Source organism: Herpailurus yagouaroundi, unplaced genomic scaffold (genome assembly GCF_014898765.1).
Source record: "Herpailurus yagouaroundi ecotype Mexico unplaced genomic scaffold, PumYag 28, whole genome shotgun sequence".
Classification (NCBI taxonomy): Eukaryota; Metazoa; Chordata; class Mammalia; order Carnivora; family Felidae; genus Herpailurus; species Herpailurus yagouaroundi.
In genome coordinates, this window is record NW_024412376.1 from 54,568,877 (window position 1) to 54,713,055 (window position 144,179).

The 144,179-nt window shown below is 36.4% G+C and overlaps 1 protein-coding gene and 1 long non-coding RNA gene across 4 annotated transcripts; one reads left to right on the plus strand and one right to left on the minus strand.

Annotated features, from left to right (window-relative positions):
• Positions 1 to 18,987: 18,987 nt before the first annotated feature.
• Positions 18,988 to 81,159, minus strand: PCDH10 (protocadherin 10). Of its 3 annotated transcripts, none has more exons than XM_040473950.1 (5): positions 77,595 to 81,159; positions 75,962 to 76,020; positions 75,302 to 75,408; positions 67,109 to 67,414; positions 18,988 to 19,489 (listed from the first exon to the last, which is right to left on the minus strand). In XM_040473950.1, exons 1-5 carry the CDS (start codon positions 80,223 to 80,225, stop codon positions 19,422 to 19,424), a joined length of 3,171 nt encoding a protein of 1,056 aa, XP_040329884.1. In that variant the 5' UTR covers positions 80,226 to 81,159; the 3' UTR covers positions 18,988 to 19,421. The 3 variants fall into 3 exon arrangements, with proteins under 3 accessions (XP_040329884.1, XP_040329901.1, XP_040329891.1); XM_040473967.1 differs by lacking the exon at positions 18,988 to 19,489 and adding an exon at positions 36,942 to 41,437; XM_040473957.1 differs by lacking the exon at positions 18,988 to 19,489 and adding an exon at positions 61,219 to 61,495.
• Positions 81,160 to 82,351: 1,192 nt separating this feature from the next.
• Positions 82,352 to 87,654, plus strand: LOC121027562 (uncharacterized). Its single transcript, XR_005788806.1, has 3 exons — positions 82,352 to 82,732; positions 83,161 to 83,238; positions 87,446 to 87,654. It is a non-coding gene; the product is annotated as an uncharacterized LOC121027562 (long non-coding RNA).
• The last annotated feature ends 56,525 nt before the right edge of the window (positions 87,655 to 144,179 follow it).

Below are 144,179 nucleotides of genomic sequence, written 5' to 3' on the forward strand. Positions count from 1 at the left end.
TCCTTCAGCTGATGGCAAATGGAAGTAAAATGGTCTGATTATTTCACTTTGAATTTTAAAAGGCACACAGTCAAGTTTAAACTTAGCCAGCTAAAAATAAAATAATGGAAAAAGGTGTTGTCAGCTAGCTGAATAAAAATAGAAATGTTTTCATTACTTCAAAAATAATGAAAATATATTTTAGTAAAGAAGAAATCAACACTCCATTTCCCAGCATTATTTTGGAAACAGATCATAGGATGATAATGTAAGAAGACCAGATGGGAAACACAAGAAACAAGAATTAGACTTTCAAAATACTTCAGTATAAGGTACATGGGAACCTGGAAAATAACTCCATGCTTTATAAGTAATTTATTATTAATTACACAAAAATTTACCAAGGACACTTTATATTGAGACTCACGTGGAAAAAATTAAATAAAGCATATATATATATGAATATATGTATATATGTATTTGTGTATATATGTGTATGTTTATACAGTGTGTATATATGTGTGCGTATACATGTGTGTGTATTATATATATAATACATGTGTATAATTACATGTATATATGTATATATATAATACATGTGTATATATCTATAATACATGTGTGTAATTACATGTATATATGTATATACATATATGATACATGTGTGTATTACACATAATATATATATGTGTGTAATATATATATAATACACACACATATATATAAAATACACACACACACTTTAAGCATATTTTGGTCTTAATTAAATGAAACATAAAATGAAAACCATTCAATGGTTTTGCGGAATTTATTAAAATATCAAAAAAAAAAAAAAACCTTTGCGAATGTTGTAACACATAGTATGGGACTGAATGTAATCAACTGTAGCATATTATAAACTTTTCCACAACTAGTTCTCTACTTTGACTCTAAGAAAAATTACTGCTACTATTTTCCTCATTGGAATTTGTGCTTTATATTTGAAAAGAATTCAAAAGAACAGTTACAAAGAAAAAAATATACTACTTGATGTAAGGTGTAACACTAGTTGCAATTTAGCATATTGCTTTTGAAAATAATAGGGTCAATCACTCCTTTTCAGTTTGTATGATAAAAATTGCACACCACCCAAATTAGGGCTAATGCATCACATATTCAGTGTAGCATTTGTTTCAATAGGCCATTTACTCAAATTTCAGTGGCCACTTTTAAAAATCAGAGTCTGTAATTTCTTAATCAAATACTATTGAATAAAGTTATTTGTGAATTTTTCACAGCTGTGAAATATCAAATATGACCAGAACTCCACAGTTAAAAATAAACAAAATTTATGAAATTATTTTGATACTTAAGAACTCACATTCTGTATATATATTTTTATATGACTTATTTTTCCAAAGCAAAGCAAGCTGAGACAACATACATAAAGAGGAATTATGGAATTGAAGCGATTGACAATTAAAATTAGGTTTCTATGGTTTCAAATGGCATGATTAATTCTAGAGAAATCTATGCTGAAAATAAAGAAGACCAGTCACGAGATGACTTTGACCTATTAACATAAGTTCCTGTGAATACAGGTTAAGTTATTTATAAATAAGAAAATCACAGAGCTCTTTCATATATTTATATAAAGCGTTACCCTTAATTCACTCATAGGAAAGAAAAAAAGAAACTTACTATTACCTTAGAACTGTGAAAGGTACTTAGAATAAAGAATTGTATAAAAACTGGTTTCCTCATCTTAAAGTAACTGAGGATCCTGTGCAGCAGGCAGGTATTACAAGGTAGCCTTTGTACCTCTGAATCTGTCACTACCACACCCTGTCCTTCTCACTTCTATCCAGCCACTGATAGCCTGCCTTTATTTTTCAGATGCACAAAAGACTTTCCATCTCAGGTGCTTGTGCTGAAGTTTCTATCTGCCTGGGGTGCCAGATGTGACCAGCTATTTCCCAAACTAAGGTCTTAGGAATTCACTAATAGTTGCCAACTCTGTATGCTTATCTCCTGTCTTTTTGCCTAAAATTTTACATGGAGGAAAAGATGATGCTTATTCCAAGCCAAGTATAATAAAAACTGTATGCTTTCTTAATGTCCTGTCTATTAGGGCATATATATTCCCCAGTTGTAATACAATGTAGGCAAAAATCTGTTGGACACTACACTGGGAAATCTGTTGTTTCTCTAAAAACATACAACAAATGTAACTACTCCTTCTTTCTTTCTGCTTTGATAAGAGGTGGGATAGATGGAAATGAAGAAGCTATTGGGTAACCATGAGGCAGCAAGCAGGAGGGAGAAAGCAACAAGCTAACAATAAGTATGTCACTGGTTGCATAACTGAACACTTAAACCACTGTAGCAAAGGACTACTTCTAGATTTCTCAATGGGAAAAAAAAAAACTACCTATTTTTTTAATAATTTTTTTTTATTTTTTAAAGTGTATTTATTTATTTTGAGAGAGAGAAAGAGAGAGAGAGAGAGAGAGAGAGAGAGAGAGAGAGAGAGAATCCTAAGCAGGCTCCACACTATGTTTAACTGACTGAGCCACCCAGGTGCCCTTATAATTTTTTTTTAATTTTTTTTTTTTTTTGAGAGAGAGAGCAGGGGAGGCACAGAGAGAGAGGAGGAGAGAGAATCCCAAGCAGGCTCTACACTGACAGCACTGAGCCTGATGTGGGGCTCTACCTCACAAACCATGAGATCATGACCTGAGCCAAAATCAAGAGTGGGACACTTAATTGCCTCAGCCACCCAGGCACCGCAAAACTATCTATTTATTTTTATGCTACTATAGTTAAATGCCATTACTGACTGGTACAAAGCCCCAGTTCAAGTTCTCTGTTCAAACCATAGAGGATGTTCTCTAAAATTCCTTCCCCAACTAGTTATGTTTAAGTACCTGAACTTTTTTATTTACTTCCAAGCATGTATAATAACATGTGATTTTCTCATTTATTTTATGTGTTCACTTGTTTGTTGTCTCTCTCCAACTCTGGATGGAATGGAATCTCCACGAAGGCAGGGACTTTGTCTTCTTGTGTACCTTTGTATTGTCAGCACTTGAACCTATTGGAGAGACAACACGGGGCAGGTGAAAACTGCCCGAATCTAGGAGACAGAGGAGAAATTGTGCATGTGCATGGAAAGGAGAAATATTCTAGGCAAGACAAACTAATTTGGGAAAAGACAAGGAAACTTGAAGTGGCAAGCAGTTCTTCCTGGGTGGAAGAGTGTGATTGAAAACAGTACAAGATGAGGTTGTAAAAGATGTCACGTGGGCAGGAGATTATCCCTCACCTGCTCTAACATGGGGACTCTCTGATGGAATTGAGTCAACAAGGAATGCGATAGTTATGCCTTTCCAACAGGTGAGTTTGATGCCTTGTGTCTTAGGGAAGAAATGAGGTTGCTACCAGTAAAAAAAAAAAAGAAAAAAATTCTGCCACAGTGAGTTATGCAAAGAAGCTTCAATCAGGTTGAATATACTGGGTTGGAAGAGGACAGGCGTATTAAGGAGACTTGGAGCTAGAACCTATGTTTTGGTGATGAATTATAAGAAAAAGTTAGTTTCGTATCGGTATTTCAGAAGAAGGAACACATTAGGTATAACAATAAAATTGGTTTTATTCATCTTGATTTTGAAGTGCCTGTAGAACAGTAAGGTGCCAGGATGTAATGATAATCAATAGGCGGTAATTAACCTGGATTGGAACTAAGATAAACCATCACGTCTGAAGATGCATACAGGTATGAGTTTAAAAATGTGGACGTGGAGAGATACCTTTCAGGCAGAGCATGTAGAAAGAGACGATGGAAAGGCCAGAGGAGAACTTTGGAGAAAACCAATATTGGATGGAAAGGAGGAAGAAAAATGAGAGAAGTTATAGTTAAAAAAAAAAAAACAAAACCTAAGAAAATCAGAAAAGAGTAATTATTCAGAATGCAATTAAAAGGACAGGTCTTCATCTGGTGAAAAAATATTTGAATCTCTCCTCTTGGAGCACTAGAAAACTCTCTGTTACATTTAAAGTTTTTCTGCCGATATGAATATACGTGCACAACTCTCTGCTCTTGTCAAAAGAGGAACAGAAAAAGAGGAAGGATCTCCATTAGTTGGACATCTCCTGACTGTGGTAAATGTGATAGGAGAACCAAATTCAATTTAATTTAGGAAATCGTAAAATGTGCTGCTTCTGGCACACACATGTTCTGCAGCGTAGTATGCCTACGGGGTACAAATCAACAACACGACTAAAGATGACTACCTCGTGCACAATAAATAGAATACATCTTGTCAGTGGATATAATTCCATCAGGAGCAAACCATCCATCCTTAACTTACCAGTTCCAGTTATTTTTAAAATCCAAAATGACAACTGGTAATAAATGTTACTGAGTCGGGAACAGTAGCACTTACTATTCTCTCAATGAGAGAAAAGACTCCTCTATTTAATGAGGGATATTTCTGACTTACACTTACATGGTAACAGCTGAATGTGTGCCTCCATGTTACACGGCAACTCATGCACAAACGCTGATTTAGTTTTGTCATCTTTTTTTTTTTTTGTCCTTAAATTCTCTTAGCTACTAACTGTTTCTGCATTTATTCCCACAACAGAATTCTCCAACATTTCTGAAAAGGGGTTTCTTGTTTTTGTATGTCTCTGGAATAACTGTGTTCTTTGGTATGTTTGAATTTTTGCTGAAATTAAACTGCATTGAGAAAACTGCACGTCATGGGGTCGCTCACAAACAAAGTGCCCCTGAATGATCAGCACCTAAAGCAAGACCTGGAATTGTACCAGATCCTAATCCTTCCTTATGCCTGTTCAGATATTACTGAACAAACTATAACCATTACCCTGAATTCTAACATCATATATTATTTGGTCTTTTCTTGCACCCTATCTACACAGAATTTTACAACATGTACTCTTTTGTGTCATATTTTATTAGCATAACATTATGTTTGTGACATTTATCACATTATTATATGTAATTATAGATTATTCATTCTCATTGCTATATAATATTTCCTTGTATACCTATAACTATAACTAAAATTTATTTAGCCATCTATTTTTGTTAGCCATTTGAATAGTTTTAGTTTGCTTTCTGTTTTCTTTTATGAGAGTTACCTGTTTGTTTCTTTTTTTTTCCCCAGGTTTTGTTTTTTGCGTTAATTGTGTATTTGTATGTCTGAGTATATGTTTACTACAGATAGAGCAGGATCTTAAAATATGTTATGTTCTTTAGCAAATATTGCCCATATTTCCATACTGTAAGAGAGTCCCCATTGCCCTGACTCTTGCCCCCAAATTTGTATTATCTGTTTTTCATTTTACCCATTGCAGTGAATGTGTAATGTATCCCATTGTGGTCTTGATTTGCATTTGTCTGATGACCAACACAGTTAGCACCATTTGTATGTTCACTGCATTTTGGTTATTTGGATTTTTTCTTTTGTTAAATATCTGTTGAAATCTTTTACCCATATTTCCACTGGATTTATGTGTTTTCAGTATAACTTTGTAAGAGTTCTTAACTTATTTAAAAGTCTTTTGTTTGAATACATGTACTGTAAAATCTTCTCCGTTGTATGGGTTGTTTTTTCACTCTGTGTCGAGTGTCAATTGAAGGTAGACGTTCTTATTTTTAATGCAGTCCAAATTATTTTCACTTCTCATTAGGTCTGTTTAAAAAATCCTATCTACTTCAAAGTCACAAAGATACTGCATGATATTTTCTTCTACAATATGACATCAATCTACAATTGATTTTTATGTATGATGCAAAGGAAGGGTATGTAGGCATGTGTGTGGTATATATGTGTATGTATATATATATATGTGTGTGTGTGTGTGTGTGTGTGTGTTGTGCAACATAAATGGGTGAAATTCTAAAGCTGTGGATTATACAATTCTTTACTCTTAAATGTTAACCTTAACCCTCTGAAACTTTCTTACAATTTTAACAAGAAAAAAAAATGTTGCAGTGAAAGCAGACCTTGCTATCCTAAAAGAGAGTTAATTACAATAGGACACAGAGAATCACAAACTAAATCTGTATCTTCATCAGAAAGATCCAGGAAAGGTATACTCACAGAGAAGAGTGGGCCCTGGAGGAAAGGAGACAGAAAGACTGGAAGGCAGAGTAGAGAGCTATATAATAGAGATATATTTACATATATTTCACAGGAAATCCAGCATACTATATAATGTAAACATTTTAATATGTTTCCCCTACAAAAATCTTTGGTAATTTTCTAATAATATTCACTAAATGAAGAATATTAATTTTATCAATCTGCATTTGGCAGCTCTATTTCTTTCTTAAATCTTCGTACATATTCAGGTTGGCCTTGTATTATATATTCCATCATGTTTCATATTTGTTAGCCAAGAACATGTAGCCTAATGCAATGTCTGATAATAAAAAAAAAAAAAGAGAGATGAAATGACAAATATAATACCAGATTTGCATAAAAGATCTCAGTAGTCTTCCTTATTAAACACATAATTTGGTCTACAATTCATTAGATGGCCCAGGATATTTTAATAGCAAGTAATGAAATATCAAAGTTGTATTGTTGAAATTCTGTGAGTCAAATGACATTGATGGCCTAAGTTATCTGTAATATACAAATACATAAAAGTCAAATAGATTCTCAAAAAAAAAAAATCTGCCTCTGAACAACCTGAGTTAACTATTAAAGGAATCAATGAATTTATCATTATCCGAGGTTTCTTTTGGCATTTTAAGTCCATAGATCAATTACCATTGATATTTAACTCGCTTTGATGGGAAAATAAAGTCAGCATTTGTAGCCCATATAATTTAATAAAAATTTCATTGGGGTACTCGTGTTTTGCTTCATTTCAGATTTGATTTCAGACTTGAAGAATGGTTTGTCTGCTATGGAGCTCACAGCAAACCTCAAACCAGAGAATATGCTCAAAAAACATATTCCATAGTTATTAGGAAATAATGCTACTGAGCACACTATCCTTGACTATACAGAAGATAGATTCTTCCTAGTGGCTGTATGCTTACATGTATATTGTAAACAAAATGATATGTTCATTCGTTTATATAGTTTAGAGAACTTTTTGCTCATTAAAGCATCCTACTCCAAAGCAGTGGTGGTTGGTTTCTTGATAACGGCATTTTCCTGACTATGGCAGTGACAGAATTGATACACCTGCTGATCACGGACAAGACGGTGTTTCTCTTACAAACTTGCTCTTGCAATGTCACATTAAAAGGGGTTCCTAAATTCTCACCCAAAGATCTCTTTTCCTTAACTCTACTAGGATTATGTGAGACACTTAACAATCTGTAATAAATTCCCTCCTGCTTAAAATAGCTAGAGAGGATTTCTTTCTTTCTAATGTACTTTGACCAATAGTATGTGGTACAAAAATTAAGTGTGATGTAAATTGGTTAACACAGTGACTGGGATATAGTTAATGTACAACAAATGTCAGTATCATGATTATTGAGGAGTCCTTAAATATGTATGAGTTATAAGGTATAGCTAACTAGTTGTAGATTAAACAAGCTTTTGAGCAAAGTTTAAAGGCAAAGAAAATTCCTGGGAATTTTAAGATACCTTTGGCTATCTTTTACAATCTTTCTTATTGTCAATTGCAATTTACTTTACAATAACCTGGGGATGTTTACCTTATTCTTATCTTCATAGATGAAAATTTTGATGCCATTCTGCCTCAGTTACAGTTCAGAGACTCTGTAAACCTCATTTGTGATTGCCTTTAAACAGAGTCTGGAACATAAGATATACTTGAAGACCAAATGAAGGAATACAACTCCTCTTTGGATGTCCTCTAAGCTTATCTAAGTATTTATTTCTAGGAAAAAAAGGATATTATTCTGCTCCATCTGAAATGAAGAGAAGGTGAAACCTTCAGACCAGATGAAGACAATTTGGACAAGCTTAGCCAGTTTGCATCACAGTATTTTTCATGATCATGGAATACTCGTGCAAGCAAAGGAACATTTGGATATGATGTTCTGAACTGCCAAAACTGCCTCACCCATCAATGAATCCCATGATCTTAGCCCAGGGCTGGTAGGGCGGCTCACTTGAAAATTATCCTTGTCACCATTAACACCATAGCAACCAAAAAAAATCTACCAATTCCTGCCACTTTATAGTTTGTCCATGTAACAGCGTTTGGGAAAAGATATTACAAACTCAAATTTACCCAAGTAGGCTCTGAGAATCATTGGAATTACCCACTATTACACCAATAGAAAGTGGCAGAACCAAACATTGAACAGAGATTTTTCTAAAAGATCTCAGTGAGTGAATGAAAGAAACATCCTTCAGTATGAAATATCGTTCTCCCTCCCCCCGTGGCAATTCAGAGACGTTGCTACTACTTGCCTTCCCCAACTATCATTTTTATCAACTGAACACAATGCGGATTTACTGACCCCTCTACTCCTACAATTAAAGATATTGTGTCTTTTCAAGCTTCTCCTCTGCCTTAAAGAAAAAAAAAAAAAAAAAAAAAAAAAAAACAGACCTACAGGAATTCCTTCTTGAAGCCATTTTTTTCTCTATGATTAAATGAAATAATTGTATTTATTAAAAAAATGACATTGTATTAAATAAATAAATGTCAAAAAATAAGATAAAACTGGGGCACTTGGGTGGCTCAGTCAGTTGGACGGCTGACTACAGCTCAGGTCATGATCTCGTGGTCTGTGAGTTCGAGCCCCGCATTGGGCTCTGGGCTGATGGCTCAGAGCCTGGAGCCTGCTTCCGATTCTGTGTCTCCCTCTCTCTCTGCCCCTTCCCTGCTTGCTCTCTCTATGTCTCTCTAAAATAATAATAATAATAGTAAACAATAAACAATTAAAAAAAGATAAAACTAAAATGATAAAACAGATTCCATAAGAAAAAATGGCAAATATTTCATATATTTTGTTTTTGTAAACACTAAAATAAAACAAAAAAATAAAAATAGATAATGGACATTCTTTGAAAACTATTATATGTACAGTTGACAATTGATTTTTAAATAACGTGGGGGTAGAGGGACCGAACTCCTACACAACTGAAAATCCACATGCAACTTTTGACTCCCTAAAAACTTAACTACTAATAGCCTACTGTTGGCCAGAAACCTTACTGATAACACAAAAAGTTGATTAACACGTATTTTGTATGTTTTATGTTTTATATACTGCATTCGTATAATGAAGTAAGCTGGAGACCAAGAAATCTTAAGAAAATCATAAAGAATAAAAAACACATTTACAGTACTATACTGTGTTTATTTTTAAAAATCCACGTATAAGTGGACCTGCTGTTCAAACCCAAGTTGTTCAGGGTCAACTGTAAATATAATTGTGTCTGTAAAATTAAAGGAAACAGTTATTCAGAGAACTCATATCATTTCGCTATAGGCAATTAAGTCACACCATGGAGATACAGTTTCAAAGAGTTGGAAACCTATCCAGATATTCCTTCTGTTGCCAAAATAAACTTTCTCTGCTTTTATAACATTCTATGAAAAAAGTCACGTTACTTCTCAGATTAATGCAGATCATCACCTGAATTGAACTGCTTCATTCATAAAGGCTTTTAACTCAGAATAAATATTTAAAGTATACTAAATATTGGACAAAGTGCTAAACTCCTAGGATGATAAAAATTAATTCTTTATAGTTCCTGATATTGATATCATTACTGCTAAGCCAAACGCTGGAAATAGAAAAATCTTTCCCAAATAGTTTTGATGGACATGGTTAAGAAAACTCAAAATGCCTTTTATTTCAATGTTCTAAAAAGTCTAGGCTGTACTTCAATGACAATGTACAGATAAGATGGTAACTTATATATACAGCAATAATAATAATAACTATTCATAAACAATTTAAAATCTATGGCTGTTATATTAAACTGGTCACTTTTTCAACATATTGCTTTAATGTATAAACATTACATTAACAAAATTGGAGCACTTGGGTGGCTCAGTCGGGTGAGCACCTGATCTGATTTCGGCTTAGATCATGATCCAAGGATCGTAGGATTGAGCCCCACGTTGGGCTCCACGCTCAGCATGAAGCCTGCTTAAGATTCTCCCTCTCTCTCTCTCTCTCTCTCTCTCTCTCTCTCTCTCTCTCTCCTTCTGCCCCTTTCCCCCAGTTGTGCTCTCTCTCTCAAATAATTTAATCAATCAATTAATTAATTAATTAAAGTGGTCTTTACCATAATACAAGATTTATAAAGAGCATACATACAGCTTATTACTAATAAGTGATAAAAGAGATAAACTAGTCACACATAGTATACTTTCCTTTGTTTTCTGTAATCTCTAAAACTAATCTCTAAAAATAAATCAGGGGCGCCTGGGTGGCGCAGTCGGTTAAGCATCCGACTTCAGCCAGGTCACGATCTCGCGGTCCGTGAGTTCGAGCCCCGCATCGGGCTCTGGGCCGATGGCTCGGAGCCTGGAGCCTGTTTCCGATTCTGTGTCTCCCTCTCTCTCTCTGCGCCTCCCCCGTTCATGCTCTGTCTCTCTCTGTCCCAAAAATAAATAAACGTTGAAAAAAAAATTAAAAAAAAAAATAAATAAAAATAAAAATAAATCATCCCCAATAAACTCTACATAGACTTACTCCATAATTTCTCACTTCATAACATATCTTTTTTTTTTTTAATGTTTATTTATTTGGAGAGAGAGACAGAGAGCGGGCAGGGGAGGGACAGAGAAAGAGGGAGACACAGAATCTGAAGCAGGCTCCAGGCTATGAGCTGTCAGCACAGAGCCCAACATGGGGCCCAAACCCACGAACTGTGAGATCATGACCTGAGCCAAAATTGGATGCTTAACCAACTGAGCCACCCAGGCGCCCCACTGCATAACATATCTTACTTAGACAATGCTTGTAAATTGTCTTCCTCATTCTTAAGCATTTTGCATGTGACTCTCAGATACATCTAGATTATAAACAACATAATGGCAAAAGTCATTCTTTGATTTATTTTCAAGTTACTTCTAGGAGAAGTGGAACAGAATCAAGTAAAAGAAGGGTAGACATTTATCTAGAGCAAAGATGTCCCAGAATAATCAGCATTTGAATGATTAAGAAGTGAAGAATGAATTGCGGTTCCTTAGAAAAAGTGACTGAGACTGTTCCACACAAAATGAATATCAAATGCCCAGGGCAAAGAGATTGAGGGAGGTTTGTTCAACTAAGAAATACAACTCAGGGTTCCTAGACTGAAAAATGTGACGCAAACTTAGGGAAAAGAAAGGTTGACTCACTGGTCAGAATATGCACTGAAGTTGTTTATGTTTTATCCAGTAAGTCAATGGTGTTAAAATATTTTAGAGGTAAAAATATTTTGAAATATTCTTTGGTATCTTAAACATAAAATAGACAAAAGGGAACTGCCAATAGTTTCTGGATAACTTGCTGTAGCTTTTTTTTTTTTAATGTTTATTTATTTTTGAGAGAGACAGAGACAGAATGTTTGTGGGTTAGGGGCAGAGAGAGAAGGAGACACAGAAGCAGAAGCAGGCTCCAGGTATACCTCAGAGATACTGTGGGTTCAGTTCCAGACCATAGCAATAAAACCAATACTGAAATAAATCAGATCGAGTGAATTTTTTTGTTTTCCCAGTTTATATAAAAAGTTATGTTTGCACTGTATTATAATCTATTAAGTGTATGATAGCATTATGTCTAAACAGGTACCTACTTTAATTTAAGAATACTTTATCACTAAAAAATTACTCTCATCTGGGCTTTCAGCAAGCCCCAATCTTTCTGTTGGTGGAGGGTCTTGCTTCAATGTTGATGGCTGCTGACTGAACAGGATGGTGCTTGCTGAAAGGTTGGCAATTCTGAAAATGTGGCAATTTCTGAAAATAAGACAACAGTGAGGTTTGCTGCATCTACTGATTTTTCCTTTCATGAATGATTTCTATTTGATAGCATTTTACCTGCAGAAACTTCTTCAAAATTGCAGTCAGTCCTCTCAAAGCTTGCTGTTGCTTTATCAGTGAAGTTTATACAGTATTCTAAATCCTTTGCTGTCGTTTCAACAACCTTCCCATCATCTTCACCACTAGTGGTTTCCGTCAAGGAACCACTTTCTGATTCTAGTGCTTCTGCTATTTCCACGACACCTGCTCTTACTTTTCCCACCGAAGTCTCGAACTCCTCAACGTCATCCATGAGGGCTGGAATCCACTTCTTTCAAACTGTTGATATTGATATTTTGACCTCTTCCCATGAATCATTAGTGTTCCTTGTGGCATCTAGAATCCCTGTTCGAAGACTTTTTCGATTTACTTCATCCAGATCCATCAAAGGAATTGCTATCTCTGGCAGTTATGTCCTAATGAAATATATTTCTTAAATCATAAGACTTGAGAGTAGAAATTACTCCTTCGTCCATGAGCTATAGAATAGACGTTGTGTTGCATGAATCTTGTTATATACCTCTCCATCAGAGCTCTTGGATAATCAGACCCATTGTCAATGAGCAGTCATATTTTGAAAGGAATCTTTTTTTTCTTTTTTTTCTGAGCAGTAGATTTCAACAGGGACTGAAAATATTCCGTAAACCATCTTATAAAAAGATGTGCTGTCATCCAGGCTTTGTTATTCTGTTGACAGAGCACAGGCAGAGTAGGTTTAGCATAATTCTGAAGGGCACTAGGATTTCCAGAATGATAAATGAGCATTGGCTTCCATTTAAGACACCATCTGCATTAGCCCCTCGCAAGAGACTCACCCTATCCTTTAATGCTTTGAAACCAGGTATTGACTTCTCCCTTCTAGCTATGAAGGCCAAGGTGGTATCTTCTTCCAATAGAAGGATGTTTCATCTACACAGAAAATCTGTTGTTTAACTAGTCATCCTTCTTATTTATCTTATCTAGATCTTCTAGACAACTTGCTGTAGCTTCTCTATCAGCTGTTTACCTCGCACTTTTATGCTGTGGAGATAGCTTCTTTTCTTACACCTCATAAACCAATCTCTACTAGCTTCTACTGATCTTCTGCAGCTTCCTCACCCCTCTCAGCCTTCATAAAGTTAAAAGAGTTAGGGCCTTGCTCTGGATTAGGCTTTGGTTAGAGGAAATGTTGTGGCTGGTTTGATCTTCTATTCAGACGGCTGAAACTTTCTCCATAATCAGCAATAAGGCTGTTTTGCTTTCTTATCCTTCACGCGTTCATTGGAGAAGCACTTTTAATTTCCTCCAGGAACCTTTTCTTTGTATTCACATTCTGGGTAACCGTTTGGCACAGGAGGCTTAGCTTTTGGCCCATCTCCGCTTTCAATAGGCCTTCTCACTAAACTTAATCATTTTAGCTATGGTTTAACGTGAAAACCATGTGACTCTTCCTTTCACTTGAACACTCAGCGACTATTATAGGGTTAATAATTGGCCTAATTTCAGTATTTCAGGGAATAGGGAGAGGGAGAGGGGTGGGGGAATTACCAGTGGGTAGGTCAGTGAGAACACATGTTTATTGACTCAATTTTCTGTTTTATCTGGGTACTGTCAATAGTGCCTCAAAATCGTAGCCTCAAAAATTACTGATCACACACACAGAAAAATCACTGATTACATATCACCGTGACAAATATAATAATAACAAAAATGTTTGGAGGGCACCTGGGTGGCTCAGTCAGTTAAGCGTCTGGCTCTTGATTTTTGTTCAGGTCATGATCTCGCAGTTCAAGAGATGGCGCCCTGCATTGGGCGCTGTGCTGACAGTAACAGAGCCTGCTTGAGGTTGTCTTTCTTCCTCTCTCTCTCTCTCTCTCTCTCTCTCTCTCTCTGCCCCATCCTCATGCACTCTCCCAAAATAAATAGAAACTATAAAAAATTTGGAAATATTGGGAGAATTACTAAAATGTGACACAAAGACATGAAGTGAATAAAGGCCATAAGAAAAATGGGACCCCAAGACTTGATGGAGTCCTTTGCCACAAATCTTCAATTTATAAAAAATTTACTCATCTGTGAAGGGCAATAAAGCAACTTACGCCTGTAATTCCTTTAGTAAGAGGAGGCCTAGGCTCATTTAAGTTGGAAGTGAATCCAGAAAATCTGTTAAGTGTGAACAGAAGAGCTGAAAAGCAAGGATTCTCAGAGACTAAATAGTGTTTGGCTCTAGCTTTGGAGAGTACCTTGATCACTTTTGTGGCAGAGGTAAATCAGCAGTACCAGGACAAATTCTGTAGGGTCCACAGTGAGGCTTTAATTTTCTGGTGTGTGGAGTCTGAGAAATCGGCGTGAGAAACATGAGGGTTTGAGGTGCAGGGACATTTGAGTGGTTGAGCTAGGATATACAGAGAGAAAGTGAAAAACCACACATATATCAATCCAGATGTTGTGTAAGTGTGTATTTTTAAGTTAGGGTAGCTTGGACGTGTTTACATACCGAGGGACAAACCTGAAATGTTACTGGAGAGGAGGAAAGAAAGGAAGAGATAATTGATGGAGCAAGATGTCCAAAGAGCAAGCAAGAAGAAATGGGATTAAAATCGCAAGGGAATGGATCAACCTTAAATTTAAGACTTAGTCTTGTTTCTCACTTGGATCCTTGAATACACCCATGCATAGACCTTTCAGTTACCTGAACCAAAGTACTCCTTTCCTCTTAAGCCAGTGTAGGTTGACATTCTGTTGCTTACAAGTCTTGACAAAGACAAACAGTGACAAAAATTTTCCTTTTAAGACGTAAAGATGGATGCAGATGATGTTGAGACTATGAGACGTTTAGAAGAAGTTACAGGATCCTTTCTGAAGGCCAAACTATTTCTCTAAATTAGGAGGCAAGCTCACCCCTGAAATGTATGGGTGAGACAGGCTTAGGGTTCAGGCTTGAGTAGAGTAGTGATGGGTTAACATTGAGCAGGGAAGGAATAGAAAATAGTATGAAATGAGATGGCATTGCAAAGCTTCGACTGTGTGATGCCTGATTCGAGGAAATTTAACTAACTATAGAAGGTATTGTCAGATTATCCAATTTGCTAAGAACCATTTTTCAGAAAAAAACCCACATTTTTATCAAATGTTATGTTAATTCTGATATCCCTTGGTTTTTGAATTGGAAATCTAGGTATCCTTACCCTATATCAACTATTCAAACTTGAAAATGTAGTTACATGATCTGGTATTCCTGATAATTGCACACATCAAACATTAACTAGACAAATCATATTAGAAAGGCTTCCCATTAGAAAGGCTAAAAAAACTACCATTTCCTCCAATGCTTATATTAATTCCCCTGTCTCCATTAAAGTGTGTTTTCGATTCCTTTTAATTAAGAATAAGTAATGAATACAATTTATCAGTGTCTTAAAAAGTTCCTTATGAGCCTTGATTTCATGCAAATCAATTACAAATAATTTGTTTTTAAACAAAAAACAATGTTTTTCACAGCATTTCTGAAGGATGATATACTTTTAGATCATCAGGTAAAATGTTTATTGCATTTTATATATTGTATAACATGCAGGTCTGTATTTATATGTGTGTGCATACATATGCACATACTTGGCTAAAACGCATTAAACATGATTTTTTTAAGTTGTAAGACTCTTGTGAGACTTTTAACATGGCAAGGTGAATTATAAATCTTTCAGCATGCAATGTCTACTTGAAAATTCCTGGGGCTCCTGGGTGGCTCAGTGGGTTAAGCATCTGACTTTTGATTTTGGCTCAGGTCATGACCTTACAGGTTTGTAAGTTCAAGCCCCACATCCGGTTCCATGCTGACAGTACAGGGCTTGTTTGGAATCTCTCTGCCATCATAAAAAATGAAAACCAAGATTCCTATACTTTTCCCTTTTCCCCCACTTTCAATGAAGCAAAACTGAAGTTCATGTAACACGTTTTGGGAAATTTTAGACAAGGAGATCTCTAAATCCCATTTTACTGCAGCATATTCTATGGAACTTTATTCTATACTATTTTGTTCATGTCCAGTATTGTGACCATGAAGTTCCTACCTCATTTTACACACACACACACACACACACACACACACACACATATGCATACAGAGTCTGTATGAATTGTAATTTAAAGATGTAGCAAAAGCATACAACCTACAATTTAAATCTGCTCATCTTTTTCCTCATTTCTAATACGTGTAATACACGCTTTGTTTAAACCACAAGGGTATGTGGTTTAAATGTGAGAGAAATATATATATCTTGGTTTATATTTAAAATTTGGCACGTATCTATTTGGGGCATTTCTAATGAAACATAATATGCTTAATTGCCTCATTTTATTTTTTCTTCTTTCCATATTATTTTTTAAAATTTTTTTAAATGTTTATTATTTTTGAGAGAGAAAGAGCAAGCAGGGGAGAGGCAGAAAGGGAGGGAGATACAGAATCTAAAGCAGGCTCTAGGCTCTGAGTTGCTAGCACAGAGCCGGATGCGGGGCTTGAACTCACAGACCATGAGATCATGACCTGATCTGAAGTCAGACACTTAACCGACTCAGCCACCCAGGTGCCCCATTCTTTCCATATCATTTAAGGTAGCTGATAGCAGGGGTCCATATGTCAGAAGTTACTTTTAAGTTTCAACACTCACTAGCCTTATAATTAAGAAATAATCAAGTTTACATGCTTCTCATAGTTTCATCATCTGTAAATTGATTAAAAATATCATTTTTTCATATAAATATTGTGATGAATAGCACAGTACTTGTCACAGATGGAATATTTAAGAAATACTAGTTTTCATTATAACTTTAAAGGCATCATAGTTTTGACTTTAATGTGAGCCCTATAGGTTGACCTTGGTTTGTGCAACAACTTGGAATTGTAAAAAAATTCATGGTAGCGATAGTTTATCAAGAAAAGATTATTTGTAACACCCACCAATATAACTTAGAATATAACTATTCTCCATCACTAATAACTAGAACCATTTTAGTAGGTCCTTCACGGGATTGACAGAGTTTTTTAGTTTGTTTTTTTATGCTAACCCAGAACTTCCACTGAGCAAGGAGTTTCACATGAATTTATGGAATGAGTATGCCCCCCACCCTGATCATAAAAGATTCTCTCTAGAAAATGAAGATTGTTTTCTTCTTTAAAAAAAATAGTGTTTATTTTTATTTTTATTTTTGAGAGAGACAGAGAGAGAGGGAAGGAGAGAGAGATTGAGGGAGCGGAAGAGGAGCAGAGAGAGAGGGAGACACAGAATCCGAAGCAGGCTCCAGGCTCTGAGCTGTCACCACAGAGCCTGATGTGGGGCTTGAACTCACAAACCGCGAGATCATAACCTGAGCCGAAGTAAGACGCCTAACGGACTGAGCCACCCAGGCACCCCGGGATTGTTTTTTTCTTAAATTATTCCCAACTCAACTTTGATTCATGACCTTAATTTAGATATGAGAACTGATTTGAGTCTCCAGATTAACTTCAGAAATTTACCTAGGTCACATGATTTTCAGCAGTAGACCTAGCAGAATCCAGTTGGAAATAATTTCAGAGGTATCCTGCTGCTCCTTACACACTGTGTATTTTCTACAGTATCAAAGTTAAGAGTGGTACTAATCTAATATATACATTAAGTATATACATTAAGTTACATGTTATATATATATATATACACATATATATATATATTTTTAAATTATAGCGCCAAAGCTAATTAATGATTATGTTTTTCTCAACTACTGCTTGAGTTATCATTTCCTTTCATATATATTTTGCAGATTAATAAGTGGTAAGCTTTGCAAAATGCCAAACACAGTACAATTCCCTAGCTGTATTGAATGCATAAATACTCTATTCATCATCTACTCAATTCTGCTTGAATCAGTATTAGTATCAAAGCATCTATTTTGTCCAAAGTTTTGCCCCCCTCTTGTTCTGATCTCAATTATACTTACTTAGTATCTCTGCACAAGCTAGAAACACCAGAGTTTAGGCGATTTTCATCTTCAATTTTAAGACATATTTCCCTTTACTGACAAAACCAGATGAGATGAATATTTCATTCTTCTGTTTGGATTATAATTTCAAGAGAGAATGTGCCCTTTAAACAGAAAAAAAAATCTTTATTCATGACTGATCCAAAGAACACTTCTAAGATGTATTTTACTTAACACAAAGCGGTTGGGATATTAAAAATGAGCAGTGCGTACTCTTTCAACATAAAGTTAGGGTTTTTAGATTCTCCTCGTAAATAAACATAGTGTTGATTTTCAGGTTTGGAACATAGAAAATGCACTGGTTTCCCTTTATGCTTTTATCTTCCTGCTAGCTGTAAGGAAGAGTGTGGGCGCTTTAAATCCTTTTGATGTGTCTGTCACTGGCACAATAAACTCCCTTCCTGTGCAGAAGAGACCCTTGTCTGTCACTGGATCTCTACGGAGGTGAAGATTGCCAAGTGGGTTTTCTGTCGACTTCCGAAAATGTAACCTCCTCATCTAGGCTGCCATCTCTAGTGTGACAGATTGGGTGGATGATTCCATCATCGCATCACACTATGTTTTACCATGTGGGGCCAGATGTCATCTTTGGGGAAGAGAGTTAAAGCTTTTGTCAGAGAGTATTTCTCTTGTTTCACTTAACATCTACTCACCTTTTGGTATTGAGAGAATAAAAAATACAAACTGATAAGACTATCCCCAGGCAGAGTTTTCATGCTACCCAAAGCAGTCTTGGCAGTTATAAAGATCCTTCAATAATCTGTCAAAAACTGACATCACTGTGTAAAGAGCTGTTCATTTCTATATCTCATTTTGGATTGATGTACGTGCACTTTTATATCCTTCAGTTCGATATAACATTTGGCCTTTCATGTTCTCAGTTTAAGCTACAGGGAATTCAAAGCTATTTCAAAGCATAATTATATCAATCTGCATATAAAAGGCTCTGTGTCCTACAGAGGGTTCGATGGAAAAGCAAACTCTTTCAAAGAAGAAAATTAGAAGTAATTCCCACAACTAAAATTCACAAAAGTTAATATATTTTTCATCTGATGAGAACAGTTTTATTTTTTTTTTAAGCCAATAGAAGTTTAATCAAGAAAGTGATGGGGACTTTTGTGTGAGGTAGGGAGGAGAAGAGGAAGAAAGGAGAGCAGAAAATTGGAGAGGAAGGCAAAGAAACGATGCATGTACATTACACATATTGTTCGATTATACACATCACATCAGAAAACATCAAGAATTCATATTGCTGTGGCAGACAACAGGATTCTCACTTCCATATTGTATTAGTTATCTATTGCCGCATAACAATATATTCCAAATTCAAATTCGTATGATTCAAAACTCTTAGTGCACTTTAACTGGGTGTCTCTGACTAAGGTCTCTTCTGGGACTGCACTCCAGATGTTGGCAGAAGCTCTGGTCTCCTTCGAAGATGCCGCCTGGGCAAGGGAGTCTGCTTCAGGGCTCACTCATGTGTTTGTTGAGAGGCCTTGATCTCGCGCCGCGTGGGTCTCACCACAGAGCTGCCTCCAGATCTCTGCAAGCAATCCAAGAGAGAATGAGAACGTGTATAAGAAGCTTCCCAAGATGGAAAACATAACCTTTTCATAACGTAACATCAGGACCACATTCTGTTTCATAGAAGTGGGCTCCGTATCTCAGCAAGCTTCAAGGGAAGGGGGGTACTCAAGCGTTCAATACCAGGATATGGAAATCACGATGGGCCATTCCAGGGGCTGCCTACCCTGTGCATATACATCCATGTGAAGTAACTTTGGGCACTTTTTTATATTACGAAAGACTTTTCAAAATAGAAGTCCTGTGAGTATGGTTTTAACCTGAAAGTAAATGTGACTACACGAATTTATTTTTTCCAAATATTTGCTCTCCAAATATGATCTTAGTAGTTTTCAAATGTTTCATAACTTGAAAATCACAAGTACAGTTGCTTCAATCTTTAAAGTGACCCTTTTTTTTTTTTTTTATCATAGCATAAGGAAAATTTTTTTAAAAAACCTCCCAAACAAAATTCTGTGAATTCTGGAGCTAGCGAAATACTTAGCACCGAAGTTGTGGAGCATATGGTTATCCTAGTCCCAAACAGTAAAATGCTCCTGTCTGTGCCAGCTCTTCATTACCGGCTCATTAACACTCAGGTGTCAATTGCTGGTGGCAAAGGCAATACCCAAATGGCCTAGTTTCTGTCATGCACAGTGTAATTACATTGACCTCAAGTACTAAAGCTCGCAAGTTGCCTGATACGATTTGGACACTAATTTCAGGCACTATTCAAAGTAGAATAATATGGTGAATAAACCAACGTAATAAGAGAAAAGCACTATGAGGTTTCCAGTTATTTTTTTCATATGTAACTGTAACCTTAAAGACAGTCGACTGTTCTGTTACATACAACGACACATAGGACACGTTTAACTTTAACATTATTGATCTAAAATTTTGTTAGATCTCGAGATAATGATAAAGTTGTTACAAGCCAAAAGTGAAAACTAAGTTATTGTAATAGTCACGTTTGGGAAAATAGAAATTCCATATCATAGTTTATAATCTCATTTATTGACATGTAATGGGAGCGTTATTTATATCTTACATTTAAATTATGAATTAACCCAATCGGTCAAGCGTCTGACTTCGACTCAGATAATGTTCTCATGGTTCATGAGTTCGAACCTCACGTTGAGCTCTGTGCTGACAGCTCAGAGCTGGAGCCTGCTTTGGAGTCTGTGTCTCCCTCTCTCTCTGCCCCTCCCCACTCTCACTCTCTCTCTCCCTCAAAAATAAATAAACATTAAAAAACTTTTAAATATTAATTTAAATGTGACCAAATGTAAAGCAAATCTATATAATCCTAGCAACCAATAAATATGTACTTCCAGCAAGAATTACACCATCTCTTAATAATCTAAGAGCAGATTTCTTCATCACTTTCTGTTTAAGACTTTGCTATTATGTGCAAAGCTTATTTTTAAGGTTCCAGTTGAAAAGAGAGAGGGGATGAATTCATGCACGAAACTTAACGTTTTATATATAAAACTTCACAGAAACGAAAAGAATATTTTATATGGAAAAATCTACAAGAACAATTAAAAGACAAAAAACAAAACACCCACCACCAACAACAACAGTGAGAAAACAACCGTAACAATATTTTGGAAGTTTGGAAGTGGACCACCAAAACGTTATCGACTTGCTAGTTTTGAAAATGTTTAATTTTGAGCTGAAAGTTAAAAGTTTAAAGAAAAAAAATCTGATTTATCCCACAGAATATTCCAAAGTCTCAGGAATTAATAGAACAAATTAGTTCTGAAGTGGGAGTGAATATAAAAATAAAAAGAAGGATCAAAAATGTCATTGAGAGGCAATTAGACTCCCAGGTTTCCCTCATCCACTGTGCATAAGTAGGTGATCAATTATCCCCTCTGGTTAGAAGACAGGAGATTTATTCTCGAAGGAGGTTAAAACAGAGGTGCCTACATCAGAAGACAGCAGGTACAGTTTAATGTGAGATCATCATACCCAGAAAACTTAGGATTTTGAGTATTCCGGACATCTTTCCCCAGTTAACTTTCAGAATGCATGTGCCCAGGCAGAAGACCCAAAAATACTTCCCTGAATATCTCTAGCCTAAGAAGAAAAATATACTGAACATATTTACACTGGGGTTTCCTTAACTAAATGATCCAGCAAGATCACCCTATAGACAAACATATTCAACAAGCTTTCCACACAAAACAGTTTTACCTTCAGCAATTTTGAATACTGTTTTATTTTAATAATTTATTGTCAAGTTAGCTAACATACAGCATAGTCTTGGCTTCAGGAGTAGATTCCCGTGAATCATCACTTATGTACAACACCCAGTGCTCATCCCAACAAGTGCCCTCCTCAATGCCCGTCAACCACTTTCCTTTCTCCCCCAACACCCATCACCCTCAGTTTGTTCTCTGTATTTAAGAGTCTCTTATGTTTTGCCTCCCTCTCTGTTTGTAACTTATCTTCCCGCTCTTTTTTTTTTTTAAGTTTATTTATTTTTGAGAAAGAGAGTGAGTGAGAGCAGGGGAGGGGCAGAGAGAGAGGGAGACAAAGGATCTGAAGCGGGCTCTGTGCTGACGGCAGAAAGCCCCATGGGGGGCTCAAACCCAAGGACTGTGAAATTATCACCAGAAGCTCAACAGACTGAGCCACCCAGGAGCCCCTAGAGTACTGTTCTTAATTATGGGTACACAGCTAAGTGTAAATGTAAATGTCACCAGACATCTGCAAAAAACCCCTACCATAATTCCTGGAAAGAGATATTATTCAGGAAAAATGAAATGCAATATAAACTATCATCACTATTTTCAGATGAATAAGAGAAAATATTGAATACATGAAAAGAGTTCAAAATACCTTAGAAAAGAATTTTGGGAAAACATGAAGAACTTTTATACTTAAAATAATAATAAAATAATGAAGTTAAAAGCTCAATAGAAGGTTGGAAGATAAACATAAGAAAATTACTGACAAAGTAGATTAAAAAACTGTACAAAGTAGGAAAGAAAACATGAAGAATATTGGTAGGTCAGTAAAGGAGGTTCTATATTCAAATAATAAAGGATAAAAAAGATGAAAAAAATGGAAGAAATGATGAAAGCAATAATTAAAAAAAAAAAATCCAAAACTTGAAAGGCTTGGGTTTAAATATTGAAGAAACTTAATAAGTGTCTGCAATTCAGATGGAAACAGATCCACATCAAATTACATGATATTATGAAATTTCAGAACTTGATGACAAAGAGACCCTCCCATAAGAATCCCATAGGAGGTGGGGGACCTATGTTCATAAAAAGTTTAGTTTAGTTTTACTTTGGAAAATGTTCTACTTTAAAAAACAATATAGAAAACCTTTCGAAGAATCAAAGCTTAATATCTGACAAATTTGGTTTGAATCTAGTGACCGAGACCTACATCCTTCAAGGGGTCTCAGGGATTTTGGTCCTCTGAAACAGCCTACTGTTCATTCTTGCAGTATGACCAAAATTAAGCCCAATATATGTGTTGTCTTGACATCTGGCATAACCAGGAAGACTTGAAATAACCTAACTCCAAGTTTCTCTCTCCATTCTGCTCCCAAAGATAATATTCCCTAGCAGGACAACCCTACCAGCCAAAGGGCTCAGGTGAAGGTGGGTGTCAGTTCCCTACTAACTTGCAAAACAAGCCAATTCAAAAAGCCTATCCTATCTCATCAGAATCAGGGAGCACCTCAGCCTCTTGATGCTACAAAGACCTGCCTCCATGACCCCTGGTTGTTCACTCTGTTCCTGAGTGCAGCCCTGTGAGGCCTTGTGCAGGATCCTTCCTGCCACCTTCCACCCCAGGGTTGTGATTATATGAGATTAACAAATTGCTGTTGCTCTATTCTGTCCTATGTCAGGTGCTACATAGTCTCCAACTCCATTAATCTGGAGCAGAAATTTTCCCCTCACCAATGGAGTGATTAGGAGGCAAGTTAAACAACCCTAAACAAGATGATCCAACAATGATCAAGGAGACCCAGCCAGCTTGAATTAACTGCTCTTGGATAACTAAATGGTTTCATGATACAGGGAAGGCTGCCTGGGACTAAACTGCTTGTTACTGGTGGACTTGCACTTCGGCCTACTGGACCCTGTGTTGTCTTTAGCAGGTATTTCCCTCCCTTTCCACCCCAAAATGCTCTTGTTCTAAAGAAGAGAATTGTGGTTAATTCCCTATACCTCAGCATGATGTTTTGTCAGTTTTAGTCTACATTTGGCAGGTGTCTCTAGGACCTCTGCCTGTAAAAGCAGTGGTAACACAGCACCATACCTGGTCTTCTAGTTCTTCAGCTCTACTTACCAAGGAATAAGCTAGAGCTCTCTGGTCACTGGATCTAACTTGGGAATCATTACTAGCTGCTTGGACAGCCATCTGGACATTACTGTGATTGCACACCATCAGAGGGATTCCAGGGATGGCTCATTATGTGGTTCGTGGAAAAGAAGGACATCACTACCCTACAGAAGATTAATCATGGGACCTAAGTCACTTAATAAGTCACTTAATAAGAGTCGTTCAGGCAATGGCAGCTACCTTGCCCATTTCCTGTGCTACTGTTTCCCGTGCTACTATCCCAAGTATTTTCCTGATCTCCAAGTGTAGGTATACATGTCTGGCAACCCATGGACCAGGCACTGATGGAAAAAAAAAAAAGAAGAAGAAGAAGAAGAAGAAGAAGAAGAAGAAGAAGAAGGGGAAGGGGAAAGAGCATTGGGTACCAGTTCCTCCCCAAACAATGCCGTCTCAATGAAAAGGCCCTAGCAGGGATGCCTGGGTGGCTCAGTTAGTTAAGCATATGACTTTGGCTCAGGTCATGATCTCACAGTTTGTGGCATTGGGGTCTGTGCTGATAGCTCAGAGCCTGGAGCCTGCTTTGGATTCTGTGTCTCCCTCACTTTCTGCCCCTCCCCTGTTTGTGCTCTGTCTCTTTCAAAAATAAATAAACATTAAAAATTAAAAAAAAATATATAAAAGTCCATAGACAATGTGCCTGGGCTTGTCTTAGTGCTGCTGGCTACTAGCATGCCAAAGGGCTAACTTTCTAATCATAGGGCTTGACTGCATGACTAGCACCATAGACAGGAGGATTTTACTAGAGGTGAACCCTGACCTTGGGAACATCGCTTAACCCTGGAAAAGGAAATAGCTGTCTATAGGAGTTGCTGGGCTGCCAGGTTTTTCTCCTCCCCTATGCAGAAGGTCTGCACCAGGTTGTAAGTTTCCTGTGGACTTCTGATAAAGGAAACTGCTCTCCTTGGCCTTGCACTATATACCATTAGAGTGGTAGTTCTTGGCCACACACTGAGCTCTTCTGAAAACAGTCTCTCACAGCCCCTGCACATCTATTCCTCCACACCAAGCTAACCATTATGCCTTGGGTCGTGGAGCTAACATGCTCCATGCTTTTCACGGCTCACAAGCTTTGCACAGTTATCAAGCCTTCCGTTCTACAAGCTGGAGTCAAATCTGACCCTCTGACATATCCCATCTGCAGGGTGGTGTAGCCCCACCTCTCCTCAGTTCCTTGACACATGACATGGTGGTAGAGGAGATCAACCCTCTCCTAGACCCTTTAGCCACATGGAGAGCCCCTTTGGAGCAATTGAGTGAAAAATTAAAGGGAGTTTATATACTTTATGGGCCATATTGCCACTCTTCTCATATATGATGGAACTTGGTGGAATGTTGCTGGGTTTCATTCTTTATTCAGGATGTCCTTGTAAAACAACAGGATCTAAGGGTCAGCCATACATCAGGTAGTCATCTTAGCACCACATACCCTGGCCAGAAAATGGCCCCATACGTGCATATTCATAAACTCTTGGTGTATTACATAAGAATTGCTTCTTTTGAGATAAAGCACTCTGGTAACCGCTTGTCTCACAGAGACCCAAAATATAAATCAAGGTAACAGATGTCACTACCTGTACTAAAGCCACAATTCAAGGCTTTGCCGGTATACTCTTCATCCCCTTTGGAATTTCAGAGATTATTGATAGTGGCCAAGGCATTCATTTCACTTCTCAAAACAGACAATGTTGGACTCTTGAAGAAGACATTCAATACAACTTCCATGCCCTCTATAGACCTAATGGCCCCTTCAAAGAATTCCAAACAGAGCAAATAACCCCCCGTCATTGCCACAGATATGGTTTAGTCTCAATCCACGTGCCATGGAGACATGCAGTCCCTGTACTAATGCCACCAGCTTCCTTAATTTCCTTTACTGGTCATAAAGGGAAGACCTCTAAAGTTCATGTTTTCAAAGGTCACCTCACTATGTGGCCCTCTGTGTTGGGGGGGGGGGGGCGTAGCTGATGTATTAAATTAAAAAAATGCAGTTTATGATCTGCTGAATGAGGAGGCATAAGTCACCCATACAAGTTTGGCAGATAGCTCCCTTAGCATCTGAACTCCCACTTTGGGGAAGTAAAACCCAGGATTATTTTGATCAATAACACAGTTTCAATACACTCACACAAAGGAAATAAAATCACAAGGTTTAGTAGTTACAAATCTCAGGGTGGGGGGCAAAGAGCCAGGGAAAGGGCAGTCCCCTGTCCCAGGCCATGAGTAAGAAGACAGAGAGCAGGGTAGTAAGCACCTATAAGGTGGTTGGGGTGGAGATCACTAACTTTTCACTGGCTTGATTCTAAGTGGTTATTCTAAAAGGTGTCCTGGGAAAAGCAAAGCAGGAACTTTTGATGGGAATCCTAAGCTCAGGTCCTTATCTAAATGTCCAGACTCTGGGTCTATGCAGGGTTATCATACTGTGGAATGCTTAGGCAGCAACTCAAAATAGTTCTTTTTCTCATCACACTGCCTCTTCCTCCAGGTCAAGTGCCTACTTCATGTGTTGGAGAGGTACTTCTCTTACCTAGAAATCTCAGTTCATCACCAGGATAAAAATTGATGTCAAGACATCGGGGAGTCAATTTGATATGAGGACTAAAATTAAAGCTCAATATTATGTGGTGCCTTGACATCTGGCCTATCTTAGAGTGCCTTGAATGGTCTAATCTTACCTCCCTCATTCCCCTCTGGAAAGGGAGATCCAAAGAGCCGAAGCTCTGCTGGACAGGGGGACCAGGCCCAGTTCATTCTTAAGTAGTGAGGTTTCATTTCCCTGCTAGCTCCACTGAATTCTCCCTGGTCACATCCTCCAGCAGGAACCAGAGAGAATCCCTCCCTCTTGATACCAAAAGAAAGCCTCCTCTCACGGCCCCTGGTAGTGTCGCCCTGTGTTTCGTGTGATATCCTTCTTCCCCAGCCTGTGAAAATACATGACTCATAAATTGTCAATTTCATCTGTCTGTCCAGTGTCAGATGTTGTATGTTCTCCATCCCCATAACCCTAGGATGGAAATCTCTCCCTCTCCAACAGGGTGAATAGTGGATGACTAAAACCACCCTTTACCTAACTTCTTTTTCTTTCAGTATTTCACTAAATTAGTTGAAGTTAGTTGACGATGATTTTATAAAGTCCAGTTATACAGACCTATTCTTGGTGAAGCGGCAGTTGCTATATGGGATTTCTCTGGGAGATGTACTCATATTTGTTTGACTTTAGTTTTGCTTATTCACTGCCAACATAGCATGTTGTTAAGAGGAATAAAAATGCATATGTTAAAACAACATTTTATTCTAAATATAAACCATAAAAGGACAGTCAAAACTGTCTAGTTTCTTAGGCCACATTTCATAGTGCCTTATACATGTGAACCATCCTTAGAAATGAGCATGTGGCATAGGGGGAGCATTGAAATTTAAAAATATGAAGTGGAGTTCTAGATGTTATAACTTATTTTTATATTTTTTAAATATAGTTACTTCTAGGATTTCAAGTTAAAAGAAGACACAGGGACTAGAAATGCAGCCTGGCACAGGTGAAGAATTCAGTCAAGAGATAGGGTTCAGGCGTTAAGTTCATGGTTATGCTCTGCCATCATCTGGTCTATATTGGTCTCATTTTCTTCATAAGTAGGTTAAGGACCAGAATATTTTCAAAGACTTGCTCTGCACTAAAAGCCTATTATTCTGTGGGACCCACTTAAAAAGAAATAAAACATAGAAAATAACATTCATTGCTGATAGTAGTTGATGAAGAAAGGTCAAGCACCATGAAGGTGTTTTGATTTAAAAAAAAAAAATCTGCTGAAAATGTTAGTTGAACTTAGATGGAAAGGAAATATAAATAAATAGATTTTGCGATTCTTATAACTTTATTTTTATTTATGTATCTTCCTCTTCATTATGTAGTATCATGCATGTGTCGCAAAAAGAGTGAGAGGGTTTTTGACTTAATCTGCAGCCTTTTTAAATTAGTCAAGACCCCTTTTGGCATATACACTAGCCAAAGTTGCACAAGGGAAAAAAAGAAAACCTTTAAAAATATTTCTAATTTACATATTACATATGTATTACATATTACATATGTAATTATTTCTACATAAACATAATGAAAAAATTCAGGTCAAGAGACATAATTTAAATGATTCTAGTTATATTACTACATAGAGAATAAACTAGAATACAGTAGAGAGACTACTTTTGATATAAGGATAAAAATCTAAAATTTTATGGTATGTTTAAATATAACTCAGTTCAATTTCCACTTGGATAGCAAGCATAGCAAAAAATTGAATGATAAAAGGAAATTAGCAAACCCTGCTACAAATAAGATTACCTTCCTCACAAAGCTTTTTCTTTCTTTTATGTTGCCTTATTTAAGTACAGCATGATCCACTCAGGTGCACACAAAACCCCCGTCATAGTTACTTCTCCCTCTCCTTCATCAGTCAAGGAGCAAGTATAATCTGTTTTCTGAAATGTCTCCCAGTTGTGTCCTTCTTCTTCCATTTTTACTAGTCCAGACTGAAAGTTAATTGTGCTCACTTGCTTCTTAGCTAAAGATTTACAATAAGTCTCTGTTATCCCAATTTCTTTTTTTTTTCTGTTTTTTTTTTTTTTTTTAATTTATTTTGAGAGAGAGAGAGAGAGAGCTGCATGAACAAGGAAGGGGCACAGGGAGAGAGAATCTAAGGCAGGGTCCCTGCTCAGCACAGAGCCGGAGGTGGAGCTTAATCTTATGACGCTGGGATCATGACCTGAACCAAAATCAGGAGTCAGTCGCTTAACCCACTGGCCCCCCTTGCCCCCCCCTTTTTTCTTGTTTTTAATGTTATGAATCATCTCATAACATTAAATTGGTAATGCTTTTACATTATGTGCAGCATTTATTTTCATCTTTTCATTATTATTATATCTAATACTGGAATAGACTCTTCTAGAGTGCCAAAGGAAGTATTACATTTAAACTAAAACTATGCTTCATATGTAAACTTTAAAAATACTAACAGGGGTGCCTGGGTGGCTCAGTCAGTTAAGCCTCCGACTTCGACTCAGGTCACGATCTCGCGGTCCCTGAGTTTGAGCCCCGCATCGGGCTCTGGGCTTATGGCTCGGAGCCTGGAGCCTGTTTCCGATTCTGTGTCTCCCTCTCTCTCTGCCCCTCCCCCGTTCATGCTCTGTCTCTCTCTCTCAAAATAAACGTTATTTTTTTTTAAATAAAAATACTAATATACTTTGTTCACTTCACCCAACTGATGTGCGATTGAAAACACTCTTCCCACCTCAGCAGCAATACTCTTGACTAATAATCACAGTGTTGTAAACTTGCCATGTAGCTTTATGAAATGTTATGCCAGTGTCACCTGATTCTGCATGATCTGTTCACAGTATTCCAGTTTCTCCCCTGTACTGGTCCGTACAATTGCAAATGCATTTTCTTAAGATGATTGAGACACCTTTGAACCCAGTAATATTTGCACACATTGTCATGTAAATCCATACATCCTTGTCAGAGAAACAAGGCACACAAAGCAAGCATCTACAGAGGCATCCCAATGAGATAGCTTGGTATTGTTAGATTTTAAAATAAAATTTATATATCCTTTCTGTGTTTTACTCCTTTCTAGGGTATACCAGGTCACTTTACCTCATTCTTTATTGTATTTTAACTAGAAATACTCAACCATCTTTTATTTTCATTACTTTTCTCCTTGGTTTAACTTATATATGTATATGACCACATGAACTTTGAAAATCGTAACTGCTTCTCAGTCTTTTAAAACTTACTGGAGAATGAAGGAAGACAATGGTTATATTCTCTTTCCTTCTTTTTGGCCTCACATTTCTTACTTTCTCTCTCTAATTCAACTTTACTTGGTACATTTTATTATAAACATTGCGTTGTCTCTTTGTGGTCTTTGTCGCCCAGTATAAAATAAGGGTTCTTATCAGAGAGTGTCAAAAGAAATTGACTATTGATTGCCCACCAGTGGAAAAGCCCATGGTAGGGGCGCCTGGGTGGCTCAGTCGGTTGAGTGTCCGACTTTGGCTCAAGTCGTGATCTCGAGGTTCGTGAGTTTGAGCCCCACATTGGTCTCTGTGCTGACAGTTCAGAGCCTGGAGTCTGCTTTGGATTCTGTGTCTCCCTCTCTCTTGCCCCATCCTTGCTCATAGTCTCTCTCTCTCCCTCTCTCTCTCTCTCTGTCTCTCGAAAAATAAATAAAAATTAGAAAAAAATTAAAACAAAAAAAAAATAAAACCAGAAAAGTCCATGGTAGCTTGTTGAAGATCAACCAGGTTTTCTGATAGTCTAAATATTAATTAATAAAGGGGCACAGAATGTGTGTGTTTGCATATAGGATGATTCCCTTCATGTATTCCTCCATGAGTCTCCTTTGTGTTGCTTAATACCTCTCTCCATCACACACACACACACACACACACACACACACACACACACATCAATTTTGAGAAAAATGTATTGCCAGAAAACCTTGAAGTTGGCCATTCTCTCCATTGTTAATTAGGAAACACAACTAAGAATATAAACACTCTCACACTATGAGGATACAATTCAGTTTCAGGCTTATGCAATTCACCACACCAACGCTTGTTTTCTTCGCTTTTTTCATGATTAAAAGAAGAGTCACTCACAATGATAAAGGGAAAAAGAGGATGGTGACTGTGTTCCAAATTAGATAATTGCAACATTCATTAAATGTTTCTTACGCCCAGGCAGACTGGTTGAGCAATGACCCAATGATTAGCAACTGCTCTCAAAGAAAAGTAAATATGTAAGATGAAACAAAACAAAAACTGTCTTCAATTACACAATATTCTCAATAGAAGTTTTTACATGGATTGATACATTTCTTTTAAAATAGAAATGCTCCCTCTGAGACATTTAGTCACAGATTAATATGAACTGCTTTATTTGATAAGTTTAAAACCCTAGCTTTCAAAATAAGGAAATAAAAATTGCGATTGATTAACAGAGAAAAGCGGAAAATAAAATAATTTTGAACAACCCGAGGACAGCTCTAGAGAACCGGGTCTGCCGAGCTAAGAAATTACAAGTTCAACAAGTCTACAGTTAGAACCACCAGTGAAAAAATCCATTTGATAGAGCAGATACTAAGTACTGCAGATTTACAGGGCACCCCTTTAACTAATCCTGATGTAATCTTGATGTTTACAGGTCATGTTGTAGAAATGAAGAAAGACATTTCCAAGCTCGCCAGCTGCTTGCTTTCCAATAAGGACTATTTGAAAGGGGGAATTTCCCAACAAGTGAAGTCAGACCAACAAGCAGATCCCAGGCCCTCACCAGACCATGTCAGTTATCAGAAGGACAAACTGTTAATATTTATACTAACAGCCAGTATGTTTTGAGGGACGTTATGGAAACAAAGGGGTTTTCTTATGCTCTCTGAGACCCCAGTCAAAAACAGAGAAGTAAATGAACTATTCTTTTACTTTCTGAAATTGCTCTCATCAATATTGAGGCCCACACTGAAAAGACTGAACCTGAATCTCAAGGAAATGCCCTAGCTGACTTTCCTGCACAGACAGCAGCAACAGAATCTTAAAAGTTGTGGCTCAGGTGGTGGACTTTATTCTGCTTCGGCAAAAAATTAACCCTCATTGTCAGACTTTTTTGTCATCCTGATGTTCTTGGCACATGGTAATTGTCTGTTCCTGATTCAGAAAAAAAAAAAATAATAAATAATAATAAGATAGGCAAACAGTGGTTTAAATCAAACAGTTTGGGGCTATGGGAGACCCAAGATGATAGTTTATCCTGGCTCCCTGGTAAACCCCAACTTTGGGTTTTTGCACTCCTTTATCTGCCATGGTGCGTTTAAGAGGACTCAAATTATGAATAGACATTGGTATAGCAACTTCTATACAATTGAGAAAACAGCTTACTACCAACATCTAACCTGTCAGATCTGTAACACTGGAAAAACTATTTTTGTCCCAAGAGGCCTCAGACTTAATCCTTCTGGTCCTTTTCAGCACTGGCAGCTGAACTTTATTCAACTGCTACTTATTATGGGTTATTGATATGTATTTCTCATTTTATTTATGTTTCCACATGGTTTGGAGCCCCCCCCCCCCCCGCCACAATGCTGATGCTCTCGCCATGGCAAAGAGATTATTAGAGACTGTGTTTCCCACTTGGGGCATACCTTCCACAATCTCCAGTGATCGAGGCACCCACCTCACTGGATAAATCATACGAGCCTTAATGAAGGCTTCTTGGAATGATTGCTGTCCCTATCATCCTCAGTCATCAGGCAAGGTCGAGAAAACTAATGGGATCCTCAAACTCAAAATCTCTAAACTTGTTGGAACTACTGGACTCCATTGACCTAAGGTATTGCCTCTGGCCTTGCTGACTGCTCTCAGATCCCTTTCGGGAAACAAACTAACTCTACATGAGATAGTCACCAGTAGACCAATGTCTATGGGTATACAACTTTCTGCTGATCCCTTGTTGTCACGATAGTATGACTCGTTACCAAAAGTATTTAATGTCTTATATTAATATATATTAATAAAAATGTCAATAATGTCTTATTTAGTGTCTTATATACGATCATTATTTAACGTTTCTAAGTATCAACAGATTAAAGAAGACTTCCAAGTCTTGGGATCCAAGATCTCAATTCAAAAGATTCTGTTTGTTGGTCATTGTCTGAAGCCTAGTGACTGGGTATTCTGGAAACATCAACCTGAGCCCCACGGGAAAGAACATTACTGAGTCTTCTTGACCACTGACACTGCTGCAAATCTAGAAGACACTGAGTCTAAGGTACACATCTCACAGCTAAAGAAGGCTTTACCTGACATCTTGGCCTGTACAGACGCTGAAGACCCCCAAATCAAACTGACGAAGAATAGAAGCAGCTGACATGAGTGTAGGCTCCTTCCACCCAGGACACCAGATCCACATTTCATACTTTAACTGAACATGAAAGCTTTTTTTTTTTTTTCCTTCTCTTTCTTTCCTTTACTCTGACATTGGTCTGGAAAGATACACAACACCCCCATCCATATTTCCTACACCAATGCTAATGGGGGTGAACTCGTCAATCTTGGAAGTCTCTTACCAAGTTCCACTTTTATGATCAGAATATCCAGTGCTTTGTTTTTTTTTTTTTTTCCTTTTCTCCAATTATAGCTGTATTTAAGCAGTTAGACCCATATACCTATGTAAATCTTTGTACAATCCCACTCCCACATTGCCATGAACACCTGGATCAGATCTGCCCACTAAGAGATCTCTTCAGCAGCACCCATCTTTGCAAGGCCTTTTTATTTCAGACAATGAGATTTACTTTCTGAATGTGGTGAGAACCTCGTTGACCCCTGGGTTGAATGGGGTAAATGCATTAATCTCTGTAAACGAATCCATTAACAGAACCTCCTTAATGGGAATGGTTTGTGCCCTAATTGGCTTTGGCTTTGTCTATGATACTTTTCATTCTTCTTGGACCTGAATACCTAGTTATGGCTGGTACCTAACTGGGCCATGCCTCTTGGGTTATCCAACTGTGCCTCTAATTTTCCACAAACTAAGATACTTCGTGAATTGACTCCCCTGAATTCACACCATCCAATTAGAAAGAACCTCTCAGGAGCCACTAGTGACTCAGGATTTGCTTCCTTTGGCAGGGCCATACTTCCTTGGCCAGGAGTAAACGTAAATGAGAATATGATGGGAAACCTCTCCCTAATTCTTGAAGATATTGTAGAATCTGATGCTAAAACAATAGCTACCCAAGAAAAATTTTTAGACGTTTCTGACCAAGGTAGTTCTTAAGGACAAGATAGCTCTTGATTATCTTTTTTTTTTAATTAAAAAAATTTTTTTATTTATTTTTGAGATAGAGAGACACAGAGCATGAGCAGGGGAGAGGCAGAGAGAGAGGGAGGGAGACAGACAGAATCTGAAGCAGGTTCCGGGCTCTGAGCTATCAGCACAGAGCCCGACACGGGGCTTGAACTCACAGACTGTGAGATCATGACCTGAACCGAAGTGGGACACCCAACCGACTGAGCCACCCAGGCGCCCCAGCCCTTGATTATCTTTAAGCTCAGCAAGAAGGTATCAGTGCTATGGCCAACACCAATGTGCTGCACCTGGATTAATACTTCTGTGGAAGTTGAAACCCGGTTATATAAGATCATTGAGCAAGCCACTTGGCTTAAAAAGGTGACTCTTTTAGGGGGTCTTTCTTTGACTTTTTTGATTTTGATTGGTTTGGGTTTGGGGGACCATGGCTCCAAAGTGCACGCCGCACATTAAAAACTATCCTGCCTATTATAATCATAATAATCTCCCTAGTGCATTGTATTCTCTCAAAAGCTTCAAATGTATGTTCACAGCTGCTAGCCGCCAAGAAAATGATGTCCCCAAGACTGGGATTTCAAAAAAAGAAGCAAAGAGAATGATGAATCTAAGGACTATGAACCTGGAACAGTGACCTATGGAAACCACACAAAGAAACAACAAAAGCTGCGAGTGGTAGCCGAGAGGGGTGCTAATGCCTTCAATTTTGATGACATATCTCAGTCAAGCTGACAGTCTGATCTAAAGGAAGGAATTGTTGAAAAGGAAACCACACATCCAAAATGGAGTTGCTTCTGCTAGGCCCGCATTGCCAAACAGGGGCTTTATTCCTAACCTAATTGTAGTTTCAACCTTCCCCAGAAATGCAATCTTTCTGGAATTCTCTGCTCAGCACCAGTGAAGTAATCCACATAATAAGTCCCTGTTAGCCCCCAAAGGGAGGCGATCTTGCCTATCTTGCCTGAAATAGTCCTTTATTTGGTTTATGATTCCCTTGTTCTGGATTTATGAAACCTTTCCCTTTCTGTAGCCCTTTGGAGCTCTTTTCTACTTGCTAGATGAGATGTCAGATATCTGAATTGTTCGCTAAAGCCAGTTAGAACTTTAAAATTTACTCAATTGAATTGTTGTTATTTAACACTGTCCAGATTCATTTTATGATATCATATGCAAAAAAATATGATTCTGTCAATTATTCAGTAACTCCAACAAACATTTATTTGCATGGAAATAGAAAGTTATTCAAAAAGCACATTGGGGGTCAAGGGGAAAATATCAGGTAAATATATCCTAGTGCAATCATACATATATATTTTTCAATAGTAGGGATAGAGGGCTATTTGAGAGTTGCAAAGGGGGGCGAGGGAAACGACTGGAGCTCAGCAGCTGTGAGTTTTACTTCCTGGACTCCATACCACCAATAAATAGAGAGGCAAAGGTGAACTGAGCTGATGAGTAGATACCAAAGGCAAGTTAACTTTCATCTTGCAATTTTGCAATCAGCGCTGGTTAAATACAACTCAGAAGCAGACTAGAGTTTTAAGAAAAGAATGATTTCCATTTGTTGCCTGTATTCCATACTTTTGAGAATCAAGAATAGCGACAAAGTGATGAAAAGCAATATTAATAATTAAATACACCACTTAATGTGCGTTAGCATTGTGCTATGCATTTCACACATGTCAGTTCACCTAATTCTCATAAGAATTTCACAGCTAAGTGTACTTCATATTTTACAAAAGTAAAGATCAAAATTCAGATGTGAGATAACTTTTTGAAAAGATCTCCCCTGACTTTCTATAGCATTAAAGAAATTTAAATTTGAAATAGTGATCATACGATGCGGTGCTTTTCAAACATTTGGGTAATGATTCACAGCGAGAAATATATTTCACATTGTGACCTATTTTACACATGTATCGGAAAAAAAATGTTTCACAAAGAACTATTTGTTTTTACCATGAGTGACGTGTTTTCATACTCTTCTACTCTACTTTTTTTCCTATTCTATTTACTTCTAGTTTTATTTTTACGTTATCGTCTTAATACACTGAATTATTCTTGTGACCCACTATTGGGTATAGTGTTTTGACCACAAATTTGATTACTTAATTATTTGACTGTTGAATTATTTCACATTTTCCTATAGTTTCTTTGGTTCTCAAAGCAAACTAGAATTTTCATGAAGGCAGATATTACTATGCATTCCTACCTCTCCTCATTGTTGGACCTTAATAGAAGTGTGTAATTTAATAAAATTTAATTTTTACGTCTGAAAATTCATAATCTTGGGTACATAGAAGAGTCCATGATATGATTCCCAGAAAGGGTAAAAGTAAGGGACAGGAGGGACAGGTCTAGGGGAGCAAAGCAACTTGTAACTATCGCTGTTAACATTCTCTTGAGAATCATTCCTGTATATTTTTATTAGTTTTTTTCCCACCATAGGGCTGGCTTTATTAGACATAAAGAGCAAGAGAAATACCTAGTCCAATCCCTATCCCTTGTTGCTTCATAAAATGAGTTTCTATCCAGGTATGTGTAGTTTGAACTCAAGAAAATTGGTTACGTAAACCACACATTAGGTTACAAAGCACACTTTTCTTTTACCTTTTAGTTATTTCAGAATATAAATTTCTGTAAGATTTGTCCAGATTATTATCATTATTAAAAAACACTATACCTTAATTTATGTTTTCTTCTTGGAATATGATACCCATATGAATTTTATTTTTTTCTTATGTGTCCATTGATTTTAAATATGAAATAATTTGTGTCTAAAATTTTAGATAAAATATTTTCCTTTTATTGCTCGAAGGCACTCATATCCTGTGTCAAACATCTACATTATTCCTTGTGGGCCCTTGGTATTACTACAAATCAAAAAAACTTAAGAAGAAAATATAACAATAGGTGGAAAAATATATACATTTAAAATATTCATTGTGGGTATCATGAGAATCATATAGAATTAAATGCCTACTTTCAAAAGTGTTAATATCGCAAAATCCTTTAAACCTAGCATATGTTTCTTCGAATGAGACTCAGTTTTGAACAGATGTCCCCTTAGACCTGTTATATTAAGACTGAATTTACTAAATCAGCATTAGTTGTTTTTAAACTTAGGGCCATATTTTGCCACTGATTTTTATTCAAAGCTCCCACGGGCGTCAGTGGAAGATCCATGCATGGAAAAATGGCATAATATGTATCCTAGTTTTATTTATTTCATGTGTATACAGCAGTATAAAATAATATATTACATTTACACTCATTTTACTTATGTATTATTATAGCATTCACAGTAACAAACACTATAGTTAAGATTTAAACTCATCTTTTGTTATAATACCCTGTTTTCACTCACAGATAACTGTCTTGAAAATGTGTTTAGAGCTGAAATTCCCTGCTTACTTTCAGCTCTATGATGTATGTATGTATTGGAAGTCTGAGTTCTATCGTTCAGAAGTTTTTGAGTCTCATGCGAGATTTTAATATTTGCATCATTAATGCAAAAATTGCACGCAACTCAAAAACGTCTGAAGTGTAAAACTTCAAACTAAGCATGTGACAAGTTTTCAAGAAATAAAAGTCATTTTTCTAATTTTACAAATACTTAAAAAATAACAGTGGTTAGAAATACATGCATGCACACTAAAGGTATTAGAATTTTAGTCATATTATTGCCTGCAATACTCTGGCGGCGCCCATCTCCCAGCATTCTCATAGAATGCTATAATCTAAAACCTATGCCAAGTTTTAGAAGAAACAAAAATATTCTATTGAACAGTAGCTTCACAAATTACTGTATAAGGATTTTGTTCGACCTAGCAGAGGGATAGTCCTTGAAGTGCTAACAATATATATAAAATAATTTTACTACTCCATGGCATAAAAAATATGGAATTTTGTCATTTTCTGTTTTTCCTTGTTAAAAAGGAACATAAAAAGGATGTTAAGTGCAAAGCCTTTACCACTACAAAATTAGAGCTTTGAAAAAGATAAAGAACCCAAGAAATTGCAATATGAAAAATATAAGATTTTCAGAAAAATTATCAAGTATACCAAGATTGTAAATGTTTTTGAGTTCCTCGGGTATTAAAAGCACACATAGAAATATGAGGGGGAGAAAGAAAACCACATGTAATGACAAATAACAGTGCTATGATCAGTCAGCACCGTAAGTAATTTTCTTTATGCTGCCTAACATTTGCAACATTCTGAGACAGTAGTCGTATTAAATATTAATTTTACTCCAGTAAACTATTTTTGTAAAGTTAAAACGGCATAATTAATAGACAGTTATTAAAGTTTATGTTGAGAATTGTGAGGATGTTTTTTCTTCCTCTTATTGAAGAACTAAGAAGGTTTCTACAGTACAGGAGATCCGGCGGCAAATTATAACGCTATTAAGAAATGAAACAGGAGGAAATTAAAAGGAAACGGGAGTAATTAAAATATTTAAATCCTCTACTATAGTACTTAATTTGCAATGTTTGATAAAGGCATTGCATTTAATATCTTCAAAAAACAAAATATACATATTTCTCAATAGTTCCCAAGAAAGATGATACACTTAGAGTGATACCATTATATCTGTAAAGTAATTATGATGTGATACTTAAATATTGATTTAAAATGATTTCACAAAATTATGTTTACAAGATAAGAATTAGAATTTTACACGTGGAGGAAATATTTCTAAAAATTGTCGTTTGACATACCTTTGAAACATTAAGACACTGTTTCCACAGGAAAATATTTTGACATTTTTACTACTTTAGAACGAACCGTGTTTATCAAGGAGTAAATGTCATGATCATTCGTTTCTGAAGTAATTTATTGATGAAATGTCATCTAATAATTTAGATAGTATTTTTTGATATGTATGAAATTATGTAAGACTGGATATTAAGATGACTGGATTAAACAGAAAAACTATTCTAAAATTCCTCTTCATGGTAATCTAATACATGTTTTTTTGTAAACCTTTATTATTGATTGGTTGCATTTTTCTATTTTATAGTCCCCCTCTCATTGGTAGAAAACATCCTAGCCAATTAGCTAAAATTATATCATTACTCTCTGGTAACTTCTGATTTATTCTGGATACAATACATGATTAATAACTGTTTAGCATTTTAGCAAATTCTATCTTTCCCACAAATTGGGTAAAATTTTCTTGTTTTTGTTGTTTGTTTTTGTTGATTAATGATATAATTTAATAATTAGAATGTAAATTAGAATAACTGTTACTATGATATATAAAAAACGAATGCGTAAATATATGGCATAAGAAGTTTGTTCAAGGGAGATGATATACGATGACATAAAAGTCTAAATAATTAAAGAAACCTTCTTAACATTGAATGAATGAATACAAACATAATACATGAAATGAATATAACCTTACTTTTAATGCATGTGATAAGGCAGATGGATGTGTGTTTTCCGCCATAATTGGAAAATGATGAATGAAAGGTTTTAATTAAAGCAGTGATTCAACAAGAAAATCATTTTCTTGTTTAAAAAGCAATTACAACAAACAGATATTTTTCCAGCTAAATTATATAGAAACATATCCTTATTAAAATAGTCTATCATTCAAAATCTTAATGAAGTAGCGCCAAAAGTTTGAGAAAATGTTACTGCTGCACTTTTGTGAACGTATGTGCTTTTGTGTCATATGCGATGGATTGGTTTTACGTATTTTTAAAGGGTCCCCAAAAGACTGGAATATTACACATACTTCAACAGATAAAATGATTGGGATTACGACATATTAATCTCTGTCATTTGATAAGTCAAATGAATGATGCCAAGATATCACTCAAATCTACATATCAAGGTCCTCTGAAAATATGTATGCATTTTATTGTTAAATCGAAGGAAAATGTTCCCATTTACATGACCATAAAACTAGGTGGGAAACATTTGTTATGTGTTAAGCTTTAGTCTGCTTTTTAATAACATAGCACAGCTCAAACTATCACTGAATCCAGAAGATCAGTTAGCAGTTAAGGTAAATGTGTCAAAATTGATCTGTAATTTGGATTGGGCAAACATTTAGAAATGTTGAAGGCTTTCTTAGGAGGGAGCTTTGAGAATTCTGTTTTTTGCTAAGATTGTCTCACATCCTCTGATTTTTCTCTCTTAATTTCTCTCTTAATTAAGCAATAAACAACAGCTGGTAAAAAGAAAACTATGTAAAAGAAAGGAAAATACATCTAAAGGAATTTAATAATTAACTTCGTGGACATGAAAATAAAAGGCAAGCTTAACTTTTCAAGGCTGACTCAAAGAATTTTTTCATTAATAAAACACTGACTATATTTAAGCTATAAAATCTTCACATGTAAGATAATACTGAAACAATAATGTACCATATTTCTATCTCCAAATTTATTTAACTTATTTTAAATTTAGAGATCACTTATATCTTATAGTTACTCTTTACCAGTTCAGATACTTATATATCTCTATATGTTCATATAGAGTTATAAATAGATTTTATATTCATGTGTTAGTAAGAGTCACAAAACTATGTAAAACTATGTAAAATAAAATTCTGTGTGAGTTATACGGTTGAGGACTTCTTAAAATAGTAATCTCAATTACGTATTTTACACCACAAAATGTACAGACACCCAGTGTTTGTTTTTGTTTTTTTTTCTAACAACAAATACAGGTGGATTTATAGATTCTTTATAAAAGCTTTAAATGATTCTAAATTCAAAGCCATAGAAATAGAATCGAAAGAATGTAGATTGTTAGATATTCTGATATTACATATTCAGTGCTCTTCTGATAACATCGACAGCTATATCTTTGGCATTGAAAATTCAGTACAAGTTCTTGACAAAATTGTGTAGCTTAGAGCTTCATTTTCTTTTAAACAAGGAAAAACAGGGTTGTATAAGATGAAAATTGGGAGGAAACTATTAATGATTATTCTTTTCTTAGTAAGTTTATCTTTGGGACCCTGAATTACCTTCACTTTACTATATGATGTGGACTGTATGAATCCATTTAAAAACCAACTGAGTTGTACCACATTTTAGGAAAATTATATAATATAATATATATATTTTATATTTATTTAGAAGCTTTGAAATAGTACAGTAAACACTTTGCAACACGGTGTATAAACTACAGAATGTCTTTGATATTTTGTGGGTCTTCAGAATACATTTTTTATAACCCACAGGTGAAAAGAACATAATCACAATCTGTCTTGTAAAGTTGGAATAGTTTGGGGAACACTTGATCACACAAAAAGAATATAAAACAGTCAAGTTTAAAACAGTGATATTGCATTTATAATGCACAAATTTCCTTTATCTTTATGACTGGCTTCTCGTGGTGAATATAAACATGTAAAGGGCTCAGTGACATTTGGAGAGAGAAAGATATATAGTGCTGTAAACAGGCACACACTGATCGGAGAGGCAAAAGCAGTTGCCTCTAAAGTTTCTACAGTTCTGCACATTTCAACTCATTTCTCAGGCCTGCTGAGAGCAATTAGGTCCTATAATTGGCCACGATGACTCCGCCGGCAATCTAGTACTCGGTTACACACAACTAACTGATGGCCAAGATAATGAAGTTGAAAAGTTGATGCTTTTGTTGGTCGACTTTGTGCAAATCATGCTGCTTCAGGTAAATCCTGTAGAATTGACTAGCATATCCTTTTCCGTGCTGTGAAAAAGAAAGAAAAATACTCTAAGAAAAGGAGCCTGCGTTTGGGAGTTTAGAATTGCACGTTACTGGAAAAGAAACAAATACAACTGGAAATAAGTCGTCTCCCTATACCAGACCCACGTCGTGTCAAAGTATTTCAGTGTTAGCCTTGGTTTCTAATTCTCAAGTCAATCCGTTGCGTGGGTTTCTAAAAATGTCAATTTTGGTATTTTAGAAAATGAGTTTTGTGTGGGAAAGGTATGTTTTATATATCAAGCACCAATTATGTGGAGATTAAACTTTTGAAGTTACATACAGAACAATCCCCACTTCATTACTTATGCACGATCAGAGTATAGAAAAAAAATGTGTGGCCTGTAAACATTCTAGAATGAGTCATTAGAATATCTACAAATAACTGGTTATATGTTTAATTGAAAAAATTCCAAATTATATATATTAAATCAACATATCATACAGAAACCTGTACTAGAAAATGTTGATGTAATTAAAAAGTTAAAAAATGCTTCACATTTTCTGGTTTTACTTTACTTCATCCTTTATATTATGTAAAAACCAAACCTTTTAATGTGTACAAAAATAATAATAGTAATAAATTTATTCCCTAAAAGGAATCCGTGTTCTTATAAAAGGGTGACAGGAAAAAAGATACTGAATTTGGTCCAGTCTTATAAAATGTACTGAATTATGAGGTAGAATTTCCAAATCCAGTCATTTAGATTTTATGATTTTAAGTATTTTATTTATTTATAATGATAACGGATATTTCTTCCTACCTTTCAATAATCTTTATATTAGGCAATGAGCACAATGAGAGCAGAAACCGCATTGTCTAGGTCAGCATCTGGCACGTAATAGATATATAACGAAAATGTGTGGAAAATAGTGTTCAATTGTGATAAAAAGCAATTCTGTTGTGTAAAATCGATTATAATAATATATATACATATATAAATTAAAATATAATTAAAAATTAAGAATTACACTAAATGGCATAACTGGATTGTCTCAATCTGGTAAATAGTTGGCTTTTTTGTTTCTTTTGTTTGTTTTCTTTTAACACAAACCTAAGAACGTACTGATCAGAATAATTTTTCTTCTGTGGTATTTCCATTTATCTCAAGTAGATTATCTAGTTAATATATTTTTCTTAATTTATTTCTCCAATTCTCACATTTATTTTTCCTCACAAATTCAGTTTCTGAACAAATCACCAAACATTTCTTCCCTAGGTCACCATTTAGCAGACACATCAACTAAAATTGGAAAAGTCAGGCACCATAATTGACAGAAATAAAGTGAAAATGAATATTTATATGTCCCTGGTGGTAACTCATATTGAGCAATCAAAATATATATATTTTTGTAATATAATATCATGAATTATAAAACAAGTTAGCTACAACCCAGGATTATATGGTAGTTATTATAACTTACCTGGTCATAATGCTATAGAGAATATTCTATTAAAGAAAATAGAAATTTTCCTCTTTTTAAGCAATCAAATCTTATTTTCCTGTGTTCTTGAATTCGAATTCCCTGTTTCATGCTAAATGTGAATATATATAGTTTAAATATATTTTGTTTATACCAATCAGAATTTAAAATGCCTCAGTAAATTACAATAACTAAGCACTATGGAAATTCAGGTTTGTAAAATGAATTTGAACAAATAATTGCAGGGGTCAAATAATTTACTGTCTAATCCAAATAATTGTGTGAGTAAAAGGAAGCACAGGACATAATCTTGTGCTTTTATGGATAACTCAGGACACACGAACATTCTGCAAATAATACCACTTTTCTCAAAATAAGGAGGGGATACTACTTACAGGATGAAACTTTTTTTTTCTTAAACTACTGATTTATAAGAAACAACTTTCTAGTAGTTCGAGGACAGAACAAACTCGAGTGACTTATCCACAACCTATAGAGTAATTTATTATGTGTAAAAATTAATATACCGAAAAGCACATCGCAGTATAATGCAGAAATTAGTCAACCTAACACATATTTAAATCAGTAAAATGTTTCTCATTAGGTTATAAAATACTTGTGGAGAAACCCTTTAGTATGGATATTACATGTTTATTTCATGTAGTCAAAATACAAAAACAAATTGTTTTTACTGAAACAGTCCAGAATTTTAAGAACACAGAAGTTTAGCACACATTATACTTGATACCTTAAATCTCAACATAAATTTAAAATGCATATTTTAGTTACTGCTTAGGGTTACTTGTGTGCCGCTTTTATTTAAAGTGCGCCTATTTCAAGTAGTTGTATGAATAATATAACCGCCTTTTATTAAATTACCGCCTCCCACCTATCTGTTAAGTCAGGAATGCAAATCTGAATAGGACAAGCGTAAAGGCTGAGGTTGAAGGTCAGAACCAAGTAGGATGGGAAGGAAAGATCTCCTCTATTTCAGCATCAAATTTCCCAAATATGAAGTAGTGCCAGATAAACTAGAGAAAATGAAATATTATTACTAAAGTTATAGTCACATACATTTTGTTTCAAGCCTTTTAAGAGCTGATTTTGAATACTGAATATTCATTGTCCTTGGGGGCTGTCTGGGTTAATGTTGGACATCCAGCACACAAATATATATACATATATAAAAACAATGTTATTACATTTTAGAGTCAGTGCCAAAGACAGTTATTCCGCAGTGTTAACTATTATGGGTATGCACTTGCTGAAACATTTCAGGCTAGAGAGAATGGGTCAAATACGCTGAATCTCTATGCTTTATGATATATTCTACATATGTTTTAGAATTATGAAAGTGTACTTGAATTTTTTTTTTGCTTTTTCTCTTCACTTCACAAATGCATTTTTCCCCTAGTTATTCATCAGCATACATAAGGAGTTGGTCACTTGATACAGATGAAAGATTTTCTTTTCAGTCAAATCTAAAGTAAAGGCAAAGGACTGTTGGTATTCTTTTTATATCAATTTATTCATTCACTTCATTTATTCTTCAAAGTGAGTCATAAAAATATTACATTTAAGACCTTTATATTATTTTCTGAACTATGGATGAAAAAATTACTCTTAATGGAAAAGAGATATTCAAATATCTCCTTTTTTATAATTTTGCATACATGTATGTATGCATATATTTAACATTATAGGTATGTATATATTTAACATATAGGTTTTAATGACACTTTTATGATACGTATTTTTCTTTGTAATTTTTTTAAGTTTATTTATTTTTGACAGAAACAGAGTACGAGCATGACCTGGGAAGGGGCAGAGAGAGAGAGGGAGACACAGAATCCGAAGCAGGCTCCAGGCTCTGAGCTGTCAGCACAGAGCCTGATGCGGGGCTCTAACTCACAAACCCTGAGATCATGACCTGGGCCGAAGTCGGATGCTCAACCGGAGGAGCCACCCAGGCGCCCCGATGCATATTTTTCTTTATATTGTGTCATCCTGTTATTGCCTTTGATCATCTGTAAAGTATATTAAACTTTGGGACATTTACAAATTCTGATTAATGATGTAAGAAGAATAACTATCAGCCTGTATGCTGCAGAAATAATTGTAAAAATAAAAGTGCTGATAACCTATTTATACCATGAATAATATTATAATTTGCCTGCCGAAAAATAATTTTGTATAATATATTAAAATGAAAATAAAATAACTAGAATATTCACATTTCTATATTTGCATAACAGGAAGCAAGTTATCCTTTATACTTTATGACAGTATGAACCACAGAAGCTAAAGAAATATATAAACGTGTGAAGTGATCTAACCTACTTCTGTGACTGAAAGAAAGAACAGCCTTCAAATATCCCAAATGATTGAGACTCCACTGCAGTGAAAAACTTCCAGATACTGAGATCAGTAACCTACTCCAGAGCGCATTCAAAAGTTTAATGAGCCTCAAGGTCAGGACACTTCTTTATAAGTAAAGTGAAACTAGTAGAGACAGTTAAAGCCCATTACCCCTTCTAGAAGTCAGAAACACCTGCCCTCTGTGTCCTGAGTAAAAGCATATCATAAACTGAAAGATCGTTTAAAAGGAAGTCTCCATTAGAGATCTGTCCAGCTGAATAATCAATTCATTTAACTTTCCTCTATCTTATTCCTGAGACATTTTTGAGGATTCTCTTTAAGAATGTATTTTTTTTTCTGTTTAACAGTAAAGTCCAGAAATAAGCATAGTAGAGGTTACTATTAAAAGTGGGTCACTGCTTGATTTGTCTTTTATCTTCCCACTTGAACAGTATTATATTTGTTTTTATATTTTAAGATATAATCGTACATTGTCCATATTGTAAATGTTTTTCTTTTCACAAAAAAATGACAAAAAGGTTTAAAATTTTAAGATCCAAATAAGGCATAATTATTATGAATTACAAAAAGCTTGAAAGCCTTCTGTTATTATAATATATATTGTCTTTTGTCTAATAGTACTAGCTTAGTGCAGCATAATCTTGAGGTCTTACATTTATTTCGTAATACTCACACCATCCTCATGTTAAATTTCCTTTTTTCCTTTCATCAAACAGTATGCTCTTTATTTTAGGTTGACAGAGCTAAGAGATTATAGAATACATTTAGAAAACGAGAGTTCATCTGGAGAAAGTGGTTCCCATATGTAAACTTGATTAGTTTTTTAGAAAGAAAAATTTATAAAATGAGTGACTCAAACAAGCCTTCAGAACAATGCGAGAAATATGTATTAAATCCAAGTGTTTAGTTTAGTCTTTAGATTTATGTAATGCTTACAATGTAGTTTACAATTAATAAATGTTTATTAAAAGTCAAATTCATGGGTGTTCGCAGAGAGAGGCAATTGGCAAGCGTAGTTTTGTGGTATAGAATTTTACACCAAGAATGAGCAAAATGGATCATTTCTGAGAGAAAACAAGCATGTTGAGCATATTCTTTTCAGAAATATTAAAAAGAAAACCATTGCCTGCCGTTTTCATCTTTCAAAATGGCATCACTTGGACCAAATTCCTATACAGGAGCCTCATACCTAATCTATTTGCAGTTTCAACCTCTCCCTCCCAGAAATCCAGTGTTAATCGTCAGTCAGAAGAAACTTTTCTTTTTGATTAGCAATTAGGGACACAAGGGCCCTCTCTCTTCCCCAAAGGAAGATGAGGTAATTTGCATGATAAATCCCTTTCTTACCCCCGCTATGGGAAAGCAGCCTTGCCTGGAACAATCCTTTCCTTCCTTCCCTTCGTTTTGCTAATAACTTTCTTGCCCCACCTTTCTTCTATAAAAACCTTCTATTTTGTGAAATTCCTCAGGGGCCCCCTGTATTTGCCAGATCGGATGCTGTCCAATTGGTGAATCATTTAATAAAGCCAATTAGATCTTTAAAATTTACTCGGTTGGATTTCTGTTACTTAACAACAGTCACCATCTCCCCTAAAAATCCAAAGTAACCAATACTGCTATATTTCAGTTGTGGTAAAGACTATATACCAATTTGAGGCTATGGATTAAAAATGAATTAGGACTCATATTCTCACTAAGAATGGTTATGTACAAAGATACTTTATTTTATAAGCTGGAATGTGCTCCCAATATCAAGTAGAGGTTGATGTACTGTACAAAGCCCTGAATTTACTACCAGGGAAAATTTCAGAATTCATTGCTCAAAATTTATTTTCAAGCCAAACTTTATCATTATTTAAAAGATTTAACAACCTTCAAAACAGGAGCTTCTATCTGTCCACAAGTACAGTCCACAACTATGACATATATCATGACCCTCACACAACTCTGTATGAGGACATGAGTCTCCTGAAACATCATGGGTTCTTTCTAGATAGAGGATCCATGGGCTTTTAGAAATTTCTATATACCTGCGTGTGTTTATGTGCATATGGGTATGTGTTATTTAAAATGACCTTCTCACAAAGGTACATTTACAACTGGTTCACTAGAAAATATCTACCCTGTGGGTTACTGCGACCATGTCAACTATCACTACTATTTTTAACAGGAAAGCTGTACAATTATAATAACTCAATTTTGTTTTTAAAATCTTTAATTCTAATTAGCTAAATTAATTAAGAGTGCTTTGAACTCTACAGCAAAAACCAGTGATCAAGTATCAGCTCCTTTAATTAGACAATACACTTTGATTATTATCATTATCTAAATTGATTCAAGCTAGATATCTAAAAACACAGTAATCATGCATAATTTTTCCATCTAAACACAAGAGTGGTCAGTATTCTAAATATCTGTTCTTGAAATATTAAAACCATTAAGCTTTTAAATTATTTATGAAAAAATAAAAACCCATATGACAAGGTATTGCATAAAAGTTACAGATTGAAGGAATCATCTAGAAATGTGGAAAATTATGCCTTAGAGGTGTAAGAAATTTTCCCTGAGAGGGGAAAAATAGTAGAAGGCGACAATACCTAGCACACATTGGCCACTCTGTCAGGCTCTCTTGATGAATAAAACCACCTTGCATCATTGGTATCTTAAAATCAAAGCTGGGGATTGAGTTAGTTTTTTAATACTTCCATCCCACATCAGCATATAGTTAGGCAATAGAACTCTAATATATATTGCCCTCTATGTTTATAATATCATCGAACATTTTTCTGGAATCCTTTATCATAATCCACTAAAATGTGAACACTATGATTTGTTCCAGAGTTATTTGAAAACCACATTTTTTTTTATGTTGGTAATAAAGAAGTACCCTTGAAATATCTCTTGAAGACAAGCCACTCAGTTATCTTGCTTTAATAATGACAAAGGATGCTTTCATTTAAGTTACACAAATACCATTAGTTTGTGTATCTAAAATTCTAAGAGGATATCCTTATACTCCTTTACAGAATAAATGGTTCTTCTTTTTTCTTTGACAATTATGAGCAACAACATTTACTGACATTTAGACGCTTGTATTTCAACTAGTTTTCTTCAAAACAACATTATAAGGAGATCAAATTAGTTATTTCCCTGTAAGGTCGCAATTAGCATTAATTTTCAAAGCAGAAGACATGAAAAATGCCTGAATGGGATCTGTCATTCCTACAGGTATAAGGGTCTTATGTACATAGACCTATCTGCAACAAACATCATTGTACCACAATATTAGATCAATTACTAGTGATGTGTGCACCTTTGTCTTTTATATGAAAACTAATCATAAATTCCAGCAATGAAAGATAGGAAAAACTTTAAAAATAAATACATAAAACCTTCATTTAAAAATATATAGCTATGTATCTAATTTATTAACCACTAATAACCTACTTAAGCCAAATACAATTTCAAAATAACGTAAGTAAAACCTTAGATAATTAAGCCATGAAAATAAATGCAAAATCTTCAGGATTGGGAAATAAAATACTGATGACACAATTCACACAAATTTATTTTCAAAAAAGACACACACGATACACACAGCTTAGAAATTATGTATAAAAATATGGCTGTATATTTAATATACTTAATGATCCGATTTCCCCTAACATAACTCAGTTGCTTCTATGTGTAAACAAAGAGCAGATTAAAAAGAGGAATTTGCAGGCTCAGATAGGGGTTGAAATGCTGACATACTGAGAAGTGAAAGCTGACCACTGTTTTTTCTGTATTCAGAAAACAACCCTCACACTCAACCATGTCAGAAACGCCAAGACTACGTATGGGCTTCCATAACGCCTTGAGCAGGATTGCCAGATAAAATACAGATGCCCTTACATTTGAATTTCAAGTAAATAATGAATAATTTGTTAGTATACATAAGCTCCATGCAACATTTAGGTGTCATGTCATTTATTTGTTAAACCTGGCAGCCCTATCCTAAAGCATCTGTTTCATGACACCACAGGTGACACTAGTTACTGCTGAGGTAAATGGTACAGTGTTTTCTAGAAAAACATGTTGCGTTACATTTTCTAATTATTTTATAACACTATAATTCCTAAATTTCATATGTATTTCAGTCTACAATGATTTACAATTAAGATAACAATTTTTTTTAATTTAAGATTGAAAATTCAAAGAAGAAAATAAATAAATAAAAATAATAAAATTCAAAAGATAGAGAAATGAAATGCAGTTATCTACAATATAAATTCATATGCAATGAATTTAATATCATACATGAAGGCAATCTTTATTGTCATTTAAATTATTTCTTTGTATCATGATTAAATTGTAACCTTGGTTTTGAATGAAATCTTTGTTTTTATGAGATGTGGATATAGCATATTAGATCACATCTTCTTTCTCTTTTTGCATAGTAACATAATTTTTAATCATTTATTCTAAAATCTAAGCCTATGTATACATTTTAATTTTAGTTATTTCCTAGAAACTCATTAAACCACCTCCCTCTTGCCCTTTCAATTTAACCTATCATCAGATAATTAAAGATTTAAAAACTGATACGCAGTGAACTATACTCACCTTTAAGATAATCGCAAACATGCGGATTGTTGAAACAAGATCACATTATGCTTGTTAAAGGTTAAAATAATTTTAGTTATGTACTAATTAAATGACAAGATTTGGATCCTTAAATAGTTGTTACATCTCATAACTTTACACTTTTGTTTAAATAGGATTAACCTTAATTACTGTAAATATTTAACCACATAATAAATAAAAGTAAAAGTCATGTTAGACACTTAGTAGTTATGAAAAATACCACAATAAATCTAGAAAATAATTCAAATTTTAAATAATCGATCTTTGCTGGGTCAGCAACAGATTCTGGTTAAATAGTATTGGCAGTGTATGTTTATATATAAGATATCTATATCATTATTAAAACATGACAAATGTACAAACCTACCTACATATCTTACGATAAAGTTCTCACACAAAAAAATCAAAATTCTACCTTATGGAAAAAGAAGTATGAGATAGTCAGTTGCCACAAGGCCATAGAAAAAGAGTTGTCTAAGAAAACAATTTGAAAATAACTTTTGCAATAATGATGATGAGTAAAGATAACAAAGACTTAAAAACTGTTAGTTACACGGAAACCCCCCCAAACCTAAAGGAAAGTCAGTTAAATTGCCTGTAGCCATAGTTATCCTGTATTATTAACAAGTTCCTGCCCTTGCCCGTAATCATGTATTTAAAGTGGATCTCCTTTTATGTTCATATTTAATTATCTTATATTGACTTAATTTTTACAAATATGTTTGTAAATTATATACAACAAACCATTGAAACAATATATTAGTTAAACGAGCAGTTGGTGATGGTGAAACATGAGGCTTAGGGAGTTTTTAAAGAAAAAGTAATCAATCAGAAAAAAAGAATAAAAAGACTAATACAGTTAAGGCCAGAATAAAAAAGACAAAGAAATTATGGAAGGTTAAAAATTGATGAAACCCAGGGGAGAGTATGTTAGGAGTAGAAATGGTTAGGTTTGGAGGATTGTTTGTTTGTTTTGGCATTAAGAGATTATTACAATTCTATTAATTTGCATAAGTCGGGAAGATGCCTAGATAACCAAACAGGAAAAAAAAAAGTTCTCTCTTAGTTTCAAGGTGTTTCATTTATTGATTCGTTGATGTAGTCTATAAGCATTTATGGGTGTTTACTTTGCTGTAGACATCATTCTGGGATTTGAGACTCTAAAATGAATACACATGGATTCTGTTCCAAAAGAGTTAACGATTCAGTGGTAAAAACAATATTTTACAAGATATTTTAAAAATAACAATCATGTATAAAAAGCTAGAAGAAGTTACAAGAAGAATGCATATCTCTTTTTGGACAGGCTTCATTATTAAAAGTAAAGTTAGGGACGCCTGGGTAGCTCAGTGGGTTAAGCATCCAGCTTTGGCTCAGGTCATGATCTCACGGTTTGTGGGTTCGAGCCCTGCACTGGGCTCTGTGCTGACAGCACAGAGCCTGGAGCCTGCTTCGAATTCTGTGTCTCCCCCTCCCTCTTCCCTTCCTCTGCTCATGCTCTGTCTCTATCTCTCAAGAATAAATAAACTTAAAAAAAATTAAAAAATAAAAAGTAAAATGAGTTGAATCTTAATTGACGAGTATGAGATGGCTAAACAGATGTGGTGAGGAGTGGTTTTGTAGGTGAGAGAGCATTCCAAAAAGAGAATAGAATGTGTCAAATCACAAGAAGCTGACAATCACTGAATGACATACAGCAAAACTACAGGCAGGGTTTAAACATCAAAAGCTTATAAAGCTACTGAACATTATTGTGGTCACAACAGGGAGCTTCTCAAAAATTTTAGAGGACTATCGAAGTCAAATGTCTATAAATATAAATTAATACTCTACTTAACAGTAGAAGCCAGATGGAAAAACAGAGGGATCTTCATTAATTTTGGTGAACTAAGCACATAGGACCGGGCTTGGAGAATGCAAAAGAAAGTATACCTGCGTCTCCTCACAGAGCCCAGCAGAGAGGTTTATACTTTACATATCTGGAAATAATTTGCATTCCACCCTAAATCTCCCAAATGTAATAAATTGTTTTGCAATCAAATGACTGCCTGGGTGTTTTGGAGCTGATAATTCAATATTAAAGATAATTATGAAAGACAAAAATTGGTGAAAGGACCTGCTCGAAGAAGTGATTTGGTCCCAAATCTCAAGCCTCGGGTAGTGTCAGCAGCAATAAAACTAGGCGCCTAGAGAAAAGCGTGGGATGTTTTTCACACACATTTTAACAAAGAAAAATTAAGGCAGATGATGCTCATAGCCTAACATTAAATTTACTTTATAACCATGAAACCGAAATTTTGTCAATAAAATATGGCTCCTGAGTTTATTCTTTCAAAGAGACACTCACAGGTAAAGCTCACCCTAAGAACATCTGGGTCCGCAATTCACAAAAATAGTGAAGACACAGGAACAATTTTAATTGTTGCATTTAAAATAATATATTTTAAGTGATTTAAGGTCACGTGCATTTGATCAAATCTTTCCTATCCAAAATTAACCCCTGTCATATCTCTGCCTACTAGAATTTTCAGTTATCACCTTACCTTGTATCTACTTTTCACTTCCAAGAATCTTGATACAAAAAGTACAGATTTTTTACAGTCTCACAATTACCTGTGACACTGTGTAAAAAATTTCATACTTTTGATATATATTTTGCTTTTGATACATAATTTTTCATCTTTTTCCATTTGATTGAACTGTCCTGTCAAGGGTGTTCCTAGCTGGTTATTAGTTTTTCAATCAAAATGTATTTCCTTTCCTTCAGTAGTTGTATATAAGAGGGATGCAACCTTTTCCCAAACATTCAGTCAGAAGATTTTACAACCATCCTTGATAACTATTTTCTTTATCTTTTATTGCTACATTTAGAATTCTAATACTTCCCTTTTTTTTTTTTTTTTTTTTTTTAATTTCTCTTAAGGTAAACTTCAGTTGTCATTCTCCTCCGGGGTCTTATTGCTACGAAGCTTGACGACTGGAATACACTCTGCTGATAAAACAAAATGCAAAACAATACCGTACAATACATCCTTCCTGACTTCTCTCTGAATAGTGTCCAATTTCTTAAGCCTGGGATTCAAGTAGTGAATTGGTTACAAGTAAGTGCTTACTCTAGAATCAGGTGTTCTCAAATAAAAAGCCTAGCTCTCAGACCATGGACAAGTTACTGGACATCCCTTTTTCTTAATTTTATCATCTGTAAATGGAGACAGAAAACTTATTTCATTTGCTTATTGAGTAAGGCTTCAATCACTAGTTCATCACTAGTGCTGGGCTGACAAGTTCTTAACAACTCTTAGCTACTATCATTATTAGCATTATTATTCAAAACACGTCTTCATCCATCCTAAACATAACTTTCAAACTTTAACTTCCACTATTCCCTCTGGATTTATCTTATAGATTTGGCAACTCAGAATACTCACTTCTTCATATTTATTTGCTGTCTAGTTCCACATTTTTGTTCATTCAACTTTGTCCTCCTAGAATGCCATTTTTTCTTTATCAGTTAAAATCATTCAGATAGTGCTCCAATAATGGCCCAAAGTGGAGCTCTATAAATCCTTCCTTGGTTATACTCTAAGAGATCTTCTCCAAAGATAGCCAAAGACATTATAATAAAGTATAATAAAGTATTTATCTGTTAATGAGATAAGAAACTTAAAGTACAATCACCGAAAAACTGCATTTTGAGAAGAGAGAAATGCTTAATTGCCGTTGACATTGCAATTTCATTCACAGATATGTAAATGAAACAAAGAATTAAATCTGCTTTAAAATTTCATTTTTGCCAGAGTTGGGCAAAAGTACTATTAAATGGAGGAAATTTCATCATTTTATTAAAAAAATGAGATATTTTTGTTTGCATATGAGGCATGAACATAAAAAGACATAAGAAAATATAATGCTGGATTGTAATCGGGCACTAAAACTTAGTTGTTAGGTCTCTTGTTATTCAGGCAAAATAGCAATGTACATATAAGGCAGTATATATGGGATATGTACAGGAAGGCGGAGGACAGAAAACAGAGAAACATAAAATCACAAGAGTTACGTAAGACAGCCCGACGAATAAACCATAAACAGAAAGTAAAGTTTGGATAGTCTTTTAAGAATTTCTCCAAACAAGGCTAGGTAAGATCATTTGCTAGTCTTATGTTATTTTTAAAAGACAAAGTTACAAAAATATAAATATAATGCTGGGTGAGAGAATTCGGTTTATCAGATAATAGGATTTTAGGGCAGAAAAAGAGGCAGGGAAATATTGGAGTTCCTGCATGTCAAATACTGACTTATGGCAGGCAGAGTCTTTGGGATATCTTCTAGAAAGACTCTATTTTCACATAGTAGCAGACTGTTCTCATTTACTTTGTGTGATGATTTGGGGGCATCTGTGTCATCTACACAGAGATATCAGAACTTTTTGGAGTAACAATGTCCTAAGGCCAGAATTTACTCTAATGGGCTAGTATAATTGTCGAAATGCAGATTATGTCAAATTAGATACGGGCATCTATTTGTACCACTTAAAATTTGGAGGGGGGGGGGCGGGGAGCCCCAAGAAACGTAAGGTTTCTTTTTTCAAATATAATATGCTGCTTCTTACACCGAAATAAGAATCTGTTGTCTCAAAAGTGTATTCTTTGTCAAATTATTTTAACTGCTTGTTGTACATGATCAAGTATATTTACTCACTGTAAATACACAAGTTAAGTAAAATAATGAGAATATATATTTTTTTTTAATTATAATCATGCTCTGTAACTAACATCACCACAAAATGAATACAACCCAGTCTTTAGTGGGCATCATACCTTTGGTTCTATTCAATCTGTCTCATTGGTTTTACAGATGAAAAAGAAAAATACGGATGCTGTCCTTTGAAAACATATGTATTATGTGGAAGAATATATACTGCAGATGTAACATAGTGATATATCGTGAAAAGAACATTTGGAGTCTGATTTTTCTCTGGGAGTAAAAGAAAGCATAATTAGTTCTATTTAAGCCAGAATTTTAATTTTCTCCATACTCAGGCTGATGTCATTGTTCCAATTTTAACCGAATATATGGTTGCCTTGAACACTTAATGAGTGCCTCCTTTGGGCCAGGCACTCCCTGCTTTAGATATGATAAATAATTTAATCTCTACAATGAGCTTTCGAGGATCTATGTCACAGATGAGGAAAATGAGTTACAGGAAGGTTAAATGAATTCTAGAGGTCACACAGCTAGTAACTGGTTGGATGAGTATTAGAACCCCGGGTAGATTGGCCCTGTAACCAGAGCTCTTAATTATACCACATCACATCTCTGATATGAGGACAGACAGAAAGACCTACTCTTGTAATTATGTAGTAGACTATGAGTCCAAAGCAAGTATGCACATACCTTAAGAACAAAATCAGAAAGTGATATTTGCTGGAGTTAAAAATTCCATGTTCCCATATAGACAAAATGGGAAAAAAAATTAGTGATGCTTAGGAAAACCTACCTGAAAATAATAAGACTAGAGTATTTTCCAAGTATTTGCTAAGACCACAATCCAACTAGGTAAGTAGGCTGTGTTTCATGTACATTTTAAAGGAAATTGAGAACTTTTCACTAGTGTTGGAAAATGCCAAGTTTTGGTTATTCATTTTTGTTTTTTTCAAAATTATCTCAAAAGAGGGCTGGTAGTTAGCATGAAGTATAGCGTGGGAGGATATCAATAATTAAAAATGCTTTTGCATATTTCTGGAATGGTGCAGAGCAGGTGACACTGAGATGACCTGATCTGAGTATGTTGATCTATGCTCTAGGGCAAACAAAACTGAAAATCACTGTGCCTAGAACATAGCTGGTGCTCAACGGTAAGTTTTCTTGAATGTGTGTCATACTGTTTTTGCCAGTAGCTTGGGTAGATCTGCCTAAAACAGCTGGTTAAAAACTTTTTTACAGTTCTAAACTGCCATGGCACTACTTTATAATAAATAATAGTATTACAAATAGTAGGACCTATTGACATCCTCTGACATTAGAAAGTAATTGAAATATGAAAAACTTTGAAAGATTAATGAAGGGTATAGAATTAAAATTAACTTCAAAGAAATATAATATGCCCTTCATAAACTACATTAAATGTTTTTATTTAAGAGGAAGATAACATTTCCCCATATTAGATATATCAGCACACTTTCTCTATTAGCATTATGAAAATATAATTTCTATGAAGAATTCCTACAAAGCAAGCAATTGAAGTTCTCAAGGATTATGTCCCTAGATCCCAGGCTCAATTTTAAATGTGAGAGATGAAAATTAAATTATTTAATGTCAAGTATTTCCTAAAAATAATTCTAAGTAAGCCTGAATTAAAAAAAAATAAGTTTCTTAGTAATTTTAATGAGTCAATATTTTATTTTTATAATTTGAGAAATAATTGTCTTCATTCCTTATATAATTTAAAAAATATCATTTTCCCAAATCCTTAGCTTAATTTAAGTTCAAAGGAGTTAGAATTCACTCCAATCCATCAACAAAAGCCATTTCTACATTGTCTAATACCAAACAATCCCTTTGTCTCTATAAAATTAAGTATATTTATATAATCATAAAATATGAATGTATCTAATTCAAAAATTATTTCATGACCCTTGATTGATAAAAAGAGCTATCCCCTTACAGCACTGGTTGTATATTTACGAAATCAGTGCCTTTATTGTGTCTTATTTCATCTTTTCGTGCCTACAAAATGGGCACTCAGTAGTAGCTAGTACTGTTATTAAATTTAGACTTAATGTTTAGCTAATACAATTTACCGTTACACTGTTCTTTTCATTTTCTATTCTTTTTTTAAATTATTTTTAATGTTTATTTATTTTTGAGAGAGAAAGAGAGAGACACAGTGTGAGCAGGGGAGGAGCAAAGAGAGAGAGAGACACAGAATCTGAAGCAGGCTCCAGGCTCCCCATTGTCAGTGGGGCTTGAACTCAAAAACCATAAGATCATGACCTGAGCAGGAAGGAGTCAGACGCCTAACCAACTGAGCCACCCAGGTGCCCCTCATTTTATTTTCTTAAGTGCAGAATTAACTCCTGCTTTCATGTTACCAAGCTAACGCTCCATTTACTTTCCAAAATAAAACCCAAAATGTAATGATCACATATAGTCGGCTTGCTATATCTTCCAATATAATTAAGAAAGCTTGTATGACTACTAGGTTTAAGGAGTAGGCAACTTGACTGTGAATCATTATTAATGGCTGTTTCATTTTTTGTTTAATTGTGAGCCATTTAACAGTAACTGACACCAGGGATTTCCTTAAAATTCAGCAGAAGATAATATGATACCAAAATGGGAAAATTCTTATTATAAGAGAAATAAGTCAGCTTGATAAAGATTCAATATTTGACAAAGTAAGCTATTTAAAATCTATAGTCATGTGTCTTCCTTTTATAAATTATTATCATATATAATGTGAAGCTTCACATTTTTTAAGTTGCAATGCATACTTTTAATATACACAATCTATGTTATGTATTTCATATAAACAATAATTAAATAATTATTCAATAATTTAATAAACATTTTACACTTAGCTTTTGCCCTCTACACATTTCCCCAAACTTCCTTCTAAAACTATGATTTCTCAATTTCTGTTCTTGGATAGTCAATCATCAATTGCAATTCATTGTGTGAGAGGGAATCAAAGGCTTTAAGAAACCAATTTTTTTCCCTTTCAGAATCTCTAAGAAAGAATAAGAAGTCATCTATATAGAAACAGGAAGGGAAGGAAATAGATAAAAACCTAGGCTTCCTCAATTGCTTTTCCTTTGTCCTCCAGTAAAATTGAGCCTCATCCCTTTCACTCCTTCACCAGCCCCAATGCCGGGAAAAGTGTTTTGCAGGAAGTACATCACAGGGCTAGAAAGTGCCATTCTACCAAATCACAGTTGACATATGCCTACGTTTGTAGTTTGTAAAGCTTTCTAGGTAAAGTGTTTCCATATCTCTCAGGAGAAAATACCAATGTCGGGGTCAGGATATTTCCCATAATGTGCAATTTACATCTCTCAGGATGCAATATAGATCCATTTTCTCTTTTCTGCTCTCAATAAAGACAGATTAACCGATCACTATCTTATCTGTGTAGTATTTGTTTAAGCACTTAACATTTGTTAAGTCACCTCTCCCCTTTCTTCTCAATTCACAGTCCCTCAATCCTTTTAAACTCTAATCAGATATGCTATTTTCCAAAATGTTAATCTCTTTATTTTATTAACTCTCCCTTCAGCATCATGGGTGCCAGTTTGCCACAGTCCTCTAACCTAGACTCAAAGAAATGTGAAATATAGACATTACGATTTTTCTACTCTCTTGTTTTAATCTGGTATTCAAATCAATATATTTAAATATTTGTTTCTATAAAACACCTCGAAGTTAACAGATTATGTTTCAATCAAAAATAAAGATGTAAAGACAGGTACCAAGCATTTCTGAAAGACTAGATATGACAAGAATTCCAAAAAATAGCAAGATAAATCGTGTTCAAGGAGAATACATGTTAACTGGTCTTTTTAGCTTACACATTTTAGGCTCTGCTGATTGCTTTCCCTGTATTAACAGAGAGAATAACTGGCTATTACATTTTAGTGAAACAATTACATTATACTATTCCACTTATTCAAATTATATAAAACTGAAAACCCAGAAAAACTAAATTTGGTTAGGGGCTAGGATAGTGGCACCCCCTGGGGTGGTCATAGCTGGAAGAAGACAGAATACAGGACTTTTTTAGGTACTTGTAATGTTTTGGCTACTCGACCCAGTTAATGTGGCCACTGATTACACACGTGAGCTCATTTTGTAAAAACTGGAGTTATACATCTGTGATTTTTGTATTTTTCTATATACATATTATACTTTAATAAAAAGTTTAAAAATAAAAATGAGTTGCCATGTATGGAACTTATTTCAAGCATGAATCAAATTAATTGTAAGTGTAAATAATATTTATGAGAAAATTATGGAGATGGGAACAGTAACTAGACAATCAATGATAGTAAAAACTTTCTTGTTGAAGAGGAATAGGTTCTTGTGGTGATGTTAAAAATAAACTTCATCTTTAATAAACATACGCTGAAATAGTAATGGATTAAGCAGTCAGAACCCTGGATTTGCTCTAAAAATGTGAGGAAAAAGACAGTATGTTAGCATTTGGATGAAATAAATTTGGCCGAAACCTGATAATTGTTTAGGCTGGAGAACATGGAGAGTTTAGTACTATTCTGTCTATTTTATATGCTTGAAATTACCCATCATTTTTTAAAATGTTTAAAAGTAAAATTTAGTGGAACTCTATGAGCTCCGAGCAGTATTGTTTTCTGTTACCATAGTTCTCATAAAAAACGTTTGAGGTAAATCAAGAATCAAGATACATCTACCAAAACAAAACTAGGCTTCATGCTCTCCAGTGTAATCATCTGAGGAGTATTTCTCTGGCAAACAAAACTTAAACCCACACCATTAGTAACTGGCAAGGGGACGAGTTCTTGTATAAGGTTTATCAACAGTGGGGAAAACAAGTACCATCGTTTTATACTAATTTTACAGGTTAGCCTCCAGATTTTCTATACATTTTCTAAGAATAAAATGATAGCAACTGTCAAACTAGAACATCAACCTCCCTTTCTATGGACCTATTCCTAAAACTATTTTGATTAAACCTACAAGTGAGATATTTCATCTTATGTACACCATCAGGTATATACCATCAAGACAACATGTATGCTTATTCTACTGTTGCCGTTGTTGACTCGAACTTTCTACCATGTGTTGTACTTTGAGACAAAACCCAATGATATGTTCAGTGAGCTAGGAGACAGACCCTTCCCCATAGCTACTTCTTTATCCTGGGTGATTCAAAATTTAACTCAAGAAATATACATTTCTGGCTTTATTTATGTATTTCTCCTAGGCCTGGGTCTTTTCATCTTCTTTAAGGCACTTATTTGAAGATTTTAACAAAAGCACATTTACAACTATGCTTTTTATGGAATAATGCAGTCATTGGCCAACTTTCAGCTGAAATATAGTGACTGGCATAAATATAAACCTTAGGACACTTGATAACAAACGAAGTCACTTTTCTGGGAAGTATAAATTATATGATTAAATATCCAGCACAGGTAACTTGGAATCTGGTACAGGATTCTGGCTGATAGCAACATTAAAAGAGGAAGAAAAGTCCTATTCATTACAATATTTTTGCAAACACTAAAAATAATGTTTTCCTTGTAATACAGACACCTATTTCCTCTACAGGTCAATTTTGCTTTAATGTGCAATGTGAACTGGTCCTCAAAAAGTACAACAAGCACCTTAAAAAATAAAGAAACGGACCAAAACCAATTGCCACTTATCTGTTTCTCAAAAAGTGCCAAATTCTCATGTTTAACTGTTTCTGATACTGAAGTAGCCATTAGTTAAATAATCATGCTCTGTTCTTTCTCTGGTAACCGATAGATATAATTAAAAATTAAATTAAATTAAAGACATAATGCTTCTATATGGGATGTCTATATGCATAAACGCATCCATATAACAGAATCATGACTACAGAACACAGAAAAAGGATTTACAATCACTTGTTAAGCTCATTGTTGAGCTCAATGACTTAAAAGCTGTCAGTGGTAGTTTTTGTTTTGTTTTGTTTTGTTTTGTTTTGGTTTGGTTTGGTTTGGTTTGTTTTGGTTTGGTTTTGGGTTTTTTGTCATTGATTATTTAATAACACTCTACTGGCCAGATTATAAAAATTTTGTTGAAATGAAGTTCACATATACTCTTTTCAATCCTCACAGTTAAAAGAAATGTATCTCCAGTAGAAAGAATACAGTATGTGCCTAGGTATAAGGTACAAATATAATTTCATGCAATGTATCAGTTAACAAATCAGAAATAAAGCCCTGAATTTTATCTGTGAAAATTTCTAGCTTATAATTTGTTTTCATCCGTGTCCTTTTGTATGTAATTACTTTTTCGGGATTCAGTGTTTCCAAATTTTCTATACTGTCCCCACCTAAACTGATGTAGGTGAGTAGGGGCCACTAATGCAGTAATTAGGAAGTCTTATGAACCTTGATACAAAACTTCCAGGATTTTATTACACTTTGGGAAACATTAAATTGACTCACATTATGTTAAGTTCAGTCTTGATTTGAGAGTATTATTTAATCTTAAACACTAAACCTCAGAGTACAAAACAGTTTCCAAGCTCTATTATCTAAATGACACTATCTGATTCCTATTAAAAGGACTTCAGAAGACGCAGACTCACCCAAAAAAAGTCTGGCACATTGAGTATTGAATAATGTTTAATGATATTTATAAGCAATTGAATTTATATAATCCAGACTTCTTTACAATATCTTTATAACTCAATGCATTTAAATTTTGACCCACACATCTTCAGTATGATGAGGCAGGAAAAAATCCCAGGTAGATAATCCTTTTCATTGAATAATTCTATTTATATTTTAATTGATAATCTTCCTTTGTTAGGCTCACATGGCAGACAAATGCTTATATGGATTTATTTCCAATGTACAAAATAAGAAAGAGGATGGAAATGATCTGTAATATAAAATCAGGTATATAAATAATATTAATATGCTAAATGTTTGTTCAATAAAATGCAAAGTATGCACCAAATAAACTGCTTTAAATAACTGATGGACACTCACACATGGAGTGTAAAATACTGAATAAAGATATAAATTACTTTTAGCAATTTTTTTCTATATACCCTTAAATATATATTTTATTGAAGTATATATCTGTGAATTAAAAAACAGAATTAATAACATGCAAATAAGTAATTCCTACATGGGAATTATATAAGAAAAACAAGTGATGATACCAGAGGAAAATTTGGATCTATTAACTTTACAAAGAAATGAAAGATGGGACCGAAACCATGAGAGCTGTTAGTAAATAAAATATGTCCAAAAAAGCTTATCTCAATGACCTGGTAAGAAAGGGGAGTACTTAGAATTGTAAGAGAACTAACAGGTAAGAAACAAATTTAACACTTTTTTAGGATATAAGTTCTTAGAATGAATCAAAGGGAAGCCTCAAAGCATAGAAAAACTCCACCTATATACATAACAAAGCACCTTGGTTGGGTGCATTTCAATATTTTGAATGAGTTCACGATCTACTTCCCCTTATAAAAACTTGGAGGTAATAGCACCAGAGAAATACAACTAATTTAAAACATGTTAAAAATTAGAAGAGAAGAAAGTTTGCCTGGAGATTAAAAACAACTGCAGACGTGTGTGTAAATGAAGAGCATTATGAGAGCATTAAAGATTATTTGGATACTTTAAAAACACTCATTCAGCCAGTCATTCATTTTTCATCACATAATTATTTAGCATTTATAATATGCATAGCCGGGTAATGAGTCTCAATACGCCAAGAGAGTATTGGATACTAACTAGTTCCAATGCACCCAAAGGCACACATTTTAAATGACATGTGATAAGTCACAGAGAAGCACTGATGTCTGAATAAGTAAAAACAAATTGCCTACAGAAATTGCCATATGTATAGATGTACAAATGAACGGTTCACCTCAGAAGATTTTTACAGCTTCCGATGTAAATCATATTAATTGAGGTAGACCATTACTTAACGAAGGAAGAAATAAGATAATAGTATAATATCTCATTTATCTGGAGGTACAGGAAAGTTCCAGGCAGCTGCTGCATCAGCTAACTGGAGTAATGATACCAGTTGTGAACAGATGATCATTTTTCAAAGAAGTAAAATATCATAAAATTCAGTGAACATTCAATCTAACAATAGATATGCAGAGAATATGAACTGGGATTGAGTTATCATTTGTGTCCTGTTCACGGAGTTGAGGTGTGTAAATTATGTCGATTATGAAAGATCAATTCTTAATCACTAAACAAGGGAATTTAATGAAAAATAGAAGGACTGGTGTGATTCAAAGACTAGAGATGTGTCACAAAGAGATAAACTAAAAAAGTGAGAAAGTTAGGCTCACAAATCTAGAGCTATTCTTATAGAGAAGAGTGAGAGGAGTAAAAGCCTCAGAAATAGGATATTATAGAAAAGTAACACAACCTGGAGACAAAGGGAACAGAAATTAACATAAGTACTGGGAAAAAATAATCCTGAAAAAGATGTGCATCTATTTAGTGATGTATGGAGCTAGGAGACAGGAATGTTAAAAAGGCCACATACAAGAATGCTTATTTGTGGACTTTAATATTTGAAAAAGTGATGCTATGTTTATGACATTATAGGAATATACAAATCCCAGAGAAAACACTATATGAAGATATGTAAATATGAGGGTGCTGTGTGCCAATAAGAGAAGTTGTTTATTTTGAATCCTATGTACACTCTTACCACACTATTGAGTTCAACAGATTAAGAAAACTCACAGAAGGCAGATTGAGATAATGAAGGGATTGAAAGAAATGTGACTAAACAAAACATGCTCTACAATTTTAATCAACTGAAAACTTGAAGTGCACCATAGAAATAACATCGATGCCCAAAAGAATTTTCTCAAAATGATGTTTACTGAAAAGAAGACTACGTAAAGTGTCAGCAATTTTTCAAATGGAATGTTTCAAAAGTTCTGACACCTTTTCTTGTGTTAAGAGCAAATTGAATTGAAGTTTGAAGGGGATTCAAAAAGTAGGCAAAATTAAAATTAGGTCAGGAGACAGCTCGTAATTTTTTGGCATGCATGGACTGGTCTAAATGACGTGTAATACGAAGGCAACATGAACCATGACACTTCAGTAAATCGTTCTTTACAGTTCTAGAAACCTAGAATATTTCATGAATACAGTATTTAAAAATTAATTATGTCATTGTATTTCTTCATTTCATTCAACATAATTTATTATCTCATGACCCTTCAAATTAATGAAAAAAAGATTTTCACAAATATATTTTAGATGAAATTTCATTGGTTATTGTCTTTTGACTGTTGCCAATTCTTAGGCACTGATTATATTTATCAACAAGAAATCAAATTTCCAAATAATGAATCCTGATATCCTGAAATCCTTTGTTTCATTTAGGCTTATTTGAACCGAAAGATATGTCTCATCCACTGACAAAATCAATCGTTAAGTGATGATGTTCAAAATGTGTAGCCAAAATCATAAGCAAGAATGATTGCAAAAATAACATAATTGTTTTAACTACTGGGTTTTTCTAAATTACCTTGATAATACAGCTTTTATCAACTATTCTGGAACTTAAACTATTTTTATGCTCCTTATTTGCTGATATTATTCAGAATGTGTCATTTGAAAGACTGATTTTATATAAGGTGTCTATAATACTAAAGAATTTCATGAATTCTTCACTATAAAATGTGATGTTATTTTTAAAGTCCAGGTAATATTTTTTGTGTTTCATTTTAATAAGTGTTCAAAACAATGATTAACTTTTATTAAAAGTTAAAGGGATACTTTAGAATTTCTTATTATTCTAAAAAAGATAAAGCCAAGCTAAAATTCATCGGCATTTTAAGATAAATCTAAACACTGAGTTTTGAATATGACCATATTCTACATATTTACATTTATTTCTTCAGTCCTTCAGTGTATCCCTTTGGTTTTTACCAGAGTTTTAACAAACTACAATATCGTAACAAAAATAAGAGCAAACAAGCTCATAAGGTGTTCATGACTAACGAGTATTAATAGAAACTTTCAAAATCGCTCCTGATTTAAAAACGAACTTTCATTTCATTAAATGCATCACGTATATTCTTCACAGATTTTTTCTTACACATTGGAAAAAAAAAAGAAAAAATATACTTGTATGTGAGCATTTCTTTAAAAAAAGAAACACAGAAACTACTTTCTTTAACATGTGCATACACGTACTTTTATGTAAAAGTTGGTTTCTTGCAAGTTTAAATTTTAAATTTTGCAATCACAAGTATAGAAACAGGAAATCCTTGGGCACAGACAATGATCTCATTTGTATTATTAAGCATATTAGCATTTCCTCATCATTTTATAAATGGCAGTGGTAGCTTCATTAGGCTTTATTTTTAGAGCTCTACAAAAATAACCAAATATACAGTTGTTTTTCTCAACATCAAAATGTACGTTATGTTTACTAAAGAACTAAATGCATGTTGAGCAAAATAACACTCTATCTCAATAATTATTTAAACATTCTGATTCAAAATAAGTTATAGATGTCAAAATTTTAATTTAGTTACGTAAGGGACATGCTTTCAATTTAGAAGATGAGAATACTTCCATCCCTGATGATAAATAATACAAATATGAATGACTACCACCATGTGAATTTGGAGGGCAAAATGATCAGGCATGGTTTTGATTTATAGTTTACATTATTAAATTAACCATAAAATTGACTATGTCTATTAATATCGGGCTCATGATGTAATTTTAAGTTAATATTAAACACTAAAAGTTGAAGTCATACAAATAGCTAAGGAGAGTATAAGTAAAAACAACAAAATACTTATATTTTTGCTTCTTTTTCACCTAGGGCACGCTTCATCCCAAACCCTAAATTTTGAGTGGTGTGAGCTGGCTAAAACAGAAAAAAAATAGTTTTTTAGAACTAATTTATTCTACCATATCTGAGTAATATGGAAAAAAATCTTAATTTTCTTAATTAAATGATATATGAATTCTTTGATTTCTAGCAACACACATAATAACTATTTTAGGTTATTTTAAATCACTAATGTGTGTAGATGTGTGAGCTAAACTTTAGGACTTTAGCATCCAAATTTCATCAGTTATGATGTTGGACATTTCAATACTTTCTAAGTATATGTGGTCTCCTTGCATTTTATAACGCCAAAAAATAAAGCAAAATAAATATCAATAGTTTATAGACAGGAGTAGTTATTTGGTTCTGAAATGATATGGGGTAATGGTATTTCCAAGAAATCTGAAAAGTTGAATTGAATCCTTCATAAAACAGTTTAATCGGTGTTGCCATCACAATGTATGTTTCCAATGGCAGATCCATGCCTTTATCAATGTCTAGAGTAGTAGTCTTGTCCTCGGTGTATTCAATTCATGCCTTTCATATTTACATTCATGAGTTAAAATATATGTTCTTCTAGTTTGTCTTTCCTTTAGGTATTTTTTTTCTATTTCCCTCCCATTCCTGAAGTCATGAAAGTAATGATACATCTGCAAACTGTTTTATTTTTGTTTCTAGCTTATGATCCCATGATTTTCTTTTCTTTCTTTTTTTTTTTTTTTTTTGTACTAGGGGATGAAAGTAAGAAAACACCATGTACGTTAGATTTGCAATACAAAATAAAAGTCATCTTTTGATTGAGTCTTTGTGAGTTTCATCCTTATCAAGTATTAGTTTATGTGGTTTGACCAAACTATTGAATTGTCAGTGGTATTTACCGATTAACTAAAAGAAAAAAAGATTCCTATGTAGCAGAGAATAATAGGATAATTTCATTACCAAGACCCTCAAAGAAATATACTACAGAATCTCTAAGCATTTTTATTTTCACTGTGGTTGTATAAAAAAATCCACTTAGAGAATATGGTCCCAATATTGAAAGAGAGGAGTACAATTTTGAACATCTCCATTGTTAGAAGAATGTATTATTTTAAGTAAATGAAGAATATTGCTTTATTCGTATGTTTCCATCACATAGTTCCTCTGATTCTGACCATATGAACATATTACTAAATCACGTTGAATGGTCAAAGTGATAGCTGCGCTGATTTCTTAATTTAGCCTAAAATGTTTAATGTCACTGTGGGAAAAGGATGATTATGTGAAAATGCTGGCATCAATAAAAAAATGAGATCTCCCAGTGACTCAAGTGTCAAGAGATGTTTTTCCATCTTAATTAAGCCCTTCAAAACACATGGAAATCAAGTAAGCAAGCGAGCAATATTCAAAGGAAATATGAAATGCATTTGAAAATTGTTTTCAACATCAAAAGTTATGTTTGATTGTTGCCAACAACCATGTCCTAACACAGAAACCTGTCTTCCTGTTAAGATATTCATTTTTCCATAGTAAAGGACTGCCTGCATCCAAGAGTCACTTTTATCTTTGTTTCTGAAAAACAACCTGAGCTCTATTTTCACTAAGAAGAATGGCATGTTGAACTTTATTCCCTCAAAGGGAATACTTTGATAAAGGCTTTTATGTAATACTTACTCAAATATGGTGGTTTGTAAGGCGCTCGTGTATTAGACAGCAGTCCATCCAGCTCCTTCCTCTCCAGGGTGCTGTGAAGGGCCTTCTCTTTGCCAAAGGTGGAGAAAGACCTCTCCGCCCCAGGCTGGGCTTCTGGAGTTTCAAACACCTCAGTGTCTGGAACAGAGTCCATGCCAGGAACATGCAGATTGCTGCGATAATCCGCAGCCTGGCGTCCATCCGCGGGGACAAAAGAAGGCATCCAGCACCGATCTGAATGGCCCAGCGCTTTACATTCCTCAGTACAGTTGGAGAAGAGATCCATGCCTGTAAACAAAAGGGAAACTATGGATCCAGGTTTCACTAATGTGAAAGATTACAGGTAGCGTAAAGAGTGCTGGGTGAATGAGTTTTAACAAATTTTTCTTGCCTTAACCTCATAGACATCAAAAATGTCTTTGTACTATTGTGCAAAGGGTTAGACTCTTCTAGCAAAGAGGACCTTAAGGTAGATAGATCTTTCTAAAATTCTCAGAGTTGGGAAAAAGCTGTGGGGAAAAAAAAAAAAACAAACTAGGGAATGGTGAGTAGAAAAAGAATGAATATTTTTAAAAATCTCTGGTGAAATTCATAATAGAGAAAAATATAAGTATAAAGCTTTTATAATCCATAATCTCTAATGATGATAAGGCATCCAACATGTTTATTTTTCCCTTAGAGACAAAAACATCAGAAATACGTAAAGCACAAATGATGATATTTAGATTAAGAAATCTAGACATTAAACAGAAAGTGAAATCCAAGAGAAATACGGCACACATATTGATAAACCAATAAATAACAAGAATGAAACAACATTTTGTGAGTGGCCAAGAGCATGCTTTCTTAGCATCTCAGAAAATGACCCTAAAAGGTATAGCTCAATGACATTCTGGTAGCCCATATTACTACTTATTATCGCCACTGCAGACAAACCCAGAACAAATGACTATAATTAGTGAAACCAAGGTAATCAAGTGTAATGTGAGTCAGCTGCAGATACTATTGACAAATACCTTATTACTTGTTTCACACTGGAAACACTTGTCCTAGTGAACACAGAACTGTTTCCTTACTAATCCTAGGATACTAAGATTTCAAATGACACCTTCAAGTTTCATCGTCTCCCACAGATTGACAAGACTATTAAATATTATCTGGTTGTGACTCAAGAAAGCTCAGTTTCTTAGGCAAAGCATAATAATTTTGAGCATTATAGAATACTATTTGACATTCATTTTGGTAACTACCCCTATTCAGAGAAACAAGTACATAAACCATAATCACATTTTAATATTTTTCTAAACATACTAACACATTTATTGTGCATGTTTTTAAACAGGATCAATTTAAAATAACTCAAGTATGATTATTCTGCATAAAAGAAGCTCTCAAATGCATGAGCAGTCTGGAAAAACGATGAATTTCTTTTTTAATCAACAGAGTCATATTTATTTAATGAACCCATCTGATTGTTTCTTCTTACAAATATCAGGAGTGATTTTGAACTCTTGAGTTTTGGTTTTTAAATTCCTAATGGCCTTTTGTCACAAACTGCTTTACGTGTTTGTGTGTGTATATATTAACATCTGTATATATAAAGTATAGAAAATAATTTTTTTCAGAGTATTAATCTTCTAGATTGTCCACAAGTATTTTGGAGATAAGAACAATTAATTATGTAAATTATGTTTAAAGAAATAAAATGAATCTTCTTATCATATATTAATCTCACTTTATGACTTTTTTATTTTAAATTAAACTATGTATAATGCCGAGTCTGGCTTCGATTATAGTGTTCCATTGATAATTGTCATGCATAAGCCTTGAAATAAATTACTGATCAGTGAACTGTTGAGGAACTTAAACGTGAGCTGAAACCTGGATAAGGAACCAGGTTAAGAAAGCATGTAAAATATGTCAGTGTTTTTTTGACACCAGGGTAGCTGAGGTTTGTTTTTTTTTTTTTTTCCCTATTTCTTCACAGAGATATTTAGAAAGAAAAAGAAAAAGGAAAGAAATTGATACACATTGACATCCTAGGTTGGTAGAAGCTATAGAACCAAAGAGATTTATATTTTGAATACTGTACTAGAAACACTCCCTATTTGAAATATGATAGAGCAAAAAAAAATTTTTTTTGATAGATGGAATTACTGTTCAAAGTAAAATGATTGTGAGCAATTATTTATTTTAAAATTAAATCCAAATCATAATTAAGTTTGAAGTTGGTGGCATTAATACAAATATTAGGATAATACTACATTATTAAACCATAATAAAAATGGGTATTAATGCAAAATTTGGAATACAGTTTTTTCTCACATGACCGATGAATATCATTTTAAATATACATGATACCATTAACAATCTTTCCCATCTTTTTGAGCAGCTATACTCTCAAGTACTCTCCTAATTTTAAATGTGATCATCTGTCTTATAGAAAAAAATTAATAAAATAGTCTCTCAACATTATTAAGATGTTGTATGTGTTAGGAGGTACTTTTAGTAGAACTTGTTTAATTAAATAGTTTATACTCAGTTGCGCCCATTTTCTTTTCTTGAAGTGTCTGGTTTTCTGGTCTTCAGATTCTTTAATTATTAGAAACTAGTTAAAATTCTCTCAGACGATGTAATCAAGTTCTCACGAGTCAAGAACCCGTACAAAAATGATATCATGTGCATAACAAGAAAAATGAGAAATAGGATGAAGTTTTATGCTGGAAGAACAATTTTACTTGACAGAGAAAACACTTGTAAATGATGTTCTTACTGAATTCATGAACTAGTCTTTTAAAAGTGTGATTTCCACAGTAATACCACACAGCTATATGTAACCAGAATGAAAGATAAGGTGCTACAAATTGTGCATGAACATACTCCACCAGTTTTACTGACAAAAGAAGTGTACCAGTTTCTCAGGAGGAAAATGTCAGACTCAGAAGCAAAATTAAAAAAATAATAACATAAAAACTACATCAATACATGTCAAATCATTTGTCTTTTAGATACATGATTTGAGAACCAAGTAAATATACCTGTTACTTCCTTACTTGAGGGAGTCACTGAAAGACTAACTATTCTTTTCTTTCTTTTTTCTTTTTTTACCTTCTTTCATTTATCGCCAGTCCCATTAAATATACTGTTTAATGGCCAAATAAGCAGAAGTATGTTTAAGTTCTGTTGTGATAAATGATTACATGATATACAGGAATGCCAGGTCTTCCGGGACAGGTGATGTATTAAAATGTATGCTTTTCACATTGCCCTTGGAATTTTTTAATAGCTCAAAGTGAAGGCCCCAGAGAAAATAAATTTAAGGTGATTTTTATATTTTCTCATTCGAATGCCCCTAAGTATAGAACCTGTGAGATTTGTTTAGCAGAAAAATACAGGCCAAACCTCAGTTTTGAAGTTTTGGTAATTTCTAAGAATCATCTCAACATATATATATATACATACACACACACACATATACACACACATATGTATACATACACATATACATATATACACATATACATACATACATATATATATATACACATATACACACATACATATACATTACTTGAAATTTCTTCTCCTAGTTATTTATTTTTCCCACTTCTCAGAAATAATCTGTTCTACAAGGCATGACAGCTGACGTGATAGACTGCTTGTTATGCAAAGATATATTTAGACAAATTTTAAAATACATATTTTTGAACTGGCAAGTAACTTGTTCTTTATAGTCAGAGGCAGTGCTATTACCATTGAGAACAAATCATGATTTCAAAAATATTACAATTGTATTCAGTTTGTGGTGTTTTCTGATGAATGTAACAATATAAAGTTATGTGTGCATTTCTTTCTCATGCACCAAGACTTCATAAAAATGCTTAATTTTTCGTAACACGATAAATTAATTTTAAAGAAAATCAATACTTAATTTTTTGAGGAAATTTCCAGTCTTCCTTTAACCACTTACCAACAACAAAAAAATGGAGAGATATTAATTATAACCGCAAAAATTGGCATAAGTTTTAGGAAAAGATAGCTTGGACGCAGATATTTATTAAGATGATTCACTCATGAAAAAATCAAAACATGTGCATCAAAATTTCTCCTCATTTATCAATCTTCCAGTGTGTTGATATTTTTCTCCATTTTCTCTAATATTTTGTCATATGCGTTTTTCCAATTATAAATCTCTCTGTAGCATCAAGTGGCAGTTCAGATTTTCACCAGTAACACGAATAAGCTTTTGCAAACAATCATATAAATTCACTTCATTTACAAATCCAGATGCTAATCTGCCAGTATCTACATTCTGAGTGGAGCTGGGAAAGGGAAATTTGTATTGATGATAAATCAAAAATTGTCTTGTTGGTCTTGTAAGAATGGTGCAATCACTGAATATGTTTCATGGTATACTTTACAAGTTTGGAAATACTGGCAACTCCAGTCACTTTGTTTTTTTAACATGTAGCCAAATTTTGACCGCATATCCTGCATCGATCTCAATAATTAAAATTAACACACCTAGTCTAAGTTTCCTTGTAACTGAAGGTCAAACGTACAAGGAAGAGAGGTTTGACAATTTTCAGGTAAACTATAACACGTAACATTAACAGAATCATTTATTAGGTTGTCCTTTTCAATATATTTTTTAAGAGGACACAGATATTAGAAATAAATTGATAAGTCTAATAGTGTGCATATCACAAATATTTAATAAGCGAGGCAAAAAATTCTTATAACTAAATATATCTCCTTAGATGTGCCTGTAATAATGTTAAAATGTTTAAGAATATGCAACTAAAATTTTTGTATCACTATTCCAAATCAGAAAAAGATATCTTAATCTCATGATATAATAAACCAAATTGAAACCATATTTCTTTTAAGTACACTTTGACTTATTTGTGGCTATTTAAGCTGTGATTAATCAGATTTTCCTCTTGTGATGGTTTATGCATACATTTACCACATCTCCCTGGACTTCTGCCATATCTAACCAATACATCAATAGCACACTGAAAAAAACGGAAAGCACCTTGACAAGGCTATAGAAAGAAAATGCCACAGAGCAGTGGTCAAGCCGAAGAATTTCACACATGGAGCCAGGTGCAGTAGAAAACTGAAAAAGCTTATGTGATTCTCTGTGCAGCTGCCTCCGTGTTTAAAGCCCTTCTATGAACAAGATTGGTGACTCCAAATGGCTTAGAAAGGAGAAAAGCAAGGGGGGGGGGGGGGGGAGAAAGAACAAAAAAGAAAACTATTCATAGTAGAATAAATAGAAGGCATATCGAAATAAATAAATACAAAATAATGCTAACAGAAAAAGAAATCAGGGATAAATAAAAAGTTAGCAAGTTTAAACAGGTGAAGCACTGAGCTAAATAGTGTATATAATGAAATATGGAAGAAGGTACACACTGAAGTAGAGATTTCAGAGTCTGTATCTTTCTAATGTTATTTTTCCATGGCAATCTGGTGTTCTTCCCCTAAAAACTAGCTCAGTGAGATTTGCTGATGTGTATGAATTTTTTTTTCATATCCTAAACCTGGATATAGACGTGCTATGAATAATATTTCCTAAATATTACACAACTAGAAGATCATTAGTACCTGGCATTACAAGAAAATAAAACAGATGTACTTATTTCCCTGAAATGGGCTTAACTTTTAGGAAATATTGTAGCCACTTGGTGTGAAGTTTATAGGACACAACATCAGTAGGGACTGGAAAAAGTCATTAAGTAGATGGATTTCAATTCTCTGCACTTAGAGTTTCATACTTAAAAAAAGAAAACACTTCAAAATCATTCTTACCATAAAATTAGACATATTAAATCTGATTGCAATTCAGCACACAAAGGTGAGATTACTTCTTAATACAAGCGTGTCATTACAATTCTAAAAGAGCAATTATCGCACTCAGTATGTTGTGCCTGCCTTGTAACTGCCAAGGAAATACAAAAGTAAATTGTTAATTCTGTGATACTTTTCGTGTTTAAGAATGTAAAGACACAGGCAAATTTTACCACTGATAAAGAAAAATACGAACTGCCTTGCTTTTTGGAAATTTTTCCAGTACACAATGTAGCATTTTAATTTTCCTTGTAATGCTTTGACATCTCAAATAATTTGAAAGAAACATTACCGAAATGGCAACAGTGAGTGCCTGTGAAATAAAACAGCTACTGGGAAGACGCATTGATAAGAATATATTCCCATCCATCTTCCAAATTTAGCACTTTTTGCAGATGTTTATTCGTTTCTCTTTCTTTGGTTAGGTTATTATGGCTCATTATGTCTGAGGGACTAAACTAATTGAAATGTTCATTGAGATTGGAGTGCTACAGAAAAACAACAACAACAACAACAACAACAACAAAACAAAGCAGAGGGTGGGGGAGTGGGAAAAGAATAAAATGCACCCAAGGAAACATGCACCAGATACTCTGTTTTAATATTAAACATTTTGTTTTAAAAGTTTAAAAAAGGCTAACTTAAATTAGAAACTCTGGAAAAAGAACAGGAATGAGCAATTCTACATGTACAGCTTTTTAAAGATAACAATAAATCATATGCCATATATAGGCCAAAAATGAAAGGGACTTTGTACTCAAATATAAACTTCTGGCAAGATCTGGTTTGTTGTCAGGTTCCCAGACACTAAATAGATGCTCTGTTCACTTAGCGTGAAGGCCCGCAAGGGGCAGGGACCTCCGGGGATTCTTGGCAGTTCTCAAGTCTCATTAGGTCTGCATATTAATGACTTGCAGCAATATAAAGAGACCCTTGAGCAGCCTTTCCCCCCCTCCTCCTGCCTGTGTTTCCCAAGGCTAAGTCAGCCTCAGACACAGCACACATTGGCCAAGTGGGAGGCTTGCAGTAACCACTGCTGCCAGGCGACCGTGGGGTGTGGGCTGCCCTTTGACACACTGCCTCAGCACGGTTTAGAGGTCCACCGAGTGTGTTAAGGAATGTGTGCTCTCTAGGACCAATATTACCTTGAGAATCAGGACTCTCTCACTCTAGGGTTACATCGTTAACCAAAATGGATCTCAAAAGCATGTGACCAGAGTTGAATCCAGAGATGGCCCAATGATGGACATTTTTACAAGTCACAAAAGTTAATTCATTCGCCTTTCCATTTCTTTTCGCATGTCAGAAAACCACAAACCTCAAAAAAGAAAAATTAAAAAAAAAAACAAAACAGAAAACAATCACCCTACCCTTCTTGGTTGAAAGGCCAACGAGGTGGAAAATCCAACCTCATTTAATCCAACCTCAAATATGAAATCATTTTCATCATTGTAAGGTACATATTTTATCTTTAAAGTGTCTTCTTTAAGTATTAGTAAGCAGAGTTATTGGCATCCTATAAAACTTAACAGTTAAATTTATATAGACAAAAGTAAAGCAAATAAAGCAAATAAACAATGTAAAACATCTGTGTCACATTGCAACCCCATCAGTGACTATCATTAAGCTCGTATACAAATACACACAGGGTTCAACTTTTGACAGGTCATGGGCCTTATTGAAAATATGAGGAAATCTAGGATGCTCGAGAAAATACACATTATCAAATGTTTCCTAATGTCCTGAAGCCTAAGAACCCAGCATTGGAAACCCTGCTTTCAGGCTATTCATGACTTTTCATCACCATTCCTTCTACCATTCAATACTCAGCGGCTTACAAAATGCACTGCTCTCAAAAGCAAGAAATTTGGATTCTAGTTCCCAATCATCCAATTATTCTCTTGTGACTTTGTACAGTTCAATCAATTTCATTCATCTTCAGCTACCTCATCCATAAACAAGTCTAATAATACCTTAATTGACTAAAGACTGAGGACTGGACCAGGTGAGAAATCTATAGCTCTTTGTATGCAATACAATTACACTAAAGAACATTACATAAGGAAGAAATAGCTCATATTCTAACATATTTCACAATACATCTCTAGCTTTACCTCTCTGAAGGAACGTCAAATTTTTATAATCCTTTTTGAATATACGCTTATCAACATAACATGACACCATTTTTTCTGTGGATTTACCAACATTAAACCTACAGAAAATTACCTAGGACATCATTCTTTCTAGATTTATTTAAAACAACAACAACAACAACAACAAAAACCATAAAAGTCAGCATTGCTCTTTGAACACACTTACCAGCTGACTGGCCGCGGTTGGTGGCATCGTGATCACTATCTCCTTGTTCACTGTCTCCATGACCACTGTCCTTAGAGCTTACTATGTCAGCTTCCTGGAATGCAGAACTAGAAGTACAAAAACGTGAATATTAGAATAAAAAAGGTGAAGAAACACAGAAAACATTCTTCTGCCACCACATGGTCAACAATGGTGCTGCAGATTCATAGACCTCTCAGTTGCCTTTATTTCTGCATAAAGCTGGTTTTCATCACCTTAAACTTAGCTCTTTAAAACTGAGCATAGCAGGTGGTTGAGCCCTTAAGGTGTATCTAGTTTAGCCATTTTCTATGATTAGAGTTATGTATATGTTTATATGATTTTCATAAAAGAGAGTATCCACCTGGAACAGTTAGGGAGACTATCAGAAGCAGCGTAGGCGTGTAAATTGATAAGATATTCAAATATATTCAGTAAGTTGTATATAAATGAAATATGCCCAGATTTTAATGTATTGTCTAGGAACCCCAACATAATCAGCATGTATGTTCTGCCTTAACTGGAAATGCTTTATACATTTTATATTTTAATATTGAATAACACCCCTAATTCCTAATTTTAGTAGGTTCTAAATTGTCCACACACCAAGGTAGGAAAAAAAAAAAAAAAAAGAGTCCATACCTGTTAACTCGGCGAGGTCTGTCAACTAGATAGCTGAGCTCTGCTCGCTGGTGTTTAGTCTAGAAAAAAAATAAATAAATCAAGAGCATTTGAATGCTAAGGGTTTAACTAACAGTCCTTTTTTTGAGGTAAGGAACTGAGTCTAGTTTAAGTAATTGTGTGCATTTTTATGAATTTTCAAGCTATTCTAAGACCTCACCCTAGTGACTGCTGGGTAAGGGGTGGGGGGATATGCAGAGACACTCAATCTAGACTTTCAGTAAAGGTTAAAAAAAAAAAATTCCAAAAATAAAAAGCCAATTTTAAACATGTGTATGTGTGTTTTTAAGGAGAGAATGCAAATGACCTCATAGCTAGGGCTCATAAACTATTGTCCCTAATAGAGTCAACCTAGGTAAACTCTACAGTCTTTCTTTCAGTGGCCTAAAACAGTGTTTAGGTGCATACTGGTTGACACAAGAAAAACAGCACGCTCAATAAGCAAAAAGTTTGGATATTTTATGGAATTATTTTGTTGTTTATTTTCAAAATGTGCTTAAGATACAAATGAACTGTACAAATATTCATGAAAGTCAATTAATAATATCTAAGACTCAAATAAAATAACCTGCCAAGAAAGGAATTCATAAAGCCCCCCCCCCCATTCTTTCCCCCTCCAAACGCCCTCTGCATTCTCCTCCCCCCACCTCCGGCATCCACACACCTTTTCCGGTCCAAACTTTCTAGTACATAAATCAACCCTGTTCTCCCCCTCCCTCCCACCTTCCAACTTTGCCACTTCTCCATCTTTTAAATAGAAATCGGAATCGACAAGCCAAATTCTTTGAGGAAGAAAGCCAACAGTGGTGATTTATCAAGAACAGTGGCAAGAGGTGATTATTAGTTAAGAGATATATTTAAGGTAACAATTGTTTAAGCCTTTCTTTAGTTTACGCTTACAGGGGTTTGTGCCAAAGTAACTTCATTCAAATTCACACTGTGTGGGCCTTGGGTTTCAAGAGCGTCTGTAAATGCTGTCCAGAGCAGAACTGAAGGCTTTTCTGCAACCCGAGTTCAGGGGACAAGGATCTGATAAGTTATTCGCTAAAACATGCATTCGAGTTTAGACGACTGTGCAAAGTTAAACAATCTATAGCTTACTTTTACACGCGACTGAAAGCATCCATAAACAAAGCAAACAGCATTAACTTTATTAACGCCTGGGACAAACGCAAAGAGAAAAAGACCTTTGCTGGTGCCAGAAAGTCCCTCCATCACATTTCCCTCGGTCCCCCTCCTACTTTTCCCTTTACCCTCAGAAAACTGAGAAGGGAAAGGACTGAGAAGGGGTTAGGATTTTAAAGGAACGATGCCCGAGGGAAGAAGGAAGGTCCAAGGTGGCAAAGCACCAAGGGGAGGAAATGAAAGTAAATGTGGAGGGGTGGAGCGCAGAAAATTAGGGACAACACGAAGTTTAGGTTACATACGAAGGGGTGGGATAGCCTCCCCCGCCCAATTCCTGCCCCCACAAAGATACAAAGAAGTTAATATCCTAAATATAAATACAGAGTGCACCAGAGATACAAGGGCCGGGCTAGAGGAGGCTTTCAGATGGAGGAGATGAGAGATGGTGGTCCTTTCGCTTCAGCCTTACCTCGTTGGACAAAATGCTTCCGTTGGAGATGATGTCGGGCTGCTGGTCTGTGTAGCCGGTGACGATGGCCCCGCAGGGGTTGTGCTCAGTGTCCGTACTCCGCGATGGGCTGCAGGGCTTAAGGAACATCAGGTCGGTCTTGGCGGACTCAGGGGTCAGGCAGACCTGGTAGCAGTAATTCTGGTTGTGGTGGTGGGAGCCAAAGCCCCCGGACTCCTCCACCGGCACTTGGGCCGGGTTACTGGGTACGTTGGAGCTTTGCACAAGCATGATGTCCGACTTGCTGAGTTTTTTCTTGCGCGCCCGGGCTTGGCGGCCGCAGCAGGTCGAGCCCCCACCGCCACAGCAGCAGCAGCAGAGGCAGCAGTCACTGGCCAGACAGGTGTAGATGTTCAGCTTCTTCTCTTTTTGGCAACGCACGGCAAGCACGATCATGGCTAGCAGGAATATGAAAGACACCGAGCCCAGCGCAATGATGAGGATGAGGGTGAGGTCCAGCGAGGTCTCCGCGCCGCCGGAGCGGCTGGGGCGCTGATGCTCCCCTGACCCCCCGCTACCGCCCCCGCCCCCTCCCTGGGGCTCCACGGCTCCATCCACCAGCTGCACCACCAGTGTGGCAGTGGAGGACAGGGGCGGCTGCCCGTGGTCGCGCACCTCGATCACCAGCTCGTAAGGCCGCTGGGGGTCGCGCTTGGCCGGCACCCGGCGCGCGGTGCGGAGTTCCCCGGTGCGCCAGTCCATGCGGAAGAGGTTCATTTCGTTGCCCCGCACAATGCTGTAGGTGAGCCGGGCGTTCTCGCCGTCGTCTGCGTCCACTGCGGCCACGCGGGTCAGCAGGTAGCCTGGCTCCGCCGACCGGGGCAGCACCTCCCGCGCTGGAGTCCCGTTGCGCCCAGGCAGGGGCGCCACGATGGCAGGGGCGTTGTCGTTCTGGTCCACGATGAGGATGTTGACGGTGGCGTTACCGGCCAGAGCCTGGGGGCTGCCGGCGTCCCGAGCTTCCACCTGGAAGCTGAAGTCCTTGAGCTGCTCGTAATCGAAGGAGCGCAGGGCGTACAAGTAGCCGTTCTCAGAGTTGATGGACACGTAAGTGAAGACGCTCATGCCCTGGATCTGGCACTCGAGGATAGAGTAGGCTAGCTGGGCGTTGGCGCCCTCGTCGCGGTCTGTGGCGCTTACCGCGTAGATATAGGCGCCGGGCACGTTGTTCTCGGTCACATACACGTCGTAGACCGGCTGGCTAAACCGCGGTGCGTTGTCGTTCACATCTGACACTTGCACCTGGATCGACTTACTGGTGGAGAGCGCCGGCTCGCCCCGGTCCCGAGCCACAACGGTCAGGGTGTAGGAGTCCCCGGCCTCTCGGTCCAGGGGGGCTTCGGTCACGATCGTATAGTAGTTCTTGAAGGAAGACTTGAGGCGGAACGGCACATCCCCCAGCAGCTCGCACTGCACCTGCCCATTCTCCTCGGAGTCGCGGTCGGTCACGCTGAACAGGGCCACCACGGTCCCGGGCGCCGCGCCCTCGCTCACCGCCTCCTTCACCGTGCTGAAGCTGATCTCCGGAGCGTTGTCGTTAGCATCCAGTACTCGCACAAGCACCTTGCAGTGCGCGGGCACCGCGTTGGGGCCCAGGTCCTTGGCTTGTACGTACACTTGGTACACCGGGCTCTCTTCATAGTCTAGCTCTCCGCTCACCTCCAGCCGGCCAGTGCGCGGGGAGAGTCCAAAGAGCTCCCGCGCCCGGGGCGAAATGTGGCTGCTGAAGGAATACACGACTTCGCCATTCTGGCCCTCATCTGGGTCTGTGGCGTTGAGCTGGATTACGAGCGTGCCCGGCGGCGAGTTCTCTGGTAGAGACACAGTGTAGACGGGTTGGTCGAAGGCGGGGACGTTGTCGTTGGAGTCCAGCACTCGGATGGTGAGTAGGGCAGTGCCGGTGCGCTGCTGTTGGGGGGGCAGGCCCCCTCCCCCGCCGCCTCCCCCTCCTTCTCCTCCTCCTCCCCCTCCTCCCCCGTCCACCGCGGTCAGCACGTAGCGGTGCACCGCTTGCTGCTCTCGGTCCAGCGGCTTCTCCAGCACCAGCTCGGCGAATCGGTTGCCATCCCCCTGGGTCTGCACGTCCAGGGAGAAGTAGCTGTTGGGGGTGATCTCGTAGTCGCGCAAGGAGTTGGTGCCCACGTCTGGGTCGAATGCGCTCTCCAGCGGGAAGCGGGTGCCCGGCGTGGCGCTCTCAGAGATCTCCACAGTCAGGTCCGGCTCCGGGAAGGAGGGGGGGTTGTCATTGATGTCCAGCACTTCGATCTCCACACGGAAGAGCTCGAGGGGGTTCTCCAGGAAGACCTCCAGGTGCAGGACGCAGGACGGGCTCTGCTTGCAGATTTGCTCGCGGTCGATCTTCTCGTTCACGTACAGCACCCCGGTCTCCAGGTTGAGGTCCAAGTAAGGGGTCCGCGAGTTGGGCACCGTTTGAAACCTGCGAGCTGAAAGTTTTGTAATGTCCAAGCCCAGATCTTCAGCGATATTCCCCACGAAAGTGCCATGTTCCTGCTCCTCCTGCACTGTGTAGTGAAGCTGGGAAAAGACTCCTTCCACCATCCAGAGCAAGGCAAAGAATAATAGCACAATCATCTCCAAAGGGAAAGGAAGCAGCTTCCCGCAGCCAGTCAGCCACCCAATCACCTCCCCCACCACCACAGAAAAAAAAAAAAAATCTTAAAAAAAAAACCCAAAAAACAAATAAAAGTGCGCTGTGTGTGGGGCTCCTGTGGCTTTCTGTCCTGAAAAATCTTATTCCTCTTGCTTCATTTTAGGGCTTCCCCCAACTCAGCCTCATTTTTCAATCTTAGCGCAGGAAGGGTGACAGGCGTCCCCTTTCCTCATCGGTAATCTTCCCACTGACCAATTAATAAAATAATAATACAATAGTCAGCGTCCTTTATTCCGACAGTCTTGGCGCAACGCGGCGCTGGCAAATCCCAAGGAGGAAATTTCGATATTTCAAGACTGTCCTCGGTTTGTCTTCTTGCTGATGGGAGGAGAAGGAGGAGGAGGAAAAGAAGGAGGGGGAGGAGGAGGAGGAGGAGGTGGTGGTGGTGGCGGTGGTGGTGATGGTGATGGTGGAGGAAGATGAGGAGGAGGAAGATGAAGAGGAAGAGGAGAAGGAAGAGGAGACGCTGCTGGCACCGCTGAACATGCCTCAATGTCAACGGCTGGCAAATGCAAAAGGGCTTAAAAACAGCAAGAGAATTTTTTGCCGGAAAAACATAGAACGGCTCTGCAGCATAAAACTTTCATTCTCTTCATTTCTCCGGATGGATGTTCTTCTTGGCATTTTCTCCTCTTTCGTTTTATTTGTATTTTTTGGCTCTCATAGTTTTGTCTTTCTCTGTCCTCATCTCCAGCATCATTTGCCTCTCTAGAAGTGTGATGAGCGGCTTCTTTCCTGCTGTTTTCTTCCCAAGCCTCTTTCCCTCTAACCTGTCTCTCTTCCTTCCAGTCTTTCCCTCCTCCTGCTTCAGTCCTAGAGACTGTGATCTCGGCTGGCAGTTTCTGAGCTCCGAGCGCTCCGCTTTTCTGTTTTTGCGCAGCGCCCTCATTCTGCCAACCAATCGCTGAGGAGCACCACCCACCGAGCCACCGCTGACTGGCAGATCTGGCTGTCAATCATGAGCGTCACTCGGCAGCCGGGAGGGGCGGGATGGAACCCGCGTTCGGGCGGGCTGCCGGGGTGAGTGTGAGTGTGAGAGTGAGAACAGCCCGGCAGGTCCCGAGGCGCTGGCTGGGGACTCTGCCGCGGAAAGTTCCCAGTCCCCAGCCGCAGGTAATGGAGAGGGAATAGAGAGGTTCCCCTGTTTGCATCAGCAAATGCGAAAACATAATAGCAACAGCAGCGGTATCCTCTCCCAGGAGCGGGGTTTCCAATGACGCTAACATTCTTTTTCCTTTAAGGTGTTTTCCTTTACTACCGATAGTGGAAATAAATCACCGAGAAGGGGAAAAGTTGCAGAGGGGCCGCTAACTGACAGGGGTTACCTAACGAAGGGGCTCTGGCCGAGACTGCCTGTACGATTTTAAAAAAGGGATATAACATGGGTTGTGTCAAACTAAGCGGGAGGGTCTATCGGGGCTGGATGCAGCGGAGTGAGGCAGTTGGGGCGTGGGGCGGAGGTGGGTCCTGAAAAGCCGAGGAATTCACGCCGGGAGATGTGGGCTGGCAGCTACTGTAGATGTGCAGACGCGTTAGACGTGCCTCTGCCCTTCTTCAGTGTATATCCGTAACATTCTTACCAAACAGATTATCTCCCCTGGGGACCTAGTTAGGGCTACGAGCGCTTTGATCAATGACTGAGGAATTCCATTTGAGCACTACCTGCAAGCACGCCAGCCTAACGCCCGACTCGCTGGCAACCGAGCGCCGCTGGGCGCTGTAAGGCGCCTCGGATATCCCTGCGCCTCGCCCTGCCAAGTGCTTCGCTGCAGCGGCGCGCACGGGCTATTTTCTGCTTTTTGTGACATTTGGAGATCCCCTTCCCCGCCCCCATTATAGACCCGGGCAGCGATTCTTGCCCAGTTTGGGGCAAGACCGCTAGGTGAAAACGGCGGGGCTGCTGAGAACATGCGCAGGGGTGGGGGTGGGTAGGCGGGCAGGGGCTGAGCACATGCGGGGCCCGAGTCTGTGCCCCTGCGGTTATCAGCGAAGGCGCTCGCACACTGACGGCGCTCGCATCCATCCTCCCCCATGCCCGAGCACAGGTCTGTGAAAGCCCCAGCGGAGTCCCGAACCCCCCACCCGGATCTCGAAGGATGCGCTTGACGAACTCTGAGGGCCCACTGCCGTGGCGCGGGGGCAAAGCAGAGCATGCATGCATCCACTTCTTGTGAAGTTAAAATACAGCGCGAACTCTTGTTAGAGAGTGGAATGAATGTCCATTCTCCGAGAAAAAAGATTTTTTAAAGCATGCTTTTATACTAATTAATGGGCTGTACGGGGGTTGTTTATTCACTAAAGCTGCCCCAGTTTAGTCTTCTTATGCCACAATATGGGACGATCCCTCGCGGCTTCCTGGTAATGAATGACCCGAGGGTAACACCAACACAACCTTCGAGAAAAGGCGGACCATTTCCCCAAGCCCGAGGTACGTTTTCATCTCTTCGTGATAGGGAATTAAGCAGAGCAAGTGTCCACGGGCGTGATTGCAGACGGAGGCATGCCTCTGTGAGTCCCGAGAGTGCGTGTCTACTGCCCTGACCCCCCCCCATCCGCCACCACCCCCCTCCGCCCCGGGCTCTTTCATGGAGATGGGTCGTGCCTTTGAGCGGTTGGGAGGAAAGGATGCCAGCAAAAATGGCTAATCCTTTTTCAGCTGCAGTAAATTGACTACTGGCCATAGCCAAGAGAAAACCGCTGCAGTTAAAATGATTTTAGCATCACGTCTACTGCTGAGAATGGAATGGCAGTTTATAAAAACGACCTGTGGATCAATGAAAAGGAGATTATAGTATATCTGAATATTAATAACGGCATTGCATCTGTACTTTCCACCCTTCCCCCCTTTTTCTTTAGATCTGCAGGACTGAAATGAAATATTTTGAGCTCTTCTAGCTGACTCATCAGAATCCTGGAGCATTTTTTAAAATGACGGTAATTTTCTAATGTTTTCATTTATACATATGGAAACACTTGTGTGTGCGCGCGCGTGTGCACGCGTGTTTGCGTGTGAGAGACATGTGGCTGAATGACAATGCAGATCTGAAACTGTTTGGGGAAGAGGGTTTGTGTTTTCAAAACGTAGATGAAGTTTGGGCGGACTTGAGGCGTTCTCTGAGAGCCAAAGAGCTTCCAGAGGTGGAGATGAGAACGTGGAGAGATGGCCAGATTTGCCTGTAAATAATCACTACATCCACTGTAACACTTGAGCTGCTTTTTTTTTTCTTTCTTTCTTTTTTTTTTTGGAGCTGTTGTGTTTGAGCCGGGAACTCTCTCGCAAACGTGGGTTACAGGCGTCTCCTAGCGGCGAAAGCAGCATAGGGCAAGCCAGAGAATTTTGCTTTGGAGCTCCCATTCCGCAGGGTTCGCCTGTTGGGGGCTCTGCAGCATTTCTTGGGTCACAGAGGCCTGTGTCCGCGCAAGCGACGCCGGCCCGGGCCCTCTAGAGGTCTCGCCTCTCGAACTTCTAGTCTCTAAGGCTCCCCTGGACACTCAGGGTGACAGCGGGGTCTTCTGCTAGGGGGAACAGACCCGAGCCCGGCCTTGTCTTCCTTCTAGGTAGCTCCAGCCAAAGACAACTGCCAGAGCATTTTGTTCCGAACAAGATTCAGATACTGGCATTAATAGCCTTTTCCGCTTCTTTATCCTGGAACCATAAAACAGCCCCACCCCGTCACCCACAAAACAACAGCCTTTTAAAAATGCCTCTTAATTCCTTTTTCTTTTACGTGTCCTTCGGTGGACCCCAGAATTTAGTGAAGCCATGATTAAGTAAATAAGAGCCTCGGTGGTGGGGTTCACGACCTCTTTGAAGTGCGGAACATCGTGTAATAAACCGCATCCCTCTATCCCCCTTCCCCCATTACTGGACCCGGAAGGGAGCAGTGATACCTATGGAGCACCTCCCTACCCCTACCTCCAACACCTTCTCCAGGGGAGCCAACCGTCTGGGCTAAAACAAATTGCATCCTAAATCAGAGTGGGAAAGCAGTAATTATTATTTCGAGAGGTGTATCAAAATCAATTTTCATAAAAGTCCTGGTTGGTGTATGAGAGTGATAATGCACATTCGTGTGTTTCATTGGCCTCTAAGTGCAGCAGAAATTGGGGGGTGCAAAGGATCCCACAAATGCTTTTTATATACATAGTTAGAAACTTTGAAACTAGGTAACAGGGTTGCTTTCTTTCTTACCCTTTTGTGGAAAAAGCGGGAGGGAAACAAGTTTGTTAACCAGCGGTTGGATAAATGAGTGTTTGCAGTGATTTAACTTGACTTGAAAGCAATTTGTTTCTAAATCCTCTTATTATTGCAGTGTGCCCAGAGCTTTGAGAGAAGATTTTTTTTTTAAAGAAATGAAAGAAAAAAAATTTAAATTGTCAATAAGAAGTCTTTCAAACACCAGACCTGGCCAGGATTGAGGTAGATGGTTCCTGGCATTTGCCATTCGCAGCAAGGAGAGTGCAGAGAGCAATCACAAAGGACCTGGACTGCGTTGCATCTCTTATGGCTATGAAATAGGTTTATTTGTGGAAGTGCAACCTAACTTTAGAGGTGGAAAGTTTTGGAGCCAAAGCCAGGGACGCTGATATTTTTGTTCATCTAGTTATAGAGACAATGTTGACTAAGTTTCTAGAAAAGATTGATAGCATATTGTACGCATTTAGGTAACTCCTTAGTTACTGTGTTGTAATGCTCTCAACTCAACAGAGAACAAACTAATACATATTTTGGGGACTGGGAATACTAGATATTCCATTAAAGCATTACTTGATATTCAAAGTAGAAATGTTCTTCTCCATTTTGTTTAACCTCGTTAATATTGGTACGGCTTCACATTTCAGTGTCTTTTCAGTTATCAGTCAGGGCCAGCATTTTGTTAAACTCTAAACAGTGAATTAAAAGCACTGATGAGCTGAAGCAGCCCTCTAATGCAAAATGACAAATTGCACTTAAGCAATACATGAAGAAGAAAATGATTTATGGATTTTTACAATGGTCTGAGCAAATGAAAGCAACATGAATTATACATCCTAATGCTCACGATATCATTTTCTAATAATACTGTTTCAGTTCAGATGCTACACTCTCATCCTTTCTATAAGAGATATTGATCAATAAGAGGTCCAGGAATATTTTTAAATTAGGCAATGGTGTCCGATATGGGTTCCAGATAGATATTTTTTCCCCGAGTGTGGGTGGTGAACATTTAACATACTAACATTCTGGTCAGTTCCTTCACATACTGTATCACTGAGTGATAAATAGTCTTTGGGAAACTAATGTTTTGTTCCACACCTTCTTTCAGAATGCAAATAAATAGATCTAATTTAGAATGACAATCCTTATTATGTCATGACCTCTTTCTCTGAAAATCAAAGTGTGTAATCTCATCTTACCTTTTTCTGTCATTGCTTTGGATATTGAAAAATCTGATTTCTCAAAAATGTCTCTTATCTTCTTCATCTCTGTTTCATCCTATTTTTCCAGAACATTGTTTACTTCCTTAGTGTGTTAAAGACACACCTTTAGTAAATTAGTAAAAAGGTCATATGCCTTAGTTTTATTTTGGCCTTAGTAGACAGAATAGTTCTTTTGGCCATCTTAAATTACAGGAAAAAAAAAATCAATCAGATAAAATTTTATGTGATGCTTGTTTTTTGAATCTGGAAAAAAAAAAATCTAGTTACCTCTATGTTATGATGGGTGACTGCTCCCAGCACTTTTATTTAACCATTTGTGTCTTATGTAAGTATTTTAGCGTGTGGGTAGAATTTTAAGAGAAGATAGTATCTTTGCTGTATTACACATTTAACCTCAGGAAACTTCTAATTACCCAGAGGCCTCTACAGTCACATTGTTAGGACTAATCTTAATTGTCCAGGTAGAAAAAGAAAAAGAAGAAGAAAAAAATGAATCACAGCTTCTGCTTTTGATAGCATTCATATCACTCTTACTGAAAGTTTCCTGAAATCAATGATATTATTAGGATTGTGAGTAAGAACTACAAGACATCACATTTAAAAAGCAAGCTGTTTTGCTAACATGAATGCCGTGTGGGTTTTACTGATGGGGTCCAGAGGAAGAAATGAAGGTTTGAACATTTAGATCGGTTCAGAACAATTTCAAAAATTAATTGCAAGCCCTGATTAAGTTTGTCTGAGTAAGAAAAAAGGTATCTAGAATTCTGTGTTTTTTCTTCACCAGTGTGTTTGCTTCTTATCTGACAGTGATACAGTCAGCATAATGCTAGTGTTTATTTGGCAAGTATAAATTGTTTTCTTAAGGGGAAGCCCCTTGAGTTTATAAATACAGAATGAGATTATCCAAATTTTGATAATCCACAAGCATCCACATTGATAATCCACAAACCACAGCATTATTTTCTGAAGAGTTTGAAAATGTTATTGGAGACAGTCACCATGCAAAGAATATCAAACATAACTTGAGAATTATGTTAGTAATTAGTAATTGGAATTATAATAGTAAACAGAACAAATAGATACTTCAATGAAAAAATTATCTATCTCAGTTTGACTGGCTAGTTAGTGTAATTTTTTGTGTTAGAAACTTGATTTTCATGATGCCTCATTTAAATGGGCCTGGGAACACTATACTGTAATATTCTTTATTTTATTACAGTTTTGATTTTTTTTAAGTGAAACTGGATAATTAACTTTAAAGAGCCAATGTATTCCAAGCATTCTTACGTAAGTTAGCATAACCTCCCATATCTAAAGATATTATCATTTCAATATCATAGGTAAAGATAGTAAGGATGTTCAGAATTTAAGTAACTCACCAAATCAATACAAAACTCAAATCCAGACCTCTTGATGCTAATGTTGAAGCTCATCTTTCTACAACACGATGTTTCTCTAGTTCGAGTTAGATTTACTTAAAAAGTAAAAAAAAAAAAAAAAAAAAAGAACTAATTTAGAAGTGGGGTTCATTCAGATTCTGTACTGACAAGAATACAGCTTTCATCATAGTCAAATGGCTAGTACATCATTGAATTGAGCCATGGAAATGTATTTAAGGAGGTGTTTTGTGTGTGTGCATGTGGGGTGGGGGCACAGGGCATTGTCAGGAAACCGAAACTTGAATATGTTTCGTTTTTTTTTTTTTTTTTTTTTTTACTAGAGTGAATAGACTATAAGCAGCCATCTCTTTCTCATGCAGTCCAGCCTGAAATGGAAATTGTAGGTTTTAATGATTGAAAATGGAAATTGATAGAACACACGTGCCCAAGAGAAATGCATCTCCGGTTCCTTCAGTCCTGAAAGATAGGATGTTGATCAGCGGTCCCAGAAGCATTGCCTTGATTTCTCAGAGTTTGTTAAAAGCTGGGGCGGGGGGGGGGGGGCCCCGAGTGTAATCACTTTATACAGTGCAAATATCTGTGTTTATTTTGTATATATTTCTGGTCTTTAAAAGGGAAATTCTGTTTCAACTATCATTTGATACTAACTTCTTCAATGTTGCTCAGAAAAGATTGTTTTAATTTGAAATTTCAAAGTTAAACAAATTTATCTGACCATCTTGTGCCGGCAGAAAATGGAAAGAAACAACTTTAAAATGCTCTTCAACGCAGAAAGAAATAATCAAAGGAAGATGATTTGGAATCTTACATACCTACTGCAAGTAAAATATGTATTATTATTTTGATAATAAGTACTGACAGAGGAACAATATTGCGTTTCTTTTAGAAGGGTACTTGGTAATTCAGGGTATGTGTATTGGATGCCCTACAGGGTAGGTTCTATATGTGACTCATTTCTAAAGGCACCCAACTATGGCAGACAATGATACAGTAAATTATGAAGAACATAAACTTGAGAATTAAGCCAAATTGGGCTCAAATCCCTGCTTCTCAAAATATGTGAACTTGGGCACACTACTTAACTTCTTTGAAACTCTGTCAAAGTGTGTCAAACATGCTGAACATCTGTTAAAATATGATGATATATTGACCTTGTTGAGTCATTGTGAGGCTTACCTGAAATGTTATATGTAAAATTCTTGGCCTGTAGTAGACTCTCAGTCAGTGTTAAATATTTTGATAGCCAGATGTTTTGAATGAGGTATCCTGAAATAAGATAATTATGGAGAATAATTGGCATTGATTTTCCTAGTGGTTTTATTTCCTTCATGAAACACAAACTAAAGAATTTACTTTGAGGTGCAAAAACAGTTTAACATTGTTCCTATTTTATGGAAATTATAATATAATTTTGAAGAATTGGATGCAAATAATGAATGAAGAAGACTAAACTAACAAAATTTTAATTAGGCACCAAGACATAAAAATCAATAATGACCTTTATTTCATAATCATGTTTTATATTGAAACTTTTATTTACTTTTTTCCAGGTAAGTTTACATTTTCTATAAGCTTTAATTTATATGATAATACTATATGTAGATAGATTTTTAAAATCATCTTGATAAGAACATGGCTCTTTCATTGCAAAAATATTTTTCTTCTATATTTGTCGCAATTTTAGGATTAAAGTACTCTTATTTGATAGATTCGCTTATCTTTCTTCCAGTTCCTTGATGTAAAGCCTTAATACCTTCTACTCTATCCATGCCGTTGAGTACTAGAATTCTCAAAATTAAAACAAATTAGTGAAAATCAGTGACTGAAAATAGAATGAGTTTATTAGAATGACCAATTCTGAGTGTCAAGCCTCAATTGTATTTGACTTTCTCTTTAGCATTCTCCTCCTTGCAATTTCTCTGCCTAGTTTTGCTGTTAGTATTCTCTTCAGTAGCTTCTTATAAGTTTAGAAGCAAAAGCATGCACTGGTGCTGTTATGATAGGAGCACAGCCACAGGAATACTGAAATAATAGGAAAAAAAAATGTAGGGGGAGCCTGGGTGGCTCAGTCGGTTAAACATCTGGCTTGGGCTCAGGTCATGATCTCGCGGTTGGTGGGTTTGAGCCCCGCATTGAGCTGTGTGTGCTGACAGGTCAGAGCCTGGAGCCTGCTTCAGATTCTATGTCTCCCTCTCTCTCTCTGCCCCTCCCCTGCTCACGTTCTATCTCTGTCTCTCTCTCAAAAATAAACATTAAAAAAAATTAAAAAAGCAAAAAAATTAAATCATGGGTATATTTTTTTAAGGATTCACGCTCAATGTGATAAATAAAGAATATACATTAACAGGTCTGAACATTGAACAGTATGAAAATAAACCTGTTAAAACATATAATGACTATAAATGTTGAGTGCACGGAGAATAAAGAAAAGACTAGAATAACACCAATTAGGTAAGCAAAAATTTCTAGAAAAGGGCAGTTTTGTTACTGTTTTAAAGACAACAGTGATATGGGTTAGTAGAAAGACCTATCTGAAGTGAGAAGGACTTGCACAGTGAGGAAGTAAAGGCAGTGACAGCATAAAGCTTTTCTTACAGAGATCATCAAACAGCAAATTAATCTTTTCAATTATGGGCAACATCCTGGATTTGGACTCAGTTTATCCTGGCTTTGGACTCAATCTCATTGGAGATTGGCTTAAATCTCCAATGTCAGGAGGCCTTAATTTTATTTCATTAGATTTTCTCCTCCCCATCACCACGTGCAAGAACTTGACCAAATTTAAGGTCAGCAGAGAAGGGTGAGATCCTCATTCAGCATTCATACCTGAGTAATGCTTTGGGTAAGATTTGGGCCAATAGCCAACTTTAGCCTTAGAATTATGATAAAACCTAATATTATTGCTTGTTCATTAGCATATATATTTGAGGACCTTGGCCGCTGTTGCTAATCTAATGATGAAGTGCTGATTGCTGATTTTTGCCAACCATTTTTTAACCTTGCCTAGTCAGACTACCTAAGTATCGAATTTACCAAGAACATATTGTCATTCTGCTGAACAGGATAAGAGAGAGTACTGTTTAAGCCCAAGGAACCTAACAAACGTTCAGCTGAATGGTCACATTTTTGATGAAATTGTTGGCTGCATAACCAGTACTTAATAAAGATGTGCTGGCTAAACACATGAATGCTTGACCTTTTCACTTTCTGCTATTATTCATTTTAAAAGATATTTCCAAGATACTTCACTCAATTCCACAATATATGTTTTTAATAATCTGTATTTGAAAAAGGTCTTTTCAAGTAGATTATTGCTAAGAAACCTAATACAGAAAGCCCATGGTACGAGTGTGTTAAAAATACTTTATCTCTTACTTTCCACTAATGAAATGCATGTCTTCTCTCTCCAATTGCTATCATTATGATTTTCTTTCTTGTCTAATGTTAATCTTATTTTCTATTTACTGCATTGACTGTATGAATATGAATAGAGTAAGCAAAAAAGCCAATATTCTGGATTGTTTTATTTCTTTTATAAGGTCATGATGATAAGGTAAGAAGGAGTCCTCCGTGATTAGAATGTTAGATGTTAAGGGTAAACAGAGAGGGAGATGGGAGAACATTTGCTGCCTTAGGTAGAATCGGGAGATACTATAATTTAGAAGAGTATTTCAGGGTTAATTTAAAAAGAAATGTTGATTAACTTTGTGGACTCAAAGCAATATACTGAATTTCAAGCCAGAGGGGACACTGTCTTGCTCCTAGCTTCTCATTTCTTCAATCTCCTGAAATGGAATTATGTCACTTCAAAAAAAAAAAAAAAAAAGGCTATTAGTTGCATATATATATATATATATGCATATATATATATATATGCATTTCCATATTCCCCAGCTTCTTCATTCCATATTTGACACTTATATTATGGTTTAGATATTATGGAGTTTGGATATAATTCTGTAATTAGGCTCACAACTATTTTGCACATGCAAGATTAAGAGTAATCCTGTGAGGTTTTTCACAGGCTAATAAAGTCAGGATTAGTTGACCAGAGTGAAAGGATTTAAGTATAAAGGTAAAGTACACACGGTAGGAAAAAAAAAAAAAAAAAAGGTATAGTAGTTAAAACTATGTTTTTTGGTATAAGAAAATAAAAACATATCAGTGAAACAGGGCAGATGACACAACTTCAGGTGATGTAGAAGTTTGCTTGGTTTAAAATGGAGAAATTTTGTGTCTGTTGTGAAAAGAAAGGTTTAGTTTTTCATTTTTCATGATATACAAAGATGAATTCCCACTGGATCTGAGCATTAATTAAAAAAAATATAGGGGCGCCTGGGTGGCGCAGTCGGTTAAGGGTCCCACTTCAGCCAGGTCACGATCTTGCGGTCCGTGAGTTCGAGCCCCGCGTCAGGCTCTGGGCTGATGGCTCGGAGCCTGGAGCCTGTTTCTGATTCTGTGTCTCCCTCTCTCTCTGCCCATCCCCCGTTCATGCTCTGTCTCTCTCTGTTCCAAAAATAAATAAACATTGAAAAAAAAATTTTTTTTTTAAAATATAAAACCATGGGCTAACTAGATCTATGATAGCATCTGTGGAACAAAAAAAAAAAAAAAAAAGGAGGTAAATGGAGGAAAGTGCAAATACCAGAAATTTAGTTTATTCAGGAATAGCAGAAGAATTGCACAGGGAAGGCAAAAGGTAGGAACCTTTTGCAAAGTCTGAGCGCCTGGGGAGGCTGCATTTATCTGGGAGGAGCCCAGAGAGCAGGGAGTCCAGCCAGAGTCCAAGCAGTGAGTTTATTGGCTTAAGGGGGGTGGGGGGTGGGGTGGGGTGGGGATAGATTCTTTGCAGATATTCCTTGGCTGGAAGAGAAGTTTCGGTCTTCTGTAAATAGGGGATTTACGGGGGCAGCCTTCTAGTTCTTCAGTTGTGTGTCCCTTAGAGTGTATGGGTGAGATGCTCCGTTTCAGATGCTCTGTTTCAGAGGCTCCATTGGTGCTTTCAACTGGAATCCTTTCACACGTGGAACATTTACATCACTCCAGGTTCTTGTTACAGGGCTTACCATTGTGCTGTTCAGGTCCACTCCTGAAGGCAAGTAAGAGAGTTTCCCAAACAAATATGTGAGAGACAGCAGAAACTTTGCTCTTCCCACGAAGTGAGGCACTCAAATGGTGAGCAGGAGCCCTCTCCTGAGACCTGCTCATTCACTCCTAGGAGCAGTTGTTGACTGAAACCACTGATGGTGGCAACAGATGGAGGTTCTGGAAGGGGAAATATATGTTGTAATTATATGGACCTCTCTTAATTGCAGTATGAGGTGTTTTTTTTTTTTTTTTTTTTTAAGTTTGTTTGTTTATTTATCTATTTAGAAAGAGAGCTAGCATGTGCACACCCAGAGAGAGGAGGGAGAGGCTCTGTCAGCGCAGAGCCCCACATGGGACCTCAACTCATGAACCCTGGGATCATGACCTGAGCAGAGATCAACAGTCTGCCTTTAACTGACTGAACCAAGTGCCCCTACATGGTGAGTTCCTTTTGACATTGATGTGGGAAGACGGGAATTAAGATTGTTACCCTTTCAATAATTTCCTCATTAACAGTATTTTAAAACTTCCCAATTTTTAGTGTTGATATCCCAGAAACTCTAAGAGGCTTGTTTCAGTTAGAAAGTCCTGAGATAATAACCCGTTTTTCACATTCCGAGTGGAGAGTATTTCTAACCTGCATAAAGAGCTTTGACAATGCCTTCTGATTGGAAAACTAAGTTACTAGTTGTTTTATGGTTCTTACTGAAATTCATATTAATATTTGTCTAAAAGGTTTTTGGCTTTTCAGTTATTTATGTTTTAGTATAGCATTCCTTATTTGAGTAACTATTTTTCTAGAATTAAATGTATAAAATAATATTTATCTCTGAAAGGCAAAAAAATGAGTAAATATCAACCAAGAGCATGTGATTTATTTATCTTAAAAATCTATTGATCTTCGTCATAATTCTTTTTAATAGCACACCCAAATTAATCTGGGATGGGAAAATTCATTTACAATTTTAAAATAAATGCCCGTTTAAAAAGTTCCCTTCTTCCTCACCCTTAAAATTAGTAGTTTGGATTTAGCTGGTTTTCTCATAATTTATGTAACATTTTTATGTTTAAAATAAGGACATGCACGAGAGCATGAGATCTGATTCATAGATTGGAGAGTCTAACAAGAACAATTTATTTCTGTGCACTTAAATTTTACATATGAAGAATTTTAGGTGTAAAGGCAGCAATGTTACTGACTTTATAGTTTTATTCCAATTTTAATAATTGTGGGTAAAATGGATTAAAAAGTAAAGGTCACAGCATTTAAGAATATCTTTTTAATATGGTGCTGTTCTCTTAAATTGCTGATGATCACAGAGTCCCTGCTGATTTATATTGTGTTCAGCAACATTTGCAAATTTTCTTTTTTTTTTTTTTTTTTTTAATCTGAGAAGAATGTGTTATATTTCGGTGAATTATAGGTGGCAGTATACACAGCTAAATTCCATGTTTTATTGCAGGTAGATAGAAGATATCTCAGTTGGTTAGCAATTTCATATTTAAGCTTATTGCAATTTTAACTCCCATTCTAAACTCCCCCTTCCTCTTTGTTATTAATACAAGAACATCAAATAAACTCTCACAAATAAGAGAATGCTCTTGGAAAGTATTGTAAATCTCAGGTTTATTCTGACAGATACAAAGTATTTTTTGTAATGTTATTAAAGATACGTTACAAAGAGTGTAATAGTCACTGACCAGTTGACTTAATATTAACACCAGAATTTTAAAGCTTAAAGCCTTCTTAGAATTACATATCAAGCCAGTGACAAGAGAATTTTTTATTCTGTCTCTACCTCTTCTGTTTTAAAAGTTACAAGCAAATGTGTTTTGACTGCTAAGTTGTAAAAATTCAATACTTTCTTGATTTACTATCTTGAGGTGTGATATCTATCTTTGAGAATAAGTACAAAATTGCTATTCTTTATGCCTCATATCCACTCCAAAAGCATTATATCCATGAGTATAATAAAATTATACATGATATAGAGAAAGAGAAAACTTTAAATTGATGATCAATAGCCAGAGTGTGTCGTCTCATGGAGAATAAGAACCTTAGGCAGTAAAGTGGTCTATTGACACCATGCCTTCCAGAACTTTTCACAAGTGAATCCAGAGGTTTTAGGAAGGTTACTGAGAGACACGTGGGGTTGGAAGATGGGGCAGAGAGAGTGGAGGTGAGAGCCAAAGAGGCAAGCAGGTCAAACTCTGGTGCCCTGCAATTTTCCTGTTGTTTTGTTTTACCTATTGAACTTTGTAAACTAACCTCTTTCCCTTCTAAACTAAAATCATCTTATCTAATTCAAAATCCTCATGTTTAGAGCAGGTAATTAAGAATGGAGTAGATTCAGACACTTGCTAAGGGTCAAGTCAATAATTAGCAGTGTAGGGCTGACATTATGAATACTAACCACTGTACTGCTAACCAAGTAAGCGGTATTTACTTTGTATATGTGTTTTCTCCAGAGTCTTTTTTTTTTTTACGTTCATTTATTTATTTTGAGAGAGAGAGAGAGAAAGAGGGAGAGAGAATCCCAAGCAGGCTGGATCCCAGGAATTGCAAGAACATGACCTGAGTCCAATGCTTAAGTGACTGAGCCACCCACACGCCCCTCCAGTGTGGCTTTTTATGTCTGTTTGCTGACTTGCTTTGTCACTTTCCCCACCATAACTTGTTTATTCATTTTAATGCAGCCAATTACTTTGCAAATTTTGGCCTATATAGTAGCTTGTAACTTTCAAATAGATATGCTTGCTTGCAAATGTTCATGTTAATGCGGGGCAATTGTTTTAGGATCATTTGGTTCTCTCAAGCTGATATTTAAGCATTATTAATTCTAATAAGAAATAAGTAGACTTAGAGAAATTCAGAGAGAAACTGTTCATTTTTTTTTCTCTTTCAAGGTCAGTAAGATAAGTTCTCAAAACTTGAATGTTTCTTAAGTACTTGCCAACGGATTTTATTGTTTTTTGATAAGATGTAGTTCTCTATCATTTGGAAGTATGAATATCCTTAAGCATTTGGAGTTTAAAATAGGCATAAACCTGTAGAAACACAAGAAGACATCAGCTAAATGTATTGAGCTAAGTTCATTTGAAAAATAAATTGAAGCCATGAAAATGTTGGGAGACCAACCCCAAATCTCCTGTTTGGGTCAGAGAAATGCAATGGGCCCCAGGTTGTAGCCTCTTTATTTTTAAATAATTTACTCTTGAATAGCTTTTGAATCAAATAGCATGTTAAGAATGGGCATCTTTTCACCTGAAAGAAATATGCTTTGAGCTACCGTATTCCTATGGAGTATGTCTAAGAATTTTTCCATTGTTATATTAGTTGAGATCTTAATCTTTCCCACTACTGATGCATATGTTTAATAAAAAGGTAAACAAACATCAATGGATATTGCAGTATGAGTGCAGCTGACTTATTTTGCATGTGTGGTTAGAGCCTAGGAAAAAATCATTTATTTAGGTTGTGCTTGCGTGGTCCTATGTGATAATCCGGATTTCAAGTTTATGAACTCAAGTTTATTAAATATAGCCCCCCCCAGTAGTTAATAACTTGTAATGCTTCATGTAACTTCAACTTGAAATTAAAAAAATGGGAAGAAATTTTGGTTGACTAATTCATTTATTTATTCAGGAAATACATATTCAACATCTGTGCCAAGCAAGGTGTTTAGGATACAATAGGGAACAAAACAGACAAATGTTCTTGTCTTCATTTAAGTGTGTGTAAGTACAGACAACAACAAATGAACGTATTAAATAAATAAGTCATCTAGCTTTTCAGAAGGTGAAAAGTGCTATGGAGAATAGGCAACGTTGAATAGGTTAAGAGGATCTTTTAACTTAAATTGAGTACCTCTGAAATTTGTGAGGGTTATGGAATTCAGAGATGAAATACAGAGGGTTATTAGTAAATGACTATGGTTGTTTTGCCATGGGAAGAGAAAACAAACACAACTTAAGCTGTTCTTTTTAAAGATTTCCTTCAGGAGTTGCTTTAAAGTAGATTTCTCATTAGCCATTAAATTGAATGTTTTCCCACTAGGCAATTTGCCCCAAACACTAAATTAGTGGAGACCCACTAAAATAACTTTGTCATTCTAATGGCAATAAGGCTTTTAAAGTAAAGGTGTAAAGGGAAGTCTGGATATAGAGTAGGTTCCCTTTTTCTTTTTTCTTTTTTTTTTTTTTTTTTTTTCTCTTGGCAGAAACATAAGGTAGGATTTAAGAACATGTCAGTGGAGGCAAAACTGTGGTTTAAGATGTTGAGTCCCCAGCAGGAGACATTTGAAGAATTTCTTGGTTACATTAACAAAACCCTTATCTTCCATGGGGAATAGCTAAACAATAATAAAAATACAGGCAAAAAAGAAAATGTAGTTATTGTCACTTGAGCAAGTAAGTTTCACATGAACACTGATGACAAAAAGCTTTGTCAAAGTTGACTGCTCTAAGAGTCCACCTTCATTGCCCTTTGCAAAAATACCATTCTTACACAAGCAGTGGTCTTAGAACACGTAATGTCTTCTGTGAATGCAAAATCAGTGACTACAAAATGCTCACTCTTGTTTTATCCTCTGAAAGATTTTCTCCTGCCTAATTTTCCTAGTTTTATTTTAGAAGAATGCGTATCTCCCAAGCTTATTTATTTTCTGCTAATGTCATATATTTATTTACTCACTTGTTTAAAAATGTGCAATGAAGTCTTCTATGTTTGGGACATTGTGCTACAAGTGCATACAAAACCTTTTTCTGGTTAAAGAAATTCCTGTGAAAGGTGGTAAGGTGATATGCCTAGTCTGAGTGCCTGATTTAAGAGCCATTGGTTAGTACTTTCTAGTTTACAGCTGTATGACATACAGCTGTGAGTCAACCATTTGATGGCAGGGAAGATGTGCACAGAAGTATCACTAGATTTGGAAGCAGAGAACCAGAAATCTGGGTGAATTCAAGTAAGTGCTACATATGTGATGGTGTACACAATGAAGACAAAGAGAAAAAGTTAAATGTTGTTTAATAAGAATAAGAGACATTTTTAATACATTTCAAAATGAATTCAATACAGTGGCCCACATTTATAGAAAGTTAATAACAAATTACATTACTGATAATGATCCTTTATATATTTAAGAAGTTTATGAAGTCCTTGATTAGCTATTTAAAAAAAAAAAAGTTTAATTATTTATTTTGATAGAGAGAGAGAAAGAGAGGGAGAGAGAGGAGAGAGACAATACCAAGCAGGTTCCATGCTGCCAGTGCAGAGCCCGACACAGGGCTCAAACTCATGAACCGTGAGATCATGACCTGAGCTGAAAAGTCAGACACTTAACTGACTGAACCACCAGGAGCCCCTTTGATTAGCTATTTTTCCAGTTATTTTGTAAAGAAAATTATTTTGTGTGGATTATTTTATTTTTATAATTTGATGAATAAATTACGCCATTATAGATTGCATTTAATCTATTTTTTGAAAAAGATGTTCCATAAATATTTAGCTTAGTGATTTGCCATACCTGTTTTGCTGCAAACCTATTATTCTATAAAGACTCTCCTATATTTTATGGATTTACAGTGCAATTAGTGAATGTATTTATAACCCTAAATGTTAAAAGAATCATGTTTAGATCATTCTTTCATTTACATACAAGGAGCTCAGTCCAGTATACCGTATCTTATACATACTAACTTGTGGATATCTTGTTTCCAACAATTTCATCATGTGAAATTGGAAATGTGCACTTTAGTTTCTATAGAATGACTGTTACATTTCACATAGTATCTTTCTGTGAGAAATGTGAGTAATTAAGAAGCATGAAGCTTCCTATTTAATTAGCCTACTTGTATCCACAGAAGAATGTTTAGTTGTAAAAAGTCAGAGGGAGCTTGCCTTTAGTTAATTGAATCAGGGGATGTTTTACCTTTTTACATTTCCCCCCATTCATTTTATTTAGTTTTATTCACTCTAAATGACTCACTGAAAAATTCCAGACTGTATACTTTTGTCTCAGTAATATTTTGTTGAAGCCTCTCTATGGTCAAATCTAGGGTCAATCTCAATCATATTTTGTGACCAAAAAGGCATGAATATGTTTTTATGATAAAGAAGTATTCAAATATGAAAATAGAGTTCATCGATCTTTAAGAGTAAGGGATTTAATGTTTTGACATCTAATGAATAGTTCAAAATGCAGTTTGATTGCTGCTTAATCTTTCTTTCGAGTGGATATTGCTAAACCACAGGTGTGGAGAACTTGGCTTACATATAGATCCTTCTATCCCCAGATAATTGTAGTATTTACGGAGATGAACTTTATCTGTTTCAGCTTAATATTTCTTTGAAAGGGCAGTCCTAATTTAGAAGCAAGTGAATCTAAAGGCATCATGCTTTTAATTACTTTTTAAAAAGAACCTGATTCTTTCCCCTTTGAATACCCTAAATTAGATTAAACTTTTCGGGGAGAAACAAAGCACAGGGAGTTGTCAGTGGAAAAGTGTTTTGAAGCCAAACACAAGTTACCGCTCCTTTTACGGAATGAAGGAAACTAAGGAAAACAGCAGCTGCCACTTCAGCTCAGTAACTCCAGTAGCTCCGAGTGAAACCACTTGGAGACTGCTGAGTAGAAATAGTTTAAAGGTCTATTGTAAAAAACAATAATTTTATGCATTAATTAGACTTGTCAGAAACCGCTTTGATTTTGCAAAAGTGAATAACCTTTTATTCCCTGGTTATAGTGAAGTCCTTAAGCTCATTTGATTTCCTGTGCCCCACTCGATTTCACTTTAAGGTTTCACTTTTGCAAATGCATTATACCAGGCCAATCTCATTAATGTTTTCATTTCCCTCTCGCTTTAATAAAAAAGCAAAGAATAACTTTTCTTAAAATGAACATAAGACGGGGTGGGGGGGTGTAAATTGCAGAATTGAAGGCAGGAGTAATAGAATGAGTAGCATTTTGTTTGCATGTTTCCTACCTCAACTTCAGACAGATGATGAAGACTGCTTCCTTTTTTCTTAGGAGTGATTTTTTTATGTTGCACCATATTGGATTTTTATGGAGTTTTGCTACTTTTTAGTTGAGGTTGATTCAAAGGCAGAATTTATGCCAGCATTTGGGATTTTGCTGTCTAGCATCTATCATATGTTAATTCACACTCGATTACTGTAGAATTTCTGAAAATTTCAGTGTAGTATTGGACTTTTTTGATACAGTGGAAAAGAGTACGCTAAACAAATAAATAGCGTAAAAAATTACATAGGAAAAGTATACATACTTGGAGATCAAGCAGTTTTCAAAGTTTTAAATATAGCTGAAAATTTTCAAAGCATTATTTTTCAATCATTTTGACATGACAGTTTCAACTTGCTTATTAATTATAGTATTGATGTTCCTAAGAAACATTGCCTTGTTTTAGGTTTTAACATATTTCAAGTTACAGTTTCTTAAAAATAACTAATTTTTAATTTAAGTTTTTTAATGTTTCTTTTTTTCTTTATTTATTTTGAGAGAGAGAGAGAGAGAGAGAGAGAGAGAGAGAGAGAGAGAAGTGAGCAGGGGAGGGGAAGAGAGGGAGACTGAGAATTCCAAGCAGCCTCTGTGCTGTCAGCACAGAACCCGAAGTGGGGCTCGATCCCAGGAACCATGAGATCATGACCTGAGTCAAAATCAAGATTTGTATACATTTTAACTAAATAGTTCAGTGTATAAAATACAGAGATCTTCTGCTCCCACCCTCCCCATCTCCCCATCCAAAGTACCCAGTCACTGAAGGCAAGTATTTGAACGTTAAAAGCTTTTTTTTTTTTTTTTGATAGTTTTAGTTACATATCTAAACATCTCATTGACATTTAGATTTCTTGACCTCTCAATTTTAGGCTGCTTCTAGCTATTAATGTCCCAGAGTAGAAGCTCTTTTAACAATCTGGGTATACATATAAAAACACGCTCCTACGGCTTCCATTATCCCACTAGAGTCTTATAATTTTTGGTTAAAACATTACTTGGTGTTTACATTATTACAAGTATGTAAATGTTTAGATATCTGAGTTAAATGCCATATACTAGGAAAATAATTGCTTTCTTCTGCAACTGTTTTTTTTTTTTTTCTGGAGTTGATGATAAATTATGTCTTTAATTTGTATGTACCTATGATTCCAAATTCTCCAGATACACTATGAAATTCTCTCAGTACATACACATCAGATAATCTTCTAGATTTTTTTTTTTTTCACTGCCAGCTTCTTATTTTATTCTGCAGCTTCTGAGCTGTAGGTCAGTGATACCGCTATCAATCCAGGACTTCCTTCACCATCATCCCAATATTTCCTGTGTGTAGCTCTTGTGTTCGGTTTATTTTTATTCTCCTTCCGGGTTATCCCTTAATTTTAGGTGAATATGTCCTCCAGAAACATATGAGAAAGGGATCTTGGGAGTTAACATTTTTGAGAGCCTACAATTCTAAAAAGCATTATGGAACACTGTATTTGACTGAAAATATAATTCTAGTTTAAAAATGCATATTTTTCCAAATGTTGAAGATTCCATTTCTTCCCCCTTCCAGAGTTGCTCTTGAAAAATCTTACTGACATTCTGATTCTAAATCTAGCTCTTTGTGATGGGACCTATTGTGCTTATTTATGTCTCCAGAAGATTTTGGGATTTTCTCTTTATCTTTGGTATTCTGACATTTTAAGATGATACAACCTGTGTGTTGCTCCACACAAAATACGACATTTCATTGGGCTCAGGACTCACTAGACCATTTTGCATTGTAAAATGTGTGTGTGTGTGTGCTTAAAAATACATATATTTATATATATTCATACATATATATATATTTATACACACACACACAATCAGTTTGGGGAAATATTTTGATAGTATTTCTTAAATTTATTTTCTTCTATTTTGTCGTTCTCCTGTAATGCCCCCGATTTCGAATCTGAGAGACCACCAAGGAGCCGATACGGATGCAAACGCACGAGGGTTTATTTGCAAGCTCAAGCTTGGGCCCAAGTATACCCGACACAGCGGAGCAGGGACTTGGACCCCTAGGTTAAGAGTCGTAGCAGTTTTATAGGGGCCAGTGGCCAATGAGATTGTAACACACACAGAAAGTTGCATAGTCATGCCAGTCCACACGTAGGTGGCCAATTGAATTACAATTTACCCTATAGTAACTGTTTGAACTAGCTTATCACTCTGGTCAGAATTGGCACGCAAGTTTGGCGGGCAAAAGGCGGGGTTTACTTTCTTTGGCAGTTAGGGGTTCCGCATTCCTATATGAGCCGGTTTCCAGTAAGGGTGTGCTCCGCGGCTTGACTAGGGTGGGGGAGTGTCTTAAGCAATAAGCAGGTCATGTGGGGGTTATACATGAGATGGTGGGGGTAGCACAAAATGGAGTTAGTCTTGCTCTGCTTGTCCAGGGGTAGGGGATTTTTGTTAAATTCCTTGGGTCCCACACTCCTTTTTCTTGAAACTTAATTAAATCGGTGCCTTAATTTTATTACATTTTCCTATTATCCATGTCTTTGTGATTTTTTTCCTGCTGTCTAAACTTTTTTTTCAATTTGGTCTTCCAAGTCGTCACCTGGGTATTTTCATTTCTGTTATCATATATTTAATTTATAAGACGTGTTTTACTCTGAATGTACCTTTTTAGTATCTGAAAAAATATTTTCTTTTGAATTTTTTTCAATGTTTTATTTGTTTGAGAATGAGCAGGGGACATGCAGAGGAGGAGGGGACAGGGGATCTGAAGTGGGCTCTGCACTGAGAGCACAGGACCTGATTTGGGGCTGGAACTCACAAACCGAGTTCACGACCTGAGCTGAAGTTGGACGCTCGACTGACTGAGCCACCCAGGCACCCCTCTTTTGAATTATTATCCTTCACCTTTATTTATTCTCTTTCTTCTCTGATCCTATTTTCTGTTTATTGAATTTGTTCACTGTTTTTCATTTACAGTATTCTTTTTCGTGTGATGGCCATTGACCATCCATTCAGTTTTAAAAACAGAACTAAAATGTTGCTTTAAATGATCAGAATAAAAGAGTTCATTGCATGCTCAGCGTACAAGGGTCAGTTTGAGAATGGTACCTGTCCCTTGCAGTAGGGAGAGCCATTTAATCAGGGATTTTTAAATATCAATGTTGAGGGATCATTTATCCTCAACTAATCTGCATAAAACAGAATCTTCTAATCTCTTCCAGATAAATATGAAATGGGCTGGGGAATGCAACTTTTGACTATGCGGACTTTCATGTTAAACCTTTTGGTTTTTGGGGGGTACCTCACCTTCACCTCTGTCACCTTTGGTGACCCAGAGACAAAAGCCTTTTTCTTTTTAGGTTTATTTATTTTGAGAAAAAGAGAGAGAGAGAGAGAGAGAGTACAAGCAGGGAAGGGGCAGAGAGAGGGAGAGACAGAATCCCAAGCAGGCTCTGCACTGTCAATGCAGAGCCAGACGCAGGGCTCAAACTCAGCGAACCGTGAGATCATCACCTGAGCCCAGATCAAGAACCAGACACCAACTGAGCCACCCAAGCACCCCAATAAAGTATTTTGTGTTTACCATCTCCATAAAGTTAATGCGTGTTAAGAAGAGGTAGGGGTACTTTTAGGACTGGTGGGAAGGTTAGAAAGATCTGAGAAGTGATCTAGTCCATCTTTTGACAAATCTCCCTGTTTTCAGTTTTATCCTATATGCTTTACTACTGGTAAATTCAATTCCTGAAAAATTCAGTGGCCTTTTGAAGTGGGACATGACTTTCTTCCTGTGAGGGCACTTCAGCATTGTCTTTCTTTGCTGTCCTATGTCAGTTATCATGTATCCACCTTCTTCACCTTTGCCAAAAGAATTTCCTGACGTTTCTCATCTGCTGTTTCTTCTCTTTCTCTTATGTATATGCATTTTTTTTATTCATTTACTTGTCACTTTATTTTTTATTTATTTTTAAATGTTTATTTATTTATTTTGAGAGGGAGGAAGGGAGAGAGAGAATCTCAAGCCGGCCCCACACTGTCAGCACAGAGCCAACACGGAGCTCAATTCCAACAACTGTGAGATCACGACCTGAGCTGAAATCGAGAGTCAGACTTTTAACCCATTGAGCTACCTAGGCGTCCCTTTTTACTTGTCACTTTAATAGTTTTAAGAGGCAACAGAGGAAAAACCATGTTCAGCCGGAAGTCACATAATATAACTTCAATTTCTAAAACTGGCAGTTCAGAATTTTTATTATTTTATTTTAGTGAATTCACACTAATGACCGGTTACATTAGATGAGTGGCAAAATGTTCTCGTGAAAAATTATTACCCGCTGACTACAGTATTCACATCTGATCTTTTCACTGCTAGAATAAAGATGATTTAAAAATACATATATTTAGGGGCGCCTGGGTGGCGCAGTCAGTTAAGCGTCCGACTTCAGCCAGGTCACGATCTCGCGGTCTGGGAGTTCGAGCCCCGCGTCAGGCTCTGTGCTGATGGCTCAGAGCCTGGAGCCTGTTTCCGATTCTGTGTCTCCCTCTCTCTCTGCCCCTCCCCCGTTCATGCTCTGTCTCTCTCTGTCCCAAAAATAGATAAACGTTGAAAAAAAAATACATATATTTATATACTGATTGAATTCCTTCATCAGTAAAAGTGCATCACTGATCATACCAGAGCGTTCAATTGATTTTCTATAGTACCCGGTTTCAAATGTTAAAAATGTATGGATGAGATGTCCTATCGTAGTATTGGTATCTGTGTTTAGCCTGTTGATAGAATAATTGCCACTGTTGTTGTAAAATGCAATGTTGTTGCATTTTAGGCCTTGCTAATGCTTATAAAAATATTATTGGCCGATATCATAAAATGTCCTACTCAAATGTATAGAATTCAGTAAGCATACTGACATGTCACATTAAATTTCCGTAATTGAGGTAGAGATAAGAACATACTATTGAAATAGGGGCAAACTCAAAAATGAGATGACGTCAAGTCAATTCAAGGTGGTATCATTGACTATTCTATATTACAAATAAGAGGAAGCTTCCTAGGAAATGTAGGTTTTGAATAATGGGGCAGATACTGGTACGATTAATTGAGGCATGATGTATACAGGAAAGAAGTTTGCGGGAGACAGATGTTTTGATTTCAGATGGATTAGCCTTGAGGATCTTTTGAAATGTTAAATAATCTGTAATGTAGGATGGGAACTCATCAGAAAGGTCTGGTGTAAATATATAGAATTGATCCAGTTAGCTAAGCTACAGCGAACAGGAATATGCCCACATCACAGGTGCCTAAACAAGACAGAGAATTATTCCACTCTTGTGGAAGAAGCATAGTGGAAGGCAACTAGGGCTGAGGTGAGCACTAAAAATTCATCGAGACTTATTTCAGATCTCTATTCTGCCATTTGAAAGTGTGGCACTCCTTCTACTCCAAAGTCTCTGGTGTAAATGCTTCATCACAGTGGTGTCTCCAGTAGCAAAATGTAAGAAGGCAGAGCTCCTCCCTTTAAAGAGACTTAGCCAGACTTTCACCCCATTCTGCTTATATCTCTTTTATGAGAATTTAGTCATATCTCACCAAACTACCAGGAAGCCCTGAATATTATATTTTATTCTGTATGGTAACATGGAAGGCTAAAAAAAATTGGTGTTTTATATTTAAATAGAAATAAGGGAATGGTAAATGGAGTATGCATGTCGCAGTCCTGTATTAAGTCGCTGGCATATAGATTGCATTTTGAAATGTGGATATGTATGAATCACAGCGTGTATATTAAAAACCTTATTTTGAAGTCAGATTTCTGTGGATTGAGCAACGAATGGCAGATGAGGAACTAAAGAGAAACAGACAAATCCTTCAAAAGGCTTGGATGAAAGACGAGGGAGAGAGGACAGTAGTCCAAACATTTAGGATTTGTGGAGAATGAAGTGAACTCAGAATGTGGTGAATCAAGAATGCAGGGTGTGGTAAGGCTGATGACCAATTAATATGTATTAAGTGATGCTATGTATTGGTGCTGTATTGAATGCTTTTATATGCACCAACTCCTTGCATCTATCATCCCCATTTTATAAGCAAATAAGCTTAGGCCCGAAAGATTAAATGACTTAAATTGAGACCCAGAGTTGCTAAATACTAGCGCTAAGAATTTTTACACCTAAAGGACCTTTTGTCCATTCATAATTACAATCTACCTATTTCTTCTTACTTAAACAGGATCTCTCCTCTTAACGACCATCCAACTTAATTACCTTTGTTTTTAGTTAGGAAGTTAAAGAGCTCAGGTGAATGGACAATCTTAGTCAGAAAGGACAATGCATGAGCAAGCTTTTGGTGGAAAAAGCCTTCCTAATGATGACAAATTTCAAAACAATTTTACCAGGAACCTAGATTAGGTGCCAAAGGTACATGTTCTAGTTGTGTTTCCAAAGCAGAAACTGATCATCACATTTTAAATTAAATTAATGCTCAATCCTCTTTGAACTATAAATACTGCCTTAAAAGAGTGAATTAGTATTTGTGTTTTACATTTCATTATTTTTTTATTTTTGTTTGATCTCTCATCATTTAAAATTTTCACTCCAGTACAACTTAATAACTATGATAATGTTATAATTACAGTTAATTTTGTTTATGTGAAAATGATACCATGGATGTCTATGTAGTCGGTGACAACATTTTCAGATGATTTTATTCTTTGGGGCGCCTGGGTGGCGCAGTCGGTTAAGCGTCCGACTTCAGCCAGGTCACGATCTCGCGGTCCGTGAGTTCGAGCCCCGCGTCGGGCTCTGGGCTGATGGCTCAGAGCCTGGAGCCTGCTTCCGATTCTGTGTCTCCCTCTCTCTCTGCCCCTCCCCCGTTCATGCTCTGTCTCTCTCTGTCCCAAAAATAAATAAACGTTGAAAAAAAATTAAAAAAAAAATACAAAAAAAAAAAAGATGATTTTATTCTTTAGAACCATGCTTTACACTAGAGTTTCAAATAAGTGCACAGAATAGGAAAAGGGTGTGCTTTCTCCTTGGAGAAGGGCCGATAGTTTATTTCCTAAAAAGTTTTCATTTAAGTGGACTTTTCAAAGTTGCTGAAGAATGTGATTCTTTGAATATATTATGTCTGTTTCTCTGGTATCATTTCTTATTGACTAACAGTGAAAGATGGATGTACACTAGGAGAATGTATTTAAACCCAATTATAAGTAATTTAATAGAGAGCAGAGCTGTGTTACTAGAAAAGCTCCTTTACTTCATGTGGTTAAGCCTCTGCTGGAACCAGTTGCTAGGTGTTTCTGAAATGAGACTAAAGCAAGCTAATTTAATTTTACAGTATTATTAAAACTAGTCAATTCATTCATCTCTCATATGATGGCGTTTTCTGAAGAAAAGTCCATTATTTGTGGTGCATTGTGAAGAGAGGATATAAATGTGTATAATTATCCGGGCCCTTAACATGTACCAGTGTACTGAGGTCTTTTTAATGCTTTTGTTTTCCCTTTATTGCAACCTTTTCAGATGGATAATGTTATTCTCATTTGACAGATGATAAAACTGAGGTTAAAGAAACATTATGAATCGTTCAAGGGTTGTAAATGATTGACTCAGAATTGTCACCAAGGCCAATTCCATAACACGAAATGGAAAGGACTCGGTGTACAATATTCCTATAGCATGCGTTTATCAGATCCTTCAGAATGCTGTAACAAATTGTCACCCACTTAGTGGCTTAAAATGACAGAAATTTGTTCTCTCAAAGGTGTGGAGGCCAGAAGCCCAAAATCAAGGTGTTGGCTTCCCACAAAGACTCTAGGGATGAATTCTACTTTGCCTTTTCCAGCTTCTGTGGGCTCACGGTTTTCTTTGGCCTACACCCATGTAACTCCAGTTTCCTCCTCCATTTTTTCATGGCTGCCTTCCTTGTATCTCTGTGTCTCCTCTTTTCTGTGTCTTGCAAGGAAATTTGTTATTGGATTTAGGACCCACCTTAATTCAGGATGATCTCTAGGGATTCTGATCTTAACTCCATTTGCAAAAACCCTTATTCCAAATATGGTCACATTCTGAAGTTCCAGGTAGACCTACCTTTTTAGGAGATCACTTTTCAACCCAGTACAATGGACATGGCCACAATTTTAAAAACATTTAAAAATTGTAAGATGGGGTGCCTGGGTGGCTTGTCGGTGAAGCGTCAAACTTCAGCTCAGGTCATGTTCGCACAGTTCGTGGGTTCGAGCCCTGCATTGGGCTCTGTGCTGACAGCTCAGAGCCTGGAGCCTGCTTCGAATTCTGTGTCTCCCTCTCTCTCTGTCCCTCCCCCACTCACACTCTGTCTCTCGCTCTCAAAAAATAAATAAAACATTAAAAAAAAACTTAAACATTGTAAAACATAGCAAAAGGACAGAAAAAAATATAATGCATCATATACAATATAATTAATAATAATAAAGTGATCACCTGAGTAGCCACCACCCACAATAAGACATAGAACTTTCCCAGCAATCTGAAAATATACTGTTTCCTTTAATGATTATCTCCCCATCTTTGTTCATTAGAACTGTTTTGATTTTATGGCAATAATTTCCTTACTTTAAAAAAAAAATGTTTGCTATTCATGTAACAAAATAATAGTTTTATACATGTTTGAATTTTATATGAATGAAACATGACTACATATTTTATTTTGTGTTCTGCTCTTCAAAAATTTTTTAAAATGTTTATTTATTATTGAGAGACAGAGAGAGCCAGAGCATGAGCCGGGGAGGGGCAGAGAGAGAGGGAGACACAGAATCCGAAGCATGCTCCAGGCTCTGAGCTGTTAGCACAGAGCCCGACGCTGGGCTCAAACTCACAAACCGCGAGATCATGACGTGAGCCGAAGTCGGACACTTAACCAACTGAGCCACCCAGGCGCCCCAAGTGTTCTGCTCTTTTAAAATAATACTGCATTTATAGGAATCATATATATCATTGAGGGTGGCTATAGTTAATTTACTTTCTTTACAACTTATACATTTTATTTTTGTTGCATATGTTAAATTCTCTTTTTTGGGCTATCACAAACACTATTGTTATGAACATTTTTATTATATTTATCCTCATATAGTTGCACAATTTTATGTGAGATATATGCTTAGTAGATGATAACATATTTTCTTTTTTATTTATTTTTTATTTTTATAGAGAGAGAGAGTGTGCTGGGGGAGGGGCAGAGGGAGAAAGAGAATCTTAAGCAGGCTCCATACTCAGCACAGAACCCAACGCAGGGCTCCATACGACCACTGTGGGATCATGACCTGAGCTGAAATCAAGAGTCAGAAGCTGAACCAACTGAGCCACCCAGGCACCCCTGAGAACATATTTTCAAAGCAGTTGTAGCAATTTACCTATCAGCAGTTTATGTGAGTTTCTATTGCTCATAATAACCCATAGCATCAGCTGAAATTTTAGTTATCTGATAATTTCATAAGTGTGCAGCCAAATTCCATGACAGTTTTCACATAAACATCCCTAGTTACCAATGAGTATCATAAATTTACTGGATTTGTACTTTTGTGAACTGACAGTCATTTCTTTTTCCCATTTCCAATTTGTCTTTCCTTATTATTTCTTTTTTCTTATAATTCTGGATAGGAGCCCATTCTTATTACATGTAATGTAAATATTTTTCTACCATATAATAGTTGTTTTTGTTCTCTTTTAGTGTATGTTTTGATGAACAGAAGTTCTTTTTTAATGTAGTCATTTGAATCCATCTTTTTCTTTATGATTAGGGCTTTAAACTTTTTTTTTCTATTATTTTCTACCAATGTTTCTGTTTGCAATCCTTTTTTGTTTGTTTGTTTGTTTCTTTAAACAACCAAATCCTTTTCTGACTGACATATTCTTTTTTAGACATGGTATATTTCGACTTTAAACAAGCCTTGCTTATCAGAAGCAATTCTTTCATTTTCAGGTGTGTTGTACATTTAGTTTGTTGATTTTTCTAGGCTAACTTAGAGGCCAGTCTTAATTTGCTCATTTTAGTCTTCTTGGGGAATTTGTTTACAGTGGGCCTTAGCTATCCAGTAAGTATGGATAAAAGTGGGTTGGCTTCAAAATTGGTTTTACTCTGCTTTTTGTATAAAGAATCTCCCCAACTGATTTCAGTGTCGGTCATACTTCATATTAGGTATCTGACTACATGGAAAATTTACCTTTACCAAATATTTGACATGTGATATTTCAATTATATATCATAAAAGTTATTAATATATATAATAATTAGCATATTATTGATGGAGATTATGAGATTGAGTGACGACATTAACTAATATACTCAAGGACAAATGAGGAAGTTACAAATTAAAAATATGTACTCAAGCTTCATTTTTTTCAGACTCCTTCGATGTCTCTCTTTAAATGCAATTTCAAACTTTAAAGTTACAGATTCACGTATTTTAAATGACATCGCCAATTTAAAAATAAGTGAAAGAACCCTGCTCTAATTTAAACTACTTCCAAATTTCTCCCTATGAGCATTCTTGCCTTATCCATATTCAAATAAAATTATTTACATTTATAATCCTTTTGAATGTTATTCCTGTTGTTTTTCATGTTAGTTAATGTAATGTATTTTCTTTTTCTTTGAGGAATTTTGGGGTGAGTCATAGGGAGTCTTTCGAGGACAATTTGCTTAGCAAATAAACTTTCTCCCTTGTTTAATACTTTTTAGCAAGTATTTTAGATAAGAGAAAAAAAGGCAAGATGGTCAAGGCCAGAAAAAAGATCCAGTTAGAGAAGTTCACTTACCATTTGTCTGCAGTAGATTTTTGACTACGGTTGCTGTTTGGAAAGTTTATTCCTAAGAAGATATTTATTTACAGTTAAGTTATTACAGTTTTAGAATACATAAGTTTTATTTGCTTTAAAACCTTGAAAATCATATTTATAGATTTGTAAGGGGATGAGTTCCAACCTTATATCTCAGGAATTATTCTTCAAAAACAGATTCAGTAATTCTAAATACTTCTACTAATTCCAAACCAATGGTGAAGGCTACATGTCTGAAGTTATGGGATAGGCAAGGGAAGTGGTAAAATGAAGTGGGAATATCTCTCTTTTGAATCTATTAACAAAAAGAGATGAAAATATAATAATTAACTGATAAATGTTGAGAAAAAATTTAAAGTGTAGTATCTAGTTTAATGGAGTATCTTCAGATAAATGTGCTCAATTTGTGAGATTTTCTAATCCCCATTTGTCTTCTAGCAATAAGGCTATGCATAATTTATTGTGTAATTAATTCTTAGAAATCATCATATTATTCATACAATGCTGAATTCTAATGATAATTTAGTTATTTAAAATAAGACTGAACCTAGACCAGTATTAGCCACTAAATGGTAAGCTGTCTTCTGCCCATGCTCCTACCTATGGTTGCTTTTTAGTATGATTTCTCATTTTGAAAAATCTTTTGTAGTTCCTAGGTTTGAAATCTTAGAATATATATACTTCTTTCAAAAATTGCTTGTACTTTGTAATTATAATTACATCTCTTTCAGAAAAAGAACAATAGAAAAGTTGACTATTATATGCTAGTCTCTCAGATGGATTATATTCTATCATGCTGCTGTTGTCTAAATACAAATACATTGTATTACTAGTTGATAGAGATTGAAATCTGAGTAATCTATATTATCATTCTACTGGGTGTTAGGGTTTCCCCTTAAAATCATGCTTTTCAATTTCCTTTGAGTCTCTTTGGTTCAATCTCCTGCTGTTGTAATCATTAGAAGTCCATAGAAAGTGAAATTTCTCAAAATATAGACAGCGTTATTCAGAACATGAGCCCTCAGGCATTTCTTTTCATTTTTACTTAGCTTGGGATATATAGATGCACCTTTGACTTTAATGTACTTATTATAGAGCCTGAACGCAGAGTATGCTCTCTTCCGCTTTCAGATACAGGTGGCAAGAATTCTTGGTCTGCCAAGGAATTTTATTTGCTCCTAAAGTCTCACTGTCCCATTATATGACTTTGTTAGATTAAGATTTTAATAATGCAAATAAGGGTCAAGCCTTCTTTGTTGATGAAATATTAAATCACTCTTTGGTCTTCTTACATCTGACAGTTATTTTCTACTTCATCTTTAAAAGCGGAAGTGTGAGAGCTTTTCACCCAGTGGAGTAGCTGGAATTTATTCATATGAGTTCAGACCCATTGAAACCTGCCAACCGTATAAAAACAGTTGCCAATATGGGAGAAGTCTTCCTTGTGTTGTGATAGAAAGGGTTTCACTGTTTAGATGTGAGCTTAAAAGAAAAATGTATCCCTCCATTTAAAAAAAAAAAAAACATGTGCCTGCTTGTCCCAGATGGCTTTCTACAGGAATTAGGAACAAAGATTTATTTGATAACAACTTAAATCTTAAATTACTTTTCAACTTATATGTGTATGTGCTTACAAACATATTTTAAATGAACATATATATATATACGTGTGTGTGCATATGTGTGTATACACACATGTAGATATATATCTAATGTTAGAAACAGTCTTAATTTAATGTCAACTTTAAATTGGATACAGAATTTATTTGGACTTGTTTTTTGACCAACTAGGCAAGCAAGCGATTTTTTTTTTTTTTTTATAATTTATGGATTTGTTTTTTGGACTGTGACTGATACTTTGGCATGTGGATTTAAAAACTATTCAAAGTGATCTGAATTTTTATCAGTGAATGTTCCTTGACATTAGTATGTTTTTTCTTTACTACCTGTGTTCTTTTGTTAGTCGTGTTGTTATTCTAATCACCTGTAGCAGCAAACATGGGGTCACAGTTAAAAACATCAAAATCCTGGCTCACAGCTTCCCTGCCCAAGACGCTGGGAGTTGGCGAAGCCAAGACTCAGCAGGCATGACTGAAAAGGGAAGTCCCAATGGTGCTAGAATGGTGCTGCAGTGGCAGAAGATAGCTCATGGGTGAGGTCTAGAAGAATGATAGGAAGGACATCCATCATTTGCTCCAAAGTATGAAAGTCGAATCCTGGGGAGAATCATGACAATCCTGATCCCTGAGCCATTACAGAAGCAGACTCTGGATGAGCTGAAATGCACATGCTTCAGCATAGTTTGATAAAAGGCCAGTCTTCCTGCTTCTCCACACTCCCCTCCCCTTTGTTTTCTGAGGCCGTTTGTTGCTATTATTTCATCCTTTCCCTGTGCTGTAGGAGTTATGGTACTTTTACTGGAAGAGACCTCTAAAGTCTCAAAACCCAACAGAAAAGGAATGGGGAAGCTATTTTTTCCATTGATAGAGGAAGGACACCAAAATGTTGGTGAAGAGGGGTTTGAGATGTTGAAAGATGTGAATTGTTTTACACACTCACTTTGGGAAGACAAGAAGAGAACACTTAGGAGATCCTAACATCCCTACTGCCCATGAATGGCAGGAGTGAGCTCGAGAGGGCTTCCTAGAAATCTCCATCCTGAACATAAATCATGATGGATATTCTCTCTCTCTTAACCTTTTTTGAGATGCAGACATAAAACAAAACAAAACAAAACAAACCTCAAAATCCTGTTTATTTTGTCTCTTCAATGTTTCCCAATCATTTATTCCCCCTCCATTCATCCTATCACCACTCTCATTTGGGTCCTCAGTCGCTAACATTCAGTTTTTTGCAGTTTCTGTCTATTTTACTTTTCCATTTCTCTCTATCCAATTCATGCTAAACATTACCTTCACTATTATTTTTCAAAAATATAGCTTTTATCCCATTATTTTCCCTGCTAAAAATTTTCCATAGATCTTTGATTTTGGAATAAGTTTCAAATGCCTTAGAAACTTCTCAGCTCAAGACAGTAGCCACAGCCACGTGCAGGCCTTCACATTTAAATGTAAACTTAATTAAATGTAAGTAAAAGAAATTAAGTTCATCAATCACAGCTTCATTTCATGTACGCAAAAGCCACTGTGGCTACTGACTACTGAATTGGTTAGCATTTAGAATATTTAGAATATTCTATTCTAATATTTAGAGTTATCTACTTGATTTAGAATATTTCTGTCCTCACAGAAATTGTTATTGAACAACTCTGTCTTAGAATGTTGTACAAACCCTTCCATAACATGTTCTAGCTTACCTTTCAGCCTTATTTTCTTCTACAGTGTCAACACACCTCAATGATCCAGTCATATGGGTCTACTTATTGTTGAAAGCATCAACCATCCAATCTACAAACTTTCATTGAGGTCCTTTGGTATACTAGCCATCATTATATTGGCAGCACTACTATGAATTAAAACAAGACAAAAAAAGACTTCTCTCATGGAGTTTATATTAGTGGGGAAATTATAAACATCCAAAATATTAAAAATGTAAAATATGCCATGATAAGGGGCACGAGGAAGAAAAATAAAAATGGTAGTGTTCAGTGAACAATAGGTGAGTGTTTACATGGGGTGTTCAGGTAAGGTCTTTTTGTTGAAGGGTATTTCAGCCAACCCTGAATGAAGTGAGGAAATGAATCATGTAGCTCTCTGGGAAAGTATAAGTCTTTCATTCTATTACCTTCAAGATTTTGCCCCTCTTATGTTTGTGGGAATATCATTTATAAAGGACACATCATCATTAACTGGTAGCCTTTATCTTGCTCTAAAGATTTTTGGTCTCAAGTCAGGATGTAATTGGGATCATAGACTGCTAAAACAAGAGGCAACTATAGAAATCATGAAATATGGCCCTTTGTAGCAACATGGATGGAACTGGAGAGTGTTATGCTAAGTGAAATAAGCCATACAGAGAAAGACAGATACCATATGTTTTCACTCTTAGGTGGATCCTGAGAAACTTAACAGAAACCCATTGGGGAGGGGAAGGAAAAAAAAAAGGAGGTTAGAGTGGGAGAGAGACAAAGCATAAGAGACTCTTAAAAACTGAGAACAAACTGAGGGTTGATGGGGGATGGGAGGGAGGGGAGGGTGGGTGATGGGTATTGAGGAGGGCACCTTTTTGGATGAGCACTGGGTGTTGTATGGAGACCAATTTGACAATAAACTTCATATATTGAAAAAATAAAAAAGAAAAGAAAAGAAATCATCTAATCTATTTCCTAATCTTAAGGGGGAGGTAGCTAAGATTCAGATAGGCCTAATTGATTTGTTTTAAGTGGCAAAGAGAAATAATGGTAAAATGTTGATTAGAACCTAGTCTCCTGGCCTCTACTGTTGTCTTATTTAGGACTGAGTTTTCTAAATAATGAGATCAAAATGAGGAAGACCTCTTGAACCTTTTAAGAATCTTTTTCTTTAAATATTTATATTATTTTGGCTTCCTTCAGAATTTTGTTGATATTGATGTTTCAAATGAACCATTTGTTTTACTTTTTACACTGAAAATCTAATTGTTCAGACACATATTTGTAATTATTTCTACGTTTAGTTGTCTTTTAAACTTTAGCTTACCACTGCTGTAAAATATTTTTTAGCATTGTAAACATGACACATACACATATGTATGTGTTTCTGTACAAGGTAGATGTATATGTATACATCTCTTTGCCATCAATTATATGTGATATTTTTGTGTTCACACAGTGTATACATAAAAAAACAGAAACCTCCTTTTGTGTGGTCCCAACTAGCATAATTTGAATTGATTTAAGGCCTTATTTTCCAAATGAAATCCTGAGGAATTGCTCTGAGAATTCACATAGAGGGTGGGCTAGTACTTAATTTTCTAGAACATTTTTAAGGAATTAGAAACCTTAAACTCATCTTTGGTAGGTAAGGGCTAAGTCTCCTCTTCTTGCAGAATGCAAGTTCCTGGCACATTATTCAAGGTTGATAGTTTAGTAGTGTAATTTTATTATACTCACTATATTGTCAATTAATAGTAAGCTCATAAGGTGCCTCTTCATTTAATTATTTTGAAAACAGTATATTTCAGCACTGAAACTACAGCTACTGAGAATGTGTATTGAGTTACGTGCTTAAGAGAATGCCATCACCAATATACCAACACAGGTCATTCTTGATTTTGCTCCCCCATCACAAGAAGAACAATTGACAGCTATTCAAGAACAAGATATCATTGAGAGAATTCTAGAACATGGCAGTGAGGCCGAAGTGTATCCTTGTACTTTAGAGACCAAGGCAAACTACATTAGAAGGGTAATGGAAACAGCCACACGTTGACCACATTTGCCCCTTCCCCAGGATACCAGAACACCATACAAATAGCTTTCCCTTGAGCCTCTGTTTATTCCAGTAGGAAAAGACAACAAGGAGGTCAACCAGCCTTCCACAGCATTGTAGGTTGCTTTGTGGGAGACCTCATTCTGCTCTTGCATCATGGAGATTGCAAGGGAATCTGCAGGGCCATCTCTGAGAATCTTCTCTATTGCTATAGAGAAGGTGGGGAGGGGCTTACAACAACCAGCACATAGATCTTGGCAGACTGAGCTCATACCTGTAGTGTCCAAGTAGTAATCCCAGATAACACATCTGTTCATTTGCAGAACCTAGTCAGGGGTGCCCTCTGACCAGAGACCTTGGGGGGGGGGTGCAGATCTGCCTGATTCAGGTCATCAAAGGAGGCATTTGCTAGCCTAGAGCCCAAGATGCTTACAGTCAAGCAAGGTGATGATGAGCTATAGCTCAACCCACTACAGAGAATGCCTTCTAGGCCCATACGACCAGTAGGCTTGATGACAACTCATGAAGCTGTTCAGCCCAGTGGCACTTGAGCTGACAGGCAGACAAGAAGAATTGTTTTTTCCTAGAGCAAAACTTGTACCTAATGTTGCAGCTTCCTGTGCTATTAATAGGCAGGAGAATTAATGCATAGAAGGCTGAGCGTTGCTCCTGGCCCCAACCAAACAGAAAGCCTGTTTGGGTGAGTAGCTTGGAATGGCTCCTTCCCCTCCCATCTAGACAAGGAGGCTGATATATAGTCCCACCTGCTGTGGAGAATGTCTTCAGCCCCTTCTGGCCAGAAGAACAGGCAAAAACACCTGAAAGCTATGCAGTTCGGTGCTCAAGCCAAGAGAAATGCAGACTGAGCCAGTAGTTTGTAGAGCAAAGCCAGTGGCCTTTTATAACCAGGGACATTGAGGTGCAGGTCAGCTTAACTTTAGACAACAAAGAGTTTCACCAGTTTTAGAGCTATTTTGCCTGCACCTTGTTAGGGAATCTAGTTCATAGCCCTGCTTATTGTTAAATATAGCCTTCAGCCTGTCCAAAGAGAGCACTTAGTAAGAGCACACAGGAAGCTGCATTGCTAATTCAACAGTGGGACTCTGTACAGGGGTCCTTGAACAGAGAGTGTTGCCTGTCTTCTCCTCTCTGCAGAACAAAACTTGTGGCGTCATCTGACCAAAGAACTCAGTGCACATTCAGCCCTGATTTGGGCCCATCCCAAAGCAAGCTGTACAGGCCATAGGCCCTGGTTTGCTATTTTAGCAAGGAAGCTAATCCATAACCCTATCTACTACTAAATACAGTACTCAGTCCCAAATATATAGTAAGTCTGATGAGAGTATTCACAAATGTAGAGTCTATCCTACAGCCTCACTTGGGTAGTGAGTAGTGTTAATCTAACTATTCTGTCAGTGAGACCGCCCCCCCCCCCATTCCTGTCTTCAGAACTCAAACAGTTGCCTAGCTTCAAAACAGCCCATGACAGCAGGCCTCAGATGCCCAAGGGCATTATCAGCAGACATACTCAGAAACCTAAATTGAACTGACTGGTGAAGAATGGCCTCTGCCAAAGCAAACCCGTAAAGTCTGGAAGAGGAGTCCTTTTACTTAAGGGCACAAATACCAATGGAGGGGATCAGGGATCACACAAAATCAAGTAAATATACCACCAAACTAAATGAATAAAGCTTCACTAACTGAACCTCAAGAAATGGAGATCTATGAACTGTCAAAGAATATATAAATTAAGAAATTCAGAAAACAATGCCTGAACAAAATAAGAAGTTTGACCAGGAAATAGCAACCATCAAAAACAAAAACAAAAAAGAAATCCTAGAGTTGAAAAATATGATAATTGAACTGTAGAATTCAATAGTGAGTTTTCAAAGTAGACTTCTGTCATGCAGAAGAAAGAATCAGCAACCTGGAAAATAGGATATTGGAAATTAACTAGTCAAAGAAACACAAAGAAAACAAGAAGGAAAAAGAGGGAAGACAGCCTACAGGACTTGAGGGCACCATGAAAATAAATAATATTTACACTATGGGAATTCCAGAAGAAGAGAAAGTAAGGAACAGAAAGTATATTTAAAACAATAATGGTTATGGGGCGCCTGGGTGGCGCAGTCGGTTAAGCGTCCGACTTCAGCCAGGTCACGATCTCGCGGTCCGTGAGTTCGAGCCCCGCATCAGGCTCTGGGCTGATGGCTCGGAGACTGGAGCCTGTTTCTGATTCTGTGTCTCCCTCTCTCTCTGCCCCTCCCCCGTTCATGCTCTGTCTCTCTCTGTTCCAAAAATAAATAAACGTTGAAAAAAAAATTAAAAAAAAAAACAGTAATGGTTAAAACTTTGGTAGTAATTACACAACAGAACACAAGGAAATAGTCAAAGTGTACTGATACTAAGAGACATCAAAACACAAAGAAGAACACAGGACCAGAAATAGGGAACAATGGGTCTACATAACAACCAGAAAACAACAACATACCAATAGGTAAGTCCTTACCTGTCAATAATCACTTTAAACTTAAATCAATTAAATTCTCCAATCAAAAGACATAGAATGGTTAAATAGGCTAAAAAAAAATATATCAAAGTCCAATAATATGCTGTCTATAAGAGACTCACTTTAATGTTAAAACACTCATAGACTGAGAGTAAAGGGATGGAAAAAGACATTTCAAACAAATGGTAACCAAAAAAAAGGCAATATACCTGTACTTATGTAAGTATATTTATATAAGAAAACTATAAACTATACTTATATCAGACAAAACAGATTTCAAACAAAATGGTAAAAAGAGGCAAAGAAGGTCATTATATAATAAAAGGTTCAGTACATCAAGAAGATCTAACAGTTGTAATATTTATGCACCCAAAATTAGAGCACTTAAATATGTAAAACAAAAACTAACAGAAGTAAAAGGAGAAATAAAGAGTAATGGAATAATAATGAGGGACCTTGATACCCATTCTCAACAATGGCTAGATCATTCAGACAGAATCGATAAGGAAACAGTAGACTTGAACACTATAGACCAAATGGACCTCACAGACATATACAGAACATTTTGTCCAACAACAGCAAAATGCACATCATTCTCAAGTGCACATGAAACATTTTCCAAGACAGACCACATATTAGGCCACACAACAATTTTTATAAAATTCAATAAGATTGAAATTATACCCCAAGTATCTTCTCTGAACACAGTGGCATAAACCTAGAAATGAATTGCGAGAGAAGAACTGGAAAATTCATGAACACATTGAAATTAACACTCTGAACAACCGATGGATCAAAGAATAAAAGGGAAATAGTTTCTTGAGACCAATGAAAATGAAAGCCCCACATAGCAGAACTTATGGAAAGAAGCAAAAACAATTCTAAGAGGGAAGTTTATAGGAATAAATGCCTACATCAAGAGTCAAGAGCAGCTAAGATGGCAGAGTAGTAGGAGGACCTTCGGCTTGCCCTTCCCTTGAGGGATATTTATCCCTATGTAAGTATCAAATCATTCCGAATACCCAAAAAATTGATTTGAGGACTGACAGAACAAACTGCACAACTAGAGGGAGAGAGAAGGTCATGTCATGGAAGGTAAGAGGCACAGAGATGGGGAAAAATGGATCTTGGGTGCCATGGAGAAGAGCAAGCCCTGGTCAGGGAGAGAGGCAATGAGAAAGAGTGAGAGAAAGAGAAGAGAGAGAAGGATACAGGAAATTGAACAAGGAAAACACTTTCCTGAAGCCATTGGCCGGGTAAAGGGGAGAGGCTGATTTTTGTGAGTTTTTACAACCAGTGGAGCTCAAAGTTTTAGAGGTCTGATGCATGGCTGGTATAGAGCTCTGAGGGCACTGCAATGTTCCTGTAGAGAAGGCAAACAGGTAACCCCAGGGGGTGGGCACAGGCGGCATTGTCTCAGGATCACTTCGGATGCAGTGGGAGAGACAGTTCCCCCTTTCTGGAACACATCTGACAGAGGTAGTATTGCCTCTCTGGGGACAAAGGAGCCTACAGGGACCATTTCTCTCTCCCACCCCTCATCACAGGCACAGAGACACCTGCTGAGGACAGCTAAACTGGACACTGGCTCTTTAATGTGCTTTGCTCCAACCCCACGTTCCTGCTATCTAGTGTGACTGCCCTTCTAGGTCAAACCTGCATCAATCCCAGCATGGTGAGTCACTCCCGGAGAAGACCAGCACAGGTCCCGTCACACCAGGTCCCTAAAGTTTGAAGTTACAAGATAGCAGGCTTGGGTGGGAGAGAGCCCAAAGCGCACGGTGCTGTTCCAGGCAGGCAAGCAACCTGGACACAGACACAGACATTATGAAAACAGCAATCTGAAGAACACCTAGGACACACGAAGGGCATTTGTTTGCTCTTCTAGGAGGGCTTTCCTGACAGCAGCAAGCACAAATCCCCGTCTCCAGGCACAAAGGGCTGGCTGGTGCCATTTCCCTACCTCATCCCTCCGCATAAACTAACTTCAGTAAACAGCACTGTGCCAACACTGGCTGCCTAATCTGCTTACACCAAGCCCCACCCCCACAGTGCTCTGCTGGTACTACTTTTCTTATGCAAGTGTGCCTGAGAACCACTACCCCAGGCCCCTCTCCCAGAAGAGCGGCACACACACCCTCCCCCCTCCCATGCACCATGGCTACTGACCATACTGACCAAAGAGTTCTACAAAGCTTCAGGTCTAGTGGAAATAGCATCAGGTCTCTTTTACTTTTTTTAACGTTTATTCATTTTTTGAGAGACAGAGAAAGAGCAAGAGTCGGGGAGGGGCAGAGAGAGAGGGAGACACAGAATACGAAGCAAGTTGCAGGCTCTGAACTGAAAGCACAGGGCATGATGTGGGGCTCGAACTCACAAACGGTGAGCTCCTGACCTGAGCCGAAGTCGGACGCTTAACTGACTGAGCCACCCAGGCGCCCCGCATCGGGTCTCTTTTAAAAAGCAGACAAGAACACACCTCGTTAAAACCTACATCCTCTGGCCAAAGTTTAAACACTCCCCACTGCAGGCAAGGAGAAACTCTGCAGAGGATTGACCTGAGGGACAGAGCAGCCATAACATAGCAGCAGAGTGCATGCAGCATACAACAGAGACACTTCCTGAAGCTCCAGGCCCTGGACAATATATGGTCTGTTTTTCATAAAGCCATACTCTCAGGGGCAGGAAACATAACAGGTTTTCCTAACACAGAGAAGAAGAGAGACACCTAGACAAAAAGCAGAGACAGAGGAATTCATCTCAAAAGAAAGAGTAAGAAAAGGTCATGAACAGGGATCTAACCACAACAGACATAAGAAATATGCATGATTTTTTAAGTTTATTTATTTATTTTGAGAGAGAAAGAGTGCAAGTGAGGGAGGGGCAAAGAGAGAAGGGGAGAGAGAGAATCCCAAGCAGGGATTGATCTCATGACTGTGAGATCACAACCTGAGCCAAAATCAAGAGTCGGTTGCTTGGGGTGCCTGGGTTGCTCTGTCAGTTAAGCTTAATAACATTCATACCATAAGAGTCCCAGAAGAAGAGGGAGAGAGGGGGGCAGAGGTTTATTTGAGGAAATTATAGCTGAAAACTTTCTTAATCTGGGGAAGGAAACAGACTTCCAAATCCAAGAATCACAGAGAACTCCCCTCAAAATCAACAAAGCAGGTCCACACCAAGACGTATAACAGTTAAATTTGCAAAATATAAAGAAAAAATCTTAAAAGCAACAAGACAAAAGAAGTCCCTAAGGGAAGACAAATAAGATTAGCAGCAAATCTCTCCACAAAACTTGGCAGGGCAGAAGGGAGTGGCATGATATATTCACCATGCTGAATGGGAAAAATCTGTAGCCAAGAATATTCTATCCAGCAAGACTGCCATTCAGAATAGAAGGAGAGATAAAGAGTTTCCCAGACGAACAAAAACTAAAGGAGTTCATGACCAATAAACCAGCCCTGCAAGAAATATTAAAGGGGACTCATTGTGTGGGAAATAAAGACCAAAAGTTACAAATACTAGAAAGAAATAGAGAAAATCTCTAGAAACAATGATAAAACAAGTAATAACACAGCACTAACTTCACATCTATTACTAATTACTCTGACTATAAATGGACTAAATGCTCCAATCAAAAGACATAGAGTGTCAGCATGGATAAAAAAAACAAGACCTATTCATATGCTGAATCTCTGAGAGACTCATTTTAGAATATGCTGCAGATTGGAAGTGAGGGAATAGAACAACAATTACCAGGAAAATGGATATGAAAAGAAAATGAACATGAAAAAGGACATGAAAAGGAGTAGCAATACTGATATCAGATAAACTAGTTTGTAAACCAAAGACAGTAACAAGAGATGAAGTAAGGCAGTATATCATAATAAAGGAGTCTATCAAGATCTATCAATTATAAATATTTATGCCCCCAACTTGAAAACACTCAAATATATAAAACAATTAATAAAAAACATGGGGCGCCTGGGTGGCTTAGTTGGTTAAATACCTGACTCGATTTTGGTTCAGGTCGTGATCTCACAGTTCGTAGGTTCAAGCCCTGAATCAGGCTTTGTGCCAACAGTGAGAAGTCTGCTTGGGATTCTTTCTCTTCCTCTCTTTCTCTTCCCTTCCCCTGCTCATGTGCTCACTGTCTGTCAAGAATAAATTAATTAATTTAAAAAAAAAAAACACATAAAGGTACTGATTGATAATAATACAATAATAGTAGGGGACTTTAACATGCCAGTTACAACAATGGACAGATCATCTAAGCAGAAAATCAATAGGGAAACAATGGCTTTGAATGACACACTGGACCAGATGGACTCAAGAGATATATTCAGAAGATTTCATCCTATAGCAACAGAATATACATTCTTTTCTATTGCACATGGGACATTCTCAAGAATAGGTGACATACTAGGCCACATATCAGACTTCAACATGTATAAAAATATTGAGATCATACTATGCATATTTTCAGACCACAACATTATGAAACTTGAGGCCAACCACAGGAAAAATTTGGGAAAGAACACAAATACATGGAGGTTAAAGAACATCCTACTAATGAATTGATGGGTGACCAGGAAATTAAAGAAGAAATGTAAAAATACATGGAAATAAATGACAGTGAAATCACGATGGTCAAAAACTTTTGGAGTGTAGTAGAAGTGATCATAAGAGGGAAGAATATAGCAAAACAGGACTACCTTAAGAAGCAAGGAAAACTCAAATTTTCAAACTAATCTTACACCTAAAGGAGCTAGAAAAAGAACAGCAAAAAAAAGCCGAAAGTCAGCAGAAAAAGGGAAATAATAAAGATGAGAGCAGAAATAAATGATAGACAAAAAAACAAAAACAAAAACAAAAAGAAGTAAAATAGATGTATGAAACCAAAGAACCAGCTCTTTGAACAACTTAATAAAATTGATAAACCTCTAGCCAAGCTTATCAAAAAGGAAAGAGAAAGGACCCAAATAAATAATATCACTAATGAGAGAAATCACAACCACCCCACAGAAATACAAACAATTATAAGGGAATATTAGGAAATATTATATGACAACAAAATGGGCAATCTGGAAGAAATAGATAAATTCCTAGAGATATATAAACTACCAAAACCAAAACAAGAAAAAATAGAAAACTTGAACAGACCAACAGTCCACAAAGGAATTGAATCAGTAATCAAAAATCTCCCAACAAAAGACCGGGGCCAGATGGCTTCATGGGAGAATTCTACCAGGCATTTTTTAAAAAAATATAATTTATTGTCAAATTGGTTTCCATATGACGCCCAGTGCTCATCCCAACAGGTGCCCTCCTCAATGCCCATCACCCACTTTTCCCTCTCCCCCACCCCCTCAACCCAATGTTTGTTCACAGTATTTAAGAGTCTCTTATGGTTTGCCTCCTTCCCTCTCTGTAACTTTTTTCCCCCCTTCCTCTCCCCCCGGTCTTCTGTTAAGTTTCTCAGGATCCACATGAGTGAAAACATATGGTATCTGTCTTTCTCCGCCTGACTTATTTCACTTAGCATAACACACTCCAGTTCCATCCACGTTGCTACAAATGGCCAGATTTTATTCTTTCTCATTGCCAAGTAGTATTCCATTGTATACATAAACCACATCTTCTTTATCCATTCATCAGTTAATGGACATTTACGCTCTTTCCATAATTTGGCTATTGTTGAAAGTGCTGCTATAAACATTGGGGTACAAGTGCCCCTATGCATCAGTACTCCTGTATCCCTTCGGTAAATTCCTAGCAGTGCTATTGCTGGGTCATAGTCTACCAGACATTTAAAGAAATGTTAATACCTATTCTTCTCAAATTATTTGAAAAAGAACAGGAATGGAAGGAAAACTTCCAAACTCACTCTGCTAGGCCAGCATTATCCTGATTCCAAAACCAGACAAAGACTCCACCAAAAAGGGAACTATAGGCCAATATCCCTGATGAACATGGATGCAAAAATTCCCAACAAAGTACTAGCAAATCAAAACCAACAGTGCATTAAAAGAATCATTCACCGGGGCGCCTGGGTGGCTCAGTCGGTTAAGCGGCCGACTTCGGCTCAGGTCACGATCTCACACTCCGTGAGTTCGAGCCCCGCGTCGGGCTCTGTGCTGACAGCTCAGAGCCTGGAGCCTGTTTCAGATTCTGTGTCTCCCTCTCTCTGACCCTCCCCCATTCATGCTCTGTCTCCCTCTGTCTCAAAAATAAATAAACGTTAAACCAAAAAAAAAAAAAAAAAAAAAGAATCATTCACCACTATTGTGGTTCAATATTCACAAATCAATCAACATGATACACAACATTAATAAAAGAGAACCATATAATCCTCTGAAAAGATGGAAAAAAAAAAAAGCATTTCTATTTGGTACATGTTGCGACCGGCACAACAAACACTGAGATCAGGGTCCTGAGGGTAGGGGAATGCAAGAAAAAAGAGAGAGAAGAAAGTTTGGGAACAGGAGAGTCCCCTGGGCTGATGGCCCAAGTGATGGCTTTATTGTTGCTGTACACAATCTTTTATATCCAGACTCTTATGGGTCAGGCCATTCTAAGAATAAACAGGTTTCACGTAATTGCTGCCAACCAAAACATTTAGTTCTGTGTTTCTTGTGCATTTTCTAGACAGGTCACAACAAGACCTTGTTGATAAGATTGCTAGCAAAACACAATTCCCATGTTTGTTTCTATCTGACTCGGGGTAGAAAAAGGGAGGTAGCATTACTGCCAACACCTGCAGACCACAGGCCTCAGGAATTAACTTTCTCAGCCTTGACAAGGCTTTCGTATGCCCTTGAAAGTGGGGGAGTGGGAGGGGGAACCACCGGGTTGGCTAAGTCAACAGGGAACGTTGCTCGACCTGGTCTCAGCCTGGCACCGGGGCCCGGCCCCCCACAGGTACAGCATCCATTCTTGATAAAATCCCTCAGAAAGATAGGAAAGAGGGAACATACCTCAACATCATAAAGGCTGTATATGAAAAACCCACAGCTAATATCATCCTCGATGGACAAACCAAGATCTTTTTATCTACAGTAAAGAACATGACAGGGATGTCCACTCTCACCACTGTTATTTAACATAGTACTGGAAGCTCTAGTCTCAGCAGACATCAAAAAGAAATAAAATGTTTCCAAATTGGAAAGGAAGAAATTAAACTTTCACTAATTGCAGAGGACATGATACTTTATGTAGAAAACCCCAAAGAGTCAACAAAAAATGGCTAGAATAGGGGCACCTGGGTGGTTCACTCGGTTAAGCATCTGACTTCAGCTCAGGTCATGATCTCACGGTTTGTGAGTTCGAGCCCTGCATTGGGCTCTGTGCTGACAGCTCAGAGCCTGGAGCCTGCTTTGGATTCTGTGTCTCCCTCTCTGCCCTTCCCTCACTTGTGCTCTGTCTCTGTCTATATATCAAAAATAAAATGTAAAGAAAAATTTTAAAAAATGGCTAGAATTGATGTATGAATTCAGCAAAGTTTCAGGATACAAACTCAATGTTGCACAAAAAACATAAGATACCTAGAAATAAACCTAACCAAAGAAGTAAAAGTTCTATACTCTGAAAAGTATAAAACACTTATGAAAGAAATTGAAGATAACACAAATAAATGGAAAAAACAAAAGCCCCAAATACCCAAAACAATCTTGAACAAGAAAACAAAGCTAGAAGTATCATAATTCCAGACTTTAAGCTGTGTTACAAAGCTGTAATCATCAAGACAATATGGTACTGGCACAGAAACAGACACATAGATCAATGGAACAGAATAGAAAACCCATAAATGTAACCACAACTCCATAGTCAACTAATCTTCAACAAAGGAGGAAAGAATTTCCAATGGAAAAAAGACAGTCTCTTGAAGAAATGACATTGGGAAAACTGGACAGCAACATGCAGAATAATGAAACTGGACCATTTTCTTACACCATACACAAAAGTAAATTCCAAATGGATGAAAGCCCTAATTTGAGACAGGAAACCATCAAAATCCTTTGACATTGGCTGTAGCAACTTCTTACTAGATATGTCTCCTGAGGCAAAGGAAACAAAAGCAAAAATAAATTATTGGGACTTCATCATGATAAAAAAAAATCTTAGCACAGCAAAGGAAACAATCAACAAAACTAAAAGGCAGCCTATGGAATGGGAGAAGATAATTGCAAATGGCATATCTAATAAACGGTTTGCATTCAAAATCTATAAAAAAACTTATAAAACTCAACACTCAAGAAAAAAATAATGCAACTAAAAAATGGTCAGAAGACATGAATAGACATTTTTCCAAAGAAGATGTACAGATGGCCAACAGACATATGAAAAGATGCTCAACATCACTCATCATCAGGGAAATACGGATCAAAACCACGATAAGAAACTATGTCATACCTGTCAGAATGACTAAAATTAACAATGCAGGAAACAATAGATGAGCATGTGGAGAAAGGGGAAAACTTTTATACTGCTGGTGGGAATGCAAAATGGTGCAGACACTGTGTAAAACAGTATGGAATTTCCTCAGAAAGTTAAAAACAGAGCCAGCAATTGCACTAGTAAGTATTTACACAAAGTATACAAATATAATGATTTAAAAGGATACATGCCCCCTGATGTTTTTAGAAGCATTATCAACAATAGCCAAACTATGGAAAGAGACCAAATGTCCATTGACTGATTAATGGATAAAGAAAATGTGGTACACATAACAATGGAATATTACTCAGCCATCAAACAAATGAAATGTTGCATTTTTAATGAGGTGGACAAAGCTAGAGAGTATTTGCTAAGAGAAATAAGTCAGTCACAGAAAGACAAATACCATGTGATTTCACTCCTCTGTGGAATTTTCACTCGTATGTGGAAATAAAACACATGAACGGGGGGGGGGGAAGAGAAAGGCAAACCACAAAACAGTCTCTTAACCAAACAGAACAAACAGGATTGCTGGAGGGGAGGTGGGCAGGGTGAAAATGGGTGATGGGTATTAAGGAGCGAACCCATATGAGCACTATGTGTTGTATGTAAGTGATGAATCACTAAATTCTACACTGAAACTAATATTACACTCTACGTTAACTAAGTGGAAGTTAAATACAACCTTGAAACTTAAAGTAAATTAAAAAAAAATAAAAAAAAATTATAAAAAAGAGGCAGAGCAGTCCCAAATAAACAGTCTAACCATACATCTTAAGGAACTAGAAAAATTAAAAACAATGTGACATGAAAGTTATCAGGATGAAGGAAATAATAAATATTAGAGCACAAATAAATGAAATAGAAACAGAAAAACAAAAGTTTAACCAAACTAAAAGTTGTAACTTAAAAAAGATGAACAAAATTGACAAAACCTTAATTAGATAACAAGGAAAAGAGAGAAAGGACTTAAATCTGCAAAATTGTAATTGAAAAAGACATTACAATTGATACCATAGAAATTCAGAGGATCATAAAAGACTTCTATGAAAAACTATATGTCAACATATTGAATAACCTAGAAGAATTGGGGAAAAAATCTTAAAAACATACAACTTACCATGACTCCATCAAGAAGAAATAGAAAATCTGAGTAAGCCAATTACTACTGAGGATATGGGCTCAGGAAACAAATATCTCCCAATGAAATAAAGCACAGGGCCAAATTATTTTCTGTGGTGAATTTTACCAAACATTTAAAGAATTAACACTAATCCTCTTGAAGCCTTCCAAAAATATCAAAGAGGAAGGAACACTCACTCCCAAATTGATTTTACAAGGTCAGCATTACCCTGGTATTAAATACAGAAAAGGATGCTACTAAGAAAGAGAACCATAGACCAATATCTCTGATGAGTAGAGATGCAAAAATTTTCAATAAAATACTAGCAAACAGAATTAGTAGCTTGTTAAAAAGATTATTCACCAGGATCAAGTGTGATTTATCCCTTACATGCAAAGATGGTTCAACATATGCAAATGACTGTGATATATTGCGCTCATACAGTGAAAGAAGAAAATAATATGATCACCTCAACAGATGCAGAAAAAGCACTTGACACAATTCAACATTCATTTATGATAAAAACTTGTAACAAATTAGGCATACAAGGAACATATCTCAACATAAAGAAGGCCTTATATGACAAGCCCACGGCTAACATCATACTCACTGGTAAAAGGATGAAAGCTTTTCATTTAAAATGAGGAACAAGAAATGTGTGTCCACTTTCACTCCTCCTGTTCAACATAGTATTAGAAGTCTTATCCAGAACAGTCAGACAGGAAAAATAAATAAAATGTATTAAAATTGGAAAGGGATGAATAAAATTGTCTCTATTTGCAGAAAACACAACTTTATGTGTAGAAAATCTGAAAGATCCAGCTAAAATCTGTTGGCTCTAATCGGTGAATTCAGTAATTTGTAGGATACAAAACTAACACACAAAAATACGTAACATTTTTATACCCTAGCAAAAAATTTCCAAAAAAAAAAAAACAATCAATCCCATGTACAGTAAGCATCAAACACTTTCTTGTGAGAGAAATAGAGTGATAAAGGCTTTATTATTACAAGAAAAAAAATATTTTGACCTTGTGGACCCCTTGAAAATTGTTGGAATCACTCACTAGGAGTCCTTTGGCCACACGTCAAGAACACTTTAAGAACAAATGCTATTGTAGAATATTATCCTGCTCATTCGATTTATGTTTATCTCTAAATTCCACATCTCTTAAAACCAGTTGCTTGTGGATTTTTATATTCCAGTCCTACAGTAATGGATTGCTCATAGTACTGAGATCTAGTTTGGTATTAGGGATGACTCTAACTTTGCATGTATTATTCTCACTGCTGAGGAAGCTTTTACTCATCTTGCAAGTCTTTTTCGGATAATCAGTCACCTTCTCTGCAACACATAAATCATTCCTATTATCTTGCTTGTTATGTACTTCATACATACTTTTATTATTTTATAGTCATGCAGGTGTTACTTGCAGTCTAAAAGCCAAGATGTGTGCAAAATACCACTTTATTTCCTTTCTAATTTACTTTACTTTGACTTTTTAACTTTCTAACTTCACAGGAAATTCCATCTTCAACATGGTAGCTTCTCCTTCCCTGACCTCATGTTCCTCCATACTCTGAGAGCCTACTTGTTACCCAGTGACTGGAAATCAGGATTTGGTGACTATGATGGACATGCTGACAGTCCCAATGCCATCACATACGGTAGAAATGTACTTGCTTGCCAAGTTTTAGCTGCTCCCATGCCATGCTTTTCGTGACAAAATGTCTTCTGAGTCTGATGACCAACGAACAGTGACAATGGTTACTTGTTTCTCTACTCCCGTGCAGCCATTCTTTTTGGAGGCTATAGGGCACTGTCCCATCACACTTGTGTCTCTAGTTCCGGCCCCCACCAACCGAAGGCAAACAGTAGTTTAAAGGAAACCCCAACTTGCCTCATGCTTTTGCAAGATTCTTTTTGATTTATAATTGACCCCATTATGCTCAGTGGATCTTGGATTTACAAAACAAGGGTTAAGAATTCTGGCAGGCTATCATTCTTTTCCTTCCAGTTATATACTTGCCCTGAGTACATGAAGCTTGGCATTTTCTACTTTCTTAAAGGGGAGGCAGAAAAAAGAAGAAAATCTGGGAGATGGAAAAGACAACACTAACTCATCAAACAATATAGTATCTATCCTTACATGTATTAGACATGATTATTTTATTAAGTTTTTTCTTTGCACCCCACTCCCAAACACACATACACACATGTATGCACACACAATCCATGATGTTGATGTGAATGCCTTGACATAGGTAGTTTCTAGTGCCACACACAATGACCAGCATATTGTAGAATTTCTAAATATTTGTTAAAGCAATCTAAAAAAATATACATAACTAAGGTCTTTACTGATATATTTTGTCTTAATTCTCTTTGAAGAAGAATCTAAACTATGCCTTCTTGTTCTTTACTATTATAATTGAGGAATTAAAAGCTAAAGACCACGCAAAAAAAAATACTGATACCTTTCATTAAGGATTTAAACATACTAAAACAAGTTCTGGGTGTAACAAGAGCATTTACTGACTATCAATGCCAGGCAGAGCTCTAGATTGAGGCATTGGGGAGGAAATACACAATAAGTAGACAATGTGTTTTCTGACCCAGAATTGTTTATAAATTAAAATTTCCTTTAGTGTTGGAAAATTATAGCCATCTGGTAGGTACACTTTGGTATGCACACTAATTCATTTGTCTGCAGGAATTTCTTATAGCACTAAATGAAATGATGTTTTAAAATCGCTAGTACACTATGTCATAGTTGTCATAGGTGATGCCCAGGAAATGGAAGCTATTTACTTTGCTTTATTTCCCTCTGACTATAGACCTGTGGGTCTATAGCACAGCTATTATGCAGCTTTGAGAAGTACCAGTTTTCCCTGCTGCCAGTAAATTCTTTTTGCACCAAGAAGAAATCTGGACTTCTCGCTGAATTAATGTGCATAACAAAATAACTATTATACAAGCAGAAAAAGGGAGGGACAAAATGATTCTGTAATGTCTTAGAAATGTACTTCACAGGAGACAGTGGGAAGAAATCTGAATTTCCCAGTACTTTTTAAGGTTTTTTTTTTATGACTTATTTGTCTGTGTTTTATGCGTGCTCAATATCTGCTATGTCTGGATAAGCTCACGGTATGTGTTCACATGACACATAATGCTCAGTTTCTTGAAATAATAGTCATAAGATCTCTTCCAGCATAAAACTTAGTCGTCATCATATAATGAAAGAATTTCCATAACTTTAAAAAATATTTATTTATTTTGAAAGGAAGAGACACAGAGAGAGAGAGAGCTTAAGGAGGGGAGGGGCAGATAGAAAAGGAGAGAGAGAATCTTAGGCAGGGTCCAAGCTCAGTGCAGAGCCCAATGTGGGGCTCGGTCCCATGACCATGAAATCATGACCTGAGCTGAAATCAGGAATTGGATGCTTAACTGACTGAGCCACCCAAGTGCCCCAAATTGCCCTAACTTTTTAATAAGCATTTTAGGAAGAATGATTTAGGGTAAATTTAAAATTTATTATAAAACTTCTATAGATATTTGATGGATTTGCAGACTGGGAATGTGTTTGGATAATTTTTTCAAAACAAAAATCTAATAATGTAAAATCTTTAACATCAGTCTTCCTTGTGTAGACGCTTAAAAATGCAGGATGTGACCTCTTAATCTTATCTTAATCTTGGCTCTCCATTGGCCACTGTGAGCAAATTTTTATATTTTCTGATACCCCAGTTTCACATATAAGACTGGAACTAGAATTAGGAACTTGTCATAGGTTTATTGTGATTAATAAGTGAATAATTCATATAAGATGACAAAAGAGTATCTAGCACATTGTCAGTCTTCATTAAATATTAAGTATAATAATAAACTAACTTCTAATCTCTGTCTCAGAACCTATATTTGTATATTTCATGAAATATTATTTAAGTTTTAAGAATTACTTTCATCTTGCATCTAAAATATGCTGCTGCTGGGGTGCCTGGATGCCTGAGTCAGTTAAGCATCTGGTTCTTGATTTTAGCTCAGGTCATGATCTCACAGTTTCATGAGTTCAAGCCCCACATCAGGCTCTGCACTGAGCACAAGGAGCCTTCTTGAGATTCTCTCTTTCTCTCTCTCTCTGCTCCTCCCCCACTCATTCTCTCTCTCTCTCTCTCCCTCAAAATAAATAAACTTAAAAAATATGCTGAGCAATTATAATATATTTGGATGATGGATTATCTCATGGAACTATTCCTTATTTATTTCCTACTCCTTGATTTCAGGAATTAAAGTTTGAATTTAGAAAAGAAGTTAACATTCCTAATTGTAAATGCCATCTTTATAGTGTAGTTTAATCATAAACATGATTTATTTGACATCTTGTTAACAGTCTCTTTCACTTATGATAAAATAAATCCCTGTAGTATTGTTTGAATTATTACATTAGTTATGTGTTAAAAATCTCCTTTCTCTGAACTTGGTATTAATATACTTTTCATTCTTAGGAGGTTATAGGAAGTAGGTAAGCTTTTCCTCTGTTTTCTTTACTCAGCTCCAAGGTATGTATAGCGATGAGTATCACTGAAATTCTGAGATTTATCTCACTTTTACACTCACTGTTAACTTGCCTAACTTAGTTCATGTAAGCTTGCGTGCAGATCCACTTTGACAAGTTATTTTGGAAGGTTGTCATGTTTGACAGAAAAGCTTCTGTGATCATGGATTTTCTACTCTATTAATATTGTCAACTGGACTCTTTTCTGACATTTTAAAATAAACGTGAGCCATACTTACTATTATTCAAAAGACCGATCACGCAACTACTTTGAATGAAAAATATTTCACTGACTAGTGAGAATTTTTTAAGACATAAATGTTATATTCAGAAATTTCAGTTAAATAATCATTAATATTCCAATTATTAAAAAAATCCTATTATTTAGTGTAATTGGGGCTTTTTTTTGTACATACTTAAATTTCACTGCTGTGTTACACTTTCTTCAGCCAAATGAAAAAAGCAATACTCTTTTAAAACTTCAATCTAGACAATGGCTGTTTTGTGCGTTTCCATTTAAAATTTTTTTTTCAACGTTTATTTATTTTTGGGACAGAGAGAGACAGAGCATGAATGGGGGAGGGGCAGAGAGAGAGGGAGACACAGAATCAGAAACAGGCTCCAGGCTCTGAGCCATCAGCCCAGAGCCTGACGCGGGGCTCGAACTCACAGACCGCGAGATCGTGACCTGACTGAAGTCGGACGCTTAACCGACTGTGCCACCCAGGCGCCCCCATTTTAAATAAGCAAATAATTTCTCGAAAGGTTGCAATGTAAAAACACTATGGGGAAAATTCACTCTTATACCACCCCCTCTTTGAAAAAAAAAGGAGGAATCTCTTGAGTTTTTAGGTTACCCAAATACAAAGCAGAAGTTTCTTCTAAAATGAAAGATTCTATCAAAGTGGTTCCAGGAAGCTAAGCCTATTTGCAAGAAAATGAGAGCAGCACTCCAGTAATTCAATCAGCATACCATAGTAGCTAAGATAAAGATTTTTTTTAGCCAGATGGCATGGGTTTATAATTCTGTCTCTACTACCTGTGACCTTGATAAGGTTATATGCTTCAGTTTCCTTAACTATAAAATGGGGATAAAAAAATCCTACTATCTCATCAGGTTACTATATGGGACAAGTGGATGTGTTTTTACTTTTTATTTTTAAAACACTTTGAATTGTGTCTGGCATGCACCATAAACACAGACTCAGGTGAGCTTCCCTGTTTGGCACTACTCAATGCATATTGTCATTTATTATGAAAAAATAAATAAAAAAGGTACTGTATGAATGACTTCTCTGGGAGGGGACAACTGGAAGATTGTGTTTGGCGACTCCTGGACTTTGTTGATACTAATATGAATAGTTTTGCTGTAATAAACTATATCTGTGAGTATAATGACATTTATGAGTTCTGTTGGTTCTTCTGTTGAATTATTCAGCCTAAGAGTGTTCTTGGGATCCCCTCAAACTTAAAATCCATGTCAGAAATGAGGGTGATTTTGAGGACTCCTGAACTTTGCTTGTCCATTCACAAATATCTTCACACTCTATGGTTATCCTGAAAGTTTCATGCATACTTCTCCTTTAGGCCTACTTATTCTGTTTTCATACCTTTCTTTTCCAATTATATGTCCAGCAGCCACCCTCAGCTCTTACCCATGAGTACGAATGTCAGTATATCTCAAAACTTCTTTTCTTCTAGGAAGAGTGGACAGCCAGATATACTGCCTGAAAGTATATCACTCACCACTGATCCTCAGTAATTGAGTAATTCTATGGCCATCCACATTCCTCTAACCAGGTCTGCATTTTTCTTCTCCTGTTAACTGGTCACAGGGAAACCCCACTGAGGCCACGGCTATGGGTTTAGGAAGAGTTGGAGAGCAGCATGAATAGTCATCATTCTGAGCCACCAGCTCATGCAATTTAAATGCTTGGTGCTTTTGGACCTGGTCTCATACATAGCATTTCCATTTAATGATGGAGTAGATATAAACTAGTTCATGATGGGCAATTCACGCTGCATATTTACTTGATGTTCTTTAATTAGACATTCGGTATTTGCCAGAACCCAGTAAATTGCCAGGAGTTGCTTCTCAACAGTAGAATAGTTTTTGATAGAAGTAGGTACAACTTTCCTCCCGAACTAATGAGTCTTTCATGTAATTCTCCTATTGAAATTTATCAGATACTCCATATACCATCGCCATTGTCCGTGTACATGTCCAACATTGCTTTGATAATAATCTGCAGTTATTTTCTGAGATCTATCAGGCTTTCCCACTGTCAAACAGAAAAGATAAAAATGGGTAGGATAGGAATCACCAGCCCTTCAACTCTTAAATATTCAAATAGTAGTAAAAATCCTCAGTTTCCTTACAGATGTAGTATTGCTTTTTATCTTCTATTTGTAAAAAGGGGAAAGGCAGTTCCAAGAGGTTTTCTTTTTTCTTTCCTTTTTTTTTTTTTTTTTTTAAGCTTTTATTACCCTATTAGTGGGAGGTCAATGTAAGAATTCTAACTTTGCATTCAGGGACTGAAAAAATAACCACAGGATTGGTTGTGGATCAATAGTATCCATGGGAGACATATGCCATAATTCTGTCATTTGACCTCCCATTCTGTCAGTTGGGTCTCAGATGTACTTGTGTTCTGAACTTCAGTGTGAATTCATCCTATACTTAGATTTGGAGATTTGGGTATTTATCTGTATCCAGTTATAAGGCATCAAATAAATGGCTGTATATCTCCCTGGAGAACGCTTGTACACATGTTCATTTAACATACCTATGAGTACCATTGCAGGGATCTTCCACAAAGCCTCTCCATTCATTAGTCAAAGGACTCATCATCTATGAATTGACTTAAGGCCATAAACTGACTTAACTCTGTTCTACTATGGTAATTTTTTACTCACTGAACTGATTTTTTTTTCTTTATTAATGTCAAGCACATACAGGTTGCTTATTTATTGCATTCTAAGGATATCATAAGAAAATGCCAACTGCTTCAGTTTCCTGCAAGTTTCCTGCAATACTCTGATTACTACCCTTTCCTTGTGGTTTTATATTAGTTCCATATGCCTTCTTCATCTGGCCAACACTATACTGGGATTCCATTTTTCCCATTAGAAACAGTGAACCCAATTTCCTTGGAGTATCCCTCACAGGACAGCTGCCATAATTTCTTCATAGATAGTGTTGCCTCCCTCATCAATATATTTATTAATGCCTCCAAAAAAGAAAACTCCCAATTATTATTTGTTTTTTTTTTCTTTCATGATCATCAGTAATTGTGCTATTTATTGGTTTGTTTGTTAACACCCCCATCTTTCTAATATGTAAGATTTCTGGATTAATAAGGTAAGCCTTATTTATCTTATTCTTTGGTAATTTTATAGTGCCTAAAATAGGTCCTACTATCAGAGACACTTAATAAATCATTACTGAATGAATGAATGAATGAATGAATCAATCAATCAATCAGTGAAACAATGACTATATCTGCATGCTTCTATGTGAATGTTAATATGGGATAGATTTCCAGAAATTTGAATTGCTTTGTCTAAATTTATGGACATTTTAATTTTATGAAGTACCATCTAATTGTCCTACAAATGGATTTTGCTAATGGACATTTTCATCAAATATGTATGAGAATACTCATTTCCATAAATTCTTCCTAATACATGGCCTTAGTTTTATTGTCAGTCCATATGTGAAAAAAATCCTATTGATTTAATTTGCGTTTCTTTGATGACTGGTACATTCAAGTATTTCATATAAAATACATACGTATTTAATATATATGTATATATATTATATATGTAAAATATATATGGTTCTGTTTATATATACTGGCCCTTTATATTACTTTATGTGTAAAGAGCTTGTTCATACACTTTGTTTATTTTCCATTGAATTTTAAAAAACTGTTTATTTGAAGAAGGTCATTTTGTTCTGTAGGTTCTGTTGGTTATGTATGGATTTGGCAACCTTTATGAATTGTGTTAATTATATAATTTTTTCTATAATTTCATTTGTATTTTTTATATAACCTATCTTTTCATCTGTGAGTAAATCCTAGGTTTTTCTCCCCAGTTCTTAAACATTATTTATTTTTCTTGCCTACTGCAAAAGCTTTAACTCCTATACACTTCTAATAAGAAATGAGAATTATCTTGTCCTTTGTCTCAAAGAAAATGTCTCAATTATATTTTTGTCTGGAAGTTGTTTATTTATTTTTCATGCTTTTATTAAATTTAGGGAGTTAATTTATTATTGTATTTGCCAAGAGTTTTCTTTTTAAGAAATCTTGGATGGATGTTTAGTTTTACCAGCATATCTTTTGAGGGGACCATATAATTTTTCCCCATTAATATGCTGATGCGGTGTTTTGTATTGATTTTTAAAAAGATAACACCACACTTTTATCGCAAAAATAAATCCAATTTTGTCATGTTTCTTTTGCCTTTTATTAAAAGCTTGATTGATTCAGTTTGTCTATGTTTTGTTTAAAAATTTTGCACCTAAATTTAACCATGAGTTTTTATGTAATCTTCCTTTCTTGTACTTTTTTTTTGATTATGCCTTTTTTAAATTTTAGAAAAAAACCCTCTTTTTCTAAAGCAATTTAACTTTTTAATAAAATTGAGAGTGCGGTACAGGGATTTCTCATGTATTTCTTGCCCCCACAGATTAATAGCTTCCTCCTCCATCAACATCATTCATCAAAATTTTAAATCCAGAATGAAAGTACATTGGCACATCATAATTACTCAACTCCCATACTTTACATTAAGGGTCACTCCTGGTGGTGTACATTCTATGGGTCTGGAAAAACACATAATGGCATATGCTATAATATCATTAAATTTCACTGCCCTAAAAAGCCTCTGTGCTCCATTTATTCGTCCTTTCCTCCCTCGCAATCCTGGCAAATACTAATCTTTTATTGTCTCCATAGTCTCCATAGTTTTGCCTTTTTCCAGAATGTTGTACAGTTGGAATCATACACTATGTAGGCTTTTCAGATTGGCTTCTTTTTTTTTTTTAATTTTTATTTATTTTTGAGAGAGAGAGAGAGAGAGGGAGAAGGAATACAGAGAGAGAGGGATACAGAGGATCTGAAGTGGGCTCCATGCTGACAGCAAAGAGCCTGACGAGGGGCTTGGACTCACAAACCATGAGATCATGACTTGAGCTGAGATAAGGAGTCGGACACTTACTCCACTGAGCCACCTAGATGCCCCCAGATTGACTTCTTTCACTTAGTAATATGTATTTAAGTTTACTCCATGTCTTTCATGGCTTCATGGCTAATTTCTTTATAGAGATAAATAATATTGCATTGTCTGGATAAACCATAGTTTATCCATTTACCTAATGAATAACATCTTCATTGCTTCCATTATTTTACAATTATGAATAAAGCTGCTATCAACATCTATGTGCAAGTTTTTGAGTAGACATACACTTTCAGCTCCTTTGGAGAAATACTCAGGAGTGCAGTTGCTGGATCATATGGTTAAGAGTGTGTCTAGTTTTGTAAGAAACTGCCAAACTGTCTACCAAAGTGGTTATACCATTATGCATTCCCTCCAGCAATGTGTGAAAGTTCCTGTTTCTCCACATCCTTGTCAGAATGTTGTCGATGTTCCAGATTTATTACCACCCTAATATGTGTGTAGTGGTACCTTGTTTTAATTTGATTTTCCCTGATGGCAAATGATGTGGAGCGTTTTTTCACATGTTAATGCTATCTGTATATCTTCTGTTAGGATTTGTTTTTGTTTTTTTTTTTTTAATTGGGTTTTTAATTGGGTTATTTTTTTTTTTTAATTTTTGAGTTTTAAGAATCTTTACATATTTTGGATAGAAATTCTTTATCAGTTGTGTCTTCTACAAGTCTTCCAGTCTGTGTCTTCTCTTCTATTATTTTGATAATGTCTTTCAAAGAGCAAAAGTCTTTAATTATAATGAAGTCCAGATTATCAACTCTTTCTTTCATGGGTTGTTCCTTTGTATCTAAAAAAGACATGGCTATACCCAGGATCATCTAGGTTTTCTCATATCTAGGAATTTTATAGTTTTGCATTTTACCCTTAGATCCACTTTGAGTTAATTTTTGTGAAGGGTGTAAGGTCAATATTTATTTATTTATTTATTTATTTATTTATTTATTTGGCACATGGATGTTCACTTGTTCCAGTACTATTTGTTGAAGAGGGTGTCTTTGTTACATTTTATTATATTTTATTCTTTGTCAAATGTCAGTGACTATATTTATGGAAGTCTATTTCTGGGCTCCCTGTTCTGTTCCATTTGATTTATTTATCTATTCTTTAATCCACTCCACACTGCCTTAATTACTGTAGTTTTATATCTCTTGAAATCAGGAAGCATCATTCTTCCAAATTTGTTCTTCTCTTTCAATATTGAGTATTCCAGGTATTTTTGCCTTTTCATATTGTATTGAATCTATAGATCAAATGGGAAAGACCTGAAATCCTGAGTCTTATTGAGGCTTCCTATTCATGAACAAAGAATATTTCTCCATTTATTTAGCTCCTCAATTTCTTTCACCACAGTTTTGTAGTTTTCTTCCTATAGATCCTGTATAAATTTTGTTAGATTTGTACCAAAGTATTTGTTTTTGATTGCTAATATGTTATTATGTTTCTCATTGCAAATTCCACTTGTTTATTATAGATATATAGGACAGCAATTGACTTTTGTGTATTGATCTTGCACCCTGCAAACCTGCTATAATTACTTATTAGTTCTAAGAGCGTTGTTTTTTTAAATTAATTCTTTGGATTTTCTACATAGGCGATCATATCTTCTAAATAAACAGTTTTATGTCTTCCTTCTGAATCTACACACCTTTCATTCTTTTTTTCTGCCTTATTACATTAGTAAGGACTTTCAGTATGATGTTGAAAAGGAGTGGTGAGAGGAGACATCTTTTTTAAATTACTGATCACACTGAGAAAGCTTCAAGTTTCTCACCATTAGGTACGGTAGGTTTTTGTACATACTCTGTCAAATTGAAAGAGTTCCCCTCTATTTTTAAATTACTGAGAGTTTTTATCACAAATGTGTGCTAGATTTTCTCAAATATTTTTTCCCACATCTATTGATATGATCACATGATTTTTCTTTCTTTTTTGTCTGTTAACGTGATGGATTATATTAATTATTTTTTGAAGGTTGAACCAGCCTTGCATACCTGGGGTAAACCCACTTGATCATGGTGTATAAATCCTTTTACACATTGTTTGGTTCAATTTGCTAGTATTCTGTTGAGGATGCTTGCCACTGTTGCTGGATAAAGTAGTCTACAGATGTTAATCCTATCCAGTTGATTGATGGTGTTGTTGAGGTCAACTGTGTTCTTACTAATTTTCTGTCTATTCTGTTTCTGATAGAGTAGTATTAAAGTCTCCAAATATGATGGTGGATTTAGCAGTTTCTCCTGGCAGTTATGTAGATTTTGCCTCATGGAGCTTGATGCTCTGTTGTTAGGTGCATTCAGATTTAAATCTTTTTGGAGAATTGGCTTCGTTATCATTATGTAATGCCCTTCTTTGTCTTTGTTAATTTTCCTTAACTTTTAGTTTGCCTTGTCTGAAATTAATATTGCTACTCCTCTTTCTTTTGATTACCATTAGCATGGTGTATATTTCTCCAACTATTTACTTTTAATTTATATGCCTTTATATTTAAACTGGTTTTCTTTTTTCTTATTTAAAAAAAAATAACGTTTATTCATTTTTGAGAGACAGAGAGAGACACAGTGCAAACAGGGAAGGAAAAGAGAGAGAGAGAAAGACACAGAATCTGAAACAGGCTCCAGGCTCCAAGCTGTCAGCACAGAGCCCGACATGGGGCTCGAACCCACAGACCGCAAGATCATGACCTGAGCTGAATTGGCTGCTTAACCAATTGAGCCACCCAGGTGCCCCTAACAAAGTGGTTTTCTTTCAGATAACATAGAGTTGGGTAATATTTTTTGATCCACTCTGACAATCTCTGTCTTTTAATTGGTGCATTTATACTATTGACATTCAAAGTGATTATTGATATAGTTGAATTAATATCTGTCATATTCATTACTGTTTACTATTTGTTGCCCTTGTCCTTTGTTTCTCTGTGTGTCTCTTATTCTTTTACTGCCTTTTCTGATTTTAAGTATTTTATTTTTTAATTTTCTTAAGCATTTTATACAACTTTCTCTTCTTTCTTTACTGTCCTAAAGTTTGCAATGTACATTTATATCTAATCCAAATTTACTTTCAAATAATAATACTTCACTTTATGATAACATGAGTATCTTATATTAACAAAATTGTATTTTTCCTTCTGTCTCTTATATCATTACTGTTACTCATTTCACTTATATATAATCTTACATAAGAATATATACACATTTATAAGCATATATAATTGAACACATTGTTGCTATTATTAATTTGAACAAACATTTCTATTAGATCAATTAAAAAAATAAATAAAGGTTTTATTTTACCTTCACTTATGCCTTCTTTGGTACTCTTCCTTTGTCATAAATAAATAAATTAAAGTTTCTGACCTATATCATTTTCCTTCTCTTTAAATAATTTAATATTTCTTGAATGGCATGTCTCCTTGCAAAAAATTTCCACAATTTTTGTTTGAGAACTGTTATGCCCAGAATTCATGATCCCCAAATACTGCCAGGGAGCCGAGTCCGATGTAAAAGCAAAAGAGACTTTATTCCAGCTAGCTCGAGCTCAATCCCCTACCTGCACCCACGAAGCAGTGAGATACCGGGGAGAGAGAGCGAGTTTCAAAAGGACAAAGGTTTTATTGGGGCCTAGGGGCAGTTGTTGAGGTAATGGCTTGGCCTCAGCCGATTGGCTGGGGAAGGGTCCGAGTCCTGTTAGGCAGGTGAGCGGGAGGTTGCTCAAGGGGAGGAGGTGTGGTCAAGGTGAAGGACACAGAACAAGATGGAGTAGGCCGGCGTAGGCCCGCCCTTTCAAGAACATCTTTATTTCTCCTTCATTTTTCAAGGATAATTTCACAAGGTATAGAATTCAAGGCTGGTAACACTTTTTCACTCACAATTTAAATATTTTACTCCACTCTATTTTTGATTGGATGGTTTCTGAGGAGAAGTGGGGTATAATTGTTTTGTTTTGTTTTTTTTCCTTATAGGTAAGAATTTTTTTCCTATTTTTTTCAGTGTTCTTTTCTTTATCTTTGATTTTTTTTTGTAATTTGAAAATTATATTCCTGATGAGTTTTTTTGGGTAATGGTGGGGGTTTTGGGGTCTGGAGCCAACAACAAAGAAAGAATTCTTGAAGACATATTTAGTGCAAAAAGGTGATTTTATTGAAGAATGGAGACAGGACCCGTGGGCAGGAAGAGCTGCCCAGTGACCATGAGGAGAGACTGGTTATATATTATGGGGTTGGGGAAGGTAAAGTCCAGGGGAATTTTCTAGTGAGATTTTCACATGCTAAAGAAGACTCACAGGATACTGGAGGCTTAGCAATTGTCAAACTAAGGTGGTTTTCCCTCTAGCAAAGCATTAACATTAAGACAGTAAGGAGTTCCTGTAGAAACATTTTACTTTGCCTGCCTCAAGTATTTGTCAATGGACTGCAGATTATAAGGAAATTTAGTTTTATCTGCCATTTCCTTCTGACTTTGTTTCCCACACTACTATAGAGGGGTGATGGAGACCTAGGTCCTGCAGGACTCTGAGCTCTATCAGTTAACCATTGGTTTTTCCCCTTTCCTTTGTTTTTGGGCAGGCAGGAGTGCCTGAGGAATATCACACATATCCCACCTGGGAGTTGGGCGAGAGGGGTTGTGTTTGTGGCCTGTCGGCTTGCCTTATGCTCTCTCATCAATTCCTACGTGGAGATTTTGGCATTTATCATGTTTGGTGTTCTCTGAACTTTCTGGATATAGGGTTTGGTGCCTGACATTAATTTGGAGAAATCTTCAGTCATTATTGTTTCAAATATTTCTTCTGTTCCTTTTTCTCCTTTCCTTCTGTTATTCCCATTATGTATATGTTACATATTTTGTAGTTGTTCTACAGTCCTTATGTTTTCTGTTCTGTGTTATGCCCAGAATTCGTGATCCCCAAAGACCACCAGGGAGCCGAGTCCCATGCAAAAGCAAAGAGCCTTTATTCGAGCTAGCTAGCTCCAGCTCAATCCCTTACCTGCACCTATGAAGCGGTGAGATACTGGGGAGAGAGTTTCAAAAGGACAAAGGTTTTATTGGGGCCTAGGGGCAGTTGGTGAGGTAATGGCTGTGGCCTCGGCTGATTGGCTGGGGAAGGGTCGGAGTCCGGTTACGCAGGTCGCTGGTCGTGTTTTGAAAGGGAAGTTTGAACGGGTGGGTGAGCGGGAGGTTACTCAAGGGGAGGAGGTGTGGTCAAGGTGAAGGACACAGAACAAGACGGAGTCGGCCAGCTTAGGCCCGCCATTTCATTCTTCGTTTTTAGTCTTTTCAGTCTTTGTTTTTCAGGTTTAGAGCGTTCTATTGATACTGTTGGAGAAGTAAATAAAGTACGCCAAAAATGGCCAATGGGGCTAAAACAAACTCTAGCTTAGAGACCCGTCCTCTGTTTTCTTCTTCCTTTGTTTGCTGTGTGCCCGAAAACCCCCACAGATATGGAGGCTGTCAGCTATAAATTACCCTCCCCACTTGCATTCTGGGCTCAGACCTTTGGAGAAACAGTCTCCTCTGAGCCCACTGGTGTTAAATAAGTCTCCAATCCACCAAGATCTCCAAGTGCCACTTGGTTTTTCCGCCAGTGTTTGAGCCTGGTTCCATAACAATACCAGGCAATTTTTCCTCACCTGTGTCCAATCTACTGAAAAGTCCCATCAAAGGCAAGCTTCATTTCTGTTACAAGGTTTTTATTTTTTTTACTAGAAACATTTTTTTTAATGTTTTTATTCATTTTTGAGAGAGAGAGAGACAATGCGTGGGCAGGGTAGGGGCAGAGAGAGAGGGAGACACAGAATCTGAAGCAGGCTCCAGGCTCTGAGCTGTCAGCACCCGACTTGGGGCTTGAACTCAAGAGCCGTGAGATCATGACCTGAGCCGAAGTCAGAAGCTTAACTGACTGAGCTACCCAGGTGCCCCAAAACCAATATCACACTATATGTTAACTAATTAGAATTTAAGTAAAATTTCAAAAAAAAAGAAAAAGAATGGAAAATTTACAATTTAAATAAATAAATAAATAAATAAATAAAATGACCATATTTCTGTATGAAAAAAGTTTTGGAAACAGTGTGGTAATTAGTTGCACAGTGATATGAATGTAATTAGTGCTGCTGAATTATACACTTAAAAATGGTTAATAGAAATCACAAATTTTGTGTCAAATATATGTTTTACCATGATAAAAAAATCATGTTAAAAAAATAAAATAAAAATTGTTTCTCTTCTTCTTCTCCTGCTGGAAGCCCTGGGAGAATTTTCTCCAACATTTACCATGAGAATCTGGCTAAGCTATTGGAGGTAAATCTCACAATCTTGTGGAACATGTTTATGAATGTATCCCCACTGTAGTTTTTAATTCTCAGAATTATCTGCCCTGAGCCTCCAGTAATTCACCAATACAGTTCAGTTTTTCTTACCTGGCACTAGTTTCTTAAGGAACTTTCTGCTTGTGAGTCCCTGCTCTAGCAAAGTAATGCTTCTGTATTTGCCTGTTTGTTTCTCTAATTGGGGGGTCAGCAGTTTGTCCTGTGTTCTCCCCTTTCTTGTGGATCCAACAAGAGTTGTTTGTTCAGCATTTCACTTGTTAGGATGGACTGGTGACTTTCAAGCTCCCTAAATAGGGAACTAGAAACTGGAACCTTCTTGTACTGTGTTTGTCAGTTTTTAATATGAAGTTAATGGTAGTAAAATAGTATATTCTTTTTATTTTTAAACTTTTTAGGGCGCCTGGGTGGCGCAGTCGGTTAAGCGTCCGACTTCAGCCAGGTCATGATCTCGCGGTCCGTGAGTTCGAGCCCCGCGTCGGGCTCTGGGCTGATGGCTCAGAGCCTGGACCCTGTTTCTGATTCTGTGTCTCCCTCTCTCTCTGCCCCTCCCCCGTTCATGCTCTGTCTCTCTGTCCCAAAAAAATAAATAAACGTTAAAAAAAA

Excerpts from the sequence above, each read along its gene's own strand:
- PCDH10 (XM_040473950.1), bottom strand. The coding sequence starts at position 80,225 with ATGATTGTGCTATTATTCTTTGCCTTGCTCTGGATGGTGGAAGGAGTC. Across the intron at positions 76,021-77,594 it reads GAAGCATTTTGTCCAACGAG|ACTAAACACCAGCGAGCAGA; the intron begins GTAAGGCTGAAG and ends TTTTTTTTCTAG. Across the intron at positions 67,415-75,301 it reads CAACCGCGGCCAGTCAGCTG|GCATGGATCTCTTCTCCAAC; the intron begins GTAAGTGTGTTC and ends TTTTGTTTACAG.